The following is a 127,070-nucleotide window of genomic DNA, read 5'->3' as shown; positions in this document are numbered from 1 at the left end:
ATGAAAACGCTTCCATTCTCAAAGACATGTTTGTCCACAACAAGGAGGCAGAGCATGACGTGAAGCCCTAAAGATTCTCCCCAATCAAAATTCAAAACTACCGTTTCTGGATAACGTTTTTTTCTATATTGCTCGATGCACCATCTCCTCTGGCGGCACAATACGTCAGTGACTTCAATATTATAATTTATCTTAGTAAAAACATTTTTAATTTTCATTAATTTTTAGGTGTAACTAAGGTATCCCGGCCGGTTCCACACAACGAAAAGTCGTGGAACTAATATATTGCTTCACTGTCCGCGCTCCACTGTAAATGTTAATTAATAAGTTTTTTCATTCGTAAAAGTTAACAATGAAACGTGAGATGGAGGGTAGAACTACTACCCTAACACTTTTGTTTATAACTTCTGCATATATATGCCTTTTGTTTATATTTTCTTCATGTATATGAAGCCATTTCATTTGGCTACTGCATTCGTCACATTTTATGGGATTTTGTTCTTCGTTTCTCTGCAAAAGTTCAGGAAAACTGTGTGGGATGCACGTGCTCGAATGGAATTTCACGTGCCATGTGCAGCTTTAGCTTTGTGTGAACAAATAGTAAAATGGTGTTGAATATTGGAATTATGGGAGCAACAAGGCCAGCTTAATCAGGGTGTGGCTGCTCATAACTCATGTGCTTATAGCAGAAAAGTTTGACAATAATGCATCTATCTATCTCTGCAAATTCAAATTTGAATTGCAGAGCACAGAGACAACATACCATATATATATATGCACAAACTGCCAGGGGCGGACCCATGTGTAAGTCAGGGGGTTCAGATGAACCCCCTGAAAAAACAAAAAATTCTACTTACCCCCTTGCATTGTTATTATTTTGAACCCCCTGAAAATTTCAATTTGCACCCAGACCCCCATTTTCTCCTCTCTCTCTCTCACACACTCACAGTCAGACTCACGCTCTCACCCTCTCAGGAACGCTCACCACACCCTCACCCTCTCACTCTCACTCTCACTAGGTCTGGCCATCATCAAGATTAAAGCACACACGCACGGCACGACGCACCGCCACCGGCCATCACCACGCAACGCCACTACCGTCCACCAATCCAGCCGCCCCTCTGCAGCTCTAACCCTAGGTATGGCTGATTTGAGATTTCCCTAAATTGATTTCGTTTCTCTTCTCCTTTCTCAAGCTTGATTTTCCCAAGCAACCATGAATCGAACGAGCCTGGTTAATCTCTCAGGTTTCAATGAACTCTCTCTTTCTCTTTCACCTTTTCTTCCCCACCACAGCTGATGATGATAGAAATCATATTTTTATATATTCTTTGAATTTCAGCTTTTGTCTTGTTGGAACCCAATTGCTCTAACCCCCAATTTTCAGCTAACCCAATTGACAAGCATAATTATATGAGGCTTTAGGGTTTTCAATTTTCAGAATTGGCATAGATATTGTTCTTTTTTCAGAAATTTGATTGATTTTCATATCCCTTCATTTATACACGGCAAGTTTTTTATAAGGCAATGAACAGTGTGATGTATATTGGTTGTTTAGACATTACCAGTTATTATCTGAAGGTTCTTTTTTGGATTTTATGTGTTTGACTACTTTGTATAGGAAGTTTTAACTAGTCATGGTTATTAATCATAGTGTAGTGTTGTATTATGATTTATAGCTGTACTGTTTAGGTTGCATCTTCTATGACCTTGAAGTTTGAATCCTTTTTAAAAACAATTGCAACTTATATTTGATATCATTTGTGCTGGGCAACACTTGTATAGCAGGACACTGTTTTTTTTGAAAAATTAAAACAACGCAACTGCTACTTCCTTGTTGATTTGAAGAATTTTATATAAATGGCATGGCAAAAGATACAGTTTTGAGATCTTTGCAACCAACAAGGTTTTGGGATGTAAATAAGATATAATTACCTATCTAGTATCTACAATCAAAGAATGGTCCGAAGTGTGTCCAAGAGATTTTGGATAGTCCGCTGTTCCTGGGTTGCTTGCAACTCTTGCAATGGCATATCTTCATAATACATTTTATGGTAAGCTAAAGCCTGTGCCAAGTTCATTAGAGTAGAACTTAATGTCAATCTTTGGTAAATGCTTGGAGGAAGTTGTATCTCATTTGGCACCTGTGCTGGTACCATTGTAGCACTGTTTTGGATTGAAGAATCCATATGAGAAGGCCTAGTTTAGGTGATTGTTGTGGGTCTGAAGAGTATAGCTGGCCTTTATGTTTTGTGAGTGCACCTGGGGTACTGAATACCCTGTTTATGTACTCTGTTTCTGATTCCTCTTCTCTTCTTTTTTCATTTTCCTTTGTTCCATCATATATCTCTCTGGGTTGAGGTACCCCTAGTACCTCTATAATACAATTTTGTTTACCAAAAAAAACTCTATGCTCCACACTCTTGAATTTATTGTTTGTCATAAGTTGGATCAAAGAAATTGGTTCACTGATTATGTATTCAATTATTTAACAAGAACTGGTTCCAATTCAAAATAGTTTTATTTTACATTTGAGTCAAGCTCATTGAATACAGCTTATGAAAAGTAAAACTCAACAAACCATTTATATGTTGTTGTTAGTGCTGAATGAATATTTAAAGCCTTAAGCCTTATTATCTTATCTTGAGACTTTGTGAGTGGGTCTCGTGGATGTGTATGCTTGATGGCTGAAGTTTCTGCCTATTGAAACAGAGTCTGCAACCTCATCTTTACTTTTGTTCTATCATTGGTCTTTGCTGAGTTGTGGGAAATAGTTCTTGTACAGGTTTCTGTGTTTCTGTTTTGGTCTATTGTAGTGAGATTGATTAATTTAATTTCACTTTTGCTGACAAAAAAAAGTGTGCATGTAGTCTTCTTTTGAAGGAGACTAGGAGTGCTGTTTTCTTTTGTTAAAACAGAGTAGTGCTGCCTTGTTTTTAATGATTATGGTTTGTGTTTAATTTTAGGAAGGTCATGGAAAAATTTGAACCCCCTGACCCCGGGGTCCTGGATCCGCCACTGCAAACTGCTCTTTAGTTTAATTTTGGTTTCGAACGTTAATTTGTCTTGATTCTTTTATGAAGAGACATTATGTTTTTCTTACTAGCTGGTTTTCTTTATCAAATTAAACAAACAGAAAAAACTAAACCATGGGCTGCCATTCCAAATTAATTAAACAAGATCTGTTTGAAGAAGATAATAATGTGATCCAAGCTCAAGTATATTAGTGGAGTTAATTAAAAATATATATTGGGTAGGACTAGCCAAATTTTTACATGAAGTTGATACCGGAGTCAATAATTAATCAATTAATGAAACATCAAACGTTGAATGGTCAATCCACCTCCTCCTCTTTCTTAATATCTTGAAAGAAAAACTTTCATACATCATGTGCATTTTTTTAATTTGACGCAATTGAGACAAAAAATGAGATGTCATTTAAGGATAAAGAATCTTAATTTACATATAACAGTATCGGCTTAACTTTGTGGGATGAGGTTTAAAGTACGTACAAATAAATACTTTGTTAACTATATGTAAAAGAGCATTGACGCATGTTCTAAGGAGCACAACACATGTTCTAATGATAGTTGGGTGTGTCGTTGATGTATAAAAGACCAACCCGGAAAACCTATCAGTTTATTTTAGAGAAGACACGAAACGCCTGTCATCGTGAAAATCAAATACTCATAGCTTTGCGGGTAGAATTACTCTTACCTAATCAATAATATTGGCATCTTTACCTACTTATTGTATGCAAACTAAAATACGCTCTTTCCGAAAGGAGTTTGTCTTAAATTGGAGAAGTTGCACTTAGCTTTATTTGGGGGGACGGAGAATGGTAGTAGAAAGGTGAGCACGATGGGTTGGGATGTAACTTGTTCTCCTAAGTCACAAGGGTGGATTGGATTTCATGAAGATAGGGGATTTAAGCAAGGCTTTGTTGATGAAACTAGGATGAGTTTGGTGACCAATCCTGAGACGCTTTGGGCTTGATTAGTGCTTTAGGGTAAAAATGGTTATGGCAATGATGCGCCTGTTTTTGATAGTAAGAAGAGTCTCCTCCGAATTTGTGAGGTGAAAAGGAGTGAGTGTACGTAGGAATTTCCTTTTGTCTACATGAGATATGTTTCGTACTAGAGAAGCTTACGTAAGAGAATGAAAGAAAGCAGACCCTAGCAGAGCACTTAAAATAGTAAAGAAGTTATAAATGGTAAATTCTCATTAAATGTGCAAAAAATGTGTCTCGTTCAAGTTGATGACCTCGCTCAGAATCATCCAAGGCGTCATATGAAACGGAGATTTTTCGGCGAGGATTTTTTGTCCAATAAAAGGGGAAGAGAGGATTATTGTCGGAATCTCGAAACAAGTTCTTTATTTCAGGCGACTCCATAACTTTGAAGTATTTTTTTCTGCCACACTTTGTAATGGCTCTTAAGGGCGGTAAATCGGCTCATTTTCTTGCGGGCTAAAAGGGGAACCCACTTTACGGATGTAGGTTTCGTGGTGACTGACTTATAGAAAAGGAAAACAAGGGGTAGGTGGGAGTGAAGCTCAAATGTTCGCAAAGAATTTCAAAGCAACGGATAAAACCCCAGGCGTTAGGCTGGAGTTGACAAGGCGCCACGTTCAGAAAGGATAGAACGTGACATATAAAAGGCGAGAAAGGAAGTTTAATATTCAAGTCAGTGAAAAAATAACCATAAACGAAAAAGAAATCGGGCGATTCATCGGATGGCTCTTTGCGTAGAAGAACACAATCATCCTCGCCACATGGAAGAACATTCAACTGAAGATCTTCGTTATTGGAGGTGGCGGGATTTACTTTCGTAAACCCTTGGGCAGATATTCGAAGCGAGTTGATGCTCCCAATGCTACCCCAGATGGAACGCCAAAGACATTTATCTTCAACCAAATGCACGTTTGTACGCCATTCAGGTGAAGATAAATCTCCATTAGAAGAAAGAATAGAATCTACAGAGCCGGCGGGCCCGAAATCCTCGTGGGTGGAAGGCGAGGATTGAATTTCAATAACAGTGGGGGCAGAAACTTCCCCCTCCGTAGAGGGTGAAGAAAGTTCCAGGGAAGAAATACTAATATTTTTCAACGACATGCTGAGTAATTTCATAAAAAGAAAAAAGAAGAAGATGAACAGATTCAAAAAGAAAAAAAAGAAGAAGATGAACAGATTCAAGAAGATAAAAGAGGAAGATGAACAGTTTTAAGAAAGAGAAAGAACTCACCGGAGGAAGCGGTGGAGGATTGGGTAAGGATAACGTCGGCTATGGGAGAGCACCGCGCAATGACGACGGCCGGAGTGAACGGAGGTTCGCCGGAGTTCAAAGAGGAAAAAGTAAGAATTCCAGAGAAGTTTTAGAGAAAGTGTTTCGGAAAAGTGAAAAGTGAAAGGTAAAAATGGGTTTTTATAGAGGAAAAAGGAGGAGAGAGAATGAGTGGGAAAGATAGTGAAGAGTCGTGGGATTTGAAATTCGAAAAGGTATGAAGTGAAAAGATGTAACTCCTCGAGACGCACAACCGGAAACTACATTCATGGCAAATGATGACGAAATCCCGGAAAACAAGGATTACGTGTGTCAGTTGAAAAGACGTGATTGACGGTTATGACAATGGCGATGTATCAACAAAAATAACAATGGCGATGTATTAAGGAACATAAAAGTGGCGCCATATCGACGAAAAATGGCGGTGAATGAACAAACAAGAATGTGGCGACATGTCCGCGACCACGAGGAATGATGATATCATGACAAATCACAAGGTAAACAATAAAAGCAGGCGACGAAGTAGCATATTAAAGACATTTCGACTCAATTTGCCTGAGCCTCATGTCTTGGGGGCATGTGGACTGGGCGGGACATAAATGATGCTTATGTCCGCCCAAAATGAGCAATCATCTGAACAAAGACAGCCATGGCGGGAATCAACGACACAACGAATATCCTTGCCCTTCCTTCAGGTGGACCCACGAGCCAGCTGGAAGATTATTTTGGATTTGTCTTATATGCATAGGGATTAGGGCCCTGATTGTCAGGCCCAAATATAGGAAAAGTCCATATCATGACCACACCCTCTATAAAAGGGGAGGTCATCAACTTGTACGAGACACCTTTTTTGCACATTTAATGAGAATTTACCATTTATAACTTCTTTACTATTTTAAGTGCTCTGCTAGGGTCTGCTTTCTTTCATTCTCTTACGTAAGCTTCTTTAGTACGGAACAAGGTATCTCAACTCATATAGATCAATTTGAGATTATAGTATAATAATAGACATTTCACATGTTCATTATACAACTCATAGTAAGTTGGTGTTGGAACAAATGTCAAGTCTAGACGGACCATTGCTGCGGAGCCTCTATACTATTTTGTCTCATGTGGCGTTGAAGGAAATTCCTTAACTATTTTGTACTATTTTCAAGGCCTATTTTGTCGTAGGTTCATTAGGCTTGAGGAAAAATGACATTTAGAGGCGGTTAAAAACCGTTAGTAATTATAAAAATGACTGCCACTAAATATAATTTTTTTTAGAGGGACTGAAATCAAATTCACTTATAAATTTAGAGACTAATTTAACCGTTAACCTAAAAAAAATATTACTAGTTGTTCAATAAGTGCCTATGAAATCTCATATTATTAAGCATTACTGAAATAGAATATTACCGGTTAAACAATCTTTAACATCCAAACAAATTAAAACAAGTGACATTAATTAATTATAAATGTAATCAATTAATATACCTCTTCAAAGTCGATTTAGATATTAAATAAAGTTGCTTATTATGTTTGGTTTTCAGCACCGCATTATAATTTGAAAACTGATCATGTTAGGATACATCAAATGTGAACCTAAAATCTTTGTTGACTTTCAATTATGTTCAATTGAAAATCAAACACACTTAAATCAATGAATAGGTTAGCATAAGCAAATTAAAATAAACATTTGAAGTTTGAACTTACTCTAGCTTCAGGGCCGGCCCTGGGCCTGTGCAAGCAGGCCCACAGCCCAGGGCCTCCAAAAAGAAGGGGTCTCAAAAAAAAATTCGAATACTTTTTACAGCGTTTTTCCTTAAAAAAGCGCTGTAATTAGTCCATCTTTTACAGCGTTTCGTACCGCTGTATATTATTTTACAGCGGCTAGAGGTCCAAAGCGCTGTAAAAGGCATTTTTTTGGTTTAGTGTACCTATTAAACTTTCTCCAAAAAATAATTTAGGGGTCCATTTTTATTATTAACCCAGGGCCTCCAAAATGTCGGGACCGGCCCTGCTAGCTTGATAATAACTTTCTTTTTCTGAACCAATTTGTTCTCCTAGAGACTGCAAATGAACGTGTACTCGTACTCCTTCATAATGTGTGCACATTCGATCCAATTCGTACAAAAATAGACCCTAATCCTTTGAAAAATGCTTGCACTATATCGAATAATTAATAACTGTGGCACGGAAAGTAAAAGCTCTTTCTCGATCGCACCTAGCTTAGCTACCTACTCCACTTAATTTGCTTCCCCTGCCCTCTTTATTCCTTGTGTTTACGTGAAGGAAACATATTCTCAGTCACCACTGCTGCTAATCACAGATCGATCGATCGAGCTTGTAGCTAGTAGAGGTGGTATTGAAAAAGAGAACCTTGAATTCAAAGTCAAGCATCCATTTTACTATGAGCTAAACATTCATTCTACTGGTCATTTCAATCCAAGATATTAATGCGGTTGCACATGGTTCCAAAGTTTTCTTTGGTTATATGGATAACTTTAATTAAAAGCTTATTTTTTGTTAATATTATAACGTTTAGTCCAATACTATCAAAGAATACTTGTTACTAGTAGTTTTGAAATAGAAAAGTAAAATCAATACCGGTTAAGTGAAAGGCCCTAACGTCATGAACAGTGGAACTAGGTCATTATTCCAGCTGAATTTATGTGAAATTTAATTATGATCTCATAATTTGAAACATGGGGACATTGATGTTCTGATTTGGTTGGTTTATGTGAGAGCCCATCAACAATACCTGTCGATGCATCATATGTTATATATGTCAACATCAAGACCATTCCCTCTTCTCAAAGCCTTGTTTTGTTTTTGTTTTCATCTAATTTTTATTTACTCTGTTTTATTGGCCCATGCCAGCTTGTGTCATCAGTTTGATCATTAAGTTTGCACATGATTGTTTTATTCTATAACTGGCCTCTTTTTCTCCCCTTAAAATTTTGTTTGGTAGATGAAAAATATGAGAAGATAGAATATATATAAGTAAACAAAAAGTGGTGAGAAAAAAAAAGTAGATCATATAAGTTGTTATACTAGAAATAGAGGAGAGAAAGAATAAGGTAGAATCTTTATTATTTCATTTGGTTGAGTAAGGAATGAAAAGAGAAAAAAATATTTCTAGTTCTTTGCTATAAAATGATGTGTTAACCCCAAAGTGAGGATATCTTTGCCTTTGCTAGACACCTCTATGGGCCTTGTGCACAAGCCCATTATTCCTGTGGGTAGTCTTGTTAATTACCCACAGGCTTTGATCCTTAATCCTGTGAGTGAAGCTTTGATGATTGATCATGTGCTGTTGATGGGCCAATTTCCTAAATGGATTTGGGTATTATTTTCAAATTGTGGGTATTATAATTATTTTGGGTATGCTGGAACTTCTCAATTGGACTTTTAGCCTACTTACCCATCTTTGAGGACAAAGACGCTCCTCCAGTCGATGGTATTGGTATAGAAACTAGCTAGGCCACATTCTACAGGAGCCGAATGGAGCTAAGATGCAAGTATAGTTGGGCTAGCCTTTTACCTTTTAATCTAAATTCTTTAACAAAAAAGTTATAAATAACAACATGAAACTTATCATCTTCATTAATCAATTATTATTAGCGAAATTTTAACACACTCTAATAAAATAGGTGATGTAATTATACACAAGTTAATTAGCTACAAAATAATATCTTTAGCTTGAAATCAGAAGGCAAAAGTGGCAACCAACGATAAATTAGCCTCTAATTGTTTTCCTTTTTTCAGCTTTTTATTTATTGGGCAAAGTACAATGTTATATTGATAAGGGCCAGGCCCAAAGAAAAGATACATCAGGCCAAGCCCTGAAAAACAAAAGGCCTAATGTGCAAGACAAAGGCCCAAACAAACCCGTTCTTTTTGGTGATTAAATGAAACTGAAAACAAGAAAGCAACAAACTAAACACAAACAACAATTTGACCAAAAAAAAAAACACAAACAACAATTGAATAACGCCGGTCGGACGCAAGAAGAGGATTGAACTCAGCTGGAGGCATGGATCAATTCTGGAGACCAAATTGAAAGTGCAAACTTAAGGAAGCAAGTTTGTCTGCACACATATTAGCCCAAACCAGTTCTGGAACAATATGTGGATGAAAAAAATAGAAAATAATATATCATGTGCACAAGATGGTTATGGACTTGAGCCCAATCTTATATCTAATCTCGTTAAAAACATGAGTTACCCTTACAACAAAAAACTATCCTAATGAAGCAGAAAGAAATAGCTAGGAGAATAGAGATAGAGAATAATAATGAGTGAATCACCATTTTGGTCCCTAAGAAAGTAGGCACCGGTCATATTAGTCCCTAGAGATCATTAATGGTTAAAAAAATCCCTGTAAGTGTTGACGCCGGTCATAGTAGTCCCTATCTAAGTTTGACCGTTAGTCCCTGGAACGGAAAGTGCCCATGTGTCACGTTATGTGCCACGTAGGTTTCAATTTAGTCCCCGACGTTATCAATTTAGTCCCTAGGTAATTAAATTTAATTAAAATAATGAGTTAAAAAAATAAAAATACAAGAATAGAAAATCTTAATTAAAAAAATAAAAAAATAAGCCAAATAATTAAAATCTGATCGTCGTTTCAGATCTGCCTTCACCACAAGCACACATCTCTTCCTCTGCCTACACTCCACCACCCTCCCTTCACCACGACCACCACAAGATCTGTTTCCTCCATCCCAGTCACCATCAACGGAGCCGCACCCCCATAGCCACAACCTTCCTCGCTCTCACCTTCTACGCTGCCTCTGTTCGACGCCGACGACCTTCCTCGAACCGGCAAGGAGCGTGGAAGCGTGGTGGTGGCGCAGTTACAGATGAGCGGCGTGAGAGGAACAAAGAGAGTATGCGACTGGGGAAGGAGGAGTGGAGCGTGGTGGCGATGCAGCAGATCTGACGAGGTGTGTGGCGGTGGCAAGCAGAGGAGCGTGGTGGTGGCGATTTTGAAGGGAGGAAGGGAGGTGATGGTGGGTGGGTTTGGGGTTGGTTCTGGATTTGCTGGGTTTTGAAGAAAAGAGGAGTGGGAGGTAGAAGGAGTGATGGGTTTGCTGGGTGAAAACAGTTCAAACAACATTCAAACGTTTCTTGCTAGTGTTTGTGGAATTAACACAGTCATTCTGGGTCATTCTGAATGTAAAGTTGAGATATATGTTCATTTTGCTTCATTTCAATAAAGCTATGCTTGCTTTCTTTCTCCTAGTCAATTGACTTGCTTATTTTCATGGTTTTGAACGGAAAAACCATTTGTCTGGATTGTGAAAATCTTATTTAAAGCTTTCATTTGATACCGTGCAACAATTGATGAACACAGTTTAATAGGGACCCTTTAATGGTTGCTTTGTTTGCATCTAATTTCTGAGGTAACGTTGCCATGACAAAATCCAGTAAATGAATTGAATGAAGAGTGTGGTAGAAAAACAAGCTTGAGGGTTGGGGTTTGATGTTTTTCTTAAACAGGATTTGGGTGGGATGAATTTGGGTTGAAGGTGATGGGAAGGATGAAGATGGGATTAATTTGGGTTGTATTTTTATTTTTTTAACTCATTATTTTAATTAAATTTAATTACCTAGGGACTAAATTGATAACGTCGGGGACTAAATTGAAACCTACGTGGCACATAACGTGACACATGGGCACTTTCCGTTCCAGGGACTAACGGTCAAACTTAGATAGGGACTATTATGACCGACGTCAACACTTACAGGGATTTTTTTAACCATTAATGATCTCTAGGGACTAATATGACCGGTGACTACTTTCTTAGGGACCAAAATGGTGATTCACTCGAATAATAATACATTTCCTTAATCTCCTCTCTGAAATTGCAACAAATCCTAGTATTCTGTTATTAAACATCTTTAATAAGATCACTCAATCTAACATGTCTTGAGACTCCAATCCATATATATCAACAAATTGCGCTTTGAATAGATGGTTCCTTTGAACCAACGTAGTTTGAATTTAAATTTTCAAATTATCAAGTGAAAAGGAACTTAGACATTCCTGGTCAGGACTTGATAATTCCAATTGCATCAGCTTGAAGTGAAACAGAATGTTTAACATCACCAATATGAAGACTGTGTTCCCCCATCGGTATTCTCCTTATCCCTGACCTGTCCACTACACTGAGGAGCTTGCAAACATGAATGTTGATTTGGACTCGCTGCTGTGACTTTGCAGGGACATGAACCTTCTCAAACGCCACAAGCTGCTTCTGCACTGCCCAATGAGCACCACCATCGGGTGGAGCAGAGAACACTAGCAATGTGTGAGTGCCGTCTCTAGATCCCACATTCTTAACGTTGACGTGGAGTGCGATGGAGAGCTTGCCACACCGCGCGTGTGTCACTCTAATTGCCTTGTTTGAAATGTTGGTGCTGTTGGCATGGCGGTGACCGTCCACCGGAACTGACACCACCGTGAGCGCGCTAGCTAAGGTGTGGACAATGTGAGTGTAAGTCAGTCCATGTCCAAATGGAAACACCACTGGGCCATTGTAGAATCTATATGTTCTTCCTGGGTACCCTGCTGTTCTGCTTGGTCTCATTGCCATATTTGTCATTGGCAGGTTTTTTAGGTACTCTTGTGGGTACCATGTCACAGGTAGCTTACCTCCTGCATAGTGAATGAAAATTGCTTAGTATAAGAATCACATATAGCATGTTTGGTTAGGATAAGTGTAAGATGTGATAACTCTCACCACAAATTGTGTGTGAGGTAGACAATGTATGACTGTATGTCACTTACCATGTTTAGTTTCATGATTTGCATAGAATTTAAGTCAAGTTTTTTCATTAAGACTTCACCAGAAGTGATTCTAAAGTATTTTATCGTGAAACCAAACATATTAAGTGCGTATTTGGAAATCTTTATACGATTGATTCATAATGTAGAATCAATTCTAAGGAGAAGCTTCTCCGAATACCATTGGATTTCATAATTGATTTTGATGAAACTGAAGCTGCATTAATAGAGGTAGATTTGATGACAAAGACACAAACCTGGGTTAGCGGTTCCAAACAGGATATCTGCAATGGCAGCACCACCGGCTTGGCCGGGATAGCCAGCCCACAAGATGCCTGCAATTCTAGGGTCATTCTTTGCAAAAGTAATGTCTAAAGGTCCACCAGACATCAAGACCAAAATAGTTGGTCCCCTTGAGGCAGCTGCTACCTTTGAAACAAGGTCTTGTTGATGCCCTGGCAAAAGCAACCCAACCCTATCCCTTGTTTCAGCTTCAATAGACTGGTCCAACCCCATCACAAGAACAGTTGCATCTGCATGACGAGCTGCATCTAGAGCTGGCCCAAATTGCTTGTCATCAGCACAAGTTGCATGATCACAGCCCTTTTGATGAATAGTCTTGGCATATCTTCCTATTCCTTGTAAAGGGCTGGTATATCCACAAGCAATACCTGTAAGGCATGTAAAGAGACCATTAGTCCTGAATCTTTTTTTTTTGGATTAGCTTCTATTTTCTCAAAATCAATTCTAACTATCAGAAGCTATTCACACAGATCAATCCTAGAAGAATTTCCAAGAATGCGCTTAATGTGATGGTATTAGAATATGTTACAAAAATAAATGTATAATCTTGAAGAAGAAGAACAGGAGTTTAACCTGCATAGTTTCCAATCATCATGAATGTGGCATCGGAATTGGGGCCTATGACAGCCACGGTGCGGTGACGCTGCGGGGAGAGAGGCAAAGAGGGACCATTGTTCTTAAGGAGCACAATCCCTTGTCTTGCAGCTTCAAGGGCAAGTTCTTGATGAGCCGGTTTACACACGTCTCTTGGACCTAAGTGGCCATAATTCTGAGCTGATGGCTCTCCATCAAACATACCTAACCTCATCTGCACTGTGAGTGTGTTCATCAAAGCACCACTCACATCTGCTTCGCTTAACAAACCTTTTTTCACCGCGTCCTGCGTGTGCAATCCTAGGAAAGGACCACAATCTAAATCTAAACCTGTAACATGATAAAAACAAAAATCTCATTCTGTGTGTCAACTGTGCAGCCTTTACACCCCAAACAACAAAAAATTGGACTTCAATTTCTCTTTTAATGGTGAAGAAATGAATCCATTAAATTGGTTCTGATTTCAGTAACTAGCCTGCTTTAATGGCATCAGCAGCAGCTTCTTCTGGTGTTGATGTGTAATGTTGGTTACTATAAAACACTCCCACTGAGTCACAGTCTGAAACAATGTACCTAAACCACAGAATAGCAAAAGATTAGGATTTTTTTCAGAGTGGATCATTTCTTCAAACAGAAGGTGAGCATCCAATGAGTATTAATTTGGTATTCTATTATTTGAAAGGTTACCCTACCCATCAAGATGCCATTGTCCACGAACTGTTCTCTTTAGGAGGTTGGGGTCTGCACAGGTTGGGACCCCATTGACTTGATTGTAAGAACACATCACACTTGCTACTTTGCCTTCTTTCACACACATCCTGAATGGAACATCAAATGTTTCCTCTTTGTCCTGCTTACTCACCTGCAATTAATCTTAAAGTAAGGTTCAATTTACTCAAGAATAATGTATATAGTGTAACATTACTCCGACAACATGATGGTAAAGTGCAACAACAGCTCAAAGTAACTAAGCAAGTTCACTTTAATTGAAGAGCTATCTATAACTGACTTGTCAAACTGAGAAGCTTGTGTTATTAACCATCCATATTTCTCCCATTATGTTATGTTACGCATGATAAAGCACTTACCTTATAAGTAGATAATTATTAGACATATGACGCCTTAAGATATTTAAGTATATATTATTCTATTTTAACTATGTTTATAAGTTGATTAAGCTCTAAGCAAAGCAAGAAAACGACTAAACAAACATTATCTCACGTCCAATCATCCGAGTCATAGTTGTCTCTTATCCATAATAGTATCCGAAGACACACACATAGAGGGCCCACAGTGTAGGAATTATTTGGTACTATAAGAAATATAATCATATTTCAAAGTAATTTAGAGCTCGGTATTTATCACTTTCAATTCTTCTAATTAAAAGTTGAATTCTAGAATATGATTTATGAGCCTGTACAATATTCACGCTTCAAGCCTGAACTCTTCTGTGACAAAGCATGCTAGAAATATTAGCATTTATGTATCATTATCTAATCGCTACGGCTTTTAGGATAATTGTTTGTTTGAAAAAATGTAACAAAAGAGTGCAGGACTTCAGAAGTTTCAATTTGGGATTGAATTGCACAATTAACATTATTAATAGTAGTATTAAATTTCAATTTCAATGTTCAATAATAAATCACCGATCACAAACCTAATCACAGTCACGTGCATTAACTTAATGTACAAAGGCGCCGCACACTGTTCTTTCAATATTATTAATTTCCGTCATGCTTGGCACCATATACATATACATAATTAAGATGTTACTATAGAATTAATAAAGTAAAAAATATGCATTCAAATTTCAAAATAGACTTGTTTTAATAAGACGCACCTGTGCATTAAAGTGGAAGCGATCCACACCGTTCCAATTATCAAGATCATAAGCTGTAAAGTGTTTGCAGCAAGCAGCCACCTTCAACCGGTCACCATCAGTTCCCTGTAGCCCCCTCACGTAACTAGCAGCGTATCTACCAGCTAGCACAGGGTCCTCACCAGGAGTTTCCTGTCCACGGCCCCATCTAGGGTCTCTGAAAATGTTCACGTTTGGGCTCCAATACGTTAGCCCTGCTGCTCCTCCATTGTACATTGCCCTTGCTTCGTCCGAGACAACCTGCACATAGTATAAGGCCCATATGTATACGTTAAATCTCTCTTATGCAATCTCTTATTTCACGAACTTATACATTTTTGTAGTTTACAGGTATCGAATGTCTGCCACAAAAATTAACTATGTACACGAATAAGAACTCTTTAGACATGATGTGCAAGTTGAACAATGTAAGGTGATCCATAAGTGCTAGCACAAGTGTGTGCACATTCGTGTCACGCCTAAACTATTATTGCTATATGGTAAATATTTATTACATCCATACTTTAAATTGGGCACTGTGGAAACTTTTGTGTGGCAGGTCTATATTATTGGTCACAATGCAGAATTAAAGTACTGCGATGGTAACCCAACTTGACAGAATCTCAGCAAAAACAAAAAGGAAACAATAGAAATTGACAAAAAGACCACCACCCCAAAGCAAAAGTCATGCACTTTACTACTGTGGACATATATTTAAATCACTCCATGTAGGTGTTGGCTTCGGTGTGACAGTTAAAAACTGAATCACCGTAGTTCAGCTCAATAAACACCTTTGATATATTAATTAAAAAATTAACGGTTCAGATTCAACTAACTTTAATAGCTTATTTCCAATTTTACCCTCTTTTCTTCTCCAGAATGTTCTTCTCTATCTTTCATTTTCCTTGCCCAGCACCACCGTCGTTCAAGCTCAATGGCGAAGCCACCAACAACCATTGTTCCCTCTCGTTAAATCCCCAACCCGCAGCTCCTTCCCACCATACTGAATCACCACCGTGCAACTCTCACCCTCCGCCGAACCACTGTCCTTAACCACTGTTTGGTCCATGGTGCTGCCACCGCAGCCCTCCTTCCTCCTCCTTTTCTCCTTTTCTTTTTTCTCTATAACTGTGCAAGCAATCCCCCTCTTTCTTTGCATAAAGTTTCAATTTTTCTCCATGCTTCTCTCTCTGCGTGCCTCAATTCTGGCTATTTTCAGCAAACTCTGAAAATTCACTATTTTCTTTTACATTTTGATGATAAAGGCTTCATTTTTATGCACATTGTGTAGTTTTTCTCTCTCTACTCAATTGAAAGAGAATTAGAATTAAACAAAAAGGAATTAAGCTCTTGTTTTTTTTTTTTTCTGGAAAGCAAGCTCGTGTCTTGTTTCTGGGAATTATGATTTTGTTTGTTGTATAATTGATGTGATTCATTGTTTTGGGTTGACCATGTTTGGAAAATTGATTCAGAACAGGAACAATGTCTAGTTATCCTTCTTAAGATATTAAGCATTTGGTTGTTGAGTGCTTTTTTTTATCAGAGTTTTAGAATCATGCCCGTGTGGTTTTCAACTTTCTTTTTGCGGATGCCAGCTTTTCTCAAAAGACATTTCGTGGAAGCTTCAACTTTGGAGGGTTCTTCAACTATGTGCAAAATCTACATGCTACAAATGGTGAAATGGCTAGGTGGGGGAGAGGATCCATAGAAGGAATGAAGGATGATAGATAGGAGGAGACTGTGGAAGGCTGGAGCAGGGGTTGGAGGCGGCGGCGGCGCGTGTCGCTGGATACTAGCTAGGAGAGGCTGAGAGTAAAGGAGAAAGAAGGGAAGTGAAAAGACAAAATGGATATTTTCGTAACTTAAGTGGGGAATAGTAACTGTATCACCGTGATTCATTTTTGAACCAACCCACCGAAGACATTGTCCTCCATGTAAAGCATTTTATATGTTCATCTTATCTATATAAATGTACATAAAAGTTAACGCATTTTATTTGTTTAGTTTGTCTAATAAATGATTCGTGTACACCAATTTTGTGATTGACACTCAACATTTGTAATTTGTGACGGTTTCCTCAACTGCAAATGTCGGATGTCTGTCACAAAAATGATGTATACGGATCAAACTCTAATTATAGACTGCTTGATTTAGATGTAGGGAAAAGAAAATCTGACCCGTCCAATGGCCTCCCACAAAGAATCATTGAAGGAAGCAGCGGTGGTGATGACTTGTGGGAAGCTAGTAGCACCAGGGAACTGACCACCAAACTTGGTTCCGGGGCCCACATTTGAGACTCCATGAAGCGCCTCCGACCACCACTCATAGCCTTTGATCCCGAGCCGGGGAACCGCACCGGCGGTGTTCACGAGTAGGTTAACCTTTTCTTGCAGCGTCAACCTTCCAATGAGGTCCTTCACCCTCTCCTGTATCGGCAGTGACACATTGCAAAATGGCAAGCTCTTTGTGGTGCCATCTTTCGGGTCACAAGCGAACGGGTCACGGGCTTCTCCGGTGTGCCGGAAAACTCCTAATAGTAGGAGGAGGAAGAAGAAGATAGTAATGATAGTAATGAAGGGTGGTGAGGAAGTGGAGGCCATTTGAGGGGGAAAAGAGAAAAATAAATGAAGGGGCTTGCAGAAAAGTATGGGGGGAACGTAATATATATAGAATAATAATCTGTGAGGTGATGTATAAATGATACTGTGCAGGGTACAATGATGATGAGGATGTATAGAGTGAGTTATCTACTTACTACTACTGTCATGATTGGATTTTCCATTTAACTGCTTTATCATGGCAATGAAGCAACTTGGCCTAGCTGGTGAGATTTTCATAAAGTTGGTGGGTAGGGGAAAAAAAAAGGAGAACGCAACTTGCTCATAATAATTTAACAATTTAAATGTATATTTGGTTACCAATTGGCGTTGCGTTTTTGCTAACGGGCGTTACCACTCATTTCAAAAGAAAGAGAGAACAAAACTCTTCTTGTGAACTGAAATTATTATGTTAATTCAACTGATATATAAATACACACAAAACTGATTACGGATATTGAACTGTAATTATAATTGTTGTTAAGGAAAATGATAGTTTAGTTGCACCTTCTAATATTCATTGATATGCTTGATTTTGTAGTAGGGGATAAGTTTCCTGAAATCCGTACTATTTCATTAGTTTTGTGACGTTTAAGAATCATCCTGCACACAACAAATCTGTTGGATTTAAGCTTAGTTGACAAATTTGTTGAATTATTGTCATAAATCAAGTATCTCCTCTACTTTTTATACTTATGTGTAGATAGACACTTCTAATAAATGTCTCAAGTCTCAACCAATGTTTTTAATTGAAATGCGACCCATGTTGTTGCGATGATCGTAGAGACCTCCAAAGTTTATGATGACGTGTCTTAAATTATCACAATCACATACTTTTATTTAAAACTATAGCCTCAACAGTAAGGATAAATTTAGAGTTGAAAGCATATTTTCAGGAGTACACAGTATTTGTAATTACTTCACTGAAAAGTCACAGGAACATATAGTACATGTATTCACATGAGTTAATTTAAAAATTAGAGACAAAAAATAGTGTTATTGGTCAAGTGTGTGGTGGAAATTAGAGATGAAGGAAGCATTGGATGAATTAGAAGAAGTTAATTAGAGATGAAGAAAGCACTTGTTGAAATAAGTTAGTTAGAAATGAAGAAATGACTGGTTAAAATTGAATTGCAAGAAGTTAAAGGCTCCTTCCAATTTTGTAGATATCTCAAGAAGTGCTAGTTGGTTCAGTCAGGGTAGCTTCACTTAGAAGTGAGGTTAAAGGACAGCCAGATATACAAACCCAGAGCTATCCTTGGTGGATATCTGGCATCAGCAAAATGCAGGAAAAGGAAAGCATTACTTCATGAAAACAACAAGAACATAGGTAGTAGCACTAGTGAAACTTTTCTTTCTTCCTTTTTGAAACAGAGGACATTGGTGATTGGACTAGAATCTCCCTTCTATAGGTAAAGGCCAATTTCAATGAAAATACAAGGCCAATAACTTTATTAGCTATTAGCCTCCTCGGTGGAATTGATTCCTATAATTTTTGTCATGAAGTTTCACATAAATATTGCTTATTAATGACTGTTTAGGATATCCAACCAAAGGTTCCTTTTTTCACTACATTTTGTTCAATCTTATCAGTAGACAGAACCTTATTGTTGATTCCTATTTTACTTCAATCAAGACCAGGCATCATTTTCATTGTTTTCTAATTTAACTTCTAATTGGTATCAAAGTTAAAGATGAATGTTGCATTATCAATTTATCATGGTCCGCATGTGTTGTGAATTTATGATGGGTGGACATAGATAGGGAAAAAAATTAAGAAAATACCCACTTGTGTGTGTGTGGTCAGTCTCTGACAAATCAAACATTAAAGAAAAGGCTTTGATATGTCTTCTTGAAAAAGTGCCCATAATGTATTGCACAAGGTTTGTTTGTTTTCTTGTGTCATAGGAGTCTCAATATTCATCTCTGCTCCGAATCTAAAAATTCTTCTTTCATCTAGATGTTTCAATATATAATATTCTCGATTTCTGTTTTAGGTTCTTAAACCTCACAAGTTAACAGAAAGAAATGGCAATGCTGCTAAGTGATGTAGCCATTTCCATATTCTAAAGGCAATAATATTGATTTCCCAATACAGTACACAAGGAATATTTATATTTTGTTCTGGCTCAAGTGGTCCTGAACTACTAACTACTAAATCTAAAACACATTTTTATATTGGTTGCATTTAGACCCCTCTGCCTCGGTTCAGTGCATCTGTTTTAAGGTCACACAGTTCACTATGTCTCAGTTCATACAGGGGATATATAGAGTTCAAAACTGAGATAGAGTCAGAGAGATAATTGAAAGAGAAAAAAAATAACACAACAACAGGATTACCAGAAATAAAGATCGTTAAAGGTCAGGACTAATTAGTAATTAGTGATGCGCGATCCATTAAGCATAAGTTTCAAGGTCCAAATTGAAAAATTATATTCTCACACCATCTTTTTACATGTGTTAACAATAAAATATACCTTGATTAAACCATATGTGAATCTCAAATCAAAGTGATCAATTTTTTAATTTTTACTAGTGAATTTCAATATGAGTGAGAAAAACTATTCTCTTTTCTTTTTTTCTTTGCTCAATTTCGCTTTTCTAATATAGTGTGTGCATGGTAGAAAGCTAATTGGATCACTTTCAATAAACTCATTTAGGCCCATGATCATGCTGGATGAGTCTTATTAATTGATAGAAGTTGTTGACAAAAAAAAAATTGATAGAAGTTTCACTATTATTAGATTTTTGTTCATTGGTAGAAAAGCCCTATTAGAACTTTCAATAAACTATTCTCTTTTTCAATTTTTGTTCTATTATCTTTAATTTCAGTTTTATTATTCTAGTTAATATTTTCAGTCTGTTATTAGCTCATTTTCTAAAAGCTGGCATTTTGCTATATCCAGGGCCGGCCCTGGGCCTGTGCAAGCAGGCCCACAGCCCAGGGCCTCCAAAAAGAAGGGGCCCCAAAAAAAAATCCATTAAACTTTCCCCTGAAATAAAATCTAGTTATAATAATTAATGTTCAAGATGTTAATAATGACTTGAGTTGGTCTAGTGGCTAGTAACTATCTATGTTACTTTTATGTACCGGGTTCGAATCCCACCTTTTGGCTTTTGACATGTTATTTGTTAATTAATTTGAATTGAAAGAATTCAAAAATTAAAGCAAAAGGTCACGTTGCTTGAATTCGAACACGCGATCCCTAGGCGGGTTGCAAGAGGTCAGTTGCCAAACGAACCAACATAATGGTTCTGATGAAACTTCGAACATTAAAATTATTAGGGGTCCATTTTTATTATTTTCCCATGGCCTCCAAAATGTCGGGACCGACCCTGGCTATATCGTACTTTTTGCTGATAAATAGAGACAACTAGAAAACTTGCTTTGCCTCATTTTATTTTTCTATTAGGTTTTCTTTGCTAGTTATTAGCTATGAGTAAATGACCCTACAAACCACAGTTAATACATAAAAAGAAAAGGTGAAAAAGTAAAACTCAAATCACAATTATTATTATTTTTTTGGTTGAAGAAAGCTTGTTCACAATTATTATCAATTGTCAATTTCTACAATTATTCGGGCTTTCTTTTCCCCCAAATCCGCAACCCATTTCCAGCCTTGAGGACAAGGATGGCCCAAAAGAGGATGTCAGGATGGTAATAAACTAATAATACTAGATAATGGGCCACCGACTTCTGGATATTTCTAAGCCCAACAGAAGCACTAAAAAGCCTAAATGGCTTCAAAAAAAAACCTAAAAAAGTAAGCCACCCTAAAGATTTTGCGACTTATTTCCTTAACATTCTATTTTCTTCCTTGCTTGTTAGATTGACCATTAGGTCCAATAGCATCTAAGTCGCCTTAAAGATTTCGCCACCGGAGCTTAAAAGAGTAGCTGCCAGAGATAGAGCTCTCTCCCTACCGCCAGCTAGCTCTTAATCTAAAGTTGCGTTTCTGGGAAACCTTAGCTTCTCAGGCCTAGATCTTATCCCCATCTAGGTTAAAGACAAGGGATACAACCTGTCGTATCTTTAGCTTTCTTTCACTTAGATTTAGTCAAAGACAGGCTGTACTTTCCCATCTATCCTGTACTTCTTCTTCAGTTAACAAGCTCCCAAGGCGAGCAGGCTTTGTGTTTGTAATGGGCTTAGCCTTGCTTTCTCCTGCAGTGTCGTCTTTGCTTGTAACTGGGCCTTTGGCCTTTTTGAATGAAATACTCAACACTCATTGTTCAACAAAAAAAAAGATTTCGCCACCAATGATGGTCGAGCGGATTGTTCAAATAACCAATATATAATAATGTTAGGTAGATGCAACCATTATTTCGAAAATTCTTTTTAAGGCTTTCAGAAGACCTCATTCACTAATGCTACGAACTCCGAGCTTATAGTTAAAAGTTGAGTCCCTTATTTACTTAAATATTATTCAATATGCACACTTTTAGTTTTTCTTAGATTTGAGATTTTTTTTTTTATTGAGAAAGTAACTAGAGCAACATAGTAATTTTTGCAGGTACACCCCCTGTTATTCTATAGTTGTGCTCCTTCATGACATCTCTACCGTAATTCGAGCATTCCTCCTACAATCATTGCACAAAGATTAAAGGAGCCCAAAGTTTAATTTCTGAAATAACATCGTCTATGGAGATCAAGTAACATTTAGCATCGCATGTGAGGATCGAATCCACAACCATTAAAGATAATCGTAGTCTATCATTCTGCATATCAATGCTAGGCTTGTTCATTACCTATCATACTCATAGTGAATCTTTCTTCCTTGTCCATCTCTTCCTTTATCTGCTATAGGAGTCCATGTAATTCCTAATTATTGATAGTCCTGGCCTATCATTCTCCATATCAATGCTTAATTTGTGTCAATGCATAATCAAATTCACAATAAAAAATAATTACACATGAAGTCACAATTAATTTATCTGCAAACTATGCCCATAAAAAAGTACAGCATTTTTTTTTCAATTCAGAAAAAAAAAAAAGAGTATAGGAATATAAAGCAATGTTCTAAATTCTAATCCTCCTGAGACTTTGGTATTGCTAGATTCAATGACATCAAACTGAAGAAGGGGTCTTACCCATGAGTTCTTATAATCAAAAAAGGATCTTAGGCCCAAGACATAAATAGATAAAGCACACCTGAACTCTCTTACAGTTACACATAAGTAAAATTAAATACCCAAATAATGCAACATTTTCACTAATTTAACCAGGTTTAAATCCTTGTACCAATAAAACTTTTGAGGAAAAACCAGCGAGATAGTTTTTTCTTAATCTTCTTCTCCTTAATGGTGTCCAAGCTAGGCTTCCACTCCTTCCCTGACAACTGCCTACTCATGTATTCTGGCCTCTCTTCAATCATCTCTGGCAAAAACTCAGAAAAGTCGTACCTTTCTTCCTTTATCTGCAAGGTTTCAGCCACACCATTTGCAGGGGACTCTGTTTTAAATACTCTGGCAATCCAAGGAAGAAAGCCTGAACACATGAGATAGTTGGAATGCAGAGAAGAGTTAACGATGGATAGAACGCGGTGGCAATCTTCACCGCTCAGCCCCACTGGCTTCCCTCGCTTCATCGGAAGCATTACATATGTTTTCTTCATCTCTAGCTTCTTGTCAGCTGGCAATGGTGTTGGTCTTTTCTGGTGGTTCAATGCTGAATGGAACTCCACCACTACCTGTTGTGGGTGCTCTAGCATGAGCTCTGCCACTGTTAGAGGTTGGTCAAATTCTTGAACTGAGCCATCACAGTAAACGATTTTCCCTGTGGCATCTGAAGCTGGAAATGATGATATGTGGTTTCCCATGGCAGGGAGAAAAAGCAGGGAAGAAAACTATTTCTGAAGTTCTGAAGGCAGAGGATGAGAATTGGGTTATGTAACTATTGAGGATTGATGTTTGTTTAAGTTTAACTGCTCCATCTTGTAAGGGATATAATCTATGGTGGACTTGGTAGTTTGATTGGCTGGGTCGTTGGCTCTGAATAAGTTACAACTACACTACTACACAATATTGACTTATAACCGATTGCAGGATGAAAAAGTGGGTTCAACCCAACCAGCTCTTGTCCTATTTTTTTTATAAATTGTTTTCTAATTTCAAATCGGGTAAAGTATGAATGATAAAACTCTTTCTACCAAGTATTTAACGCAACTGCACTAATAAAGGTTCAAACTCGAGACTTCTGCTGAAATTAGAACTATTCCATGTCAGTCAATGTACGTGCTTGATGGTGCTATCTTCTCTTTATGATTTAAAAAAAAAACTTAATTTTAATAATGATTTAGAGTTTTAGACAAGTTTCATTAGGTCAATTTTAGGGCTAGCACCTCAACAAGCCAAATCATTTTTTTCCTTTTCATTCTGAACTTTTTGATGCGTAAACTCGCATTTAGGATGGAAGTGAGTCGGGGCGAGTTGATACATTTTATCATTCCTACGTGTTTGATCGTGTCACATATATTTCAAAGTTGGATAACCTTTGAAAGCAGTTTTTTGTAGAAGTGATTATGAGAAATTCAATGCAAACCCAACACATAATATGGCTGTCTTCCTCATTTGTTAATTTTGTTTCCATGAAAGAAATAAGATCCTCAAAATTTTGATACATGATTATATTAGATTGCGGGCTGATTGACCTTCAATTAGGGTGGTGGCGACCCCATTAGATTTTTCTTATTGTCAAGACCATTTACCTAACACTAACATGCAAAAGTGAATTCAAGGAACGGTTCAACTAAAACTTCACTAACTAATATGCATGATTATTAGATTACTTTACTTTGGGTGGTATGTGACGGTTAAGTATATATATTGAGAGCTCTTCAATTTATTTCTCTCTATTTTTTATTATTTAATTGGGTATTTCACTCTACCTAGACCCTAGTACCTATTGCTGATGACGGTCCAAGTGAAATAATGTTAATTTTAGTTTGCTTGCAGGTAATCTAGTTTAGCCTCATGATCTTTTCATTCGCGTGGTAGCAGTCAAAATGAAAATAAAAATTAAAAAATTAAAAACTTAAGGGGGACAAGAAGTACATGCATTCACAGCTTGGACACCCCACACTGCATTGTACTCTCTCTGTTCCTATTTATAAGTCACAAAAAACTAATTCTCTTAGATTAAGAAAAGTAGTTAGTAATAATAAATTTGTAAAGGAAATGATTAGCTTTCATGGACAACTCTTATTTACTTTCCTATGATTTTCTCTTTCCAAGTTAATATTCCAAAAGTTCATCATCTCTTTCATATTAAATATGAGGGTGAATTTTGAAAAAAATTATTTAATGCTTTCTAGATATTAGAAAGTGACTTATATTTATGAACAAATTTTTTTCAAAAAATGTGACTTATAATAAGGAACGGAGGGAGTATGTCATGCAGAGGAATTAATTCTCCGCCTTGACTTCATGTACAGGTTTTATTTGGTTGGAGGGAGGGAAATGAGGAAAGAAAGAAAACACGGAATTCGAGGTGTGAAGATTTGCATATATTGCAGATTCATTGATATGCTCTAATAATGCAAAATAGTGTGTGGGTGGGAGTAAGATATATATATGATTTCCATTCGTTAGGTTTGTAGGGAAAATTTATTATGATCACCTAAAAACTTGTGTAAAGTTGCACTTATACCTTTTGACCTGCTACTTCAGGTTTTAAAAAAAAAATCAAAATTCATATTTTCTTAATTAAACATTTATCTTTAATAAATTTTTTCAAAGTGTTTATTTTCCTTAATCCGTTCCTCTTCTCTCTCCCTTCTTCACCAGATCCAAACCCCAAAACGCATCCCCACCATCTCTGCAAAACCCATCCCCTCCATCTCCAGATCTCCTGTCGTCACCGAGGTTCTGGCACGCCACCACCTTGCTCTCTCTCTCTCTCTCTCTCGTTCTAGATCACGCCCTCACCGAGGGGATGAAGATTGACCCATAAACCCTGATTTCATTTTTTCTTATTCCAGATCAAACCCTGAAACATAAAGGATGAAGATCGACCCATAGAGCTCTCCACCTGGACCAACCACTTCAAAAACACCATCATGCACCAGATCGACGCAGGTTCTGCATCCCCTTTGGCCCTGATCTTCTCCTTCTCCTCACTCACTCGAACCATAACAGGGGAATGAAGAACCAGATCTGGGTTGCAGAGAAAAAACCAGATCTGAAAAGGCTTCTTCTTCAGCTACTGTCGCAGGTTATTGAAAAGGTTGAAGCTACGAAGATGCAGAAGAGGACAAAGGAATAAGAATATAAGAAGAAGAAGAAGAAGAAGAAGAAGATGCATCTGCTGCAGAACAAGATCATATCTGAGGATTTTTCCCATTAGGATTTTCTGGGGTTTTTATTTCTAGGTTTTGTGGGTTCTTATTTCACTCCTCTTCTCACACTCCTGCTTCCTTAGTGACCTTTGTGGTTGTGCTAAAAATTTGTGGTTGTACGTGTTTCTTGGTGTTTTGCTTGATCATTGTAGTGCCAATGTTGAAAAGTTGAAAACTTTGACATGTTTGGAGATTCATTTTTGTGTTAAGCTGGTGAGAGAATTCAGCGACAAGTTGAGCAACAGAATGTGGGAGTTGAGCAATTTTTGCAACATTTGGTTGAGAAATAAATTTCGGTGGTTGCATGATTTGTTGTGTTTTTTTGGGATTAAAATCTGTCTGGTTAGAAAATGGTTAAGAGGGGAATGAAGAACCCGATCTGGTGCAGAGATCCAATTAACCTAACTCAAATTAACTATCGAATAATTAACCGAATCCTTATTTAACTAATTTACTAATATATATATGTTTTTTGAATTTTTTTAAAAATAACCCGCTAAACCTGCTACCATAGGTCAAAAGTGCTTTGGTGTAACCTTTTTTTAAGATCAATACTAAAAGAAAACAAAAAGAAGGAGACTACAATGTTAATGTCTTAAGAACATCGGACTTTTGTACATGTATAGAGTACTTATTAGAAAATTTTATCAAACTAGTGCATAAATTTTTTTAATTACGCATCTGGTGTAAATCGCCACTTAAAGTGGCGATATCATTTTTTTTTCTTATTTTTTTTATTGAAATCGCCACTGACTGACATACTCTTTTTCTATTTTTTTTTCCCACTTTCTTTCTTAGTGACGGAAACACATCCGTGACAATATACTAGTATATAATATAAAAAGAATTTGTGACGCAATGTGGAGAGAGAATTCCGTCACAAACTAACATTCCCTGACAAAATTCTGTCTCCATTTATTTTGCAATATTCACTAGGATTTTGTGACGGACACAACTTCGTCGCAAAGTATATTCTGTCGTATAGCGACGGAAAACTTCTTCCAACACATTCTGTCACTAATTCCTTTTAGAGTATATACTGGAATTCTGTGACATATTTGTTTCTGTCACTAATGGAATTTTTTTTTCTCAAAAAAAAGAGCATGTCGCCACTATCAGTGGCAATTTCAATAAAAAAAAATAAAAGAAAAAAAGGGTATCGCCACTTGTAGTGGCGATTTACCCCAGTTATGTAATTAAAAAAATATATACACTAGTTTGGTAATTTTTTAAAAAAATTGCACTATGTATGTACAAAAGTTAGAACAACGTTTTTTGATAGTCTCCAGATAAAGCAAACACTACATTGGGCAGGGTGAGGTGATCACGTATGACCATGGGAAAAAAGATCCACCGCTACACTCTTAGCCAAAAAATCCTAACATACATAGGGGTTGGTTAAATGGCTCATAAGGATTACTTAATCTCACACTAACCGACAAATAGAATTATTTATAAATAAATTAGTAAATAAAATATAAAAATTATGTTCCACTTATCTTAAATTTGATTGGTCCACCTATGATATGTTATTTAACTCAAACTTTTCCATGATCTAGCCCCACGTACATATATGTCAATATTTCATTTAGGTGCCCACTAGGGTGGGCAAGTTTAAAACTGGTCCACCGGTGCACCACTGCTTAAATACAGTTAGATCCAAGATTCTTGGAATATTCTATAAATGGATGGTTATGATTAAATTGATGAACAAAGGGTACAAAAGTAAAATCAACTCCAAACCCTAAAACAATCTAACTGTTCTCTCCCTCTTTCTTCCTCTCTCTCAACCGCATATTGTTCTCTGTCTCCCTCTCTCATCTTCCCCTACTTCACTCCATCCCCATTTTTCTCTTCCTCACTCGACCCCCTTATTCCCCTTCTTCCTTCGATATGCTTTCATCTCAAGTCTTTGACCATCTTTCTCACTCCCTTTTCTTCTTCCTTTGGTTTGTCACTCACAAAACCTTCAAATCAGAGGGAATCGGTGTTGTTCGTGTCGCCAACCCTCATATCATAGCGGATCTGCACTCGGAACAACCAGATCAAAGAGGTGCTGCCGTCATAATGGAACTGTAAAGCACATGCAAGAAGCCAAACGGATCGGAGGCACCACCACATCTTTTGTAAGCAATAAATCGGAGAGAATCCAACCCCGTCGTCTTCTATTGTAATATTAATGATTTCAGTTGTAATGTTTGTGATTTGAATTGTAAATTTTGTGATTTGAGTTGCAAGTTTTTTTTCTCTTATGTGATGACCTTCCCTTGCAAATGTTGTGATTCTTCTTCAATTGAAATTTATTTTTCAATTCAAAAAAATAATACAAGACCCATTATCCAAAACCATGGATCTGTAAATGAGAACGAGATGATATCAATTTTTTTTTTGAAGAACAAGATAAATCTGTTGTTGAAGCATGGGCTCCTAAAGATATCAAATACGATTTTTTTTGAATAACAAGATAAATATTTTGAAGTTAATCAGTCTGCTTAATTGCAATAAAGGCTTGTAACTTGTTAATTGTTATCTCGTTGTTTTGTTATTTGATATTTAGATGACAATGAAAGGCTCTGGTGAAATTAATGATGAGATTTATGAGTTGAAAATGGATCGGATCAATTCCAGCGCAGTTTTTCCAAAAAAAAAGATTAATTTGGAGTTGATACGATAATTGGGATAAATGAAAAGACAATGACGGATGGCGGCGACAACCGCTCAATGGAGGTGGTGTGAGTTTGGTAGTCTGGGTTCAATGAGGTTTAATGGAGGTTGTTCAATGAATATGGGCTCATCTAGCTCAACATCTCTATTTTTTATATATTTTTAATTTCTTATATATTGAGAATTATCAAAATAGCCATGGTGCACCGGTGGACCAGTTTTAAAGTTGTCCACCCTAATGGACACCTTTCATTTATTAGCATCTTAAATCTTACTAACAAATGAAGCAAGAATGATGAGAATAATTATTGCAAAATGACGGTCACAGGGACATTTTACATTCTCAAAAGTCAAAATATGATGGTGTCCAGTTGGGATTATAGAATAATTTTGAATATTTAGATACATAATGAAAGATTAATTTTTACCGTACAATTGTAATAAGATAAACGAAAAATATGGTACATGTAAAGTATCTCTAAATTTCAAGTTTATGTGAAAAAGATAAAATTGTCACCTAAATTCAATTGCCTAACCACGTTTATAACGCTATTATACACTCATTTATGATGGTTTAATCGCCACAAAATGCATTGGTGTAGTAAAAAATCATGACTCATTCAATTGAGAGGTTAGGAGGATTCGAAAATAGGATCCAGAACAGGATTCCATGGTACTTGGTTCCTCAGTTTTGGACGAACATAAGAAACAGCAACCTCATTCTCTCCGTCCATTTCCATTAATCTGAACGGCCGTGAAACCTTGTTCGCCACATTACTTCCTTCTCTTTGTCCACTCTTCTTGTCGGCAAGCGCCATCTCAAACTCTGAAGCCTTGGCATGGACCCTGCTCACCGGCACCAGCAGGTAAACCTTCCCCGCAACTAGCTCCTCATCAGCCGGTAAGGCCTTAATCCGCCGTGTTCTCCGGAGTTCCTCCACCGGAGCCACAGCGTGACCGATTGCTTCGACCATGAGCTCTGCTGATTTCATGGGCAGCTTGATCTCGCGACTGTTCCCGGCAGTGTCCAACAGCATCGCTGTTTCAGCACCCTTTCCTTTCTTTTTCAAAATCTCGGCAACACTAACACTGTTATTAGAGATACAAGAACAAGAACCAGTGTTCCCCATAGAATATTGCTTGTGTATTAATCTGTAATGTTATTAGGAATGAAGATATATATATATGCTTGTGTTTTCGTGTAGGGTGTGTGTGATATATACATGGAGTGTTGCGTGTGAAAAACGAATATATATTGGAGCTTTGAATTAAGGGAGTTGAGAAACCGATTAACGAATGAATGAAGATAAATGTGTAGTCAAACTGTCAAAGCCAAACGCGATTGTTTGGTCACGGTGACAGAGTTTGGCCCCTTTGCAAAAGAATAGATAGATAGTGCCAAAAACGCGGACATTTAATTATGTCCCCGTATATATAAATAGAATTCTCAGACAAGAATTTAGTGAGTTTGTCTGATTGTATTGAGCTGAGTTCATGAGACCTTAATTCATGCACTATTCCACTGTATATGGCCTGCGAGTCAGATTCCAATTTCCAAATGAATACCGAATTGTGGCTACCAACCATAATTTAGATCACGCCAAGATTCACAATGCTTGTGTCACTTTTTGACATGAATCTCTTTACGTATTAATTCTACTTCCACCTCACTAAAATATGATAGGGAATGTAATAGGAAATATAAAAAGAAAAAAAGAGCAAAAATAATTAAGTGAGAAAACGTGGAATGAAGAAAAATGAGCAAAAATAATATGTAAGAAAAAATGGAGTGTTGATGAATCATTACTTAAACATCTATCCACTTTACAGTACCATTGAGCTGAACCTTTCACTTCGAGCCCGTCGGAATAATCTATTAATAAAGGGTGACTCAAAGTGAATTTTTTTAAATAGTGTATCGAGCAATTCTTCAAGATCTTAATATTATTAAAAAATTCTATATACAAAAGATCTTAAATAAATGTTTGAGTTGTGAGCTAGACCGGCTTTATACCGATGTCAATTCGTGTGACCCGCGAGTAGAACGTGTTAGGTCAATGTAACCTCGAAATCTGTATGAACTGGATTTCAACAATCCAATCTATCGATGAGGTGAATTGACTTGCGGGACGTTGTGAGCCAAATTGACAGTTTCACTCACACGTTTTAAGTCACAATGCATTTTTTTCTTGAATAACTTAACTTCCAAAAAATAAGTAGAATGATATGATGGGCTCAATTTCCCACCAAGTGTCAGATCTGGGGTTAGAGAATGTTAGGAGCAATTAGTGAGAACAATAAAGGAAATGAATGTTCATTCAATTTTCAGATAGCTGCTGAGTATAGTCAATAAAGCTTAAATACTGTAGCTGGGTGAAAGACCTAGCTCCTAATTGGGCCTCATGGCATGGGCCAGTGGCCTTTAGGGAAATGAAATAAATAGCAACAATTACTTAATAATAAAAGCTAGCAATTACTCTAATCATGAACATTAAAAATCTCCCAAGATGAAATCATTTGCCCACTTGGGCCTAGCTTTGGCCCTCTTTGGTCGTGGGCTGATTGGCTTCAGAGGCCCGATGCTATCAATACCCCAGTCTTTGAAAACAGCCTTGTCCTCAAGGCTGGAAGTTTGTTGAAGCGCTTTAGTGGGCCGAGGCAGCGAGGTTGGCCCAGGTGAGGAGGACAGGGAGTCGGGTCGAGGCCTGCTAGGAGAGATAGGGTTGGAGAGGTTTGGAGCCGTTGGGGAGAGCCTCGCGGACTCCAAATTTTTCTCCACTAGAGTCGATGCGTCTGCTTCCCAAGTAGCTGCATGTGGTTGGTCAGCTAAGGGTGGGCCCGAGGTAGCAGGTGTGGGTGGAACTATTACCCCACTTGTGTTTGAAGTGCTATCCACTGACTTCCTTGAAGGAAGTACCACCTCTTCCGAGTTGGTTTCTTCACCCAAGCCAGGAGAGGTCAAGGAAGCGCTGGAGGAATCAGGTGTGTCGTGGGAAGGAGCTCCGGTAGGAGGCACGATGGAAGCGGTAATCGGTGCGGGAAGGCTGGTGGCAGGAATTGGTGTCGCGGTCGTCTTGGATGGAGCAACAAGGACGATGGGGTCGCCGGAAGGTGGTTCTTGGGGATCTTCCTCTTCAGCCAGGGGAAGATCGTCGGGTAGAGGCTTGAACAGGAGCAGCGGGTCCCCTTTGAATGGTCGGAGTTGGGAGACGTGGAAGGTGGGGTGGATTTTGCTTGTGGCTGGGAGGCGCAGCTCGTACGCTACTTCGCCGATCCGGCGGATCACTCGGAAGGGACCGTAGTAGCGCTTGGAGAGCTTCTGAGAGCGGCGGAGTGCTACAGATCCTTGGCGGTAAGGTTGGAGCTTCAGGAGAACCCAATCATTGGGCTCGAACACAACGTCCCTGCGCTTCTTATCATGTTGCTCCTTCATCAACTGCTGGGCTCGAGCCATGTTGGCTTTCAAGGAGTGAAGCATTTGGGTGCGTTGGAGGAGGGTTTCCTCAACCCCTTGGACTCTGGTGCTCCCAGTGACATGGTCAAGCAGCGAAGGGGGGGGTCTGCCGTACAAGGCCTGGAACGGGGTCATTTGGATCGTAGAATGCCATGAAGAATTATACCAATACTCCGCCAGATGGAGGAATTTGAACCAGGTTTTAGGGTTGTCACCGGCGAAACAGCGCAGGTATGTCTCCAGACCTCGATTGACCACCTCAGTTTGCCCGTCCGTCTCAGGATGGTATGCGGTGCTGAACTTGAGCTTGGTGCCCTGCACCCTAAAGATTTCTTTCCAGAAATGGCTAACAAAAACCTTGTCCCTATCAGAGACAATGGATTTAGGTACCCCGTGGAGTCGGCATATCTCGACAGCAAATCTGTGGGCCAAGGATTCTGCCGTGAAGTGAGTAGGCAATCCAAGGAAGTGCCCATATTTGGTGAGCCGATCCAGGATAACCCAAATCACAGTATGGCCATGGGAGTTGGGAAGCCCGGTGATAAAGTCCATGGTCAGGTCTTCCCAAACTTGTGAGGGACATGGTAATGGCTGCAGCAGCCCTGCCTTCTTAACTGGTAAATACTTGTTATATTGACAGGAGGAACAATTTCTGATGTAATTCTTGGTTTCTGTGGACATGCCTTTCCAGGCAAATGTCGCGGCAATGCGGGAGAGCGTAGGTCTATACCCGGAATGGCCAGCCAGGGGTGCAGCGTGGTGCTCAGCTAGGATGAGAGATCGCATGCCTGGTAAGTCAGGTATGAAGATGCGTCCCTTGTATATGATGAGCCCTTGCTGGGTGTTCAACTGAGCGTGTTGGGGGTTTTGTTGCAGGAAAGTCGCTCCTGCCGAAGAGGTAGCATATTGCTTTAGCTGAGCGAGTAGGGAGGAAACCGGAGTGGAGATGGACAAAAGGAGGCTGGAACCTCCTTCAGAGCACCTGGATAACGCGTCTGCGACGCGGTTTGTCCTTCCTGGACGATAGAAGATGTCATACTCGAACCCGAGCAACTTGGTAGCCCATTTTTGTTGTTCTGGGGTCTGGTAGGATTGGCTCATAAGGTGCTTCAAGCTCTGTTGATCCGTGAAGATGCGGAAATAGCGTCCAATTAAATATTGGCGCCATTTTTTAACGGCTTCAGTGACGGCCAATAGCTCCCTGACGTAGGCTGACTGCGCTTGCCAACGGAGGGCAAGCTTCTTGCTGAAGTAGGCAACTGGGTGTCCTTCCTGAGATAGCACAGCGCCAATGGCTACGCCTGAAGCGTCGGTCTCCACATCGAAGACCTTAGTGAAGTCAGGTAAGTGTAACACTGGGGCGGTGGTGACGCTGTGTTTGAGTTTTGCAAAAGCGTTTTTAGCCTCCGCATCTAACTCAAATTTCTTACTTGTGCTTTTCAGGAGCTCAGTGAGAGGTGCAGCAATGGTTGCGTATTGCCTGACAAACCGGCGATAAAAACCCGTAAGTCCCAGGAAACCGCGAAGCTGACTCTGCGAACGAGGCTCAGGCCAGTCAATGATGGCTTGAGTCTTAGAGGGATCGGGTTGCAGTCCAGAAGAATCAATGACATGGCCCAGGTATTGCACCGCAGGGACGCAAAACTCACACTTTGAGAGTTTGGCGTAAAACTCGTGTTCTAGCAGCAAGGACAGAACCTGGTGCAAGTGTTCCAAATGAGCCTGCAAGTCTTTGCTGTAAATCAGGATGTCGTCGAAGAACACCAGCACAAAGCGGCGGAGATGGGGCCGAAGGAGGTCGTTCATTGCAGATTGAAAGGTGGACAGGGCGTTAGACAACCCGAATGGCATCACGAGAAATTCGTAATGCCCGTCAACGGTGCGGAAGGCGGTTTTGTGTGTATCCGAGGCTGCTACTCGAATCTGATGGAAACCTGAGCGCAGGTCTATCTTAGTGAAGACAGTTGAACCACCCAATTCGTCGATAAGCTCATCGATGGTGGGTATTGGAAAGCGGTCTTTGATGGTGATCGAGTTGAGACCACGGTAGTCGACGCAAAAGCGCCAAGTCCCGTCTTTCTTGCGGATTAGCAAGACCGGCGAAGAGAAGGGGCTGGTGCTTGGGGCCACAATACCATCCTGGAGCATGTCCGCGAGTATCGTTGCCATGGCTTCCTTCTGGGAATGCGGGTAGCGATATGGTTTGACGTTGACCGGGGCAGCCTGCGGAAGTAGGGGAATATGGTGGTCGTGGGGTCGCGATGGAGGAAGACCCTTAGGTGTAGAGAAAACGTGGGCAAATTTCTGCAGCACGTCCTGAACCTGGGGGTCCAATGTAGGAAAGGAGTCAGCCACAGTTTCCAGCTGAAGAGAAGTGGCAGGTCCCGCTAATGTGCCCGCCGCAGTCACCCAGGTGACCATAAGAGCATCAGCAATAGAGTGCATGTGAAGGCAGCGCTTGAGGGAGTTAAACGTGGCCTGTGTGGGTGGGTGTTGTTGCTCGGCGATGAGTGTGCACGGCACGCCTTGGTGCACGAAGGACATGAAGGGAACAGAGTAATCGGAGACCACTGAACCAAGTGTCTGCAACCAATCGAGACCTAGAACGACATCAGCTCCCTGAATATCCATGATATAGAAAGGCACCGAAAATGTGTGGTTGGCTAGTTGGACTGGAACCGAAGGGCAAAAACCAGAGCAGTAAATTCGAGCTCCATTTCCGACCATGACAGGAAAGCTGGGGACGGGCTGAACAGTAACCCGTAAGAAGTGAGCCATGCGAGGGGGTAGCACATTGTGAGTGCTTCCGGTGTCGATGAGAATGATGACGGAATTTCCGTAGATGGAACCCGGAAATTTGAAGGTTTTGGGGGAAGGCGTGCCCTTAAACGCTTGTGTAGAGAGCTGGAAATGGATGTGTTCTATTGCCGGTTCCTCAGCTACGACGGGTGGGATGGTGGGGAGTTCTGGTGTTTCTGGTGAAGGGGCATCGGAATCCTCAATTAAGAGTAACAAGAATTGCTTGGATTGGCACTTGTGTCCGAAAACGTACTTCTCGTCGCAATTGTAGCATAAACCCTGGGTGCGGCGTTCCTGCATCTGAGCGGAGGTTAATTTGCAAACGGGAAGGCCTTGAGCGTGTGTCGGAGGCGGCGTTGACGGTGACTGAGCAGTCGTGGCAGCGGTGGGTTTAGGGGGCGCCGGTGAAGGGCCTGAGTAAGGTGTTCCGCCGGGTTTGGAGGGTCTGAAAGGTGTAATACGGGTATCCCGGAGTTTGTCCTCGATCATTTTGGCCAGCCAAATAGCTTGAGACACGGTATTGGGTTTCCAGATCTTGAGCTCTTTGTTGATTTCAGGTTTCAAGCCTGAGAGGAAACAATCGAGCATGACCTCAGGAGAGAGACCCACAACTTGATTCGAGAGTTTTTCGAATCGTCCCTGGAACTCTGCAACCGTGGTGAGTTGCTTCAACTTGAAAAGCTCTTGGTTGTGGTTTTCATAAGAGGAAGGACCGAATCTGATAGTGAGGGCCCTTGTGAATGCTTCCCAGGAGGTGAGTTGGTTGTTGTTATACATCCATTTAAACCAACTCAGTGCCTCACCCTTCATGTAAAAAGACACATAATCAAGCTTTTGTTCTGCAGGAGTTTGGTAAAATTGGGAAAATTGCTCTGCTGTGAACAACCAATCGAGAGGTTCAGGACCTTCGAAGCTTTGCAAGGTCAATTTTGGTGGTTTGGGGGTAGTTGGGTAGTGTGGGTGTTGATGGTGGTGAGGGTATTGGTGAGGGGGGTTGCGGGAATGGTGAAACCCAGGAGGAACAGGTTGACCAGGAGGTCGTGAAGAAGAGGATGCAGCATGAAAGGGTGTGGGAGTTGAGCTGGGTTGAAGGGAAATCGAGTTTACCTTCTCAACCAGCCCGGAGAGAGCAGCGGCGAGGGATGTCTGAGAAGAGTCCATGTTCAGCTGCATTTGCTCCTGCTTGCGGGACAGTGACGCTAGCTCCTCCACCAACGAGTGGAGCATGTCGGTGGAAAGGGAAATCTCATCGGAAGGCATGAGAAGGAACAGTGAAAGCACCAATTGATGGGCTCAATTTCCCACCAAGTGTCAGATCTGGGGTTAGAGAATGTTAGGAGCAATTAGTGAGAACAATAAAGGAAATGAATGTTCATTCAATTTTCAGATAGCTGCTGAGTACAGTCAATAAAGCTTAAATACTGTAGCTGGGTGAAAGACCTAGCTCCTAATTGGGCCTCATGGCATGGGCCAGTGGCCTTTAGGGAAATGAAATAAATAGCAACAATTACTTAATAATAAAAGCTAGCAATTACTCTAATCATGAACATTAAAAATCTCCCAAGATGAAATCATTTGCCCACTTGGGCCTAGCTTTGGCCCTCTTTGGTTGTGGGCTGATTGGCTTCAGAGGCCCGATGCTATCATGATATTTTAGTAAATACTCCCTCCGTCCCTAATTATAAGATAAAGTTGTAAAAATCACACTTATTAAGAAAGCCTTAATTGATGCATTGGTTTTCAAAAAAAATGTACAACTTTCTATGTTTACTCCTATTTATGATAACACTTTTTCATCATTGTACTACTAATGGTGGTGCTCCACTACCAATAAATGCAAGGGTGAATATGGAAAGAAATATTAACTTTTGCAAGGTTAGCTTATATTTAGTGACACAAAAAAAGTCTCAATGTTAGCTTATAATTAGGGACGGAGGGAGTACTTTTTTTTTCAAAGAGAAGAAGTTATTTAAACTAAGTAAATGATTATTTTTTTCTCTCCCATAAAAAAAGTAAATAATAATTTTTAAATGTGAAAAAAGTAATCTCCATGTTCTGAACGAGACCTCGCCCAAATGTACCAAAGAAAGGTATCAGGTTCATTGCTTCATGGGCCGAAGTGACATGTGGCAATGGACCCGAAACGGCCCAGAAAGCATCAAAACTAAGTAACTGTGATATTAGCCCATGTATCAGGCTCAAATGCATTTGGTCATAAGGGTAAGTGTATTGACAAAAAAGAAAAGTAGTGAGTATTATTCTGAACAGCTTTCTATGGATCCGGATCCCTTTCTATGTATGCCACCTTAATTATCAGAAAAGCTTCATCTTTCCCATATCTATGATCTCCCATGACCTCACTCCGAATGATATTTATCCATTCATGCTAGTGCATGAACTTTAAAGCTAAGACATCAACACATCAGCACACAACAACTAAGGATACCTTTTTAGTTAGCACTCCTTATCACAATAGTTCAATTTACAAATTTTGGGTTAGAGATTAATTTCTTTGCTACCCCTCCTCTATTTAGTTTAGTGGAGGATATTTTTAAGTTATACCATAAAAAGCTAAACTTAAACCAAACTCAACAATGACAGAATGCATTTGCTTCATCCAACGGAACAAACTTGATTATCAAACCTCCACCAAAATGTCACCAAATGTCACCAGTTTTTAGCAAGGTATTAATTGTATAATTAATACTCCCTCCGTTTCCTATTATAAGTCACATTTTTTTAAAAAAATTTGTTACAAAATATAAGTCACTTTCTAATATCTAGGAAGCATTAAATAATTTTTTCCAAGTTCACCCTCATATTTAATATGAAAGAGATGATAAACTTTAGAAGTATTAACTTGGAGAGAGAAAATTATAGGAAAGTAAATAAGGGTAATCTAGGAAAGTAAATCATTTTTTTTACAAATTTATTACTAGTAACTACTTTTCTTAATCTAAGAGAATTAGTTATTTATGACTTATAATAGGAAACAGAGGGAGTAATTAGCATGGAAGTTAATTTCTGTGACCCCAATTACGCGGACGAGGGTACTGGTAGGAAGTTAATCCTACCAAGAAAGAACAATAAAAACCTTAAGAACAATAAAATGCTTTAATTTTCTGGTTATCTCATTCATAAAAAAGAATTTCAAATTTATACTAACAATCATATACTTAAGAGTCAAAGTAGGTTGAGTCTTATTTCATAAAATACTTTAAAAATGAAAGAAGACATAGTAACAATCTAACCATTAATGCTGAAATTAAACCCCTCTGAATACAATAGTTCTCCTAGAGCTATAGAATTCTAGTCCAATATTCTCCTTCTAATTAAGGTAGCGGTAGTGGAGAAAAGTTCGGGTGATTTTGACTTAAATTACTATACAGATCAAAATATGTCTCCAAAATTATAACTCGCTTACGTATAAATCACAAATCACAGCTTAACACATATCACACATCTTAATTTATTATTGCCAAACTAAGCCAAAACACATGTCGATACTTAGGTAGGGCTAACAAGAGAGTGTGTGTTTCTTTTTCCGTTCAAACCATGTTAGCACACGTTCCAAGATAAAAACACACATTTCTAAGCATCAAACGTGAAAGGAGGGTGGGAGTTCAGTTGGGTGAAAGCTGGTTGAGATTGGGTATTCAAACAGGCACAGAATTGTTAGGTGCCAAATTAATTAGAATTTTAGTTTAGGGATGAATTGGTGAGGCCCACTCTTGGGAATGTAAGGCGCGCTGTCGTCCCCACAGATGCAAGTTAGTGGCGAGCGACCACTTGCTTAGGGAAAGGTTCCATTAACAAAGTGCAAATTCAATCCCCATTACTTGTGAGTTGTGAATCTTTTAAAATGAAAATGACACAGATTGCTCTCATAATTATTTGGATAAATACAGAACACTTGAGGTAGATGATAAGAACAAAGAAGAAGGGATAAGCACGCAAGTCACCTTCCTCAATATACATATATAATTACATATAATACAAAAATAAAATCCGTTGCTCTCTTTTCTCACACGGCAGTCACATTTGAAACCGATCTTAGTGAGGCATTTAGATTATATGTGCAGAATAATACTCCCTCCGTCCCTAATTATAAGCTAAAGTTGTAAAAATCACACTTATTAAGAAAGCCTTAATTGATGCATTGGTTTTCAAAAAAAATATACAACTTTCTATGTTTACCCCTATTTATGATAACACTTTTTCATCATTGTACTACTAATGGTGGTGCTCCACTATCAATAAATGCAAGGGTGAATATGGAAAGAAATATTAACTTTTGCAAGGTTAGCTTATATTTAGTGACACAAAAAAAGTCTCAATGTTAGCTTATAATTAGGGACGGAGGGAGTACAATAATAAGATGTGATTTGTCATGTAGTCCAAATGTCAACAAAAAAAAAAAAAGATGTGATTTGTCATATACTCTTATTCACATAATTCTTTGTCGATCACTTGAATTATTGAGGGATATTTTTATCCATGTTCCTAATTAAGAAAGGTCATGTATTAGGGTGCGCGCGTCCCTGACTAACCTAATGAAAAGCTGGGGCGTCATTTCAAATTTCTGTTTGTTATTTGTTACAGGTCAGTGAAGTATTGTTGGTACCGAGCATAGTTGATGAGAGAAAAGAGAAAATGAATAGAAAAAAGTGAGAAGTAAAGTAAATTTTACTCCATGATAAAAGAAAATGAATAGAAAAAAGTGAGGAGTATATGATAGAGAATAGAAAGAATGCATTAAAAATATAAATAAAAAAATGATTTTTTTGGTTAAACATGTGTTGTGGCGGTCAAGAAGTAAAATCCTACCGGTTTAGCACCCTTATAAGTATACCGAAACAATGCATTTTAATCTTATAGAATAAAAATATTAGTTTGTAAGTTTCATAATCTTAATCTGAAAAAAACTATCTTAATCTCAAAAAAATTGTTTGATAGATATATGCAATAATTTGCTATCGTGCCCCCTTCCCTCCCAACCAAAGATAAATAAGAAAAGGTGCAAACGATGTTTCATCTAATTGTTTTCATCTGTTATTTTCTTTCTTTCCAAGCTTCCATTTTAATTCATATAATCATATCTCCATATAAATCATGTGCATATTATTTACTCTAATTATCACTCCTTTATATGCTTTCCTTACAAAGGACTTGAAAAAGATGCATTTCCTTCCCAATTCTCTCCTTCTCATTTCTGTCGCAGTTTATGACATTTTGTTTTATTATTATATATACATAATTAAGCAAGGAATCTGAGTAAGATTAACAATAATAACTACTTCAAGCATAAAGGGAAGTTTAAACAAAGTTGTTATCTGTTCCTGCATTGCAAGCAAGTCTCATATGCCCAATTTATGAGGTCAAAGCTTAGCTAGCCTACACTGCTACACATGATTAGATTCTTATAAAATTAGTTCACATTAATTTAATATTTATTTTGAAAAATCATACATACAGGGGCAGTTTTGGAATTTTGTAGCACTTTCCCTCTTTGGTATACATAGTCCTGATTCTGAGAAAGACAGAGAAAGAGAGAGCAGAGAAAAACAGAGTACAGGACAGAATTTGAAAACAAAAGTTGCAATTTTAAGAAGAAAAAAGGGATCATTCATTGGGTGTGAGGAAAAACATGGCAGAGGTTGTCTTGTTGGTTGATGATTTGAAGTTTCTTTCTGGGATTTCTTGGTGTCGAATATGCCATGAAGAAGAATTTGAGAGCTCCAAAAGCTTGGAAGCACCCTGTTCTTGTTCTGGAACCGTTAAGGTAAATACAAAACACACAATAATTTCTTATTATTGGTTTGTTTCTCATCTATTTTGCTTTTGGAAAATTTCTTAATTGTTATGAATAAGTGTGTTTTGTTTTTTGTTTTGCAGTTTGCTCATAGAGATTGCATACAGAGATGGTGCAACGAGAAAGGAAACACAACATGTGAAATATGTCTCCAGGTATGAATGAGTTTCAATCAAATTTGAATTATCTTATACTAATCAAATTTTTGTACTTCTTCAAAAAGAAAAATTGAGAAAGGAAGAAAGAGTTATCTGTGTGTACAAGTATTTAATTTGCTGTCCTTATTACTCAAACTTTATGGGCTTCTATAATTGATTTTGATTTTGATTGATAGAAAGTAGAAACGATTATAAATTTCCTTTCTTCCTTTGCCCTTTTTATTTGTGATCGCGGTTTCTTTTGTATCTGTCTTTTGCTCAACTTAGCTCAATATTTAATTCTCTTCTATTTAGTTTCTATTTCTATGTGTTTATTTGCTTCTCGCAAACACAAGCTTAGTTTGGTTCCTTATCTTATCCCTTTTCCCTTTTCTCAACTTACCTTTTCCCTTTTCTTATCTTCATTTCCATTTGGTATTGTTAGGAAAATGGAAAAAAAAAATATTATGCATTCAATGAACCGAACTCTTTCAACATCACATTACATAACTATGTCTTAAAAAACTTATTTAAACTTATTTTATAACATAAACATTTATATTTTGTTCAAGTATAATATTTGATGAGCATTGATTATTTCTATTGTTGCAGCAATACAAACCTGGATATACAGCTCCTCCTCCAAAGAAGTCTTTGATAAATGATGAATCAATTTCCATTAGGTACTTTCCCGCGTGCAATTCAATCAAAGTGAACTTGCAACTAATTCTTTTTTAATCAACCATTTCACAAAGTTAAGTCTTGACTTACCTATAATATTTCAGGGTGTAACTAGTTAATTAGGCAATTATATATATATGTGTGCAATGCGCGTGTATGTGAAAATGACCTGTCTCTTTTATCTTTTATTTCTTTCTAATTAAAAAATTAACATCTCTAGATTTTCCCCTTTTTATAAATGGCACTTTTCTTTTTATTATAGAAAAGGACAAAATCTAATACATATAATAAAAGAAACAAGCTATTTTTTATTTTATTTTACATGTGTGGGGATGAAAAACTGACAATATTAATTAAATTTGGAAGTGGGGAGGAAGAAGCAAGAACAGAGGATATGGTGGAAGGAGTTGCAATAGAAAGTGATTACTCAGAATGCAGCTCTGCCGCTGAAAGAAACGTGTCTTGCTGTCGATCACTAGCATTAGCTGTAAGCACTATCTATATATATTTGCTTTTCTTTTCTTCTCCTTGTTTCTTAATTAATCAAATTCATATTATTTTACATCTGTATGATTATTTGTTGTTCTTGATGCAAACTAGTTTAATTCAATTTACATGTAAACTCTAAACTAATCAAATGTCATTTTCCCTTCTGCAGTTTTCAGCTGTCTTACTTATAAGACATCTTTTTGGAGTGTTTACAAATGGAACAGAAGATTACCCATTTACACTTCCCACAGTAAGTACATGTTTTCCAATTTTTCAATGAAAAAAGAGAGAAAAAAAATCCACAATGAATCTTTGCCTACATACAACTGAACTCATGGTACTTTATGTACTGATTTTGATGTAGGTCATTGTATTGAAGGCTAGCGGAATTATTATACCCATGTACATAGTTATTAGGACGATCGGAGCTATTCAGAACAAAATTCAGCGACGGTGCCAGGATTCTGACTACGACGTAGCTATGTCTTATGAAGATGATGAAAATGAAGGATCACATGATGTAAATTTAATACATTCATAGGAAATTTAATACATTCAGTTAGTTAAAACTAAATGAGAAATTGTGTACATGATGCATATAAGATTTTGAGCTTCAATTCAATAAATTACGAATCATTTTTACCATCTTAACATGGTATCAGATGAAAATAACTTATGTTTTTCTTCTTTTCACTTAATATTTTCCAATCATTTTCTTCAATGGTGCCCCCATGTCTGATACTAGTGGGCTAGTGGCGGAGCCATGTCTATAGTTATTAGGATGATTGGAGCCATTCAGATCATAATTCAGCGACAGTGCCAGGATTCCAACTACGACATAGCTATGCCTTGTGAAGATGATGGAAATGAATTGCATGATGCAAATTTAATACATTCATAGGAAATTTAATTCATCCAGTTAGTTAGTTAAATGAGAAGTTGTGTACATACTTTGATGCATATAAGATTTTGAGCTTCAATTCATTAAACTGAGAATCATTTTTACCATCTTAACATGGTATCAGATGAAAATAACTTCCCCTTTTCTTCTTCTTTTCTCTGATTATTTGACAATCCTTTTCTTCAATGGTGGTGTTGGAAAATGACCCTCCCAACCAAGGTGGTTAACAATGGTGGCCATCGTCCAAATAGAAATAGTATTCCGTTGTCCAGCCACAAAAGTCAAGTATTCGCATCTTCATTTCAAGGAAGGAAACCGGCTGATTTTGTTCCTTAATTCCCGTGTAAATTTATGAGGTGAAGGAGGGTGAATGTGTGCAAGTTGAGTCAGCCGGAGCGTTCCAGCGAGAGAGCACCAGAGGGTGCCTCTGGGCACCAGAGTGTGGTGAGACTGAGAGTTATTGTATCAGAGAGCTCTGAGTGTGGGTGAGGTCAGATAAAGAGTTGAGAGTGATTGTAATATGTGTTAATGAGAATACAGTGTTCCTCCTCCGTCGACGTCTGCATTCAAGCCGAACCACGTTAAATTTGTGTGTCCTTTATGTTCCTCGTCTCGCATCAGTCCCAACAACTGGTATTCAAGTAAAGTTGGTGATCAAAGTGGCTGAAATTGTGACTTTTCGACAATGTCCTATTTTCAAAAGAGCTCGGTCGGAATCAAATTATGAGGTCACATATGGATTCAGGAGGCTGAGACGAGTCCGGAACAAGTCCAAGTAACTTAGACGAAGTCTGCACACAGGCAGTTCTTGTGACGGAGAATCAGACGGGTAAACATCCGTCACAAATTCCCAAGTTAAAACTTTACGTTGAATAATAGAGACGGAGCTAGTGACAGATTACTAGATAGGAAAATACTTCGCCGCTAACTTACAAAACGACAGCGTCACTACAAAAGTGGCGATTCGTCGCTAAATCCATCACTATTAGTGACAGATGTGTTCCCTCTCTAAAGCTCGTGGCTAAATCCTACTTTTCTTGCCATCTCAATAAGTTCATATCATTTAATGTGCCAATATGGGTGGGAGGGGTAGTTCACTAAGCTAAGGGTAGAAATAGGTGTTGGAGATGGAGGTCCAGGGTTCGAACCCTGAGGAGAAGCATTTGTAATTACTAACAACTAACCACTAACATTTTCCTATCAAAAAAAATTAATGTGTCAATATAACATGTTTTGAACGTGTCAATATACTTTCTTCCACAATATAATCATTAATGTGCAATTACCCAATAGTTTAATTTAAATTTTTAGAATAATTGGTTTATTAAAAGGTATTTGAATCTCTATATATATGGCTAAGCGCATCAAAGTTTGATCTTTGTGGCTCTTAATTCTTAAAAAAATTGATTTTAACACACCCTACGTGAGATTGTGCAGTATTCACGCTTTAAGCTTAAGTGGACTATCTCTTTGAGGATGACTGTGAGGGACTTGATACTCTTTGCTAGCTAGTGACATTGAATGGAATTTACCCTTCGAAATTTGGTTATAGATTCGTGAGTGGCCAAGCTTTGCGGGAGGAAGCTTCTTCTTCATCGATTATGTCTATTCCCCCAATCTGGGGAAGAGGTTCTTGGCATCTCCGGCTTTGCCAAGGTGCAAATAAGTCTCATGGAGGTTTGTTCTGCTATACTTACCGATTAAAGACCAACTGTTACGCAAGCACATGGATGTGGATCTGAGCTGCAACAGTTGTGCGAATGAGGTGAGTTTCTCGAGCATTTGTTCCTTCGTTGCCCAACCACCATGGTTGTGTGGTATGCTTCAACTCTATCCTTGCGTCTGGATTCTTTCCCTTCCATGCTGCAATTTTGGGTCACGGTTTTAGAGGAGAGAAACTTGGATATCATTGCTATCCCCCCTATTCTATCACCTCTTCTTGTAGAGGCTTCTACCTATCGTTGGGAGGTAGGTTTGGCCAGAGACCTGAGGTCCAGACGCTTTTGCTTAATCTCCATCAATGGTGGAGGCGAAAGACGGAGGATCGTTCCTATTTAGATTCGATTAATAGTGATCGTTCTTGTAGTTATGCTTTTTGATTTTGTTTGTCTTTCGTTTTGTTAGACGTTCTAGCAATTTTGTAGTAGATTTCCTAGCAAAGAACGTTTCAACCTACGCTGGCACATTTTGGGTGAATGAAGTCTCTTTGGTTGCGATTTTTTTTATTGTATCTTTCAACAACAAAAAAAGCTTAAGTGAACTATTGCGTAAGAGCGTGTGCTAGAAATACAATCATTTGGATGTCTTTAAACTAAAGTCACATAGCAAAAATATATTGTACTCCCTCCGTAATTCGACAACCTGGTGGTTGTTCGGTCTCCGCTTTTGGAGGCGGGAGTGCGTCGAAAACCCCTTTTGTGTTAGATAATAAATGATCTTATAGTAAATGAGCTTGAAGCTCCGGCGAAGACATGCTCCAAACGATTTACAAAGAAGATGAGTTTTTTCAATTATTTTTCCGACAAATGATCTAGTTCAGACGGCAACACAAAGACATTGACTAATTTAAGGATTAACCCTATTAAATATAGATGAATGATGATAGTTGAGAACATCCCTCACTCATGTAGGAGAGACATAAAGACACCCCCAAGGTTTTGTCCAAAACCCTCTCCACTTCCGCTCCCAAACAGGTCCCTCTCTCACCCTCCCTAGCTCAAACTCATATTGGCATCGATCCCTTGAATTTTCTGTTCCCATCGCTCCTTGTTGATCTAGGATTTTGAGCTGCGCGAAGGATGAGTGGATCTCCGTCAGAGAGCTTCTCCTACGGCGGCGGCACCACCGTTCCTGAATCCGATCACTGTTGCGACTGGATTAGCACCTTACCAGACGCAATCCTCTGTTTCATACTTTCCTTTCTCCCAACCAAGCAAGTCATTGCTACAAGCGTCCTCTCCAAGCGGTGGCAGCCACTGTGGCGCTCAGTCTCCACTCTGGACTTCGAAGTTGGGACTTACTATAACAGAAGCAAAGAGGATTATGCTCGTCTTCTTCACTCTGTTTCTGCACTCATCCAGCATCTTCACCATCCCATCCACAAATTCCGCATCAGGTGTATCAGCGTATCTCTTTTTTTTCCATTGCTTTTACATGTAAATTGGTCAGCTTAGTATTAGTCTCACTGCTATCCGCTGTAGATAACTGGTTAACCCCGATGAATTAGTCTCACTGTTATCGGATAACTGGTTAACACTGATGAATTAGTCTCACGGCTATCGGCTTTAGATAACTGGTTAATACCAATGAATTAGTCTCACTGCTATCGGGCAGATAACTAGCTAACACTGAAAAAGAGATAAATGCAAATATGCTGATTCTTTTTGTATTGTTGTTTAACTTTTCTCACAATTTTTTTTAGATGTTGCCAACTCCAAGATTCTTTCCGCCCTTTCCAGTATATCTCTCCTTTTACTGATCCTGCCCATGTCACCAAATGGGTTAATGCTGCTGTGCAACGCGGAGGACTTCAACACCTCCATCTCTGCCTCTCCTCCAAACTCGTGTATCGTGAACCACCCATCAACTTGTCTACCATCGTCATGTTCAGTTGTAAAACTCTGGTGGTTCTCAAGTTAGAGCATATCTGGTTGGAGCCAATTTCCTCTGTTGATCTACCATTACTGAAAGTCATGCATCTATATTATTTGACTTTCGCAGAACCTCGATGTCTCGCCAAGCTTCTTTCTGGATGTCCAATTCTTGAGGATTTTAAAGAATTTAAAATAAGATTTGAAGATGGTGAAGATGACACTGAGACTGAGTTTAAAACCATGCCCAAGTTGCTCAGAGCAGATATTTATAATTTTGATTCAAATATTATGCTGAAAGTGGTTAACAATGTCAAGTTTTTGCACATAGATAGGGTAATGTGATTTATGAATCATTACTTTTCTTTCCTAAGTGATATGGGATATTTGATTTCTTCTTCTTGTAACTCATGCAGATTGAAGAGAGTCTTGTACATGACACAGAACCCTACGATTTCCCCATGTTTCACAATTTGACCCATATGCAACTTGACTATATTGATTGCAATATTGATTGGTCTGATGTAGTGGAGTTGATCAAGAATTGCCCCAAGCTTCAAGTTCTTGTCATTTACCAGGTTTGATTAGAGGCTTAGAATGATTTCTATTTTTTGTCACTTCTTCAGTTCATTTATTTACTGTGTGTTTGTTGTTAACAGCCAGAAGAAACAGCGAATTGGCAGTACCCACCATCTATATTACACCTTCAAAGATGCACCAAAGATGATGAGTTTAAATTTGCAAGGTATATAGCGGAAGATTCGAACGAAGATGACAATATGCAGTGGGATTTTTATAAATTAACTAGTAGCCAACTAGAATTGGTAGATGAAAGTAGTTTCTACTATTCTTCATTTTTTTATACTTCCTTTTAACTGTTAGCTAGCTACAACTATCTACAAGACCTCATCTTAATTTTCAAATTAATTGAACTTATTCGTTTATGATCATTAATTGTAAATTTGAGATATAGTGCTGAAGTGTGAGGCAATTGTAGGTTAACTTCTAATATTATGCAAACCTCCATGGTAGTGGTAGGTAGGTGTGAATCAACTGCATCCTATTTACAAGCACAAATTCTTCTCAGGATAAGGCAAATTTCTAGTCTTAGTCAGTTTCTCCACATTCATTGAGAAATTTTTCTCAGGAAATCCACAATGAGGCTGTTCTCCCTAAAAGAGTCTTACGTAAACCACTATATATGCATGATTAGTTTAAGCAAATATGGCACTGTAAGATTCTATAGAAAATTCCACAGCTCCAGAGTACTCAAACCTTCATATATTTCTTCGATAATATGTATGATGCTTTGGTTTTATTGTTTTTGGATATGGAGTGTGTTTGATAACAACCGTTCCATATTGATGGTATCTAATCAAACATGTCATCTCCTGATGAATAGGTCATAGGCCTCTTTGTACTCTGCATTAATTAACCATTGCTAAATATCGGTACATTAATTTGTGTTTGAACTAAAGATTAAGTTACCACCAAACATTATCAATTGACACAGGGGTCTCGAATTCAAGTTCCTATAAATGTAGTTGTGTTAAATACTTAGTAGAGAGAGCTTCAATACCCTCAGTATCTTACTTTGCTTGAATAAAATTATTTGAGTGAAGAATACATGTGATTTCTTTTTTTTTTGGTCAAAGAATACATGTGATTTAAACAAAAGAATTTAGAGAAAGAGAGCAAGAGCACATGACCTACATACAAAATGGCATGTAGCATGTCTTGCTCATCTACACAGTCAAACGCACCTGCTCTTTATTTCAACATCTAACTTCTAACATTCAATTAATATAACATTTAATATTATTAATTAGTTATGTACAGTTGTTGAATTTTAACATATATGTTTCTTTACAATATTTAATAAGCTTGATTGCATTTTCAATCTATCATCCATCGCGATTGTGAGTACATGTTTTCCAGTTTTAAATGAAAAGAAACAGTCAATATGAATCTAAACCCTACATCCGACCGAACTCATGGAACTTGTAATCATTATACTAAAGACTAGACGGATTATTATACTCATGTACATACTTATTAGGACTATTGGAGCCATTCAGAACATAATTCAGTGACAGTGATATGATTCTGACTACAACATAACTGTCTTATGAAGATGATGGCGAAAATAAGCCGTCACATGACGCAAATTTAATGCATTCATAAGATATTCGCTTCAATGTGTATCAGAGCATTATGAAGCTGCTCGATAAATTCTCGCATAAGTATGAGAATGTTTCCCTTTCTAAGTCCAATATTCACTAACTCTTATCATAATCAAGTTCAATATTCACCAACTCTTAAACAAAAGTTTTAACTACTAAGCAGTAGAAAGAGAAGAACAACCAAGTTCTCCTATTTGTCATAATCAACTAAACATGTACAAATGTACAATGGGTCATAGTCATTTTGTCAGTTGAAAACTCGTATCACCACTTTACATTACAAGAAGCACACCCCAAAAAAACAGATTACAGATGTGCTAGACAGCCAATATACAAAGCAAAACTCGGCCAAATTCTATATGGATAGATATCATGGCCTTAGAAGTTGGAAGTATTTTTGCTCTTCAAAAGAATGAATTGCCATTTTCATGACTAACATCCCTCCTTTTCGATAAGAATTTGTCTTTAAATAGTTTAACATCTCTGCAATAGTTCCCTTGCTTCACCCTGAAGCTCACTTAGGGAACTATCGCAAATGCTATCTTGGCAATTCAAATTTGTAGCAGCCTTGTTCAAATTTTGTATAATAGCTATTATCTCGTCAACCCAATTTTGATTGGAAGAGTATGCTTCAGAAGATGCCTTTCTGCATTTACCATAAGTGGCCTCAAATTCTTTGGACTTGGCAGCAGCCTTCTGAAGCAGAGAAGTTGGAAGTCCTGAAATAAAAAATTAATTTTCTTTGTCATAATATACTATGAATTGGGTGATAATAATGATATAATACATCAGTAAGAGGATTCATACATTCGAAGCAAACAGTACAATCAGCATCAGATAGAAACAGTGGAGTGATTTGCAAACAACATAGGGTATGTTTGACAATTCAAAAAAAAAACATACCAGCTAAACGAGCAACATTAACACCATAGCTCTTGGGGCAAGCACCAGTGGTCAGCTTGTAAAGAAAGGTGACTTCGTCCAAACCAGTAATTCCACCACCAACTTGGCATGCCATGTGGCAGAGACGGACCTTCACAAGTGCAGGAAAAGCTAACTTAGAGATTTACGTTTCTAAAGTACTAACTTAAATGGAAGGTGGAACAAATTACTGCAGAATGAAACTTTGTAGCACATAATAGCAAGATAGGATGTCATCGTTTTATAGGCAATCAAGTACACTAACAAATTTGAGCATTGAAATAATCTTCCAAAGTTGTAGGATGGATTCAATAAGCCGTTCATCATAATAAACATAAAAGTGAGTATACCTGAGGATCTTGGAGATAATCTATAGCTAATCGGTGATAGTGAGTAGAAAACAATCCACGGCACCGAACCTTCCGCACAAGATAGTCTAATACTGATTCCCTGCCCAATATTTGAAATACACAAAGCAGAATCTGAGATGAATTCACCAGAAGTTGGAAAATCAATATGAAAAAGGAAACCACTGAGGGGCACACAATCACACAACAGACACTTACGCAATGGCTTGTCCATCAGAAGTCGAGGTGCCACGCCCAAGCTCATCCAAAGCCACCAATGAATTAGAAGTGGCAGATGACTATATCCATTGTCAGAAGTAAAGAAAGAATGCTTTTAGTTAGATCAGATATATACATCAAATAAACAGGTTTATAAAGCTTCATGTAGAAAGACATGAAACATAGCAAACTAATTATCCCAATACAGACGGAATGTAAATAATAAAAACAAAAAAAGTTTCCTTCCTCCATGTTGCCTCTTTCTTGTTATGTTACAGAAAAAGATCTACTTTATAAATTTATGTTCACTGGAAGAAACAGAACTTGAAATACTTTACACAGTACAGTCTAGTAACTAGTTGAGCAGCATATAATAAATGTACACATTAATAATGATAAGATTCTAAGTCCGTCTATTGTTAAATGCCCACTTAACCCAAATCATGTGATGCTTAAAGGGGCATCTTACCAGCATTGTTGCAGTTTCTGAAAGCTCAGTTAAAAATGTACTTTGACCAGCCATAATATTATCTTTGGCACCCATTCGAACAAAAATGCGGTCGACAGGTGACAAATCAAAACTTTCTGCTGGGACATCAGCCCCTACCTGCATGAGAAATTAAAATGACATCCAAAGGTGAAAAACAAAGCTTACTTAAGCCTTGAAGAACTGTAAACAAGGTGGCCTAGCCTTCCTCCACACAACACCCCCCCTCCCCCTCCCCAACCCCCAGCCAACTCCCAAAAGAATAAATAAATAATGAGAAAAGTAGGTAACATGACTTGGAAGCTTCACCTGGGCCATAACCACAGCCAAGCAAACTTGGCGAAGAAGAGTTGACTTCCCACCCATGTTTGGACCTGTTAGAAGAATAAAGCTAGCATCATTTGGACCACCAATGGTTATGTCATTGGGTACAAAGGAACCCTTTCCTAAGGAATCACTCCTAAGGACTGGGTGTCCCAAGCTTTTGGCATAGAGGTATGGAGCTTCTTTTGTACACAACGTGCCTGCGAAACTTGGTCTACATGTTGGACCTTCATTGTAGTCACTTGCAATAGCTAAACTGATCAAAACATCCAGTTCTGCAACATGATAAAGTGGCTTCCAGTTTAAGGCATGTAAAAGGAAAAAGGGAAAAACATATATTTTCTATTTAAATGCATGAAAAAATCATCTTGTAAACTAAAAATTCCCAAGGCACATATTGAATCAAGGTAAAAAGGCCATGAAAAGAGAACTTGATTTCAGCTGAAGAAATATAGGTTGTAACAACAGGAAATATACAAAGGGTAATAAGGAAGCATGCGCTACAGAAATGCATCTTCTAGTCACATTCTACTTCACTATTGAGTTCAGTAGAAGATACTTGGTTGAAGTCTACATATAGTCATATACTAGATTCCCTCTAAGGGGAGCATGGAGATGATACTTCATTATTTTAAAAATATGATTTTACTATGTTTTGAGTTTATACTTTTGATTGCAGTGCAATGCAATCAACAGTTTAAAAAATGAATTGTGAGTTTTAGCAGGAGTACTAGTGACTGGGTAATAGCACAGGCATGACAAAATCTTTCAGGGCTACATATGTACCTGCAGTTGCAGACACCAACTGCTTCCACCGAGTATGATGTTCACAAAAACGCCCAATCAATCTCTGTAATGTACTCTTCAATAAGGACTCCTTTTCAGATTCAGCTTGGGAGAGCTCTCTCAAAAATGTTTTAATATCTGGAGTCCAGTACCTAAAGAAGCCCTGCATATGCCATATGGGAAAAATGAGAGTTCAAAAATAGTCTTAGTTGCTGACAATAATGCATCAAAGACTAGCCAACAATTTGACAGTGTTAAAATTTTAAGTCGCTACTGAATGACGATTGGTATACACTTGTTCACACTTTAAATAGTGGCTCAGGATAAAGAATATGCAGAACCACTTACAAATAGAAGCCAACAAAGTATATAATATTACAACAGAACCATTTATAGAAATATATGAATCAAATAAAAAAAGTACTACACAGTTCTACATTTGATTCATGTAATACTTTCAGAGCACAGTCCTCATACTTTTTTGGATGAACGCAGCTCATAATACTGAGGAATATTCCCACACAAATTTTCTGGCACTTCCAATAGGTATGTCTCCTTTCCAACATTGACATAAGTGATCTGTCATACACAAATTAACATTCAAAAATCCATTTTATGCACTATTAAAAGATTTAATCTCCAATTGTTTCCACTACTGGTTTTAGTCTTACTGATGTGTCTCCAAGTAATTTCCTTTGTTCCTTGAGATGCTTTAATAAACTGGACTCAATCTCTTTAACTGCCTTACAAGCTGAGTCAAACTCTACGTCAACTCCTTCATGAGGTACTACACGCCCAGACTTATTTGCTTCCACCCAATCAAAGGCATCCTTGAAATGATTAAGATCCAGAGTAACATCAGGAAGACCTTTACCTACAGATGAAAGCAGTCAGTATATCAAACAAGAAATCATATGATTTGTATTAATTGAGATAATCATACCAGGTGTTAATACATGACTAAGATGTCTAGATTTAACATCATTCAAAATAACCCTGAGTGAAGAGCATGCTTGGGCCATTAGTTCACAACCACGTAGAGCTGAAATAAATTCTTGTAGTTGCTTCTTTGCTGCATCCTCATACAGAACCACTTTATTAGCATTCCTTCCAATAGCATCACTGCATTCATGAAAATCAATGAGCATAAATACTTTCGAAGAAGATGATCTGTAATCACTTGTAGTTGCTGCATAAATATCTTTTACCTAGCAGAGAAGATCCTTGCAAGCAACCGCTCCATGTCAGGTAGCTTTGATAATGCTTTTCGAAATTCTAACGCAGAAGGTAGATTAACTCCCTGAAAGCATATATCAAGAAAATGAATATAATTTACTGATTTGTATATCTGATCATTATGATCAGTTCAATCTAGCCAAATATATGTTAGTAGACGTCAAAAACGTATACAACAAGAAACTCTTCAATCATTCTATATTGGTTCAAAAGCAATGCAAATAGAAAAGCAGATTGTCAATTGCTAATATAGAAAATCAAGTAAACTGTTAAGCCTGGGACATACATACAGTGAGTGGGGTAGGACTCCCAAAGAAAAAAGGGTTAGTTATCAATTATGCCATAAACATCAATAAATATGCCAAGATGATTAGTATTTTACGTATTAATTTCAGTTAAGCACGGTTTCTGATGACGGGTGCGAGTTATGAGTCCAAAAAGAGATACAAATGTTCAAAAAATAGAGCATCCAAAAGAGGGACAAGATGAAAGACTGTACAGGAAAAAAAATCAGGAGAAAAAATAAGTATAGTTATAATATGAAATTAAACATCAAGTATCTAACAGCGTTAGAGCCCTGCCTGATTCACTTAGGGTATAGTAGCAAAAGGGCCTCTAAAAAAATTGATCGAATCTTAAAGGACCATCAGAATCAAAAGCAAAATGCAAGGTCAATAAACCTACCTTCAAACCTGCAACAGCTTCCTGGCGTTCCTTAATTGACTCCACATGGCATAATGGCCTTGCAAGCCACGTCTTTAGCAATCTCTTTCCAAATGCAGTAATACATTGATTTAACTGGGCATAGAGCGTGCTACAAGAGAATCATCATTTCAGTTAAATATAAACATAAATTAACCATCTGACTAAAAGTAGAAAGAGTACAATCAATTGACAAACATACCCTGAGGAATCTCTATTTCTGCTATTCTCAAAAATCTCAAGATTCTCCAGGGCTGCGGCATCAAGAACCATGTATGGTTTTGAAGCAAGGCCGCAAAAACCAGAGTATGGAAGCAACTCAAACTGTGCAAATCTAAGCAACCTCTCATCTAGGAAAGCCTGTTTCAGATAATAGAGAGCACCACCAAGTGCTGAAAGTGCACTTCTACTGTCATCACCAGTTTTCACCAGCTCTAGTAAGACACCTGGCAGGCAATCTACTCCACTATCTTCAACACTAGCATCATTAGTGTGCCTGTAAATTCTCTTCAGTTGATCCAAAGTTTTATCAGCATCCCAGAACTCCACAATTGGAATTAATTCATTCACCAGAGGATTTCTGGTATGCTTCACCAATACTCTCTCCGTTTCAGCACTGAGCAGTTTAGCAGGTTTCACAATTTCAACCGGCCTGATCTCAGACAAGATACAGCACAAAGCACTGCACTCCGAGTCATCCTTAAACTGCCATACAGAGAAGAAATCTTTTTAATGTAAGTGATAACATAAGCAATTTACACTTGCAAGATTAATGAGGCCCATGTTTGTTAGTAGGCCTGTTATGCTCACTTTCCAAATAAACTCATCAAAAACTAAAATTCAGAAACTAAATGTTACAATGCCCTAAAATAAATAGAGGAAGAAACAAGGAAACCAAACAAATATTGAAATTCTGAGCAAAAGAATCAGAATGTATAGAGTCACACCTGTCCTAGAATGACTCTGCTTGTGGTAACATCAACTATACAGACACCATAGGTACGCTCTGAATTTTCATTTGGATGGTTTTCAGGGTGCTCTGTCAGTGCCATTAAATAGGCAGCTTCAGGGTTAGCGGACAGCAACTCCCCATCCATTAATGTGCCTTTTGTAACCACTGCACATATTTCACGCCTCACAACCTAGAAGAGAGAGATGTCAAGATTAGGGATCACTGTTCCTCTTTAAAAGTAGGAATAAAAGAAAGGAATTTCTGTTTACTATGAGAGGTAACAGACCTTATCTTTAGAGCCCTTCTGCTTTCGACGAAGCTCCAGCTGTTCAGGTGTTTCAGTCTGCTCTACAACAAGAACACGATAACCCTGTTCGGCAAGCCAATTCAGTAAGTTCCTCCAGTTGCACGTTAATTAACTCAATCACAATGATGAAAGAACAAAATAAGTCATTTATAAGGCAAACCTTCCGCGCAAGTTTCTCCACATTCATTGAGAAATTCTTCTCAGGAAATCCACAATGAGGCTGTTCTCCCTAAAAGAGTCACACAAACCAATAGATATGCACGATTAGCTTAAGTAAATATGGCAATGTAAGATTCTAAAGAAAATCCATAACTCCAGAGTACACATAATAACCTTCATATACTGCAAGTCAAGTTCTTTTGCTCCTACATGTGCATCCATCTCAAAAAGCTCATAGAATTTTCCCATCTGCTCCAGCGAAAGGAGGTAAATAAATATTCCATTTGATTGTACGTAATGATCTAATGACATCTAAAAAACACAGCCTAGTCAAACCTTGAAAAACAAAACTTTGTCCATATGCTTTGACTTGAACTCCCACCATTGTTTCTGCATTCATCAATTAACCACATTAACATCATGCACCATTCAAAATTTGAGAATTCCACTCAATTACTCTAACATTAAACACCTGGCCATCTGATAAACTCCTCAAGAAGTCAGGAGGCAAGTACAGGGTTCTTGAATCATAATTTTCATCTTCTGGACGCCTTCGCTTGGCATCCTTGCGATCTCTGTACCAAGGTCATACAGATAAAAAGCACTATAAAATTACATCATAAAAAAATTAAATGGCAATAAATGAATACACACAAAAAGGTAAGCCATCTAAATCATTTCAAAGCATAGTAGTCAAATCACGATTAAAATCGCTTAATCGCACGATTATGTGATTCATGGTGCCCTGCACAAATGAAATTGCATCTATAATCACTTCCTATCTTTCATGGCATAATCGCAAGATTAGTCACACCATAATCGTACCATAGTCACATAATTGCACCAGAAAGTTTTTTTATGCTATTTTATATGCATATATATGAATTTATGTGCATATATATAGGAAATTTGTTAAATCTTACTATTAATTTTAAGATTATGTGATTTACAATTAACACCCCCTTCCCGGTTAAAGTCATAATCCCGCTTTTGACTACTACACTTTATAAACTAAGAAATGAGTTTTGGCATAAAAATGCTTAAATAGAAACACTGCATCACAATAGCCAGCACTCACTCTCTCAAAAAGCGGAATTTCTGAGCTTCACGGAGTGCAAATCTTTCAGAGGCATCACCCGTTGCAACATTGTCAGCATCATTAGATGTCTTTATAACTGCAAAGTGCAAATTCATGGCTTAATTACAAACAACATAATACATTACCTATGCATTTCAGTTTGCTAGTTACATCATCAAATAGAATGAAAATGAACATGGTGATGCTAGTGAAGTAAAGAGAACAAATTGCACAAATAGAAGAGTTGTAGCATGTAAATCCTGCATATCATTGGAGGAATAACTGCCAGAGCCATTCTAGTATCTAATTTGTCCAATCTAACTATCTTTTCCTTTTTTCCATTTTTTGTTAGGAAATCTTTCTAACTACACCACAAGCTGTTGTTTTCTCATTTCCTTCTTCATTTATTGAAAATGCCCATTTGTTGAAAACACTCATAGCCTCCATTAATCTCATAAAAGGGTTTCATAATGTCACATTGTCACTTACTATCCAAATTATGCGTAGGCTCCAACACTGACAACTTGAAAGCTCCCTTACCAACTTCAGTTCCACTCTTGCTCTTTTTAACTGGCTCCACTTTCTCTGGAGCACTCTGTTTTCGCTTTCTAGGCTCAGCCTTCCCACTAGGCTTTACTTTAGCCCTCTCTGCAACATCGTCTCCTTCATCCTCCAACTCCACATCCTCTTCTTCCTCACCATCCACTGCTTCCTCAAGCACAGCATTCTTCCCCCAATCCTCATCATTGGAATCATCATCACCACCATCGTCATTGCCATCTTCTTCTTTGAGGCTTTCTTCTACTTTACCATCATCAATCACCATCTTCCTGACATCGAGGAAGCCGCCGCGGCGCAGCCGTTTCAGCTTCTTCGAAGAGGAGCCGCCGCCTTCCTCAGGCCACTCAACCTTCTCCTTGGAAAGATCAACCGATTCCTCTTCACCGTCGTCGTAGTGAACCAGGTGCTTGGAGGTGAGACTGTCAAAAGATTTGACAACACCTTCGTACCAGGCATCGTCTAACGGCCAATAAACCTTGACCCTTTTGCCAACAACCTCTTGACGGAAGAGGGAAGGGGAAGGGGAGGGTGAAGGAGACGCGCCGATGAGGAGAAGGGGCTTGTGCGGTTTGGGAATGGAAGGTGAAGGAGTGGTGGTGCTAGGGCTGGTAGGGTTAGGGTTTGAAATGGGATTAGGGTTTAGTTTTGAGTTAGATTTGGAGAGAGAAGGGGAAGGGGATTTGGTGAAGAAGGAAGTGATTTGACGCTGTTGGTTGACGAGCGGTGATCGGCCATTGCTATTGCGACGGGAAGAAGCCATTGTTGCAGAAGAGAACTCAAGAGTGAGAATGTGAAGTGACAGGAAGAGGAAGAGGTTATGTTATTCTGAGAAGGTTTGGCGGGAATTTACGGGAAATGTTTCTGGCGGGAATTTACTACCATCTAATCTAATCTCTATCTCTCTGTTGATAACTTGCTATAAACTATTGCTTCTTTGGTTGGTTTTTTCATCCCTTTCAGAAAAGAGACCAATAATGCATTTCAATTTCCAAACAGTTAGATTCAGTGAAAAGACTTAAATCTTAATTGAAATTGCACAAAAACACTAAAAAAAACTTATGCTTTTGGAGTTTTAGTGTTTTTTTAATTTTTTCTTCTAATAAAAATATATATCAATGAATAAAATATCTCTTAAGTATAGGAGCAAGTACAACATAAGAAATATGTATCATGTTTGGATTTTTTGTGGCGCAAATTCCAGAGCACAATAGCTTTAGACGTTAGATTTTTGCCAACATTATAATAGCTTAATTTAAGCTTATAATGTAAAATAAGTGTTTATGTTAGTATTTGGATAAACTTGTGACTCAGTTTAAGCATAAACAATCGGTTATTTACCCATGAACTATATAAATTTGTTTTAACAAACTTCTCAAATTAGTTTATAAATAAACTCTTATGTGATAAACACTCAGTAACTTAAGCGCTTAATTAAAAATTATCCAAAAGCACATATGCTACTTCTCTCTGTACATTATGAGACTTCTCACCACAAAATCAAACACATTATTAGTTGAAGTTGTATTTATTTAGCATTTCTAATGTTATCTTAATTATTTTGCATTTTTGCTTTCCCTGACTAGTGTTTATCATTTGTTTTCCTCCAATTATTTGTTAGTAAATAGATTCCATATTAATATTGATGTTATTTTATTCCTTCAATTTTTTGATTGTGATTTTATTCCTTCAATTTACTCGTACTCAAAAGATCAAACTAACAAATTACTCGATAAAACAAATTATAAGTAAATTTTATATATTTTTTACTATGGTTTTAGGAATTTAACTTATGGAACCTTTGTAATTTGGTACTTCAACTTAAGTTAGAATGATGTAGATATGTAATCATGTATATGTATAGTATTCTGAAATAAACCTCAACATTTGCAGCATTACGTTATCATTTTGCAGATGACGTTCCAAAAGGCAGACGGCTGGCTTGGTAAAGCTTCTACATATTTATGGAAGCATACATTAAGATCAACATTTAAGCCTCTAGACATTTCAAACCTAGGAGGCTTCATGCAATGTTGCTTTGTTCCCGTTCTAGATTTTATGATTAAGAAGCAACCTGATTCTTGGACCCAAAAAAATGTACTTCTAACAGGATATGAAATTTAATTAAGCGGTTACACCAAACAAGAATGCCTTTCTAACTTAAACTATACTAAGAACCTACATCACCAAAGTAAAATCAAACCACATTACAAGGTACTATCATTTTCTAAGTTCCACTGAACACTAATCCCGGTATAAAACCAGATTGCTGCAGGCAAACCATGCTTTGATGGGGGGGGAAAGGAAGCATCAAGCATCAATAAATCGTATGTCGAAGGTGTGAGGATGTATCTGCCATACATTTAATGCTGCATACTCTTCCAAACATTCTTTCAACTGAGCCTCGCTGTATCCCTGTTCGAAATAAATAACAAATGGGGTCAAAAGATATTACCTAGGAGGGGAAACTAAACAAGTATCTCATTGACAAAAGGGCCTATCCCTATTTCACAAGACCAAAACAAAATGAGTATCACTACACTATTAGTCTCTCTAGTGTATAGTGTAAATTTTAACTCACTTTTCCTATTCTTACAACAAATAATGGAATAAAAGATATCATGACGACCATAAACTCAGTTATTCAACAAAAGCCAGCCTTAAAAGATATCATGATGACCATAAACTCGGTTATTCATTTGTTCGCCAATAGAATTCAATGGTTAAAGTACTTTTTTTGCAACACAATAAAATTCAGCTTTGGGTGGGGATCTCACCTTCCTAGATATCCAATTCAATGCACGGGCATAGCTGATATCCATTTGCTTGCTTCTGGCAGCTTCATCTCGCAGTACGGAATATATATCAGATATGGCATCCAGACCAGATTTTTGACGCTCATCTGAGTACAAAGAGAATTTTGACATCTGCATTAACCTCAGTGCCTCGTCCACATCACTCTGAGCAACAGTGTCAGAAAAACGGAGTCTTGCTAGTGCCTGTTTAGAAATTATAAAGGAATAATTTTGCTCAGAAATATAAGTAATTTTCAGTGTCTTTCTATCTGACTAATTAGGTACAGTTCTTAAGGCCAGAAATTGTTAATTTGGTTATTAAATTTTTATTTTAAACACTGCACTCTTCATGATTTATTGATATATTTTCAGCTGATAAAGTATGCACATAAATCATCACCATCAGAGAAAAATCAATATAACCCTAAATGCCTGATTACTTCTATCATTTGCCTCTTTTAAACATAATTTTATGCGCTGCTAAAGAAACTAACAGTATCACCTGGTAAAAAAATGAGGAGACGAAGAAAGACTTACAGTTGATATGCGGAGAATACTGAGCAATGTTCTGACAGTTGTATAAGAGTGGGGAGCATTAGACCTTGCTTCTTCTTGACGAATGCTTGAATATGCACTAGCAATATACTCTTCCAGTTCCCTTGGGACACTAGGAGACAACCTTCTTGCAGCTGATATGTATGCACTACATAAAAGCAACACATAATTTAGTTTGTAACATTCTCTCTAGCAAAAAGAACATTGACACAGACACATGAAGAACAAGAGTGTTCAGAGCCATAAATCAAATGGGCAAGATATGTGCAATAAAACTCAATCTTGCTTTTATTAAAAAAGAATTAGCAGTCTGTCTTCTGTACTTACCGGAGAACAGATGGCTCAAGAGGAGTGAATCCCAGAGCGGGAGACTCTTTATTTTGGTGGACATAGACAACATGCCTGGCCATTTCAAGATCAGTATCCATATCTGCCCGATCAAGGATTAACCACAGCAGATCAAATCTTGATAGGAGGGCAGGAGGAAGATTAATATTTTCAGCTGGAGTTCGTCTTAGATCATATCTTCCCCTTCACAATAAAATATGAACAAAATTAGATTTTGGAAGCACATAATGCACCTTGATAAAATGTTATCTGCCACTTAAAGATGAAAAAAATAAGGAAAAAATAATACCATGCTGGATTAGCTGCAGCAAGCACAGCAGTCCTTGCATTCAGCGATGTAGTGATTCCAGCCTTGGCAATGCTAACAGTCTGTTGTTCCATAACTTCATGGATAGCAGTACGATCCGATTCATCCATCTTGTCAAATTCATCAATAGCGCAGATGCCCATATCTGCTAGCACCTGAAATCAGAATATTCTGTCATAGAATGTATAGATATAGCCTATAGGAGCTAAAGAAGTGGTTCCACACATGACTCATTTCCCATCTTCATTCAACCAGTACTGTCTGACAGCATTTCAAGTGTCTCACCTTGTTTTTCTAGTTTTTACTTTTTACAACCTAAAGTATAACATAGTCACAATATGGATAGAAAGAAATACTAGACTTGAAAAACAAGTTTCCATTACCAATGCCCCGCCTTCCAAGACAAACTCATTTGTCACAGGATCTTTCTGAACAGCAGCAGTCAGACCAACCCCACTACTTCCTCTGCCAGTAGTGTACACACCCCTGGGTGCTACATTGATTATATGTTTAAGAAGCTGACTCTTGGCAACACCAGGATCACCCATCAAACATATATGTAAATCTCCTCTGATCTGCAATTAAATGAAAACTATGATATTTAGTGGTTTAATCATGTATATGATATTTCATACAAAATGATAAATCAAACACAATGCAAAATAAGCTTAACAGAAAGTATAACCAGTAGCACAATAAGGAGAGAAGAAAGCACAAATTCCATACAAGACACTGATGCCATTGTAAGTTCAATAAACTACTTCATGTCTGAATCCCTACTAATCCAACTTGAATTTTATAAATAAAAAGTTTAAGCCCACCAATTTATAGAAACATAATTCATCACCTTCATCCCATCTTTCAAGTTCCGATGGGGAGCACCAACAAGAAGAAGAAGCAGTGCTTTTTTAATATCTTCATGTCCAAAAATTTCAGGGGCTAGTGACCGTGCCAACTTATTGTAGATGTCACCATCTTCTGATAAACTTGCTATCTGCTTTTCCTCATCTCCTTGAAGTTCATATCTATGACAGAATTAACCAATTAGGCACCTTCTATGTTATCCCAAATTATTTTAAATAAGATTATCCAGTAGCTACTGTATGGATTTTATTATGAGCAAGCGGGTTATAACAATATGTCAATATCACAGTGGACACAAAGCCAAGCAGCACATAAATAAGTCCAAGACAAACTACTATACAGAAACTGGGATGGAAAAGAAAAGGTGCCATCTATTATCAATTAAGATCTGAAAAGTAACTTACTCTTCATATTTTTTCTTGAAATGAGTTACAGACATGGCCTCTAAGTACGTGTCAGCAACTAGGCCAGCCCGCATTGCTCTAAAACCAGTGTAAGGCATAGGAAGAAAAATCCCAGATAATTCAACCACATCACCTGGAGCTACCTGACAATGCATAACAAGCCTTAGTTAATAAACAGTCACTGAAAATTAGCCACTTAAAGTTCAGTAACAGAAAATCAGTTAGTTATCAGCAAGCCAATAACTTAAAATGGTTGCAATGATAAGTCAATATACTAAAGACAATTCAACTATGTACTTAACACAATTTCAGGTACTTGATAATATTTGATATAGAAACTATTAGTCCAATGCAATTGGCAAAAAATAGCCAACCTTTCTTGTGAGTTCTCCCCTAAAGTGAACAGTCATCGTTCTTGGAATATGGCCTTTCGGAACATGTTCAGCTAACTCTTGAACTTTTGCCTGCAGTTTAACCATATAGCAAATTTCTCATGCTTGAGTTAATAAGCAATTGAACAGGAACGCACAAAGAGTAATTAAGCATGCATCAGGGCATATAGTCCTGCAAAAGACAGAGTACAAACCTCTTGAAACCTCAAAAACTTTGATGCTCTCAGTTGAAGGATGACATTCCCCTTATTTGCATTTGTCTTACAGCGCCCTGATGGACACTCAAACAAAGGCATGAAGACTCGAGCTGTGACTTCCTGTTTAGGAAGGGGAGAAAACAACCAAGTCAAAGACCTATTGGCACATAAATTCCATAACAACCTAGGCATACCCCACAAAAGAAGAAAAAATCCATGACAAAAAACTAACAAGGTTAAATAGATTGTAATAGTACTTTAAATATCAAAGCTTAACATCCTAGCAACCAAATCATAATGGCGGGGATTAAAATCAAGAAATTTTAAGGAATTTTGTGAGTCATGGCAAGCCAAACTCCTACTGTAGTTCTTTCATTTCCCTTCTTCATCATAAAACCTTTTAGTACACGAGGACATCAAAACTAAAGTTCAAGCAGTTCTTTCATGAATTACCTGGTAAATTTCGAAACCACATTCCTCACACGTGTACACAGCCACTTGCATCAGTGGTTTAACATCTGAGCAACGAGTCACAATGCCAGATATCCTTACAAGCTGACCAATGTTGGAAGCCTTCACCTCCCTAATTGTAAATGGCTGTCCTTTTGAAGCTGCACTGATGTAAACTTCACTGCAATACACCACCAGGTAATAATATTAGGGCTGTCATATAAAAGCTTAGGCATAAACAACCCTCACATAATACCCGTCCATGCCCATTGAAAACTCCATCACAAGCTAAACCTAATTAATTGGTCTTGTGAAACAAAACTGAGCAATCATGGGTGTAAAATTTGAACACAAAGCTAAGAATGAAATCTCACTAGTATCGCCTGATCTCAGGAGGCATCCTCTGACGCGGGTCGGAACCATCAGCTCCTTCGGTCCCTTCATCAGATCTCTGAGTCATCAATATGTCATGATCATCATCAGTAAAGGTCTCAGTGGGAGCCGGCATGAGCTCGTCGATAGCATCGGCGAAAATCCCAATATACCTTCTGGTATTCTCAATAACACGGTTCAGAAACTCTTCATCCAGATCCTTATACTGAAACACACACAAAACCAAATGAAAAACAAACAAACAGAAAAAGCAAAAGCAGTTATTTTGATTAGAAATTTACAAACCCATGTTGAACAAAAAGGAAGATAGGAAGTTTACGTTAATTAAGTCCTCGAGCTCGATGTTTATTGCTCGGAATTTGTGATTTGCGACGTCTTGCTGAAAAGGGGGAAAATTGAAAAATGAGAAAAAGGGGATTAGGGTTAAGCAGCGTGGTTAACTGGAGTTGAGTTTACTGTTGAGAGATAGGACTTACAAGGATCTTCATGTATTTGGCATCGCCATGGTCATCTGCGAAGTTGGAGAGAAACTCTCTGGCCATGGCTGTGGAGAAAAAACGAATGGGTTTAATCGGAAGACGACGAAGAAAATGGAATTGAAGGGGAAGGGGGAAGGTTTACCTGTGTCTGCATCGAAATTGAGGCCTTTGGTGGTCATGGTTTGATAGGGTAGAGACCGTTGCAGGGAGAATCGGAGAAGCGGAGAGAAAGAGAGAGCGGCGGAGGAAAATGGTGGAGATAGTGAGTCTGAGAAATGGGCGCGAAACCTATAAACGATGAAGCAAGGTTTGGCGGGAAATGGGGTGGGATATGCTGCTATCGGCTCCACTGTAACCTATCAATAATGTGAGGCTGGGATATGCTGCTACCATCTTCTTTTTCTTTTTCTTTTTCTTTTTCTTTTTTTAATTACAACTTCACTTTATCTTTTATTTCATTTATATCAAACAACTTAAATAATCAACAATTATCCTTACGGATTTTTCTATTCGATTTCTCTTTTCTCACTTTCTCTCTTAAGCCAAACATAGCATCAAGCTTGTCAAAATGAGTCAACCAATGGGTTAGACTATCTCCAATGGTTTCAACATTCAACACCCTCAACACTCCACTTTTTCTCTTCCCAACACTCCACTTTTTCTCTTCCCAACACTCCACATCACCTTCTCTCTCCGGTTCAACACTTCATTCAACTTTTACCCACTCCAATGGTTTTTCATTCAACACCCTACCCCCTACCCCACCACTTTTTTTATTTCATATTTTGATTTAATTTTATATTTTTATTTTTATGATTTCATAAAATTAAAATTTTCAATAAAAATTAAATTAAATAAACTATTATCGATTTAATTTAATTTAATGTTTTTTTTTAATTAAATTAAATTAACGTAATATTTTTTTAACGTAAATTAAATTAAAACACTTAACAATTTAATATTTTTTTAAAAAAATATACACAATAATTTATTTTATTTTATTAACTTCAAATGGAAGAAAAGAAACTAAGCACACAATAATACATTTTATTTGCTTAACTTAAAATGCAAGACAATTGTTGAGAATTTGGTTAGAAGAATTCTGGGTGTTGAAATGGTACTTGTTGGGATCCATTTCAAAGCAAAGGGGATAGTAGAAAGATAATAAGATGAATAAGATGATGGAAAACTTGGTTTTTTTTTTCTGTGTCCAAATCAAACGAACCAAGTCTCTATTTATAGAGAAAAAAAATCATGAATTTTGGTAAAATTTTTAAATTTTTTTAATTTTTTTTTAAATGAAATAATTGAGTTGGAAAGATTAGGATAAAAGAAAATCGTCCGGACCAATCAACGCCTGACACGCGTCCCAACTGCAACCATCTCTCTCTCCTCTGACGCGTGGCACGCACGCGCCTGTCGGTGCCCAACCGACGCGTGCCACGCGTCCCACCACCGGACGCCCTGGGACCCACAACCTGCCAATTCTGCTGCTAACGCACCTTGTCTGCGCGTGTGTGGCACGCGCCTGGCATTCACCAACCAGGCCGTGCCACGTGTCACCGAGGGCAGGTTTAACAAGTGTTGAATTTTTTCAACACCTATCTCCCCCTTTCAACTTTCAACATACCCATTAAACACCATTACATACTCATTTCAACATTCAACATACCCATTTAAACACCATTGCTGATAGTCTTAACCTAATGTGAGTCGGGGCTGCTACATTTTTTTTCATTTTTACAGTTTTCATTAAATATAGCCATTTTTTTACAAGAGGAAAAAATTATAACCATATTGAAATAAATAGTTAGAATAGAATAAAACTAGACATATGTTAATGTTGTATCATCTTTTTTTTTGTTATTAAGTGCATTTTTTTCCTGAGCTGAGAAATCATTTTATTAAGAAATAAAAAATAACTGACCAAATAGTAGTAAATATTTTATTCCTTTTTAAAAAATTTAAAAAATAGTTTGCCTCAATGGCCCAACCTGTTCGACATTGCTAGGATGGGCCAGCCCGAATTTAAGTTAGCTCGATATTTGTGACGGATTTATATTCCGTCGCAAACACGCTGACAAGGATGGACTTACTTTCAGTTGGAAACTTGTTGACAAGATTTTGTTCCGTCGCAAAATATCGTAACGGCTTTACCTTCCATCGTAAACCCGCTAGCAATGACTTTGTGACAGATACAATTTTCGTCGCAAATACGGTGACGGATATATTTTCCTTACCGCTGGGTAAGGAAGGAAATTGTGGCGGAATAATTTTCCGTCGTAAACTTTGGGACGGATATATTTTCCGTCACGAGTATTGTGACGAATTTATTTTCCGTCACGAGTATTGTTACGAGTTTATTTTTGTCACAAATTTTGCCACGGATCCTTTATTTTCCGTCACAAGATCTGTGACGGATTTACTTGCGTCGCAAATCTCACTGGCAAGGACTTTGTGACGGATTTGTTTTCCGTCGCAAATAAGCTGACAAAAGTTTACAGCAGAACTGCTGTAGTTTCTTTTCTTATTTCAAATGTTTGCTTCTACACTCTCTAATTTATTCATAATGAACAGAGATGAAAATGAAGCCGCAAGTTTTTATCTTAAATGTGTTTAACACATATTTAAATTTAGAGCTTTAATATAGTCTACACAATTAATTTATTTACACCATTTAAAGTGTAATGGTGCACTTTAGATAATGAAATACAAAAGTAATCGGGTTTAGAAAATCAATAGTTGAGTTTGTGACAAAATATATGTAAATCTATGGTAAATTATGAAGTTACTCAAATGACAATTTTTAAAGTGCTCTTCTTGTATTTATTACTTCAAATTAGTTAAATCATTATTTAGTATTATTTTTTTATTAAGATCCAACTTGTTGTATCCTATTTAAAAATCCAACTTAACTTGAAAAAATATTTACAAATCTAATTTTGAATAAGACTAGCTCTCAAATAAAGCAGATAAGTTTTTTTGTGACGCTCCAAAATCCAAGTCGTTATGGATGCGCATAATATAGGTAAGTTTTTACATACACTTAAAAAAAGCTTGAACTTTACTTATTGAGCAAAATTTTCTAACCTATAGGTTTTTTTCAATGAAGAATGCGGGCTAGAAACGCCATAGGGAAAAATTATTGAAAATTGTAAAGAAAACATGGTCTCTGATGCTGAAAGGTCAGCATAATCATAGTCATAGCTCCCACATCCAAAGCATGTTTTATGAAGAGATTGTATCTTGTTCCTTGGTTTTTGCCAGCTTTGCTCCTATAAGTCTTTCTAATATGGGCGGCTCCAATGAAATTGGATCAAGGCATCGCTCTGTAGCAGCAACAATCACCTGTGCCACAAAAAAAAAAGATACAGAACAGATAAATAGGAACACCAAACAATAGAGGAAAAAATTCCATAGAAAAATAATTTATAACAATGAACAACAATTTGAAAATGTTAAAACACATGGTCAGATTATTTTTCCAACCTCATCAAGCAAGAAATCCATTGCAGCTTCATCTTCAACTATTTCTTTTATAGGGGTCCTTAAGAACTGAATATCTAACTGAATTTGCTGAAATCCACTCCTATTAAAAGTCTGGAATCGAACAAATTCTTGTAAACTTTTAAGGCACAATTTAACAATGGTCATAATGACTGATTCCTGCAGTTTGCAAGCAAAACATTAGTAAGAAAAATTTCGTGCAACCAATTATTTAAATGTTGCATCTCTATTTTGATGATTATTCAATACCTGTGTATACTCCACTTTTGTGAAAATTTCAACTTTTTGCTTGAACAGTTTGGCTAGGTGTGTTTCCAAAAGCTGCTGGCTCCTTCCCTTGAGAGTATTTGATCGAGTCAACTTCTCTTCGCGAAAGGAGTTGCTTCTTGTTGAAGAAGCATTACTTCCGGTACTATCAACCCTGTGGTGCTTCCGTATACCTTGAGGTAAAATCTCCTTCACTTCATTACCTATAACTTCAAGCTGGAATGTGTAATAAGAGAAATAAGAAAATTAACCCGACACAAGAAAGGCTCATCAAGCAAGCCTTAGAAGTAGAAACAGAAGGAGTGGAAGAAGAGTAGAGACAACAGCTTGCATCAACCAAGTAACTACATTTCTTTCCTTTTAATCTCTGTTTGGCGCTAGTTCTGTTATTTGTGTGCTTCTTGTAATTTGTTGAACACAATATACAATGTCTTCTGTTTTTTACGCCGTCCCGCCGCGACCCCGATTGCGACAAATGACAATTGATTTAAAATGACAGATACTAACCTCTTGAAGAAACAAATCAACAAACATGTGAACTTCTCTTGGCTCCTTATGCTGCGCAAAGCATAGAAGAAACTTATATTCAACTCTTTCAAAGATAAAGCTTGTAATTTTATTTTTGAAATAAAGGTATATAGCATACTGACCTTTACCCAACAAGGTGTGGTAAACCTCTTCTTCAGGAGAAGTGATATTCGCTGAGTTTTCATATTTATGTACTAAAAAGAATCAAATAAAGAGTGTGTAAATGCTGCTTATAAACTTGTAGATACTTTTGATAGAAGAAACATTATTAAACAAAAGGAAGAGTGAGCATGGGTAAAAATAAATAGGCAGCTCAACTTGATACTCCATCAAAGAGAGTGGAAATTAGTTACATTTCCTTTGAAGTAGGAAAATTATTTAGGGCAAACATTGTTGAATCCAAGCTTCAAAATAGCGAGCAGGCTTGTATATGACTAGAGAAATACAAATGAGGGAGGGAGTGAAATAGGCATAGTAACACACACAGTGGCTCGTACAAATTGCATTTCCATTGAAAATAAATTATGAACTTGAAATTACCATATGCAAGAATTTTTCACCGGCAGACCTAAATTTTTGGGAGATCTCTTCAGGAACAAAGCCAGGTTCATATTCATAACCTTGAAAATTCCCACCAGAAAAGGAAGCTGCTAATTCCTAAACATCACAAGGAAATTTTAAGGCACACCCTACAGATATGAAAGGAATATTAACCAGAAAATTTATTCATTCTAGAGAACTAATTATCATACTAGTCAATTAAGTGGATCCTTGCCTTGGTGATTTTTGGGATGGCAGTTTGTTCAATAATAACAGACAGTCGTGCCAACACTAGGACAAGGCTTGGAAAAGCTTTGTCACCATGGACGCCCTCTGCCAATTCACGATTTTGGGTAGCTAAAGAAGTTTTTCTCCCTGAAAACAATAGGAACTGAACTTCAAGTTGTCTAAAAAAGTCTTGAAATCCTTCTTGAACCCAATCAAAGATTAACTCTCTTAGTTCATTTAGGATCTCTAAATTGTCATCTAGAATTCTGCGGACATCCTGAAATTATCGAGAGAGAGAGAGAGAGACAAAGAGATTAATCTAAATGAAACAACAGAAAAAAAATGATAGGAAACTTTTAACAGTGAAATTGGTCAACACAAATACATAATTATAATCTTGTTTCTATTAGTCTAGGTATACAAATGTGCTTACCAGCAAAAAGTCTCTGCCTCCTTCGAGAACTGCTTTTATGCTAGCATCTAGAACAACTTCTAGGGAATGCTCCTCTGCTCCATCCCGTTTCAGTACTTTTAAGAGGGTATCTACCAAACAGAAGCTAACTCAGAGCACAGTTAGTAAGACAACTGTCTGTGATCTATTTTTGTAGCTAACGTAAATCAGGTGAATATACATATTAAACATCAATCTAACATACAACCTAATGTTCTCCATTTTCTGCTTTTGGTCAATGTCACAAGCATGGTGTCATATTGGCTAAAACCAACAGTCTTTGAATTTTATGTCTTTTTTTGTCCCATAGTATGGTAAATATTTCAAACTTGAATGATGAAATTAAAAATCAGGAGTTTTCTACGAAGTTATACAACTAACCTGAGATATCTTGCATCAAATGAGAAAATACACTTCCAATATACGTCTTGACAGCAACCTTGGAAGCCTGGAAATATTAAATTCTAATTGATGAAAATCCAGTTTTAACCATGAACTTTAAGTAGGATCGGGTGGTGAGGAGAAAAGGAGAATGGTGACTTCAAAGCTACATCTATTGGTAAAATTCAATCGGAGCCAATAACTTTGACCTCAAGAGAATGATTGTAGAGAGATGCTTCTTGTAAGACTTCATCCATTAGGAGCACATCATTCCAGATAACTCCTGAGCCCAGTTCAAGCGTAATTTTATACATGAGAAACCAAAATCAGTTCCAAAAGCACTTGTATATAATTTAATCATGAAAATATTTCTTATGAACACATGAATATAGTACTTAAGTAGTGGATTAAAAGCATGATACTATAGAAGTCGCTTGTTCAAATTTATTTGATATACCAGAAGGTCCAAAAAGTATTAAAAGCTTATGTATCTGTTACAAATAGAGATGATGGTGAGCTTTACCTCATAGTTTAATGCATTATCCAATATATAAGAATAGAGACATGCACTGCATTGCAGTAAAAGACTTCCAGAAAGGCTAAACAAAACCAAATAGATCCATAGAATCATCACTTATGAGAGAAGCATCGCATACATCCATGAAAAGCAGTGAAGCAAATAATGCTACATAAATCGTGACTATAAAAATTATGAGAGGTTTGTTTGATGTCTATAAGAAAAACTAACATATAATATAAAACAAACAAGATAAAATTGTTTAGTTGATTTAAGAAATTAAACTATCTTTCAAAAAAAAAAATTAACTAACATAAAACTAAAATAGTGAAAAACCAGAAGAGGCTGCCATACTACTTACGAAGAACACCAAGTAAATCTTCTCCACAGATTCGTGTCTTTACATACTCCTCAATAATTAGGAAGCGCCTAGAAAACAATTAAGAAGTTAATTTGCAAATTTATATACTTTGTATTAAATTAATGATAAAGTACGGATACTGACTTGGTAATTAACTCTTGAGCAAGGTTAACTAATTGCTTTTCTGAATCAGGAAATATTACTTGGAATGCACGAATTGCCTCCACAAACTCACAAATAGCTACCTATGTTAAGAAATAGGAGTAGAAACATATGTTAAATTGATTAGTATCCTAACCATAACTATCAAAGTATATATGTTATATAGGCAAAACTAAAAGTAAATTAGAATAAAACAAAACCAGAGAGAGATATTGAACTGGAATAGCACAATGACCAAGCCTTATCTCATAAATCGAGGGATGACTGTATGAAAGTTAGACATGCAATTTAGAACTTGACCAGAATTCAAAGTAAACAAAGATAGGATAATCAACAAAAGCACATCTATACACATGTGTTTGGGAAAAAAGAAAATTAAGCAAAAGGGTAATACTCTAACACTATTCACCTCATGAGAAGAGGGTGAAACAGTCTCTTCTACTTCAGGGATCAGCTGAGTGTCTGAAAGGAAATGCTCCAAATTCTCTCGTAGCTTTGCCTTCAAATTGTCCACCTGCCAACGAATATAAAACCTACCATCATATATGATATACCCTTAACTGATTCTCGATGGAAAGGGACAGGGGAAGAGAGATTGAGACAAGGTTGATCTCTATAGCTCTCACAAAATGCAAGAAAAGAAAAACGCGTGCACTCTACAACATATAATTTTCACCACATACCGCAATTAGTTTGAAAATAATTAATACTTCATAAAAGCCCATCATGTCTCAACTCTCAATTTGAACAAAATGTTATCTAAGAAAGAAAAACAGTACGAACCGGAAAATTCAACTGCTTAAGGAGCACAGCAGCCTCAGCTCTCACTTGCGTTGATTCAGAATCTGAAAATACCTTTTCCTGTTTGGAGAAAGAATGTCAAATTATGAAGCAAACTTCACAGAAAGAAAATAACCACCAATTACTTGTTCAGCATAGTATTAGATAATAGACTTCAACTTCAGTGCATTTTAAAAATGATAAACATTTTTTTAGAAAAGTTGATTAAAAGGATGGACAGGCCAAGCTAATCAATCTTATCCAGTTTTATCATAAGTTTGATGCCCAATTGAGATTAGATATAGCTATCTAACAGGGATCAGATATCAAGCTATAAGATTATATAGAACGCATAAAAATGTGAAAGAACTATACCTGCAAATTTTTTACTATGATAGCTATTGCTTCTTCAGATGCTTGCTTACAATCTTTGAATGATGAGTCTCCATATGCCTGATAGAGAAGACAGAAACAAAAAGATACCTCATCTAAGGCTTAAATGCTTCGTGTTAACATGAAAATGTTTCTGAGTTGTGCGGTAAAGTAATCATCTAAAAGGGAATGAATTAGTGATAACATCAACCAAAAAACAACCTTAAAAATTGGCATTGCACCGGTATAGAACCTGACTGCATTTGCATAGGCCTCAACTTTGATGCACTTGGCCAGTCTATCAGGAAGGTCATATATGAACTGCAAGTTCACAAGGGTAAAACTCGTAAAATCATCACTCGTAGCAATAACATAAAAGATTTAGACAAGCAGTTATTTCATTGTTATCACCAAATTCAGCACTGGACACACAATTTGTATCATGGAATGGCATCCAAAAACATAATCATTCCGGACAACAGTGACGACAATAAGCAACTTAAAACAATAATACCTGAATTTTACGAAGAAGATTGCAAGTCAGGTGCAATTTCTCTATATGCTCCCTATTTTCTGATAAAGAAGTGTTAACACCATCACTCCTTGACTGAACAGACATTATCTGCATCAATGAAAAATGTGAATTGCTCATAAACTCTTATTCAATTTTCTTTTTCCTTAATAAATGCTTACCTTCTCAAGAAGGTGTTCCATACTGGCCTCCATCCCCAAAATATTGCTTTTCATCCTGTTTCACAAACATGCATTGTCCTTACAATTTACATCACTCTCAACAAAACAGATCATACAACATTAAGAGCATATAAAACAACCGAATGCATGAGAAGAAAAACTATGAATGTAATGTACCTCTTGATTGAATCGGTAGCGCAGATGAACTTGTTGTAATTCTCATAAACGAGCGTTTGCAAATCGGTGTCGAGATTCTTGATTTCGGTTACCATTTCAACGTGCCTCTGGAGTAGCCCTTCCAGATTCGATTTTTGTGCCTTCAAAACAATAAAAACAGAGTCACATTCTTCAATGATTGAGAATGGTGTTGTGTGATGTTGATGAATGAAGAATGAGAATGAACATAATGAATGAATTACGAGAATGTTGATGTAGTGATTGGGTTGGAAGGAAGAAGAATTGATGTCATCTGGTGAGGGGTGTTTGGAAAAGGGGTTGGAGTTGGGGGAGGTTGAAGAAGATCGGGTTGGAGAGTAGAAACTGGAGAGAAGATCTCTCATTCTCTTTGCTTTCTCGTCCAACGCTTCGTCGTTGTTGGAGCTCATTGTCTTCGTTTTGATTTGATTAGTAGTAGTGTTTCCTTTCCTCCAATGTGTGTGTATCTGTGAAGTTGATAACAGGAATGCAGTGGCGAATGAAATTAGTAATGACTCCCGCGACCTTTTCCCTTCATAACCACCAGCAAATCTCGCTACTTATAATGCAGTAGTAGTATTGACTGAGCAATGATTTATATACACCTCACTTTCTCTTCCATCTCATTTCCACTTATTTCTCTTTCTATCTCTCTCTACATTTCCTGTCACATCACATATCATATCACTCATTTCTTTCATTTTTCTTCTTAATCATGCTAGGTGGAGGTGGAAATCATATGTAAACATAACATTATTCGTATTGACTATTCATCATTAGACATAATGTCTCTGCCTAGTTGAACCACTAGCAACAAAACATGTACTAAATGATATGTCTTTTTCATTTATCCTGAATTGATTTTTAAATGATATTGTTTTAGAAAAAAAAAATGTTTATATAATTGCTAACTGGTCCCTAACTAAATCAATTACCACCGCAAAAGTAATTTTTTAACCTCCCTCTCATTCAAGTGATATTACAATTGTTCTTCTCATGGGGAGGAGGAGAGACAAGTTGCTCCCCCACCAGCAATCCTAAATCCTCTTTCTCAAATCCACCCACTTCCTCTTTCAACCCTAGATCCTCTATCCCCTCACCATGTCATTGAACAACCCCGCTCAGGTGCGTCCTCACCGCCGCACCAAAACACTCCAAAAATGCAAACTTTGAGTCCGAATCTCTGAAACCCATAATCACTTTTCAGATGTCTTCGCTCCAGACGCCAGCCATGGCTATGAAATGCGCAAAACTGATGCCATGGGGCTGTTGCTAAGGGAGAGGATCATGTTCTATGTTTTCCCCCCATTTTTTTTCCTTTCTCCCTTTTTTCTCTGTTTCGTTTCTCTGGCCTTGAGCCTGTACTATTTGTTACTCTTGGCACATCTTGTGCTTTATATATATACTAATATACAAGTTTGGTTTAGCTAAAGAAAGATTCAAGCTTTTCATTAATTACCCCGGTGGCTCTCTCATGTGAGAAAAAATAGATTTTTTATCTTCAAGCTGAAAAAAGATTCAAGCTTTTTGTCTATTGCTCTTCCTTGCTAATACACCCTCCGGTCACATATATAAGCAAAAAACACTTTTTAGGTTCATTCATTTAATGAATGTATCTAGTCGACTAGATACATTCATTAAATGAATGAACCTAAAAAGTGTATTTTGCTGATATATGTGACCGGAGGGTGTATTCATTATTCATTGTTTTTGGGTTTGATTGTTTAGTTTTCTTCACAAATATCAATTGATCTCTTCTCTTTTTTTCATCGCCTTATTGCTTCATGATTTTCATAAAGTTCTAAATTTTGAATGAATTTTCGGAACCGTGTTCAGAAATTACTAGGTTCATGTTCATAAAGTTTTGATTTTTAATGTATTTTTATCTATTTTCGTTCATCTTCATGTCCTGTGTTGTGCGATTTATGAATATCCTCTTGAACAGTGAAGGAGAACGAAAATGGAAGACGAAAAGGGTGATATTTGGGTTCCTCCTCTTTGAAAGATGAAGAATCGAAGATGAAGAAGTGTGAGATGAGTTTACTAGTGTATTGAAGATGAACCAAGAAAGAATAATAGAATATGAACCAACAATGTCTTCAATCTTCAAACTAAATCTCACTCATGGTAAAAACTCATATTAACCAGAGACAACTTTTTAACAATTGCTAAAAAACCTTCTCAAAATTAATATCACAAATTATTTTGAATTTATAGAAAAAACATAAATTGAAGGAAAATAAAAAATCTGGTATAATAATTGCCGCATGTCTCTTTTCTATTTGACTGGCCACATGAAGGCACCATACCCACATTTTTTCCCACAGGCACCACAAAATTCACCTTAGACATAACAATCATGATTTATTCATATACATATATTATACTCTTAAAAAATAGGGTCGGGGAAGCCTGAGCACAGTAGTAGGTAAAGAGAGAGGGTTGCTCGGCACTCGACAGGAAAGACAGGAGAATATACGGCCTTGTACACACCACTTGGCGCCCGTCACACTATGGGAGCTGGTCATGCCCGAAGTTGTTACATTAACCGCAAGAGACAATTTCTCATGGTACACACTACACACTCAAACCTTTAAAAGATTGATGGAAATGAGATGGAAAGAAAATTGGGTAGCTTATTTCATATTATGTAGTTTTGATAAAATTATATATATATATATATATATATATATATATATATATATTCTACATTGTTTTGTATGATATAAAGAAAACGATAAAATGATGCGTGCCTTTATCTCTTTTTGTTTTGGTTGGATAGAAAATAGATAGAAGTTGCATGAAATGATGTTTTACCTCAACAATTATTTATTTATAAATAATCTTGATAATAAGGAAGAGGTAATGTGGAAAAATTGATGATAAATAAATATATTTGATGAGTGTTAAAAAGTAATGAATTCTCTCGGTTTTTTATAAAAGCTTTCTCGTGCCTTACTGAAATTAAAAAGGACAGTCTATTTATCATAAAAGAAATAGTATGTGAAAGGAGCTAAAACTTTTCTCTTCTTCTACAACCGACTAGAGATGTGAGGATTTCTATCTCATTCAAGAATTATTGAGCACTTGGTGCTTGTGATAAAAATAGTATTACGGGGAAGAAAATGAAAACGTTGGGGTTGGGCAACCTCTTGGCTCCGCCCCTAATCTCTTTCATTCCGCTTCATTCCATATTCTCCCCATCCAAACGAAGATATTATCGATCGTGTGGGGACATGGTAATATCTTTAGCATTCCAGATAACAATATTTTTAATCTGTCTGATGCGACATCTATCATACACGACATTGAGCACTTTCGCTCATTTTGTAGACCTGAGGATACGATAATATTTTCCTATTGTGGTCACGTTGGGAATAAGTTGTTGATATACGCCAACCGGAACCATACATACTAGGTAAGTCAATATTTTTATATCAACTCAAGTTTTTCTACTCTCGTCTGCTTTCTATTCAACTTGGAGAGCCTACCAAAATTAGCGGGTTCCACATGTTATGCCGACTACATCTATACACTGATGTAAATACAAAAATACTCGTAGTCTTAAATTCATTTCACAATAATATTCATGTCCCTTCAACTCTCAATTTACTCGTAAAGTGACTTTGCTGTGACCAAATTCATGTTGGCAGACCTTTTTATCGGCGGAGGGCGGTCGCTAGCAGCGACCTCATTCTCATTGAAACTATGATCTTCATCGGAGCTTCAATGGCGCAACCGACAAAGAGAAGTTGGAGAGGTTTTGATGCGAGCCAAGGTTATCAGAGTAATTTCTCTTCTTTAATTTCGATCGTTCAATTTTAAATAATAATACTATTCAACGACCAACTAACTCACATTAGATGAAAACCGTTATTCCCGTATAATTCTTTCCCCCCAAAATCACCTCAAACTCAAACAAACAAAATTGGATAAAGCAGGTGAGTATTTGTGGCTGAGCAAAGTTGTCGTCACTGTATACGGCAGCAACAGTAACGCGGTCCTTTGAAGCCCTCAAAATTAGCATCCATTCATGAATCGAATCCCCCACTTCTCATATTTTCTCTATAAAATCCAAACTTCCCTTTCTCATTCACCTTCCTTTCTTCACTCACAAATTCTTCTCTCTCAACCAGATCTAGGGTTTCTGATCACAACCCAATTCGTATTAGGCTTTCGCAAAACCACACCAATGTTTTCTCCATTTTTATGACACTCACCTCCATGCGTCGATTTCGTATGCTTCATTCATTCTCAGTTATCTTCCTCTACTGGTTCTACGTTTTCTCATGAATTCCCTTCTCCAAATCGCTTAATCTTTTTCTTCTCCTTCGTTTCATTCTTCGTTTATCATTGTCATTCTGATTACTACATTCACAACAAGTTACATTTCGCCTTAGTTTTTTGTTTTTGTTTGCTATCAATGGCTTCGATTATGAGTTCGGGATCGGCATCGGAAGGCGGAGGAGGAGCAGATCTGCATGTTGACAACGAGAGGAAGAGGAAGAGGATTCTGTCCAACCGCGAATCCGCTCGGCGATCACGGATGCGGAAACAGAAGCAGCTGCAGGATCTGACTACCGAGATCACCAAACTGCAGGTGGGGAATCGGAAGCTGGTGGAGGACATAGCGGCCAAGGAGAAAGCGTTTGCTGAGGTCGATGCTGCGAATGCCGTACTCAGGACACAGACTATGGAACTGGCTGATCGGTTGCGATTCCTCAACTCCATTCTCGAGATTGCTCAAGTTAGCGGATACTCTGTTGAAATTCCCCAGATTCCTGATCCTCTTCTCACACCATGGCAGGTTCCCCGTCCTACTCAACCCATCATGGCCTCTGCAAACGTGTTCCTGCATTGATCTCTGTTTGATTTTCAATTTTAGCAGAGTCCAATTAGGGTTTTATTCGAATTATTAGTCTTTTTTTTGGGTTTAGAATTTGTGTCCAGATAGTGGTGACTGCGATGCTTTTGTGTAAGAGATTTCTGGAACTGTCCCTATTTTGTGTTATGTAAGGATTCTTAATTATCAGTGATTGGGACTTGTTTTGCAATGATGATATGAGTTATTAATCATTATCCTTAGCTTTATTTTAATGGAGTAGGGTTGTGCATGTCTGAGAATGCATGGACCCTGTAATTGAAAAATCAGAAAAGGGACTTGTTGATGACATAGAAAGGAGATATGTTTATTAACTTGAAGTGTTTGAAATAACGCGCGAATGATGGGTGGAGACGCCCACACACACTAGCTATGCGCGGGTGTTTCTCAATCTATAATTTGATGCATCTGAAATAACGCGCAAATGATGGGTGGAGGCCCACATAAACGAGCTGCGCGCGCCTATTTCTCACAAGTCACAACTATAACTTGAATTGTCCGAAAAAATGCACGAACGATAGGTGTAGGCCCACACAAGCGAGTTGTGCGCGCGTGTTTCTCACAACTATAATTTGAAGCATTTGAATAACGCACGAATGATGGGTGGTGGTCCACACAAACGAGCTGTGCGCGCGTATTTCTCACAACTATAATTTGAAGCATTCAAATAACGCATGAACGATAAGTGGTAGCCCACACAAACAAGTTGTGCGCGCATGTTTCCCACGACTATAATTTATTTTTTTTTTAGTCGAAACACAACTATTATTTGAAGTGTCTGAAATAACGCGCGAACAATGCGTGGAGAGGCACACACAAATGGGCTCCAAAGTTGATATTGATGAGGTGCTTGCTGTGGTACCTTAAGCCAGATTAAGGCGTGATACCCAGAATGATATAAATTAATAGAAAAATAATACAATTTGAACTTAAAAGAAAATAATAGATGAAGATTTGCAAGGTTTAACATAGGTGAGGCATGGAGAAAGAAGATCTGACAAGACAGGATCTTAGATGATATCTCAAAATCGAAAGTTAAACTTAAAATCCTAGTTTTTCAAATCGTGCATTGAACAATATAAACAAACTTAAATACAATATGTAATTAGTTGATTGAGTAATCGAACTTAAATTCTTAAAAAAATTGCAACAATAAATCATCATTTTTTTTAAGAAAATAACAAAATTATAACTTAAAGTACTATACGAGGTACCATACCCGAAAAAATATATGGGTACCACAGAATTCACCTATTGATGATTAGTTCCTAAATTTTGTGAAGGTCAATGGAATGCAACTTGCATCTAGTTTAGACTAATGTGTGCCGCAATCATGCAAATAATATATTTTTTTTATTAACTATGAATACGTTGTGATTGAGTTGAGTAACAAACTACACATGTGATCAATCGTCAAGTGACACGCGAAGCATTACTCGCAAGGTTACGTATCCATTTGAAATGATCCGGGTCCAATCCATTGTCCAAATCCCTTCCCATTTGAGCCTGCCACTAGCGTCACAGTCCATGATAATACAAGAGATGGTTCTAAAATATAGAGGAAGACCTCATTTGTAGGACGTGTCTTTGAAGTATTCTCTCCTGTCGAAGGGATATGCACACGACCTACCACTTCTAGTGTGTGGCCTTCTGACAGAAATATTTGTAATGTCAATGGCTAAATGATCTAATAAAATTATTTCTAAGCGGGTTGGCGGATTAGATAAGTATCAAGCGCAATGCATATCACAAAACAAATAATTTTAATTGGTAAAAATTAAGAGATCATACCAATTGTATGCAGCCCATGCACTTGTGTAATTTAAACATATAGTAATGATAGGATCAAATATGTGTTTGTACTTTGTACATATCAATTTCTTTCTTTTTTCTTTTCACAATTGTGTTCATGAGGTTTGAATTCAAGCTATATCATGCAAGGTCGTCAAGCCACTCACCACTATTTTAGTCTTATTGGCTTAATTTATTTTGAGTTCGGAATAATTTATACTTCAAGTCGTACAAATGGAATGAAAAATACTTTAAAAAACTAATTAAGTAAATCTAAATATTGGATAAGTGTTATTTTCTATGTGTAGAATTCTTTACTAAATTATTGAATTAAGTACTATTTTTTATTCATAATAAGCAATAAGGTCAAATGAAGTTGTCTAGATCACCGGGTGACTTAACATCATCTCCCTAATGAGCCAATAAAATTATTCATACAAAAATAAAGAAAAAAATTATGAAATTCCTTACCCACTACATATTAACAATGACAGTGAATCCAACATTAAAATTATGTCAGATATATTGATTCAAGAGTCTCATTATCTTCTCCTTAATCTGGTCAATTTACATATCATGACATGTTAGATAACATGAAGAATAACAAATTCTTCAAACAAATAGCAATTTAATTTGGCTCCATGTTAGAAAGTGCTGAGAAATTCAATAATGTTATATTTTCAATTGTACCCGACGATGAGAAAGAGTACTTAAATTTTGATTTTACGTGAATATCAGATGAAGATACTGAGGTCAAAAGAGAGTGGTTTCCAATTGAATTCTTAAACTGACATGAAGTGTTTAGGACTCCCAAATCAGAAACTAATATTGGAGATTGGGGTACCTAGCTATATCAAGCTTCTTAGAAACCAACCTGCATGTTTATGTGATGGAACTAGATTGATTGTGACTGAATTAGCTAAAAATGTCATTGGAACAACAATTGTTATGGAATGTTACAACATTGGATAAAGTGGCATCTAAACAGAATTTGTTGTTTAGGGGTAGCTTTGGAAGATTTCGGGGTGTGCTCACTACGTGTTGCAGCTACTGAATCTATTAGTCACTTGCTCCTTCACTGTGTGAAATTATTATAAGAGAGGGCTTCATCTGGGGGCTTGTCCGATAGGGCTGATAGATATTCTGAAAGTTCGGCCTGATCTAAGAAATGATCTTATTTTCAACCAAAAAATTAACATTTGAGGATGCAGAAAATATGGGACTACACATAATGAGAATTAGATCGGTGGGTGAAACCAACAAGGCAGGGCTGCCCTTATATCGTTGAGGAGTTTATTAACGTACAATATCATAAGCAGGTGATTAAATGGCCCGGTCACGTTGAAGTGCCAAGAGCTAGAGTGTGGATTCTAATGGTCTTAGCATATTGAAAACAATGTGGGTGGAGCTTCCAAAGGTGATCATGGATTGAGTGGTATTGGAGGAGTAATTTGAAACTATGAAGCACATGTTCTCAGCTGCTTCTCTAAAAAAAATTGAACTTCTTTGAGCTTAAGCCGAGATATTGGCCATCTATCATGCATACCGGTTTCTGCCATCAATTCGGACTTCATAATGTTATTATCCGAAGTGATTTAATGCTTGCAATAGGCTGGGTAAATAGCATTCAAATAAGCCTTAGAAACTATTGAACATATAACATGATTGATTATATTAGAGATGAGGTAAATTGTATTTTTGATGTTATCCATATTATTATGGAGTGCAATCAGTTTGCTTACTTTTTAGCCAAAGCAGGTACTAAGGAGAGATATTCATGGGCTTTTTGTGGTGATTTGTAAGATGTCTTTGAATGCACTCTTTACTTTAGAAGTATATTCTCCTCAAGTTTGCCATGGGATATTACTTCTATTTGTTCAAAAAAAAAAATTGTATACGGACTAATGTGGGTGAATAAATATTCATTCGACCATAAATGTGGCTACCCAGGCAACCAACCAGCAACCATTAAAGCTAAATGGAGGTTGAGATATTGCATCGGAGAGCTGCACCCTTGTTACTTGGAGTGGAGATATATTTCAGGCGAGTATGTGAGTTAAGGGAAATGATAGAAATGCATGCACATTTTTCTCCCATTTTCATGTCCCTAGCCCATTTTAATGTCATGACAAACCTCTTAATTTTTAGCTAAAGCACAACGCTGCCCATGCCAAATCCTTTAGTTTCTAATCCAAAATCATAGAATACAAACAAATCAAACATAAGTTTATGCAGATCACTGTGCTGCTGAATAGATCTCATCAGCACACATGAATCTAATTCTTCAATATAATCTAACATCATGCATCATATATTTTTCTTTATGGCATCATACATATTCACAAGTTCACAACACCAAGAAACAACCATTTGATTAAAATAGAAATCACTATGAATCCATGAAAAACAACTTAAGCTCAAACAAATTAACATTAACAAACATGTATGTGCTCATAATCATATCATATCATACCATGCATGCAACAGTTTATACTTGACTTGTTGATAGCATAGATTCAGTGATCTTATTAGTCATCAAAAGTTTTGCACTCCTTAGTCTCCGGGTTGTCCTTGCAGTAATCCTCCAGCGGGTCAGTTTCCTTCTTCCTGTCCCTTGCATGGCTCGCCGCCGCGCTCAGCTCCTCCACCTCATCCCACGCCGCCACGCACTCGCCGCTAACCGGGTCATCCGCGCAGGTTTCCTTAGCGTTCTTTATGCTTTCCTCCACCTTCTCCGATATCCTCTCCGGCGCAGCGCGAACGGGGCGCACAATCGCCATTCGACCCGACCCGGTCATCATGCCTGGGCGCGATCCTTGGATGAATAGTGGGTGGAGCTTGATGGGTTGCGCCGGCGAGGCTGAAGTCTTGAAGAAAACCGTGGGGCTTGAAAGGCTGAGACCAGCTATCATTGCCATTCAATCTTGTGTTGTTTTCTCTGCTGCTCAATTTCTTTCTTTTGTGTTTTGTGACAAAAGATTGGGTTGGATCAGAATGTAAGTGTTGTGTATAGTGAGGCTGGGGGGAATTATGTACACATATTTCTTATCCGGTTGCAACCTATTATATTCTTCCACGTATCATCCATCATTAGATTTTCTTGCGGAAGCCAAATTATCTTTCTTTTGGAAAATATTATCTTCCCACACTAAATCAAATTAAATGCAGTAAAAGATTAAGAGAGAAGTAAGTGTTCGCCAACCCCTACCTATTTAGTGCGGTGACCGTGGAACGAGAGATTAATCTCACGGTTGTCAGCTGTGGGATACCTTGGTCAAAACCAAAAAGATAAGTAAGTGAAATAAGAGATATGATAAGCGGTAAGAGTTGGGGAGTATGAGTTGAGAGGAAATTGTGTAATCACGGTGTAATTTATTTTTCTGATGTACCAAAATAGAATAAAAGAGAGATTGAAATAGAAAATATGTGTAAATGGAAACTAATTGAAGATCATGATTCATTTTTGTCACACAAATGAGATTGTGTCATATTAATTAATAATCACTCATGTAAGATTATTATAGATATCATCTTCATAATTTTTTTAATCGATTTGTACCTAGTTTTATTGGTTGAGATACAAATGAGACACCATTTAAAGGGTTTTCCGATCCTCTCGAGTGTAAACCATCATTTCCCACGTGAAATTTTGTGAATATCACTCTTACTCTTCTTTTTCTGTTACGAGATGAAAAGTACCTTACTCTCTTTATACCTAATAAATAAGTGATTTTTTTTGAAAATTTATGAAGAAATATATAAACATAATGTTTTATTTGACATTATCAAAGGAGGATTTTCATATGCCTATTTCATATATCCACATCGCGGTAAGTTGTACTCATGCCGTAAGATCTAAGAACGTCGTTGCGAAGATGGGGAGCAACCGAAAAAGTTAAAGTCCAACTCAATTATAATTAGCATGTAGGCATGCCACATCACTCCGGTAAGACCATATGGTAAAGTCACCGGACCACCACTTATGGCAGAAATCGAAAACATTAGGCTAAATCCAAACTTTACTCTAATCATAAACCATTTTCAAATTCCACCTATTATACAATGACAAAAAAACTTACTTAACCCATGTTTTATTTATTTTAGAGTAACCCTCTTAAGAAGGTCTCTTTTACTTGATTGGCCTTGGCAATGCGACTTGTTTAGAAAAAGAAAAATATCAAGCACAAAGGAATAGAATAGAATTTTTATTTTATCATCATTATTCATCTCAATGATGCGACTTCACAAACTCTACCATCGCCTCACTCTTCTCCCTTTCTCCCCGTTATCATCGCTCCCTTCGAATCCTTCTCTTCTCCCTCCCCCACGCCTCACCTTCCGCCGCAGAATCGCCTCCAACTTCGGCCCCATGACCACCACCTCGCGGCTGCGCCACTTAGCACCCATCGCTGCTCTGACTGCTGAAGACGGCGCTGCCGGAGCTTCCACCGCCACCGCCGCTACTTCCACTGATTACGAAGGTCAGCTCCATATGCACTCTTATCGCGAAATCGATATGCCGATTGCCTTTTCCTCATATAGCATATAGTATACCATTTCCTCATTGTTATATTGCTGTTGAATGTTGATCGATCACATAGTCACATAGATACAGTTGAATTTCAGCTCCACTGATTAAGATTCTTATGCTCGTTATCTATGTAGTTGAAAACCGATAGTTTGTATACTCACTATTAACTGTAATAATGAATGGCTTCTGATTGGACTAAAACAAACGTTACCACTTAAGATTTTGGGTACAAAGCGCGCTGAAAAGACTCGTGTTGTTAGCGTGAGGGCAGTCGTCAAGTCAGGATGTTAGAACATAAACCGTTAAATTCATATTCATATTAATTTATTGTTTTGATTATATTATTGTGTCTAGTTGATGATGACTGTTTTGATTGGTTGATGTTAGATGAATGGACTTTAGGATCAGGCTATCGTGCTCCTCCACCTGATATCAAGGACATTGTTGATGCTCCACCTCTTCCTGCATTGTCATTTTCGCCGCTTCGGGACAAGATTATTTTTCTCAAGCGAAGAGCGTTACCTCCACTAGCGGATTTGGCGAGGCCGGAGGAGAAATTGGCTGGTATACGTATTGATGGAAGATCCAATTCGAGGAGTCGTATGTCATTTTACACTGGTATAGGGATTCATACAATTCTCCCTGATGGAACATTAGGGCCAGAGACAGGGGTGCACGGTTTCCCTGATGGTGCAAAGATCAATTTTGTTACTTGGTCACCTGATGGTCAGCATATAGCCTTTAGCATTCGTGGGGATGAGGTTGACGAGGACAGTGATAGCAGTAAAATCAGAGTGTGGATTGCAGATTTGGAAACAGGGAAAGCTAGGCCTTTGTTTCAGTCACCTAATGTACATCTGAATGCTATTTTTGACAATTATGTTTGGGTAGGTAACTCTTCATTGTTAGTTTGCACGATCCCACTATCTCGTGGAGCTCCACCAAAGAAACCTTTGGTTCCTGCTGGCCCAAAAATTCAATCTAACGAGCAGAAAACCATTATTCAAGTAAGAACGTTCCAGGATTTGCTGAAGGATGAATACGATGAGGATTTGTTTGACTACTATGCAACCTCACAGCTTGTTTTAGTTTCTTTGGATGGTACAACAAAGGATATTGGCCCACCAGCTGTATATACCTCTATGGACCCTTCCCCAGATCATAAGTACACTTTGATCAGTTCAATACACAGGCCATACTCTTTTATTGTCCCTTGTGGAAGATTTCCAAAGAAAATACAGTTATGGAGTGCTGATGGAAAATTTGTCAGGGAGCTTTGTGACTTGCCCCTTGCTGAGGACATTCCAATTGCATTCAGCAGTGTGCGTAAAGGGATGCGTTCCCTTAATTGGAGATCTGACAAGCCATCAACACTTTACTGGTATAGATTTGAACTTTAAATTTATATTTTGTGCTGGGGCATGTGCATTGGGGACATTAAAAGTTAATATTATGCAGTTAAGTTGAAGAAGTTTGAATTTTTTTTTAAATACACAAATTTTACTGATTTTTCTTAATTTTTAAGTGCTTGAAAGCCTAAGGGCCTGTTAGGTCGAAAAAAATGTTCTTGGTTTTCACTTTTAGTTTCAAAAATATCACTTTCACTTTGTTTCCTTTTTTGAAAGATTTATACAGGAAACAACGCAAACAATAATAGTGCAATCAATGTTGTTTACTTGTTTTCATCGTTTCCTATACAGATATTTGAAGATAAAAATGAAAACAAGGTGCCATTTTTGTCATTAAAACTGGAAACTGGAAATGAGAATAAAAAACATTTCTCAAACCAAACAAGTCGTACACTTCCCAATAGTGTTTTCTGTGATGCAATTCATCGACATGTGAAAAGTACTCAGCATGCAGTTTATAAGAGCAATCATTCTGATCTACAGCCAAGCATGCTTGTATGCATGTATCCACAGTCCTCACTCCTCACACACACACACACACACACACACACACATTATCCCCTTATATGGCACAGCCCAAACACAGATTTGAGGCATGAATTATGTATGTGGAAATAAATTGTTTACTGTTATTGATTGAGAGTTATAATTATAATTGAAACTATATCCATAACCTAGCATCCACATCCAGATGAACGATGTTGATCTTGCATCATATATATCTGAAGGTCTATTTTGTGGAATTTTATGTTCAAGCCTTTAAATATAGGTTTAAGTTTTGTTTTTCTTCTACTTAAGAACTCATATTGTGAGTCCATGTTGGATTATATGTGGTTGTTTTCTTTAACTGACTTACCATTTTTTCTTTCCCCTTTTATGGAGAATTTTTGGTTTTCTCATGATATGCACTTCTTTTAATTAGATGTTTCACTTTCATCCTTCATTCACGTCAAACTTAATATTCTCTTATTGAATATAAGATACTTAATGGTTTTCCTTGCATTCATATTGTTGATTTTATAGTCACAAATGTTATATGTGGGTTCGTTTGTGTTTTCCTTATCTGTTGAAATTGTTCACTTGAGGCCTCTAGGGTAGAAACTCAAGATGGAGGTGATGCAAAGGTGGAAGTTTCTCCCCGTGATATAATTTATACACAGCCTGCTGAATCTTCAGAAGATGAACAGCCAGTGGTATTACACAAGCTTGATCTTCGATATGGGTATGGATGTAAATTTCAAGGCCAAGTCTTGACCATTTTCAATTTATGTATATGAATGAGGAGTGCTACCAACACTCTTCATTCTATTGGTTAAAATTCATGTGGGTCCTACTAAATTGGAAGTGAAACCCATTTTTTTAGTAAGCCCCACATAAATTTCGACCAATAGAAGGCAGAGTGTTTAAAAGAGAGTGTAAGAGACAATGTTGCTAGTATTTTTCTATCTGAATATTGAACTTGCTATTCATATCTATTTAGTATTTATACGCATGATCATCATAACTGACATTTAGTTTGCATGCCTTCTCTCGTAATTAGCCTTGCAATAGTCTGAGTTGATATTTGTATTTATGTCCATCTTATATTTGTATCTATGTAGCAGTTGCTAAAGAAAATTCGTTATTATGTTTATGGTAAATTCCTTCTTTTAGTCCCCTTCTTATGTTTTGACAGAGAGGATTGTGAGGTAAGTTGAATGCAGTCATCTTGTCCAGCTAACATTTTCTAAGCATTCATTAAGAAAACCTAAAATTTTTGTTGATGCTCCAAATTTCATATCTACAGAGGGATTTCTTGGTCTGATGATTCATTGGCTTTGGTATATGAATCTTGGTATAAAACACGGCGAGTAAGGACATGGGTTGTCTCTCCTGGATCCAAAGATGTGGCTCCACGCATCCTATTTGATCGATCTTCAGAAGATGTGTACTCCGATCCTGGCTCTCCCATGATGCGGAGGACTCAAGCTGGGACGTACGTTATTGCCAAGATAAAGAAGGAAAGTGATGAAGGAAGATATATTATACTGAATGGAACTGGTGCTACACCAGAAGGGAACATCCCATTCCTTGATCTGTTTGACATGTAAGTGTCATAAATCACTTTTTTCCTGCATGCTCATACAGATTCTTATTTGTGCTATGGTGGTTTAAACCAAAATGTTACAGAAATACAGGTAATAAGGAACGGATCTGGGAGAGCAAAAAGGAAAAGTATTATGAGACTGTTGTTGCTCTAATGTCTGATCAAGAGGAAGGGGATTTGCATTTAGATAAGCTGAAAATACTGACTTCAAAAGAGTCAAAAACTGAAAACACCCAGTATTACTTTGTTAGCTGGCCAGATAAAAAAATAGTTAAAATTACAAATTTCCCTCATCCATACCCTCAGCTTGCATCATTGCAGAAAGAGATGATCAGGTATCAAAGAAAAGATGGGGTTCAACTTACTGCTACATTATACCTGCCACCTGGTTACAATCCATCAACAGATGGCCCTTTGCCATGTCTGGTTTGGTCATACCCAGGAGAGTTTAAGAGCAAAGATGCTGCTGGACAAGTTCGTGGTTCTCCAAATGAATTTTCTGGTATAGGTCCCACATCGGCCCTTCTTTGGTTGGCTAGAAGGTATGAATGTCTTTACCAATTATCTGTGTTGTTTGCCCTTTTCTGATTAAGCATTATTTTACTCAGTTGCTTGTTCCCCATCCAATATTTTTTGTGTTAGATAATCTGGACTGTTCTTTGATGACTTCAAATACTGCAGGTTTGCAATTCTATCTGGGCCTACCATTCCAATTATTGGTGAGGGTGATGAAGAGGCAAATGATAGGTAAATTGATAATGATAGTATAATAGTGTTATAGTTCTGGGATCTTTACTACATACTTAAAAAAATTGTTCTTAAGCATCTTGAACAATCTCCTCATCTTCGTCCTCATTTTTCGTCAAATTAGAGTTCAAAATATTTGGACTTGTGATACTTTGGTTTCTTCTTCAGTGATCAGTCTATTCAATTTTTTGTGAAGTAGTCAAGTCAAGCCTCATAATTAATAAAGCATTAGAATTTATCTGATTATAATCCAAATATTTCCGAACTAGGTATGTAGAGCAATTAGTTGCAAGTGCAGAGGCTGCAGTGGAGGAAGTCATTCGGCGTGGGGTAAGCTTTTATTTTGACCTTATGGAGTATAAAAGGTCGTCAAACCAATAGTCCTATTATTTGAGTATAACCTATTTCGTTGGTCACATCTAGGTAGCTCATCCAAACAAAATTGCTGTTGGTGGCCATTCCTATGGTGCGTTCATGACTGCCAACCTCTTGGCACACGCACCTCATCTTTTCTGTTGTGGTATTGCTCGTTCTGGTGCTTACAACAGAACACTTACTCCTTTTGGTTTTCAGGTACTGCCTATAACTGCCTTGTTTTTTTTTCCAGACCAGACCTAGTCTTTTCTTTAGTGATCTTATGTTTTATGCTCCACTTTCTTCTGTAGAATGAAGACAGGACTCTTTGGGAGGCTACTAGTACTTATGTAGAAATGAGTCCTTTCATGTCAGCTAATAAAATTAAGAAGCCTATATTGCTGATACATGGGGAAGAGGATAATAACTCAGGAACATTAACCATGCAGGTAAGAGAGGAATTCCCACCTCACCCATTCTCATTAACTGTCGTTGATTAATCGAGTATTGCAGCATTTTTGAAGAAAATAAATCTCCCTGGATCCTTACTTCAGCCAATTGTGTGCTGCTTCCCTCCTCTTTTTCCTTCTTTGCAGTCAGACAGGTTTTTCAACGCTTTGAAGGGTCATGGTGCTCTTTCTCGACTGGTGATACTGCCTTTTGAGAGCCATGGTTACACTGCCAGAGAAAGCATCATGCATGTCCTTTGGGAAACAGATAGATGGCTGCATAAATATTGCGTGTCAAATAGTTCTGATAATACTGACGCAGTCAAAGAAAACCCCAGTAAAGGAACTACGGATGCTGAAAGCAAAGTAGTTGCAGCTAGTGGAGGTGGCAGCACAGAAGAGTCTGACCCAGAGTATGAAGAATTTCGTTCTCTGCCAAGGTCATCCTTGTGGTAACCTCTTCAACCTTAAATTTTAAATCCATATAAAGCACCTTTTTACTGAGTTATAATTTCTTGACAATGGAAACATACGAATGACTCTTACTGCTTGAGTGCTTGTAGAAGAAATCTCTGGTCTTTCGACCGCGAAGGACTAGGATTGAAGCATCCAAATGATGCATGTGGAGGACAGATCAGCTAGGCGGCCTTCATTGTGAGACTGGAACTCGTGCAAATTGTCAGGGAGATCAAACGCATTCCATACTGGGATGTAGTCCTTTAAAAGCTTCTATACCAATAAACTATAGTAGCATTACTGGCCCATTGACAAGTTTGCCAAATTATATATATCTTCATGGCTTCACCCGGATATTTCATCATCCGTTGCCCGTATATTCAGAAGGGTCCTTAGTGGCGTTGCCGAATAATTTGACAAAGATATTTAAATATACTTGAGGAATAACCAAGCTAGTAATGTATTCTTTCTATATAGTCTTGGGCATGTGGCCATGTGGGCTTGCTATCGATCTTGCCTTCCTAGTTTTGTACTTGTGATTCATTTGATTGCATCTGCGATTTATTTTGGCCCCAGGTCAAACGAGGTTGCCAGGTTGATGTGATATTTTAACAGTTTTGGAGGGATCAAAAGTGATGCAAGAAGGATACCCTTTAACTGATTAGGCCTCCACATGGGCTGGTTATTAGGTAAAACATGAGTCATATAAGTAAATGATATTACTTATTTATCCTTATTTCAAATAATTCTTTCTGACCAAAAACATTGCAAATATACGGACCAATTTAGATTCACTCATATCTTATAGGGTAAAATAATAGTAGTAATCAGGAATAAGGATGATGATAATACGTTGGGTAAATTGGACTTACCTCCATTAAGGTTTTTTTTATTATTGCACAAGTTTCCCCTCTATTATTTAACCACACACTAATGACTCGTACTTTATTGGGATATTGCAATGGCCCCTTGATGTTTATTACTATTGCACTGTCCTCCTTAAGATTTATCATTATAATACTAAGCATTCATCAGTTATTCTAAATAGTGTATGAAGGAGGGATGCAAGTGCATACAAAATAGAGAAGAGATCAATGCAATAATAATAAAGCTTAGTAGAGGTCAATCCAATTTTCCCTAATATATTTTAAGAAAAAAAAACCCTAATACATTTTCAGAAAAAAAAAAAGCCCGAACGACTTTAACCCCTTGTGCTTAATACAACCACATTCACACTTGAACTTGAGACATTTGTTTAAGTAAAAAAAACAACCGTTGATCTACGTGTTTCATGCTCCATATAAATTTATTTATAAATGGTTTTTTTTCTTTCTAAAATACAAATTAAAAAATAAGTGAATATTTTAGATATCTGAATAAACTACACCCATTTTATAATTAACCCTTCTTTTAAAACATTACCAATTCAATCATTTAAATTTTGAATTATTCAATTAATAAACATTACCATTATAGTATGGTTGTTGACCAAATAAAAAAGTTATTAAAAATTGTCTCTAATTATTTGTCATTTAAATTTTAAGATACACTATTTATTATTGAATTAATTATATCCCTATCTTTGTAATTAATTAATTAATGAATTATCATGGAAATAGTAAATTGGTGAGACCCCAAATATATTGAAGAACTAAAACATAATTACAATAAAAAAAATTAATATCATTCTTAATTTATGAATCACTATTTAAGAAATAAACATAATAATTATAAGACTTATTAAAGACCATTACAATACTCATATACAGCAAATCAGAAAAAAAATTAAATTCAGACTCATTGGGAAAACCTTATTTGACCTTGCAACGTAAGCAAAGGAGACAACAGCTGGACGTTGTGATTAATTATTTTTGAAGAAATGAAAAAATAAAAAATCAATTATTTTTAGTGGAAGACCTGAACTTGAAAGTTCTCACTGCATGGCCAACGAATAATGACAATCACTGCATATTATTTTATTATTTGTGATTTATAAGTCTGCTCTCACTATCCCCAAGGACTTCATTGCGGTCACTTTATTCTCATTCTCATCTTAAACTAATTAAAAAATTGTGGGGCTATAGGATGAATTTGGATATGAATTGTACTTGATCAAATTCATCAACCATCCATTAAACTTAAAATGTAATCCATAATGTAATCCATTCGGTAACAAACCCAAACTAATTCTCTCGAAGATCTGAGATCACGTCTCCTAACAAATTATTTCTCATGTAACTCACCTAGGAATCGAAATGCTTAAAAAACCTAGTTATTTACTAGTATTTATAGTAGAAAAATCTTTAAGATTACTACATATCTGGGTGGAAATAAAAATTCTCAGATTTTTAGAAATTTAGTAAAGAGAATGAACCAAGGAAAATTTCCTTCTTCTACCTCTCTGAATCATAGGGACCAGGAAATGTGATTGAGGCGATAACTATTACAGACAGTTGTAATATTTTTCTTCAACTGCTCCCAATAAACAATTGATTACTCATTAATATTTCTATCAAGAAGTTCCATTATCAATTCGTGAATGGACCATGATGCTTGTTAACTACAACCTTTGACTTAACTTAACTTGTTGTGTTACTACTCATTCATTCATCAATGGAGAGGCAGAGAAGTTTCTCCTTCAAACCCACCAGGCTTATGCTCTTCTCATTCACCATCTTCTCTTCTTTCCTCTTCCTTTCCACCTTCACAATCTGGCTTTCCAAGTCCACTTCTTCACTTCACCACCACCACCACACTCCCCTTCACTTCAACTCTTCTTCTTCTTCTGATGGTGACACAGTTGGTGATAATTTTCAGTCCTTGACTGGCTTCACCCAAAACTTCACTGTAACTGCTGTCAGAATCCCAACTCTGATTGATAACCGTCTTGCTAGGACCCAGAAGAGCCTCTCCGGATTCAAATCTGAAGCTTCAGGCCACCATGCTGATGCTGCTACTGCTGCTGCTAATGCAACTCTGAATTTCACCTCAATGCAAGATTCTGGAACTTCACCTGGAGAGAGATTCAGCGAAGAACAGAAGAAAGTAGAAGCAGCTAGTTTGTTTGAGAAAACCCAGGTTCCAGTTTTGAATAAGGCTGAGAAGGAGACAGTGAAAGGGTGTGATTTAGCAAATGGGTATTGGGTCTTTGATGAAAGCTATCCTCTTTATGCTAGAGATTCATGCCCTTTCATAGATGAGGGGTTTGACTGTGAGGGAAATGGAAGATTGGATAGAAACTACTCTAAGTGGAGATGGCAGCCCAGAGAATGTGACCTTCCAAGGTACTGTTCAATTCAATCTTTTGGTATTTTTTTTTTCTTTTGCATTTTGCAAATTTAGTTGTACTGCATTTAAGTTTAGGAACTATACTTCATTTTTCCAATGATGCAATATTTAGGGACAAAAGGAAAGTTAATTTATTTGGGGTACTGTGTTTTTTTCTTGACAAAGGTTCAATGCAACAAAAATGTTGGAAATGATAAGAGGGAAAAGGCTAGTTTTTGTGGGTGATTCGATTAATAGGAACCAATGGGAGTCAATGCTGTGCATGTTATTTGGTGCTGTTAAAGATCCAAAGAGAGTGTATGAGGCGCGTGGACGAAAAATTACTAAGGAGAAGGGGAATTATAGTTTCAGGTTTCTGGTAATTTTGCAGAACATCACTTCTTTTTTGTAATGTATATGGCTGGTCTTGAAGTGTTGGATAATATTTGCTCTTCCAATATCACAGGATTATCAATGCACAGTTGAATACTATGTCAGTCATTTCTTAGTTCATGAAAGCAAGGCAAGAGTAGGGCAGAAACGAAGACCGACGTTGCGAATTGATGCCATTGATCACGGTTCATCAAGATGGAGAGGAGCTGATATTTTGGTTTTCAATACTGCACATTGGTGGTCACATCACAAAACCCAAGCTGGGTTAGCACCTCTCCTTTTCTTTTGAATTGTTAGGTCTTGAAACTTTGTTCATGTGTGCATCCTTCAATGCTAGCTTGCATTTTGTACTTTCATCTCATAAACAGGCAATTTCAGTGTGTGTAACTATGTTCAAGAATGGAATAAGCCTGACATGATTCCTTATTGTTGAAATAGAATGTCTTGAACTCTAATAGAGCCTAAAATGTCTTGCTGAATAAGAATGGTATGTTGGAGTCATCATAAGCTGCAAAAGTTGGCATGTGCTGCAACATGATAATCTTGAAAAATGAGCAAGCATGGCTCTTCCATCATCTATAATCCTGATATTTCTTTTAGTAGTATTTTTAACAACCCTGTATCGTATGTTTCCTCATTTCAGTAGCGATATAGTTTCTCTTATGCCCAAATTCTCCTATAACAGGGTTTATTACTATCAAGAAGGAAATCTTGTTCATCCCCGGCTAAACGTTTCAACAGCTATGCGGAAAGCTTTGACGACTTGGGCTTCATGGGTGGACAAACGCATAAATCCTAGAAAAACCCAAGTTTTCTTTCGAAGTTCTGCACCATCTCATTTCAGGTTTGCTTCTTTATCCATCTGCAATAATTGTGCTAGTTTCCAAAATCCAAAATTCTTAGAATAGCTGATCACTTGATGAATCTGCAACAGGGGAGGTAATTGGAATTCAGGAGGACATTGTACTGAGGCCACTCATCCTCTTAATGAAACCTTAAGCAGCACTTACCCTGAGAAGAATATAATCATTGAGGAGATAGTAAAGCAGATGAAAACTCCTGTGACATTGTTGAATATAACTAATTTGTCAGAATATAGGATAGATGGTCACCCATCCATTTATGGGAGAAAAACTCAATCCTCAAAGATTCAAGATTGTAGTCATTGGTGTCTTCCAGGGGTGCCAGATACATGGAATGAGCTGTTATATTCTCATTTACAAAGTAGATGAGATTGAACTGCTCAAATTGATGTGCACTACATTTGTCTGCAACATGTATACACATGGGTTTTGAAATCTTCCTCTCCTTACTGTATTTAACTTAATTTGTTGTACTTCAATTCTTTTTACCATAATGCAATTGCAGTTATTCCAAGGTTAGGGAAGAGAAACTTTTAATTTTGGAGTACTATAGAATGGCTTGAAGTTAAACCAAGATCTGAGTGGCATATGAATTAGAACCAAGAAGCTGCACTCGTATTACGCACGGAATACAATAAGAAATTAAAAAGAAAAGGTAATGAGGAGCCTAATTTCATGAGATGTTCATCTGTCTTTACTATGGACTAGTTAAGATCTGGAATAGTTTCTGGATAAGGAAGATTTATATAAACAAAGTTATAGGTAATATTGTGCATTTTCTTTTAACAAAAATCTGTTTGATTTTTTTATATTGTCCAATCTCTCTATGCCAGCATAAAATACTGATTCTCTATCTCAGTCTTGAAGATCAAAGATTTTTCATTTATCAAGTAGACATAACCATAACGAGAATAATCATTAATGGAAGTAATAAAATGCATATTCCCACACAACATAGTCAAAGGTAACCAAGAACAGATTAGAAGAAAGAGGAAGAAGAAAAAGAAGTTAGGAACTTGGTGATAGAACAAAATTGAAGACGAATGAACACTGTTTCTCTCTTAAACTCATCAGTTACATAGTTTTTATTTGTAACTAGAATAAAAAACTGGAAGTAAAACAACTACTCTAACAAACTTAACCAACTGAAAGTAAAACACTCTGTCTGCGCTTAGTAATCAAACCCTCATATTGCTTATTATTCTTCTTCAGTTCATGCTTCATTGAGATCAAGGCCTTGGCATTGCTGCTACTCATGTTCTTCCTGGCATCCTTATTTGCCAAAGCCTGAGCTAGGAAATCCTCCAGGATCACAAGGGTGTTGATGTAAAGCTTGGGGACCTTCTCTTCAGTCAACTCGCCGGTTACACGCATAACCTTCTTAAGCTTTTTGTTAATCTTGTAAAAACTCCCTTGCAGGCTCACCCAGTCATTCATCTTCATGGCTTTCTTCATTTGGATCACAGTAGATGCCATCTCCTCTGAATACTTGCCGCCTTTACTATCATCAGATTCTTCATCATCAACCACAGCAGCTTCAAATTCAACCTCTTGGTGATGATAATAATCTGCATTCTGCACGAAATAATGTGTTGGAACATTTTGACTAGCAGATTCACCACCTACCGCAGCTTCAACCTCCCTCTCCTCTTCCTCCTCTGAATCACTACTACCACCCTGGTCCCAGAATCTCGAAGCCATTGTTTGTGAAAAGTTCTAAACTAGGATTCAGTCGCTGTATGCTCTCTAAGATGGAAGATTATAGATAATCGATGAACTATTATGGGAAAAACTCAACGAAGTTTGTTTTTATAGGCAAATTGAGTTTGAGATATATTTGTAGTATATATCTTTTTGAAATAGATTTGGGATTTGATTTGATTTGATTTTTCTTTGAAATGAGGATTTGATTTGTTAGGATTGAGTTTTATAATAATATGATATATTAAGATAAGATTTTATTGTATTAAAAGTTAGTAGTTGACTAGAAAACCTAATTTATAAATATTGTACATCTGAATCAACATTAATCAATCAACAAACCAATTAAATTAATTTTAAAAATCAAAATATTATCCCATAACTTAAATTCAGATTTTAATATTATCTCTTAATTTAAATTCAGATTTTACACCTCAGGGTACTGAACCGTTTGATTACTTTTTTTTAGATGATCGTTTGATTACTTGATGTCGAAGCAATGCCGATTAATTATTTCCAGGGTTAGATTAAAAATGTTTAGAATCCAAAAGATAATTTCTTTTAAAATTTTGAAAAGTGAAAAACACCGTTGGTTGAATTTCCAAATTTAAGTCATGTACGTTTATACTACAGAAGTAAAAGTAATCAAAACAAGATTTGTTTCTTAGTTAAAAACTCATGAACTTTAGATAAAGATCATAAAAGTCAAATATTGAAAAATAATTTTACTGAATTTGAGCTACAAAATGACAATTTCTGTACTATCTACGCAAAAAGATTAATGCTCTAGATTACACCAGAAAAGTAATAAGTTGATTGGTGTAATGGATCAAACACTTCATCCTTACATTGGTTGATAATTCAATATTTAAATTCTTGTGAACATTAAAAATTCAATAGAATTTCGAAATTTAGTTTTAGAATTACAAACAAAAAAATAGTTTTTATTACGTTAACAAAAAAACAAATTAAATCTTTCCAGCCCTTGGGCTGATGGACCACACGCATGGGCCTGGCATCACTAGGATTTGCCACTTCAGTACCACACAAATTGGATTCTATGCTTTGGTGCTGAATCTTTGTCATATACGGATATTTCAGCCACACAAACATGTTTAATTTTCTGCTCACATAAGTGGTTAACAATGTCCAATTTTTGCACTTAGATAAGATTTATTGTAGACTCTTATATGAGCCTCAATGGATGTACGGGCCGTGTATCACTACAACAGTTTCCCCATGTTGAGCTTGTCTATCAACACTATAATGCTCATTGGTCTCAGGTAGAGGAATTACTCCATCATTGCCCCAAGTTTCAAGTTCTTGTCATAAACCAGCCAGATTTTTATAGCTTTGACTATGAACAAAATGAAAAAAAATTGGAAGATATTGGCAATTCCCACCATATGTTCCTAAATGCATTCTATTATAGCTTATAGGATGTTATCTAAATTATTATAAAGACACCAAATTTGAGTTGTTGCAAGATATATTATGCAAAATTTGAGTTGTTAAAACTCCATATGGAGTATGTTGGCTACCCCATATGGATATTTTGATTTCTTCGACAACATATCCCATAGGATACCTAGAACATAATATCGTGACACATCAAAATTGACAATTTTTAACCACATAAAGTTCATCACATATACAGCAAGAACAAGGAAAAATGAAGTTCATGAATAAATAAGAGTATTAACCATCATCTTCTCTATCTTGCATGTGAAGACCATGAATAAATAAGAGTATTATTGTTAAAAAAATAATTAACTCACCACAAATTTCAAATTGGTTCTTATATAAAAGACCAAAGTGCACATCCAATTTAGTTCTAATAATAAAAAACGAATGAGGTAATAACAAAATATCATCAAGTGCCCTCAATGTTGAAATGATTATCCTCTTCCTATTTATGTTTTGGGCATTTATTTCTGATAGGATGAAAGAAATTGGTTTCAATAGTGTACATCACGGACCCTAGACCTTGGCTATGTGACTCATCAATAAGAAGGGTTTTTCTTTGGCCTACCCCGAGAACCCTTTGATCCACATCTATTGGAGCCATTGGGTTTAAGAGCCCATGCCGGTGAAAGACTTTGATCATAGCAATAATCATAAAAAATCTCCTCACCAGCTTCAATGCGTCTCTGCGCAAATATGCCTATTCGATGATCCCCAGCAACAAATAATATCTGTGCAATCGAAACAAAAGGGCAATCATTATGACGATTCCACAATCGACTCTAAGTTGTCGAGACCCAGAAATTTTCCAATCCTCTCGTAAGATTGAACATATGGTCCCTTTCTCACAATAATAACTAGTTCAAATGTTGAGATTTCTTTTCATTATAAAATTTAAAAGGAAAAAGATAACCATACATTTGAAATCAGAGGATAGAAAAATGGAGTATATAATTACTGAGAGGATGGTGGGAGTATACACAATAGGAGTCTTGATTAAATAAGGATGGAAAAAATCTTCGCTGAGTCCAGAGGTTAACTTTCATATTTCATTAGTTAGAGTTCATGGACTAACCTTAGCATAACAGTTGGGGTTTGAAGAGTGGTTTGCAAATTTCAACTTGTCTCCTTTGCGAAAAGAATCAACAACATACTGAGATAAAAAAAAAAATCGAAAGTGAGTTTAAGATAGTACATCAACATTTTGAAATCCTAATATATCATACATTGCCAATAAAAAGAAGTGATCAGCCGGAGGTAGATTAATGAAAACTAACACAAAAAATAGTAAAACAATTAGCACAAGATGAGCTTATAGGTAACAGTTTCAAGATCCTAATTACATCACCTACAAATCTAGCATAAATCACAAGAAAGTTTATGAATGGGTTTGGGTAAACACCTTAGTTAAATGCTTTATAATAAAAAGCACTTATAACAAAGTGTTTATTCATAAGTTAATTTGAGAAGCTAATTGAATAAAAGCTCCAAATAACTTATAAATTAGTATAAGCACTTACTTATAAGTTAATATAAGAAAATAAACTTAAACTAGTTTATAGCTAAATAGGTCATAAGTTATTTCATAACTACTCAAACATTTGCATAAGTACGTTTATACTATAAGATAAATTAAAATAAATCCTTCCGAACGCAAACAAAACCTATAGGAAAAAAGTTAGAACAAGCCTAGCTAAGTTAAGAGAATATGGAGTTGATAGGAGACACTTGCCTGATCATTCAAGGTAAAAAGGTAAGTGGGGTTTATGAGCCCATTTGCTTCTTCACAAGAGATCAATTCACCGGTGTACTCTCCTAGGAAACCATTTTTGTCAACTGGGTTCTGAAATGCATCATGAATTAGTGAGGAGAACAAGCCCAAATTATTTGAAAACAAACAAAGCACAGATGTCTAACCTTTATGAAAGCCCCCCATCCTGCAATATCAGACTTTGCCCATAGAATCTGACAAATAGACAAATAAGGAAAACAATGTAAGACATTTGTGAATTCATGAATGAAATACTGATAATTAAGAGACCAAAACAAAATTACGAACCCTCTCTTTTTTCCCTAAAAGTAGCTTCATATTTTCACATTGACCATCTCCACGTTGAGGTGGCTCCCCTAATGAACCATCGCCACAACTGTATAATTTGAAGGCATTATATAAAGATAAAACTGAGCAGTTCCATTTAGTTATAATTGAAATGGTAATAAAAAAAAAGAAGGGAAACAACAAAAGATACAATTAATTGTTGAAGTGGTAAGAGCTAGGAGACATATGAGTTGACTGGGGGGAGGTCTAAAAATCAATTCCTGAAAGGTGCAATTTATATTACTGATGCAAAAAAAATGCAATAATAACACAAAGAAAGAAGTTCTCTATTAAATCGTGGGGGCCAAAATATTACGACTTAGGGTTGATCAATTTGAATATAAACTTAGGATTACATGAGACATGTAAAAATAGGGAAAATCAACATAAAATCATGTTTATATCAATATTTATATAAAAAAACATTACCTAATCCAGCAATTCTTACAAACATCTGGGTCACATTCCCTATTTGTTGCAAAGCATGCACAGTGTCGAGTTTTACATTGACTCTTAGTACAATTACATCCTCCGAACCGATTTCTGCAGAGCTTTGAACACCTGAAGGTAAATAAAAGCTAATTATCACATTGAAATATGATTGCTGAACAATTAAATTTTTTTTAGTTGTTTGAGTTCAAAGGCATTTGACTATATATATATTAGACAATCTATCCATATCATGCACCCTCGTTAAACTTGAGTCTTCCCTATTGCTGAACAATTACATTATTTTAGTTGCTGAACAATTAATTTTTTTTAGTTGTTTACAAGAAAAATACCATCAAAAAATGAGAATTCTGAAACAATAAAAATATATTCACACCCCAAATGCACTTACACCCAAGAAAGAGATAAGAATTAATGAAAAAAATAAGTGAGAGACGTGATGTGATAACAAAATAAGGTATAAATAGAAAAAAAACATAAAAATAAGATAAAAAAGAAAGTGAGTGTGAATAAATTAAAACTCAATATGAAATATCTAGAAACTATTACTTGTTTTTTACTAGAAAAGGTACATATATTGAAGTTTGACATACCCACAATATTTTTCACAAGAATTTCCAATTTGATGACAAGGGCATTCTTTTCCACATACTCCCTGACATCCACAAGGCATATATTGCTTGTTTTCATGACTTGTCCTATAAGTAGTTTTTATCCTCTTAGGTTTTCCTCTTTTCCGTCGTGATCTTGATGGAATCTTTTGGTCCTTGCAAAATAACTCATTCAAAAGTAATTTGATGAAATCTAAATAACGGACAGAGCATTACATAAAGGTTAATCAAGTTGTGAGAAGAAAATTTTGCAACAATAAATCTAGAAAGGCCCTACAATGAAAGAAAATAAGAATTCAAATTTGATGAACTTGTGGTGTTGATATTAATTCTCCGATAACTGGACAAATTAATTTTCCATCTTCATCACTTCCCAATAAAATAGAAAAATGAATGCTTGTAATTCTTACCGTGGACTCTACATTTTTGCCCATGTTGTAGGCCATTGACCCTTCACCAGCATAAATGTAACTACCTACTTCCATACAAGTCTTCAAGCCAGAAAGTAAGTTCCGGGATATAAGGCAACTGCAGAACGTGAGTTGTACATGAGCAAAAACTTGAAAAATTATCCTATATGATATTCATAGCAATTAGCAAGAGAGTTAAATCTTGTACTATCCCATTTGGGATACTTATCCGGACATTTTAGAAGTTGCTTTAGATAATAACCTTCTAAAAGTGGTTTCTAATACGAACAATTTTTTTAACATATTCGATGGAGCTTAATTCTTTCACAACAAGAGTGTTTTGGGATCAATTATTTACTCTGGTGATTTGCAAGGGGGGAGGTGGACCATTGTGTTACTACTGTTCTGTTTTCCTGGGAATTCCCGAGGTTGTTTTTAGACTTTAAAAATACTGTACTCTTTTTTCTTCACTGAATTTTATCTTAAAATGATTTTTCTTAGCAAGGTTTTAATAAGAAAGTTTTTTTATAGTCTTTCCTCCATGGAGGTGGGGTTTATCAGATGCTGGGTACATTAGCAGGGGAGGTCTGAAATGATGTAATTTTATGTTCTATTTAGCTTTATTTTCTTGTTATCTACACTTGTATTGAGTTGAAGTACCCCTTATACTTCACTTCAATAAATATATTTATATTTATTGCTTATAAAAAAAGAACATATGGATAACATAAACATGACAAAAAGGAAATGATGGTTTATTGCTTTCAAGTTTCAAGAAAAGAAAAATATTTGGAATTTAAAAGACCTAACTCAACCCAAAAGCTAATTCAAGAGTTGATGATTGTTCTACTCTTATAAAGACTGTCTATGTCATATTTCTAGCCAATGTGAGATTTTTAGCACACTTCCTCACGTCCAGAGCTGAACATTTGGAGTGTGAGATTTGCACGATTGGACATCTGCAGGGTGCCCCAAATTGGGTGGTCTCCACCAACAAACGAATCTAGAATATACTTTGATACCATATTAGAATTTGGGAGATTTAACTTAACCAAAAAACTAGTTCAAGAGTTTAGGCTTGCTCTACCCTTATAAAAACTATGTATGTCATATCTCTAATTAAATGTGAGACTCAGATATGCAGAACACAGAATGTTTACATTAAAGTGAAATTGAAGATGAAAAAGTAGAAATATCATACCTTTTTCTCGCAAAAATTTCTACCCCCTTCAAATATAACTCTTTCTCCAGAGGTTTCCAATCTGAGATACTTAACATTTGCACATCTACTAAGTTGGGCAGTCGCTCAAATTCTATCTCTTTTGCGATATCCTTTTGCTGATGCGGAAAACCCTTCTCATGCTCACCATGACCAGTGCTTCCAGAAACTATTGATTTACTTGAAGTATGTTCAACAAAACTTTTTGAAGATGCAAAAGAACTCTGAGAGCCATCTGAATTGAGATCTTCATGGAAAACAACTTTTTCTGTAAAAGGTTTTGTCGCAAAATTGAGTCTTTCTTTCTGCAAGATGGCTTTAATACTTTGATCACCAGACTTCTTTATAGTGGAGGGTTCCGATATCCCACCTTCCCCATCCATACCCTGTAAAAACACATCTCTTGAGTTTCATAACAAAATATTGATATCCTTTAGATGCAAGAAAATAAAACAGACACCAATTGATAGTCACACACTTCCCCCCATCAAACATATTATAAACATAGATGAGTTCTAGCTCTTTTGAGTAGATACATAAACAAAATCTTTCATCTTAAATGAGAAAGATGTTGTTATATGAGAATATAAGAATAAATCATGACCTTTAGATCTAATCATGGACAGTCAAGATTAAAATGTGAAGTCATGTGACATTTTAAAAAATGCATATGACATTTTTAAGTGGTCATGTGATCATTAATTAGTTTTAATCTTGATCATCCATAATTAGAACTAATAATCGTGATTTATTATCATTTTCTCACATAAGATCACATTTTTCATAAGATACATCTCTCATATATATATATATATATATCATTAAGGAGATACTACCAACATTACTCAAGAAATCAATTAAAAATGTTTCAAACAGAATACCAGTTGAGCAAGAAAATATTTCACTAGGCTAGTTATGAATACTTTGAAATTGAAAATGAAGTAAAATTACTATATATTCTTCCTTATCCATAATATCAAAATATAAAAACTAGTTAAGACCTCAAGCAAAGGAGAAGAATAGTACCTGAAGGTAACACTGATCACTGCATGGTTTCTTGTCAACTTCAGGCTCAAACAAATCTAGTTGCCTTTCACTCTGTGAAGTAAACCATCAAATTAATTTATTAACTTAAAGGCAGATTAAATTGAAAAAAAATAAAGTAATATTTCTTACAGGATATATTAAAGGTTGAGAACAACCATGCAGAGGACAGCCAAAGACCTGTTGGAGAAAATAACGAAAACATAGATAAAAATATTTAATATCGCATTAGACACTGTGGTGTTGACAAGAATATTAAAAGGATGATGTTTTAGTATGTACGAAGCACTGGCGACAGAAGAGGTTATCAAAAGTATCTAAAGCAGCACTCAAGCTCTTATCCAAACATATGCCAAAAAGAGATTCGCATTCTCCAAAATCTTCAGAATGCTGGTTAAGCCCCCTCATGTTCTTTTCCTTGAGATGTTTATACCGATCCTGCATATTTTTATTGAAAAAAAATTGTCCAAGACATAAAAGTGGTTGCTCAGAGAACATCTACGTGGTGTAACTTATTTTTTCAAAATTAATTGAGATTAAAAACCATCAAGCATATAATCGAGTCCATGAATAACTCTAGATTACCTGAATTTCTGAAACGGTCGTATCCTCGATCAAATAACTAGCAAGAGTCAATACCTCCTCAGTTAACCCATGTTCCTCAAGTGCCATCCTAATGTATTCAGTAATCAAGATAGTAGTTTTAGTAGAAGAAAAATTTCAAAACTTGAATAAAAGAGAAAAATGATGAACAATGAATTTACATTCGGTGTTAAATTTAAAAATCTTGTCTTGTTTGGTTATGGTAAACGACTTGATTTCTTGAATAGCTAGAAAGAAAACCATTGGAGCTCCAGCAAAGGCATCTATATATGTCACTCAGCAATTAAATTTGCAAACTAAGGATTCATTATCATATCACTAACAACAAATATTGCAATCAGGATCTCTAGCTACTCTTGTTCACACTTCATTTTTTTCGAAAATTAAAAGAACTTTAATATGCAAGCATATATCATTTTTATGTGTTAATTTACCATAGAACTTGGTCGTCTCCCTGCGAAAATTCATGTTTAGCATTCTCAGGCACTTCTAACTCCTCGTCACTGTCACTAATCATCAATCCCTGACTTGCACTTTTATCATAGTATACTTGCACTCCTCCATTAATAACTGATAGTTCTTCGGTCATTCTCTGATTTCTGATCCGCATGGAAGATTTTAGAAACGAAAGATTACATAACACAATATGCATATGGATTAATCAATAATATTTCACATAGAATTCTGTTTATAATAATTAATAAGGGAACACAAATCAAGAAGCATACATTTTCACCTAGCGAAAATTTGCACATCTGAAAAATGGTCCAAAACTTGTATGTAAAAAACTCACCTCGCCAAATGAACCCAACATGTAAATGGTGGTAATCTTTCAATGTACGGAATCTTGATACTTATCACAGGTGATACGTCTTGATTGTTTCGATTGTTGTTCTCGGCATTTTTTCCCAAACCTTGAGGGAAACTAATGAGCTTACAAAAAGGTCGGTCAATTCTTGAAGAAAGCATTTGAATGGTATTTTCTCCAGTCCGTAATGAGCCTCTTCTTGATATATCTGAGATGATTGCTGAAACCTGACACTGTACAATCTCCTCATTCTTCTTAAGTTTTTCCTGAGGAAACATAACCAAGATTAACCACAAGTTGACCATCAAGGTGAGCAAAAATAATACTTTCCAATCATGCATGCTGTAATCGAGGATAGCAAACACACTCTAAGAATTAAAATAACCTTGTTATCAAAATGCCAATAAACTGAAAGAGGGAGTTGTGTTGGGCTAAAGAAAGGCTAAAGGAGATGGTTTAAACTCGGGGATAAAACTCAACATTGAGCTAACTAGACATCACATCTTTCACCCAAAACCTTAAAGCAATGGGTGTGTGGGTCCTCACACTTATAAATCACTAGAACTTTTTTTCTTATCATCCAATGTGAGACTTACTCACACTTGATATAGAACAATCTCTCACTCAAGTGTGAGTCTATCTCAAACGAAAGTTGGGCTTGACAGGACGTCATTCCGGGCTTGTGCTCCTGAGTCTCAGAGGTCCATGGCCCATTGTCTGATACCGGAGCTCTGATACCATTGTTGGGCCAAAGAAATGGCAAACAAAGGAGATGGTTTAAGCTTGGGGGATAAAACTCAAAATTTGGTTAAAGGGCAAACCATAAGTGAATTAAACACTACATCTTTCACCCAAAATCTTAAGGCAATGGGTGTGTGGGTCATCACACTTATAAACCACTCAAACTTTTTTCTTATCTTCCAATGTGGGACTTACTTAAAAAAATTTTGAGAGAACACAACTCTGCCCTTTTTATTTTAATTGTCCAAAATATATACAGAAGATGAGTCAATTGTTACTCCTAATAAACTCCTATCAAATCCCTATGATATTGCAAATTACAGCCTAAGACATTCCTAAATTACATGTACAATAATACAAGGAGATCTAACCAGCTTTGACAGCAATTATACAGCTATAACAATCCCATAATTATTTTATTGCATAAATGACTGCAGCTGGACAGTGATATGATGAGATATAATTCTAAATTATCTAATTACTGTAATTATCTCATTATTACTCACACTTGATACACAACAAGTTGCTACTAATATGTTTTATTTAATATAAATGTTTTCAACAATGGCATTAGCCTATTCCCTGCAGAAAAATAAAAAGTGTCCCAAAAATTCTACAAAATCAAGTTAACTTTGCACATAGTATGAAACACTACTAGGAAATCGACTTCAACATGATTTACTTCCATCTAAAGTGAAAAAGTAAAAAAGAAAATTGTCCAGCATACACAAGAACACAAAGCCTTACCATTTGAAAGTACATATAGCTATATATCCAATTGAAACTTACTTTAATCGATTCAATTCGCTTATTCCGGATTTGTTTTTTCAGCAGATTTAACTTTGTCCATAAGACTCCAAGATAATCTGTTGTGGCCTCTCCATGTTGTTCCTGTAAACATTATACCATAAATCAAATATTACAATTTACAAATATAGCTTCAGAATATAAGTTGACACAATTGACTTAAAGTTTCGGGCTTAACTCTCACCTCCCCATAAGTCGAGAATTCGAATCCCCCTGGAATTGGTAAAATCTTAGTTAATGCCCAATCCTCCTCGGAGATATCACCCGACACTGCTTCCAGAAGTGGACCTCTGCTAGTCTCTCCGACATGCCACTGACGCTCTGTCCAGTAGTTTGAAGGTGCTTTATCTCCGTTCTACCAATTTAAAAGCCAAAAATAATAAATATCAAAACACAAAACTACAAAAAATCATATTTAAAAATAAATAAATTCATCAGCATCTTCTTCTATACAATTTTTGGCCGCGCAAAAAAAAGAGGTGTGGATAAGTAACAGATGTGAACTTCCATTATAATGTGATGAAGCAAAGGAACGACGCGTCGTTTGTAAAAGGAACTATTGGCGACAAAATAATGGATTGATTTTATAATTTTTTCTTTTAGTCAAGAAAAAATTGTACATTAATCCTAGGAACACTAACAATACAAAGAAATATATCAGTGTATACCTCTTCCATAAAATTCAATAAAAATTCGGAGCAATATTCAAAAGGAAAATGCTATTGTACACGATTATATTTTTGACGGCAAGGCATAACATAATTCCCACTGTGTGATCTTAATCACATAGGGGTTTTTCTCATCCACCCACAATCCTTGTTTTCCGTCAAAACGTGCAAACTACGGTCATCTCCCGTCGTGCCTTGAATTTGTCGTGTGATATAACAATCCTCAATTCAAAATTGAATGATTGGGAATAGAGGATAAAAAAGTTTTTAGGTTACAAAAATTTACTATCCGATTATATGAACAAAATTATGTTGCCATGGATTCTGAGATACAATTGTGATGCCAATTCAGCGAACGAAATAAAGCAGGTAAAAAGAAAGAAATCGAGAAAAGAGAGAGAGTTACAAACTTGAGGTTCGGACTCGGAGGAACATGCAATGTCTTCGGAGAACATAGATGCGCTGCGCAAAGAACGCTCACGTCACTATCAACAAAACGTCATTTCTGCTGCGTTTCATGCGCTATATACTCAGCCATTTCGTCTTTCTACATACTGTGGGGCCCATTACTCTAAATGTCAACGCTTTCTTAAAAATGACAATTTTTTGTGAATTTGTTAATATGTATTTAAATAAAAATTAATATATTAAAATATGAATTTTTTTTATTTAAAAAAAAAATGTACCATCTACATGACAAAATCCATTTCTCATATCTTAATTTTTTTTTAATTTATATAAATATTTTCAAATGTACTAATGATTGTAGATAGTTTCAAAAAAAAATTGATTGTAGATACATGTGGGTTTTTTTAACTTCATTTTTATATATTTATTTATAATCGGCTTTGTTAATTTATTAAAAGGACTTTAATGTTTTACTACAGTAGTGATTACCTAAAGAAAAATGCTAAATGGCACGATGCCTCGGTCGTCGAATACGCACGAGTCACGTGCTTGCCGTGTGCTTGTCCCTGTGAATTCAAATTCACTGTCCTTCACGATGTGGGACTTAGATTCAGTATGTAGAAACTTACACCACTCCACTGCCTAACATCCTTATCTTCCATGATTTTTTAATTATCATTTACTCTTGCAGCTTATGAATATCATTGTTTATCAATTTATATTTTTCATGGTTAATTTCATCTCAATTGAAACTTGCAAGCCCAGATCTTCTCCGAACCTCCATCCTATGGTTGCTAGCTTGCAGAATTGTGAGATGGTGACATCAATAACATTTTGGGAGAAAAATGCAGACACGGCAGTGGTGTAAAAAGAAGGAAAAATGCAGAAACGAAGAAGAAGAGAAAGGGGAAAAGAGATAAGGATTGCAGTGGGTTTTTGGTCCTCACCAATTCTAGATTCAGATTACTTCAATTCCGATCCCGATTTTAAATTATCATCTCAAAATTTGAAACAACAGATTCAGGAGAGGGATTGTTCAGGACAGGAGAAGAGGAGGGAGGGGGGTTCGAATGGGTTGAAGATGATGAATATCAGGAAGAAGAGGAAACAGAAAATTAAAAAAAGAAAAGACAAAAGCATTAAAAAATTTCACGTCACTCGTGCCTCGTCGTGCATCTATTTCTCGTACTATATAGCGGTGCTCTTACCTAAAAATATATATTTAATAAATTTAATATTTTTTTTTGGTTACAGGAGGAAAGTAACAAAACGACAAAACTAATATTTTCAAATGTACTAATGATTTTAGATTTAATTTTTTGTAAATTTTTTATGCATAAAATATAAATATTTAAACTATAAAGTTATTTAATATTAATTTAATTGACAAAAATATTTTCATGATAATATTATTTTAATTAAAATGAAAAATTGATGTTTCAAAATTAAATTTTAAAAAAATTAACATATGGATTTCGACCAGAGAAGGACTGTGGCTGTGTTTGATATGTCTCATTTTTCTGGGCAGCAAATGTACTGTTTTTTGTTTAGTTGCAGAATGACTCACCCAAAATAGTGGTACTCTTTTTCCTTGGTAGGTTTTTATCCCATTGTGTTTTTCCTAACAAGGTTTTAATGAGGTCTTTTCTTAGGTGATGCTCATTGTCATTCTGTGGGTTGGTAGTGGGTTTCTTTACTTCTCTGGTTGTTTTTTGGCCCAATTTGTTTTTAGACAAATCTTTCACTTGTATTGCTCTACCTTGAGTCATTTCTGGCTCAGGTCTTTCTATTAATAATATCCATTTTGCTTTCAAAAAAAAATTAACATATAATAATTATATTTTTAATATAATTTATGAATAGTCTATAAACACATGGCACGATTTTATTGTTTAGATTGTATGTGATAAAGTATTTCAATAAATCATATGTATTTAAACAAAAAAAAAAGCTATTCACTTTGATAATTTGATTCTTTCAAGGCATGCATATTATAATTAATTATTTTAATTATCCTTATGTAATTTGTTTTCACTTCTTCTGGATAAACATTTGAAGAGTAGTTTATGTCAGTTAAATTTATTTTATTGAATGTATAAATTGATTACTACCCGAAATAAAAATATTAGAATCGTTATTTAAAGATAAAAGTAATCATCTTTTTTGAAAATAGTGTATGGATATTAGTAAATTTAGTATATTAACCATGATTTTCCGAAGCACAAAAAGAAAAGTATATTAACCATAAATGTGCTTGTCGATGGTTGTCAGACTTGAGAGTCCACACAAACTAATTTTGGGGAAATAAACTCATTTCATCGATCGAGTTAACTCGTAAACTCGTAAAAGTGTACCAAAATAAAAACTTTAATAAAACCTATCATAGTGTATAAAAAATAAAAATTGCATACTACAATCACTAATGAGACATTAACTAAATAAATTTAACATCCAACTTCATAATAAAACAAAATTCAATAAAATACATAAATAGTCAAAGTACCAAAAGCGATAATTCATAATAAATTCTTAGAGATAGCTCAAAATTTGAAGCGGCGACAACGATTTGCAGCGTTGATGTCTCCTCTTCTCCTAGAGTTCGTAGGTGGATGAGAATGTTGGATTGAAATGAGAAATCATATCTTTCTCTTAGTCTTTATTGATAGTTTTTTTGTGAAAACCCAAAATTACCAAATTTAATTTGGAGATTGAGGGAAAATTTCATTTTCTCCGTGACTCGTAGGCTCAATGTAGAATCGCGAGTCTTTGCGAGTTTACTGAGTCAAGAAGAGTATGCTTGATTCTGAGAATTTTAGAATTTACTTGCGAGTTAACTCATTTGAGGATCTATAAACGTAGAATTATAAGATTCTAAGATTCAACTCAAATAATATTATAAGAGAATTGATATTATATAGAAATAATATTTAGAATTGTTCAGTATTATTTGAAAATATTTAAATTGTTAATTTGATTTTTTACAATATGATTTTTTTAGTACATCGGAAATATAAATTGCACCGTTAGGGATTGATCTTTGGACCAATCCCACCCAACCTGCATTTCACGTTTGCACAATATTTGATTGATCTATCCTCATTTATTTAATTTTAAATTAAAAAAATATTTAAATAATAGAAATTTATTTTAGAAAACATTAATGGCAATTTTGACTACTCATAGGTACTTTAAATTATTCAATTTAAAAATAATTCTATGAGAACAAAATATTATATTTTAATTCATGATAATATTAATTATTAATAATAAATTAGATCAAATACTAAAAATAGTACAGACGCTATAAATTTAAGTAATAGAATACAAATATTAAAAACATTTTTGATACTAGAGGACTCCCTTAAAGTGTCCCAAAAAAAGAGGACTCCCTTAACCTTCAACAATCAAAATGCTAACTGCAAGTAGAGAACAGGGGAACTCTGCAGTGATCAACAAAGGCATGCTATGAAATTCATGTTGAGGAAAGGGCAGGACTTGATTTAGACAGTACGATAGAGCGAGAAAGTACGAATAAACCACACAGAATCTTTGTTCACGCAGTTCGGCAAATTGTGCCTACCTCTGCGGCTATAGAGTAGCTATAGCTCCCTTTATTGATTCTCAATAATCAATTGTGTTTACAATAGCAATTTCTCTCAACTGCCTAATTGTCTCACACATTTGCAATAGCAGCTCTCAACTGCCCAATTGCTGTGTACCCTCGCACACCGCTGAATTGCGGCGCACTTGCCCACTGCTGAATTGCGGCGCACTTGCACACCGCCCAACTGCGGCGCACTCCGCACACACCTGGTGCACACTAGCACATGGCACACTTTTATTGTTAGAGGTATTATCTATTTATAGGACACTACTAACTCTAGTATTACAAGATAAGATAATTCAAACATCTTATCTAAACCCATAAGATAAGATAGAATCTTATCTAAACCCATTAAATAAGATAGAGTATTATTTAAACCTATAAGATAAGATAGAGTCTTATCTAAACCTATAAGATAAGATAGAATCCATCTAACCCCATATTACAATCCCCTTACATCAAATTCAAATAACTAATAAGATAATGAGTCAATCCTAACAATCTCCACCTTGGCGAATTCTCGAACCCTCGTGAAGATCAACTGCTCAGCTCCTGAATCCTGATTTCTAGGACTATATTCCCCATTAAATCAAATCATACTAAACGGAATATTTGGCCTCAAAATAAAATCTGTGGCCCTAGATTTTCCTAATGAGCCAATACCCAACAATCCACATAATATATGAATCAAACAAAGCCATGGAAGAGAATTAATAGAAGAAGGGAACTTAGAATTGTACATCACAAGTGATTGATTGAGGATAAGTGCTTATAACAGATAAGCATAAACTTTTATTCATAAACTAATCTAAACAATTTTTGAAAATAAGCACAAAACAACTTATATGTATGTCATAAGCTATTTACATAAGCTATCTCAAACACTTGCATAAACGTTAATGCTATAAATAATCTCAAATAAGCTCTTCCAAACGGGGCATAATTTTGTCAAAGAAACCTCCAAGCTGAGATTGAATGCATTGGGGTCCCCTTCCATCCCACTATCATAGACCTGCCATTCTTGTCCACAGTGCAGAATTTCCCAATAGCAAACTCTCTAGCAACCAAATCAGCTTGGTACATAGATGACTCACTAAATCCAATCTCCACCATTCTATACCTTGCAAAGAACCTTCTCCAAACATCTATCTTCACATTTCTAACCGTCCTTTCCCTTCCTTCCATAGCAACAATGTTTCTTATCCCTGCAGATAATATTGCTTCAGTGATCACTCTGCACTCATCATCTTCTATGCAAGTATATAAGCAATCAAGAAAAGCCGAGTAGAAGAACATTGCCTCAATGAAACGATTCACAAAGGAGGGTGAATTATGGTTTGCTTCCACTTCAAGCACTATCATTATAGATGGTTTGATATTGCTTATAATCCGCATCAAGTTTTCCAAACAATCAGGCCTTGATATCATGGTCCTTAGAAAATAAGGAGAGTAAATAACCACAGCTTCATCCTCTTCAACTTCCAAATGATCTTCTTTGAATTCTGCCATGTCTGTGACTAGAACAGGCTTATATGAAAAGGTCAAGTTCAAGGACTCAGCAAAATTCGCTAACCGTTTTCCAGTGTCCTCTATCTTGGTTTTGCATGCTTTAAGTCCAATGGCACTTATTTTAAAGAATTTTACTTTTACCATGCTATTCTGGCACTCAGCGAGTGCTTGCATCAAAGCTATGCACTGCACCCCACATTTTATATCAAGATCTATTAGATGGATTTTAGTCTCACCTGCAACATGTTCCACCATAGCTTGTACCCCAGTGAATTGCATTACTTGATTGAAAGGAATTTTTTGATGGCATAGAAGGGATTTGTTGGTACCACCCATCTTCTGAAGTAATTCCATTTCTTCATTTTTCTCTGACCCCTTTGTAATCCTTCCTGTTTCTCTGTCTATTCGCTCTTTAAGTGCTTCAGCGAAGTGAAAGACAACTCTTTGAACAGTGTTTCCACTTGCATATGATGATGAATTCCATTGATAATGGAGGAGTAACCTGCTTGCACGTTCAAATTGTTGGCAGCTTACCCTCTCAGCTGCAGCAAGGAGAAACTGAACAAGTTCCACATCTCCATTTTCTTCCTCAGACAAATTCCCAAGGTACTTCAATCCATAAGGGTGCATAGGGATGCAAAAATTATCATTCCAATGGGAAGAGTATTGGACATACCTTGCTCCAGCTTCTCTTACTATTTCAACAGTTGACATCTTCTGATGAGCTAAACAAGTTTTACCTTTGCTTAAGTTGCTTGTATTTTGCATCTTGAACCTGCTACCATAGCTTCTCAGGAGCTCTAAGGATGCTAAAGATGGTGGCATATGCATAGAACTTGTTAGTGCTCCCTGATTCTTTGGTCCTGTAGTTTCCTGAAACGGTTGTGTTGGTTGCAGATAAGGGCCAAAGTTGATCTCTTCTAACATCATGTTTTCCATGTTGAATTCTTGTTGCAGCTTCTGATTTAGATCTTGGAACAAGTTGGCTCCTTTTCCACTTTCCGAAGGGAGAGGATGAATCTCTTCCAACAATTCCATTCCAGATAAATTGTGGTTCCCTTGTCTAGAAAAACCTTGTATCATTATTCAAGATGGTAAACTAATATTAGTATCATTATTCTTGCTCCATTAAAAACTTAACATCTTATGAATGTGACAAGGAACATGTAACATTGATGTTGATTTTCTTGATGTTTTCGTCTCAGTCGCTGGCCAGCAATTATAAAAGACCCAACATTTTGATTAAACAAAGGCTACGTCTGGGTAAGTTCTGCCATTACCATTCAAGGTTAGTATTTAATTATCTATATGGATTTGTCTTTATGGAATCATTGTTATAGATCCGAACAAACCATGAAGTTTCCAACTGAAGTATTATATACATATATCTGAGAGGTTTCCATAGGAAGTTCCGAAGGTGTTGCATCTGCAGGCCCACATTCGCCCTCTGTTTCTAATTTCTAGTGTACATTTGTACCTAGTGAAAGCACTCTCATTTTGACCAAATCAAAAAACCATTAGCTTCTTCTGTTGGAGGGTAATGCCTTGTGACTTCTAAAGCAAGAACTTCTATTGGATTATATGTACCAAAGAAATAATCATCATCATGTGTAATATATACGTGTAATGTCAATAAAATATTGAATCAAGACTATTTCAATTTTACAAAGGTAATGTATGACAAAAATTAAGGAATGGGGGAAGAAATGAATACAATCAATGTGTTGGTCAAATAAGTAAATAATGGTCGATTCAAGTGGTACATGTTTGATTTCTTTTACGAAATGTGTCGAGTTCGAGTCTTTTTACGGAGAAAACCCTTGTTGATAGAGCTAGCCCCATAATGTTTCCGTTTGAACAAAATTGTCTCATGTCTCACTAAATGTAGTACCAAAAAAATAGAGCATTGGTCAAATTAGTTTATACTTTATAATCATTGTCACTAGGTTCCACCATGGAAATCCTTGTTGCTCTTCTTCTAGAGGTACAAATTCTGCACATCCACAAAAAGCTCTTCACAACCCTCGCCATCCCAATAGTGAAAGTCAGATAATACAACCACCACCCAAAGAAATCACCCATTCCCAAATCCATTAACCTCTGTTTCTTCACCTCAGCAATAACCACCAAAATCTCCACATCGCCCCTCAACCTCCACCACCACAATGTGCCTAAGCTAGCAGCCACAGCGAGCCTCTCAACCCATCTTTCTTCTCTGGCAACCCCAAACACCGTGTCATCCACCACAGGCCTCACCACAACCTTAGACCAAAACCGCGTCGTCTCGTGCAACCCCAACAAGAAACCCAACACCCCTCTTCTCAATAGGCTCTTCTTCTCCACGCCGAAGCTCGAGATGGAGTCGTCACTATAAACCCCCGCCACAATGCTTCCCTCAGTGCCCAGACCAACACAGACTTGGAAAGTGCAGAGGATAATCCACGCCGTACAGAGACGAGATGTTGATGATGATGTTGATGATGGTGATACGTTGAAAACGGTGAGTTTTCCTGTTAAGCAGTGGATTAAGGAAGCTAAGGTGAGGAGGAACACGAGAATGTAGAGAATGTTGCAGGGGGCAAGTGATAAAAAACAGGGGAAGAGGTTTGATCTTTGAAGGTAGAATTGAGCTGCAGAGAGGTTAGAGAGGAGAAGGAATGAGAGGGGTAGGAGAAGGGTGAGGAGGGTGAGGGTAAAGAGGTAAAACACCTCTCTTGGAGATGAAGCTGAAGAACTGAAGAAAAGCTCTTTGGTTTTGTGAAGCCAATGATCCATTTGTGTTGAACTATGTTGTTGTCTTGTCTGCAACAAACGTAGCAGCAACCTTTTTATGTACAAGCCACGGGAAATTCAACTCTGTGTGTGTGTAAGAACTACTAGTTGCTGGAACAGCAATTTGAAGGTGGTTGCCACCACGTTCATTGTTTTGTTGAATTATATATGAAGTTCATTGTTGATTTTATGTTTTGCGCGTTGGTTTGGCTGCAAATCTGTCGGATCATGGCAGCCATTTACAATTTGGAGGACTGGATCCTGTTTTTTGCAGTCTAGGGGCTCCCTCTTTTCCATTATTTTATAAGATTGATCCAAAATCTATGTCATGGTTCATTTTTTTTTATGTGTTTTGACCATAAATATATGGAGATTGCTAAATATTATGAAAGGATAAGCAAGAATTATGGTTGTCTAAATGACCCTTGCAAAAAATTGGGTTAAATAATCCATGATGAAGTGTTTCAATAATATTGTAACACATGTCTTTATAATTTCCAACTCATTTTATTATTATTTTTTACTTTTTAATCTTATAGTATTCACTGATTAAATATGTTTTTAATCCCTGAATTATACTCCCTCCGTTCCCAATCTTTTGTTGTTTTAGTTTTTTCTTCATATTCCAAAACTTTTGTTGTTTTACATAACCAATGCATCTTTTTTCCTTTTTTTCCATTTCTAACCTTACTTGTAAATTTAACTTTAATTAACCTACTACCTAGTTTACCTTGTTAGCCGCTAATTCCTACCCACTATCACTCTATTCAATAAAACAAAATTTATTATCTCCCTTACGTTTCCTAAGTGTTAGAGAGGGAACATCACAAACAATTTCAACTGAAATCCCTCCCTATATAAATTGAGTTCCTAAAGTTAAATCATGCAAGTTACTCCTCTGAAGAAAATGGCCAATGTGAATTCTTTTGAAGAAAGAGTTGAGGACCCATTTACAGAAATTGTTAAAGACAAAGTTGAAGAAAAAATTGAAGCCAAAAATTTAACGAAACATTGTAAACAACCATCATATTTGTTGTTTTGCATTTGATTGAATTTATTTTTTAAGAACATCAACAGACTAATCAAACTTAAAGTGAAGGTGGTGTGGATGGAGTAGTAATAAATGCTTCGGTATAAGATATGTGGAGAAGTGTACTGTAGTGATGGGGGATTTCATGGAAAATTGTGGAGTACAAAAGAATATGGACGGAAATAATTAGGGGTATTTTTGTCAAAAAATTTATTCAATGATTAGGTCTTAAACAATGTGCAAAACTTTAAACAACAAAAGATTGGGAACGGAGGGAGTATTGAATTATTAGGATTGGTCATTGAATTAAAATTAGAGGAACCAACAAATAAATCATCCTAATCTATCATATTCATCCCAACCATGGCATTTTCATCTTCAACCGAAACCCAGAAACTTAAAAACAGGCTCAAATTAAACATAAATCTTCCATCAATGACTTGTTTCTTCCTTCTTCTTTTTTTCCCTTGGCTGAATGAATACATCAAACTCTGCATCAAAAAGACACCATAACATTTCCACATGGGGAGTAATTATTCAGATCTGAATCGATCTTAGTGCAATTTTATGATCACATAAATCTCTTTCTCAATTTTTTAATCCCAGATTTTATTTTGTTTTCTTCTCTGTAATGTTAAATGAATTGACTAACATTAAGAATTAGCCCACGGACATGTTAGTGAATTAGTTTCTGGAATTCTGGGATATTGAAGAATTAGCCTATCATCGTCTTCTTTGATTTTGAATTTGGTTCATGAATTGATTAGTTAGGAATACTTTGCGATCACGTGAACCAGTCTTTATGATGAAGAGTTTGATGTATATTCATTCAGCCAAGGGAAAAAAAGATGAAGAAACGGGTCATTGATTTTGTGTTTAATTTGAGCCTGATTTTGAGTTTCTAGGTTTTGGTTGAAGATGAAGATATATAACATGATTGAGGATGAAGATGATAGGTTAGGATGATTTATCTTTTGGTTCCTCTAATTTAATTCAATGACCAATCCTAATAATTCAATATAATTCAGGGACTAAAACATATTTAATCCTTAATAAAGTGAATATCATAAAAATAAAAAGTAAAAAAAAAAATAGTTGGAAATTATAAAGACATGTGTTACAATATTATTGGAACACTTCGTCATGGGTTATGTAACCCAATTTTTATCATGGGTCATTTAGACAAACCCGCAAGAATTAATCACGTTTTCCGTCAAAAACCAAACCATGACAGTCAACTATTCTTTTGATTGGTCAATATTAATCCTTTGGAGTAATAAATAGCACTACAAGTCTACAATATCAATTGAGTTGACACTGACACATCTATTCAGAGGTCTTTTTTTTTTTACAATGTGGGGCAAGCCCCAAAACTAAACTAAGACAAGCCTAGGGAAGGAAGCTCCCGAGCAACAAGAGAAGGGAACATCCTGGCGGGGGAGCAGGGAGGAAATGAATTCCAGGGTCAAAGGTGTGTCCATAATTGGCAATGAAGTTTGTAATGCTATTGCCTTCTCTTTTAGTATGAGAGAATTCTAGGGCCCAGTGTCTCGCTTTCCAGGTTGTGGCGTTAAGGACGAAATTTTGAGTTTAATTCTCACAATCTCATATGTTGAGAATTTGAAATTTTGTGTCCAGTAGAATCTCAGTTAGTAGACAACTTTTCTCAACGAAATTCCATAATGCCCATACCTAGAAGTGAGTCTTTGCCGCTCTCCTAAGCATGTCACTAGCACCCTGTCAGGTAATTTAGAGTTGCTTTCTTTCAATTATACAATTTTTGTAACAAAAAAGAAACGACACTATTATCGTTAGGTTAAGATAGCATGTTGTCGACGAAGTCATTTGTGACCTTACTGGACGTTGGTCGTTTGGATTCATTGGTTGTTTTGGTGCATGCGGCTCTTTTCATACGGAGCCGCTTGCCATAAAACAAGGTCTCCATCTTGCTTGGGTGTTGGGATATAGGAAAGGAATGTAGTTTGTGCTTCGGATTGCAAGAATGTTGTGGATATCCCGAGTGTTAAAAATAATAATATAAAATCACTCATGTGACCTTTGTCCAATAATTTAAGCTTTTAAAATAATTGGTTATTTGATATTGTATCAGATCATCTTTGACCAAGCAGCCTAGAGTTTGATTCTTACCACCCACAATTCAAGCCCAAACAGGCAGGTCTAAACAGTTGTGATATGTTAACATCTCATTTTCACTTATTTTCTCTTTCCATCTCTCTCTTCTTTTGTTATCACATATATCTCTAAAATCTCACTTTTTTCTTTCTTTCTCTCTTCACCATCTTCACCAGGTAGAGGCGAAGAGTTGTCAAAGTCACATTATTACAAGTCCAAATGAGGTTCCTGCGCGAGGATGCATGTTAGAAATAATAATATAAAATTATCCACGTGACACTTACTCAATAACTTAAACTTTTGTGATAATTGGTTACATGATAGTACTAAATTGATACTAATAATCATTGGTTGAGAAATGTTATATTCATGATAAAAGAGATAATGAAGACAGTGTTAATTCACGAATATTCTGCGAGAGCATATAGTGTGGGAATGCTTTAGCTTGTCCGGCCTCACGGGATGGGTCTCATATGCGCGTTTGAATTTCTGAAGGAAAGTTCAACTGGTAACAGCTATGGACATAAGAATTGATTGGGATGAAGGATTCAAGGGTGGAAGGTCCAGGGTTCGAACCCTGAGGATGACTAATTTACTAACATTAATAACAACTGACATTTATCTATAAAAAAAATATGCGCGTTTGAAGTTTACACCTTTTTTTGGTCAAATATGTATGAAACAAAATCCAAAAGGTTGCCAAACGGCACATAAGTTTGGTGGGGAGGTCCTGTGATCAATTATTAGAGGATGCAATTTATATTTCCAATGTTTAAAAAAAAAATTGTTTGTAATATAGCCTGGTTCATTTGGGCTATTGTTAGGGCCTTGTTGTATTGCTGCTCCAGCCCAGTTTGGGGCCTTAATAGATGTCCAGTTTATCCTTGACAAAACACGAACCCTCATGAAGCATTAAAAAAAATCAAGCATTTCTATAAATGGAATTATATGACTAGTGTAATTTACTAATTTTATTTTATTTTTATTTTTTTGAAAATGATTCATTCAATTAAGAAGAAACAGAGGGCTCAGAGGCCATTACATTAGATTGGACTAAGCCATAAAAGTCTTGAGGGATCTCCTCAATCCAAACCCAAACACCCAAAGTAAAAGAACGCTTAGCTAAAGCATCAGCGACACTATTGCCAGTACGGCGAATAAAGCTGAAATCAAAAGCATCAAAACCAGAAGACAAACAACGACAATCTAAAATCAAAGAGTCTAAAATAGAGCAACCACCCCGGCGCTTCCACGCCTCATAAAGAAGGAGACAGTCGGTCTCGAACACTACGCGCCGGAAACCAAGATCCATAGCCAAACCGAGCGCCCAACGGAAAGAGAGCCCCTCCGCTAACAAAGAAGATGCTGTTGGACCATGCGAGGAGCACGCTGCTGCCAACACTTCACCACGAGAATTCCTAGCAACAAGACCGAAACCTGCGTCACCGGTAGGAGCCATCGCCGCATCAAAATTGATCTTGAACGTGCCCGGATGTGGACGGGACCAAGTGTTGGGACGGTGAACTTGCGGAACCATAGGACCCTCCAAAGGTGGTAGCGGTGTGAGTGAAGCTGCATGGGTCGAAATCTGCTCCAACGTTGAAGCCTTCTCCTTGAAACATAGCTCATTTCTGGCCATCCAAATCGCATACAGCAAGGTGAGAAAAGCTCCAAGGCTGGACATGTCTGCAACCTGCATAAAATCAGAAACAAACTCGTGCACTCGACACTCATGAGCTAGGCGGAAACCAAGAGAGCTGGCAAACCAAATTGGCTGCACCATCGGGCAAAAAAGCAACGCATGTTGGACCGTCTCCGGAGCTACCAAACAACGCGGGCACGTCGGGTCCGTGACCAAACTGCGCGCATGAAGGTAGGCTCTCACCGGAAGGACCTCAAGGCACGCTCGCCACCCCGTCTCACGGCAGCGAGGGAGCGCATCAGCTTTCCAAAGCTTCCTCCAATCCGCACGCGGAAGAGAGGGAACCTGGGAAGAAGACGCAACAACAGCTTCAGCGCCGTGGCGAAGGAATTGGTAACCTGACTTGGTCGAGTAATGACCATCTGGAGAGAAAGGCCAATACAGAATATCATCATGAGGAACAAGAGGCAAAGGAATTGCCATAATCGCTCGCGCCGTCGGCGGACAACAAATAAAATTGATAAGCTCCCTATTCCATGCCAGCAAGCCCGGCAGCATAAGGTCAGACACAAGAGAGACTCCAAAATGTTGAGCAAGCTCCACACTATACACCAATGTATCCGTCCCTGGAACCCACTTGTCTGACCAAGCCTTAACACTTTTACCATTACCAATATTCCACATACCCCCAGTTGCAAAGATCTCACCAGATCGCAGAATACTAGACCAAGCATAACTCGGGCGAAAGCCCCGTTTAGCCCCACGGATCGTGCCTCGCGGGAAATAAACCGCTCTATAAACCTTCCCCATAAGTGATTCAGGATTGGATTTGATACGCCACCAATTTTTGGCTACTAAAGCAGAATTAAACATTTTAAAATCTCTGAACCCAAGTCCGCCATTATCCTTGGCCTTGCACAAAACCTTCCAACTAAGACAATGCATACCATGTCTCGTTACATCCCCGCCCCAATAGAACCGGCTAATCATTCCTTCAATCTGATTACATCTCTCCCTGCTCTAGAGAGTGACCTCTCTTTCCAGCCCTTAAGCTTCTTCCAAACACGCTCCTTGACAAAATTAAAAATCTGAGTCTTCGACTTACCAATGATGGTAGGAATCCCTAGGTATTTGTCATAGCTCTCCACCGCCTTTACAGTCAACAGCTGTCTAAGCTCATGGAAACAATCATCTGGCACATTTCGGCTACAAGAGAGCATCGATTTATCAAGGTTAATGACTTGACCCGAAGCTTGTTCGTAACTGGCAAGAATTGCCTTAATGGACAGAGCCTCCGGTACCGTGGCTCGGGCAAAAATGACACTGTCATCTGCAAACAACAAATGGGAAATTACAGGGGCAGTTCTAGCAATTTTTATACCATGAAGGGAAGACGCTAAAACAGCCTTATTGATCAGTGCAGAAAACACCTCACCACAAAGAATAAAAAGATAAGGAGATAGGGGATCCCCTTGTCGAAGACCTCGATGAGGTTGAAAAGGTTCCTGAGGTGCACCATTTAACATAATAGAAAAGTCCACAGTGGACACACAAGTCATGATGAGGCTCACCCATGAAGCAGGGAACCCCATCTGCTGTAATACACTCGCCAAAAAAGGTCATTCCACTCTATCGTACGCTTTTGACATATCTAATTTTAAAGTCATTACGCCATTACGGCACTTATCTTTTTCTTCATATAGTGAAAACACTCAAACGCCACCAAGGCATTATCCGTGATCAGACGACCAAGAACAAAGGCAGTTTGGGACTCACAAATAAGATCAGGCAAAATTATTTTTAGTCTATTCGCCAAGGTCTTAGTAATAATTTTAAAAATCACATTACATAGACTTATGGGCCTAAATTGATTTGCATGCATAGGTTTCTTTTACAATGAGTATTATCTAGTATTTAACTACCTGATAAAATTTTAAAAAAAAAACTACCTGATAAAATGGCCAATAGTATACTATGCACCTGATGATTCGAATATGAGCAATTTCTGTCGATTTTTGTCGGCCATTCAATTAAACTAAGGCCAATGGAATGAAATTTCTTTTTTCGTAAGTAAAGCCAATGGAACATTTTTGCAATGTTTTGTGGATAGGGGTAATATATATGAGATCCATGTATCAGTACAGTAATGTGAAGAAGCAGAAAGGGAAAATTCCTGTGGTGATCGTTTGTGTCCTCTTCTATCCTGTATTAAAAAATTTCATCATTTTTTTCTCATGTGGAGAAAATAAAAGCATCTTCTTTTTTTAATGGAGTAGTTTACAGACAAACACTTGGCAACACTTTCTGTTAATCCTCACATAACATCCGTCCATCACCTCACCTACTCACCAAGTCAAGTTGCAAAGAGTCCCAAGCGGCGAAGCAATCCTTGAGTTGAGTTGAGTTGAGTATATGAAAACAAGACATCTATCTATTTTTAGTTTGTTGATGAGATTGAATATCAAGAAATTAAATCGCTGATAATTATTTTTTCATTAAAAAAACATATTTTCTATTTTAATTAAAATTTGATGATGAACTTAAACAATTTTACATCATTTTCCTCTTTAAAAGAATACAATTTTACATCAATATCAAAATTATATCATACATCTTATAAAATAAAAAAATAATAACAAAAAAGTTGAATAACAACAAGACTCTCAAGCTCATCAAGTGAAACATATTTAATTTCCTTTAATTAAGGACATGTTTAAAATAAAAAATATGTAACCAGGATTCGAATACAAGAACTGCAATTTAAATTAAAGATACCTTACCACAAGATCTGTGTTCGAATCCTGGTTAATTTTTTTTAATTTAACCATTTGCTCATGTGCTTACTTGGCAACGTTGACGATGTGACCTAATGATGTGGCTACCACGTCATCCTCAGTTAGAAAACTAACAATTCTTGTAACGGTGGGGGCTTATCCCTCCATATTATTTTCCAAATAGGGGTGTATTCCCAAAAAAATATTTTGTAGGGGCCTAAACCAAAGTACCCCTGTTTTAGAAGGACCTTCAACATATTTAAGCCTATGATATATAATCCACGTGGCATTCAGGATTTTTTTTTTGAAAGGAACATGATTCTATTAAATTAAAGTGGCATAGAAGCCAAAAAATCATCCAACAATAGCGGGGCTAAATAGGGGCGGATCCAGACCTTATATATAAATTGAACTTTTTTTCCTAAAAGAGAAATATTATAGATAAAACCATGAGAGAAAGTTTCTCATGGAAATAGAAGAGTTTACAGTCCAAGAAAGACTAGGCTTATAACGAAATATAACAAAAAAAAACAAAGTGAAAACAAGAGTACAATAAAGAGACATGAACAATAAAATAGGGAAAATACAATAGGAAGACAACAATCTTTACTACACAAATAGTGGAGACCGAAAAATAGAAGGTGCATGAGAAATCCACAGCAGCACATAACAGGTTACAGCAAAATTTCTTCTAATGAATTTTTTGAGTAGCTTGCAAAGTGTTGAGTGAAGGTTTTGCCGTTTATTATAATTTATATGTTTGAGTATATTCTTCTTTATATATGTATTGTATTTGATGGCATGATGAACACAATAATTTGAGTGAACATTAATTTCATGATGGATATAAACAACAAACACAGTATCAAATACATTCAGGAAGAGAATAGAATGAAAACAACACACAATTGTGAGAGCATATAAATTTAGCCTTAACATGAGTCCGCCCATGGGGCTAAACCTGGCGAACCTTCCTCCACCCAAACCTCATTGGTAAAGGTGTATTCCGCGCTATATAGTCAGCCGCATTATTGCCATCACGATGAACAAAAGTAAAATCAACAAAGTCAAACAAATTACAAAAACTAAAACAATCCTGAATAAGAGTAAATAAATAAGAGCCCCTGAAGCCTTTTTCCAAACTTGGAACAAAGGAAGACAATCGTCTCAAAAAGAACACGCTTGAAACCCAACAGAGTAGCTAACTCCATAGCCCACCTCAACGAAAGAGCCTCTCCAATAGTAGGCGATAGCACCATGGTTCCACCTCGTCGTGCTAGCAACCGGCTACGTCCGGTGCTCTCAATGCTGCCGCACGCGACATCACCTCCCTCCAATCAACGCGCTTCTCATGAAGCTCAAAGACCTCTTATTGCAGTGTAGTAATTAATATCCCAAATAAAAGATGACAGTGAATAAAGTGCTTTGTCTGTTTTTTTATCAAATGACTAAGCCTCATGCATCTAAGTTCAATAAACTGGTTCTGTTTTTCTATTTTACCATTTCCTCTTGTTGTTCTAGCTTTATTTCCTTGATGGTGCTGTTCTTTTAATCACCACTTTGAATAAGCATATATGACCGATGGAATTAGTTTGAGCATGAATTTAATCAAAAACAGTTTGGTCACTGCCTGGTCAATCTCAATACATGCACTGATAAGGATAAAGAAGTTGGTAAGACAGAGCAGAAGGGTTTATGCTCTATTTTAAGAATTTGCCCCAAAACTAATACAAGAAGAAGCACAAAACATTGAATTCGACGTGGCAAATTCTGCTTCGTCAATCCACATAAAATTCAACGTAGGAAATTCTATCTTCTCCGTTTATAGCATCGTGAAATCAATTTGCATTAGCACCATCCTCAAACCAAACATCCAATATATAGTTTAAAAAGAGTGAGGGGAGTGGTTAAAAATGGGATCCATGTAGATATGAATCCATGAACTAAGTTGTTTTCATGTTTGGATTTAAGAATAATTTTTTCCTTAAGTGCATATCTAACATGAACATTTAATAAAAACCTTACTCAAACTCTACAGATCACCATTGCCAAAAAGCACATAACACATGTTACTCTTAGTAATGAAGGTGGATATTATTTTGGCAATTGAAAGACTTCAATCATCAATTATAAGAACATTTTTTCCCCTTTTTGTCATCTACTAAATTAAACTGTACAATGATCGACCAATCAATTATATTTCTACATAGTGCTTAAGAAAGCAAACAGTATTACTATATATTCAAATATGTTTGTGACCAAATATCATGGACAATGGCTCTGTCCCTCTAAATGAATATGAAGTAACCAGAAATCTAGAAGGGTCAAGGACCCCAACTCTATGAGGAGCCCTGCAACTTAGAAACACAAATATCTGTCTGCACACTCAACTTTGTTGAAAATATGACATTTGAATGTAAAAAGACAATTACAGAACTAGCCGCACTATGTTCCAATCAATGCTCACTCCATGAAAGAAAGGTGGAGAAATTGTGGTCAAGAAAGAGATTTTCAATCTACAAAGTCACCTTGACTTGGAGTTGGAGGATCTCATCTAAAAAAAAGTCACATCCCTCTGCAATAAACTGATCCATGGCAGCTGGAAAATGTTTCGGTATCCTGTACCGACTACTGGAGTGATCAGGGCTCTATTCCTTGCTAGCACAGCAAATTCCATGTCTGGCCTACGCTTGACAGAATATTCAAATTCAACTGAAATATTTAATGCAGTCTGCGGAGGGGACTGAGAATAAAGGCCAAAACAAGTGCTTCCCCCCTCATCTCTATGGTAATATGCTTGAATAACGAAAATTTTTCCCCCCAAATTAAATGGTTCGAAAGTCATTTTACCAAACGGATAGAGTTTGGCACAATCATCACGCTTGATATCCAAGTGTACTTCCACAGTCTTTCCAACCAAATCAAAATTCCGAGACTTAATGGGCTGGAGTTTGTATGCCCTCCTAGCAGGTAAATGCTCTTGGCCAAGTTTGCAAAGCAAAGCCTCTTCTGCGATTTTTGAAGCACCCTTGAGATGAAGACATGAAGCCAGCTCCTCTAATTGCATAAAAGACATATATGGGAACCAGATATGTTGCTGCAACTGATCCATGATAAGCTGTCTTTCTTCCTTAGAATCACCATGGTGTTCCATCCACAAAAGAGCTAAGTGGAAGACCGGGTCCTCATTGTCTACCTCTAGTAATCACTGCTCAAAATTTCTTCTAATGCACTAGGGGTAAAATGTTGAAGCAGTTCTAGCCTACAACATTAGAATAATTTAGCATCAAGGAAAAGGAAAGGAAAAGGAAAAGAGGAAAAACAAGTTGCTTACTATATCATGAGATCTTTCAAGTTTTTCATAACACAGTTATGTGCATGCTTCTTTAAAGGAGTTATGTCCACATGAAGGAATGGAGGGAGGTGAGTTGTAACACCCCACTTTTCGTTATTAAGTTATTTATTATTTTATTTTAATTATTATTATGCCATATGGTAATTTGATAATTTATGTGATTTAATTACATGATAAGGTCATTAAGTGATTTAATTAGATAATTAAGTGATTATGTGATATAGATAAATAAGGGTTTTAGATTTTATAGTGAGTAGTTGGGAGTGGGGCCCATTGTAAGACTATTTAAGGGTTATGAGTGAATTAGAAAGAGAGAAATCAGAATTAGAGAATTGGAGAAGTTAGCAGAGAACACGTGAAAAGCAAGGAGAGGGCCGAAGATACCCTAACAGTCTGTGCTATAGAGAGCATAACTCTCTCTACAGAATTCCGAATTTAATGAAACCAATTTTGTATGAAGGCTAACTCATAGGGTTATGTTGGGTAATATTTTCATAATTTTTGGATTGCTGGTTCAGTACCAGAATTATCTGCAAGTTCACTCTGTTTCTGCCCGTAGACACCCTAGCAGCCTGTGTTGTAGAGAGCATAACCCTCTCTAAAGAATTCTGAATTGAGTGAGACTAATTTTATATGAAATCTAACTCATAGGGTTATATTGGGTAATATTTTCATAATTTTTGGATTGCTGGTTAAATACCAAAATTATCTGCAAGTTCACTCTGTTTCTGCTCGTTGACACCCTAACAGCCTGTGCTGTAGAGAGCATAACTCTCTCTACAGAATTCCAAATTAGATGAAACCAATTTTGTATGAAAGCTAACGTATAAGGCTATGTTTGGTAAAATTTTCATAATTTTTGGAGTGCTCGTTTAGTACCAGATTTATCTGCAAGTTTGCTATGTTCCTGCTTATTTCTGTGATTGATTCTGGAACTGCTGGTAATTTTTTTTTTTTGAACTGCTGGTAATTTATATGAGACATTTGATGATTTTGTGTTGCTAGTTTGTCGGTGGAATAGTGAATGATTTGATAATTATAATGAAGTGTTATTTTGTGCAATTTTGGTGTGATTTCCGTTATGGAATTTGGTGAGAAAATATGTTATATATTTGGGGCTGGAGTGGTCTCAAATTGCATGTTTTAATTTATGAGTTTTTGCACGAAATACACTTCATTTAGTCAAGAGGCAACATGTCAGTTTTCATCGGAAAACTGAGGTTTGTCCCAGAACTGGAGTGGTTCTGGAAGTCTGGAGTGGACTTCATTGGTGGTTAACTGTCTGGAGTGGACGC

The 127,070-nt window shown here is 36.7% G+C and overlaps 16 protein-coding genes across 16 annotated transcripts; 5 read left to right on the top strand and 11 right to left on the bottom strand.

Moving 5' to 3' along the window:
- Positions 1–11,091: 11,091 nt before the first annotated feature.
- On the bottom strand, positions 11,092–17,570 carry LOC130731060 (probable beta-D-xylosidase 2). Its single transcript, XM_057583248.1, has 7 exons — positions 16,989–17,570; positions 14,794–15,072; positions 13,646–13,815; positions 13,429–13,526; positions 12,933–13,283; positions 12,314–12,727; positions 11,092–11,927 (listed from the first exon to the last, which is right to left on the bottom strand). The coding sequence occupies exons 1-7, from the start codon at positions 17,409–17,411 to the stop codon at positions 11,320–11,322; spliced, it is 2,343 nt and encodes a 780-aa protein (XP_057439231.1). The 5' UTR covers positions 17,412–17,570; the 3' UTR covers positions 11,092–11,319.
- A 4,912-nt stretch (positions 17,571–22,482) lies between these two features.
- Positions 22,483–23,422, bottom strand: LOC130732724 (uncharacterized). Its single transcript, XM_057584716.1, has one exon. It carries the CDS (start codon positions 23,225–23,227, stop codon positions 22,637–22,639), a length of 591 nt encoding a protein of 196 aa, XP_057440699.1. The 5' UTR covers positions 23,228–23,422; the 3' UTR covers positions 22,483–22,636.
- Positions 23,423–28,818: 5,396 nt separating this feature from the next.
- Positions 28,819–29,647, bottom strand: LOC130732722 (uncharacterized). The gene has a single exon (XM_057584715.1). The coding sequence runs from the start codon at positions 29,536–29,538 to the stop codon at positions 29,041–29,043; it is 498 nt and encodes a 165-aa protein (XP_057440698.1). The 5' UTR covers positions 29,539–29,647; the 3' UTR covers positions 28,819–29,040.
- Positions 29,648–40,051: 10,404 nt separating this feature from the next.
- Positions 40,052–42,425, top strand: LOC130731059 (uncharacterized). Its single transcript, XM_057583247.1, has 6 exons — positions 40,052–40,443; positions 40,557–40,628; positions 41,223–41,293; positions 41,658–41,778; positions 41,950–42,030; positions 42,145–42,425. The coding sequence occupies exons 1-6, from the start codon at positions 40,309–40,311 to the stop codon at positions 42,319–42,321; spliced, it is 657 nt and encodes a 218-aa protein (XP_057439230.1). The 5' UTR covers positions 40,052–40,308; the 3' UTR covers positions 42,322–42,425.
- Positions 42,426–45,290: 2,865 nt separating this feature from the next.
- LOC130731058 (FBD-associated F-box protein At5g56370-like) lies at positions 45,291–47,225 on the top strand. The gene is made up of 4 exons (XM_057583246.1): positions 45,291–45,796; positions 46,103–46,607; positions 46,688–46,849; positions 46,931–47,225. The coding sequence occupies exons 1-4, from the start codon at positions 45,480–45,482 to the stop codon at positions 47,144–47,146; spliced, it is 1,200 nt and encodes a 399-aa protein (XP_057439229.1). The 5' UTR covers positions 45,291–45,479; the 3' UTR covers positions 47,147–47,225.
- A 1,392-nt stretch (positions 47,226–48,617) lies between these two features.
- Positions 48,618–57,451, bottom strand: LOC130731057 (DNA mismatch repair protein MSH6). The gene is made up of 21 exons (XM_057583245.1): positions 56,462–57,451; positions 55,973–56,069; positions 55,367–55,469; positions 55,231–55,284; positions 55,069–55,143; positions 54,896–54,964; positions 54,715–54,798; positions 54,424–54,618; positions 53,679–54,181; positions 53,459–53,588; positions 52,747–52,838; positions 52,482–52,660; positions 52,210–52,412; positions 52,016–52,117; positions 51,539–51,701; positions 50,738–51,027; positions 50,411–50,548; positions 49,942–50,021; positions 49,726–49,825; positions 49,358–49,487; positions 48,618–49,173 (listed from the first exon to the last, which is right to left on the bottom strand). Exons 1-21 carry the CDS (start codon positions 57,291–57,293, stop codon positions 48,929–48,931), a joined length of 3,864 nt encoding a protein of 1,287 aa, XP_057439228.1. The 5' UTR covers positions 57,294–57,451; the 3' UTR covers positions 48,618–48,928.
- A 1,017-nt stretch (positions 57,452–58,468) lies between these two features.
- On the bottom strand, positions 58,469–64,022 carry LOC130731056 (DNA replication licensing factor MCM7). The gene is made up of 15 exons (XM_057583244.1): positions 63,857–64,022; positions 63,712–63,779; positions 63,555–63,614; positions 63,217–63,440; positions 62,846–63,023; positions 62,390–62,512; positions 62,178–62,267; positions 61,804–61,946; positions 61,383–61,560; positions 60,919–61,110; positions 60,518–60,690; positions 60,208–60,411; positions 59,863–60,028; positions 59,308–59,529; positions 58,469–58,945 (listed from the first exon to the last, which is right to left on the bottom strand). The coding sequence occupies exons 1-15, from the start codon at positions 63,891–63,893 to the stop codon at positions 58,841–58,843; spliced, it is 2,163 nt and encodes a 720-aa protein (XP_057439227.1). The 5' UTR covers positions 63,894–64,022; the 3' UTR covers positions 58,469–58,840.
- A 2,656-nt stretch (positions 64,023–66,678) lies between these two features.
- On the bottom strand, positions 66,679–73,176 carry LOC130732721 (vacuolar protein sorting-associated protein 51 homolog). The gene is made up of 20 exons (XM_057584714.1): positions 72,921–73,176; positions 72,679–72,818; positions 72,502–72,556; positions 72,323–72,430; positions 72,031–72,129; positions 71,812–71,889; positions 71,440–71,517; positions 71,066–71,170; positions 70,639–70,739; positions 70,495–70,562; positions 69,826–69,899; positions 69,617–69,683; positions 69,218–69,327; positions 68,792–69,061; positions 68,557–68,673; positions 68,139–68,210; positions 67,996–68,046; positions 67,471–67,704; positions 67,204–67,380; positions 66,679–67,062 (listed from the first exon to the last, which is right to left on the bottom strand). Exons 1-20 carry the CDS (start codon positions 73,104–73,106, stop codon positions 66,943–66,945), a joined length of 2,310 nt encoding a protein of 769 aa, XP_057440697.1. The 5' UTR covers positions 73,107–73,176; the 3' UTR covers positions 66,679–66,942.
- A 3,516-nt stretch (positions 73,177–76,692) lies between these two features.
- LOC130731055 (bZIP transcription factor 53-like) lies at positions 76,693–77,775 on the top strand. Its single transcript, XM_057583243.1, has one exon. It carries the CDS (start codon positions 77,120–77,122, stop codon positions 77,555–77,557), a length of 438 nt encoding a protein of 145 aa, XP_057439226.1. The 5' UTR covers positions 76,693–77,119; the 3' UTR covers positions 77,558–77,775.
- A 3,940-nt stretch (positions 77,776–81,715) lies between these two features.
- On the bottom strand, positions 81,716–82,368 carry LOC130731054 (calvin cycle protein CP12-2, chloroplastic-like). Its single transcript, XM_057583242.1, has one exon. It carries the CDS (start codon positions 82,285–82,287, stop codon positions 81,898–81,900), a length of 390 nt encoding a protein of 129 aa, XP_057439225.1. The 5' UTR covers positions 82,288–82,368; the 3' UTR covers positions 81,716–81,897.
- A 1,196-nt stretch (positions 82,369–83,564) lies between these two features.
- LOC130731053 (probable glutamyl endopeptidase, chloroplastic) lies at positions 83,565–90,137 on the top strand. Its single transcript, XM_057583241.1, has 11 exons — positions 83,565–83,850; positions 84,288–85,281; positions 86,403–86,531; positions 87,096–87,395; positions 87,479–87,937; positions 88,077–88,142; positions 88,412–88,472; positions 88,566–88,715; positions 88,808–88,945; positions 89,093–89,397; positions 89,509–90,137. Coding segments are annotated over exons 1-11 (2,853 nt in total). The 5' UTR covers positions 83,565–83,600; the 3' UTR covers positions 89,510–90,137.
- Positions 90,138–91,887: 1,750 nt separating this feature from the next.
- On the top strand, positions 91,888–94,438 carry LOC130731052 (protein trichome birefringence-like 6). Its single transcript, XM_057583240.1, has 5 exons — positions 91,888–92,685; positions 92,855–93,047; positions 93,135–93,325; positions 93,747–93,905; positions 93,996–94,438. Exons 1-5 carry the CDS (start codon positions 92,015–92,017, stop codon positions 94,291–94,293), a joined length of 1,512 nt encoding a protein of 503 aa, XP_057439223.1. The 5' UTR covers positions 91,888–92,014; the 3' UTR covers positions 94,294–94,438.
- A 3,057-nt stretch (positions 94,439–97,495) lies between these two features.
- LOC130726529 (histone-lysine N-methyltransferase EZA1-like) lies at positions 97,496–107,115 on the bottom strand. The gene is made up of 17 exons (XM_057577809.1): positions 107,104–107,115; positions 106,065–106,235; positions 105,863–105,964; positions 104,318–104,598; positions 103,959–104,123; positions 103,507–103,594; positions 103,204–103,359; positions 102,904–102,975; positions 101,860–102,263; positions 100,659–100,776; positions 100,231–100,403; positions 99,617–99,748; positions 99,149–99,236; positions 99,007–99,054; positions 98,822–98,932; positions 98,165–98,242; positions 97,496–97,820 (listed from the first exon to the last, which is right to left on the bottom strand). The coding sequence occupies exons 1-17, from the start codon at positions 107,113–107,115 to the stop codon at positions 97,629–97,631; spliced, it is 2,391 nt and encodes a 796-aa protein (XP_057433792.1). The 3' UTR covers positions 97,496–97,628.
- Positions 107,116–111,350: 4,235 nt separating this feature from the next.
- LOC130731050 (DELLA protein RGL1-like) lies at positions 111,351–113,252 on the bottom strand. Its single transcript, XM_057583238.1, has one exon. It carries the CDS (start codon positions 113,150–113,152, stop codon positions 111,509–111,511), a length of 1,644 nt encoding a protein of 547 aa, XP_057439221.1. The 5' UTR covers positions 113,153–113,252; the 3' UTR covers positions 111,351–111,508.
- Positions 113,253–113,687: 435 nt separating this feature from the next.
- LOC130731051 (uncharacterized) lies at positions 113,688–115,134 on the bottom strand. Its single transcript, XM_057583239.1, has one exon. It carries the CDS (start codon positions 114,842–114,844, stop codon positions 113,990–113,992), a length of 855 nt encoding a protein of 284 aa, XP_057439222.1. The 5' UTR covers positions 114,845–115,134; the 3' UTR covers positions 113,688–113,989.
- A 9,840-nt stretch (positions 115,135–124,974) lies between these two features.
- On the bottom strand, positions 124,975–125,574 carry LOC130726511 (BTB/POZ domain-containing protein POB1-like). Its single transcript, XM_057577793.1, has one exon. The coding sequence runs from the start codon at positions 125,572–125,574 to the stop codon at positions 124,975–124,977; it is 600 nt and encodes a 199-aa protein (XP_057433776.1).
- Between the last annotated feature and the right edge of the window lie 1,496 nt (positions 125,575–127,070).

This window comes from Lotus japonicus, chromosome 1, assembly GCF_012489685.1.
Source record: "Lotus japonicus ecotype B-129 chromosome 1, LjGifu_v1.2".
In the NCBI taxonomy this organism is placed as follows: Eukaryota; Viridiplantae; Streptophyta; class Magnoliopsida; order Fabales; family Fabaceae; genus Lotus; species Lotus japonicus.
Note: the sequence above shows the minus strand (reverse complement) of the source record. Positions and strands in the feature narration are given on the sequence as shown.

Excerpts from the sequence above, each read along its gene's own strand:
- LOC130731060 (XM_057583248.1), bottom strand. The coding sequence starts at position 17,411 with ATGGCCTCCACTTCCTCACCACCCTTCATTACTATCATTACTATCTTC. Across the intron at positions 15,073-16,988 it reads TGTGGGAGGCCATTGGACGG|GTTGTCTCGGACGAAGCAAG; the intron begins GTCAGATTTTCT and ends TACTATGTGCAG. Across the intron at positions 12,728-12,932 it reads GATGATTGGAAACTATGCAG|GTATTGCTTGTGGATATACC; the intron begins GTTAAACTCCTG and ends CATGCCTTACAG.
- LOC130732724 (XM_057584716.1), bottom strand. The coding sequence starts at position 23,227 with ATGGGAAACCACATATCATCATTTCCAGCTTCAGATGCCACAGGGAAA.
- LOC130732722 (XM_057584715.1), bottom strand. The coding sequence starts at position 29,538 with ATGGGGAACACTGGTTCTTGTTCTTGTATCTCTAATAACAGTGTTAGT.
- LOC130731059 (XM_057583247.1), top strand. The coding sequence starts at position 40,309 with ATGGCAGAGGTTGTCTTGTTGGTTGATGATTTGAAGTTTCTTTCTGGG. Across the intron at positions 40,444-40,556 it reads CTTGTTCTGGAACCGTTAAG|TTTGCTCATAGAGATTGCAT; the intron begins GTAAATACAAAA and ends TTTGTTTTGCAG. Across the intron at positions 40,629-41,222 it reads CATGTGAAATATGTCTCCAG|CAATACAAACCTGGATATAC; the intron begins GTATGAATGAGT and ends CTATTGTTGCAG.
- LOC130731058 (XM_057583246.1), top strand. The coding sequence starts at position 45,480 with ATGAGTGGATCTCCGTCAGAGAGCTTCTCCTACGGCGGCGGCACCACC. Across the intron at positions 46,608-46,687 it reads AGTTTTTGCACATAGATAGG|ATTGAAGAGAGTCTTGTACA; the intron begins GTAATGTGATTT and ends TAACTCATGCAG. Across the intron at positions 46,850-46,930 it reads AAGTTCTTGTCATTTACCAG|CCAGAAGAAACAGCGAATTG; the intron begins GTTTGATTAGAG and ends TGTTGTTAACAG.
- LOC130731057 (XM_057583245.1), bottom strand. The coding sequence starts at position 57,293 with ATGGCTTCTTCCCGTCGCAATAGCAATGGCCGATCACCGCTCGTCAAC. Across the intron at positions 55,144-55,230 it reads ACAAAGTTTTGTTTTTCAAG|ATGGGAAAATTCTATGAGCT; the intron begins GTTTGACTAGGC and ends TCGCTGGAGCAG. Across the intron at positions 52,118-52,209 it reads AATTACTTGGAGACACATCA|ATCACTTATGTCAATGTTGG; the intron begins GTAAGACTAAAA and ends TGTGTATGACAG.
- LOC130731056 (XM_057583244.1), bottom strand. The coding sequence starts at position 63,893 with ATGACCACCAAAGGCCTCAATTTCGATGCAGACACAG. Across the intron at positions 63,024-63,216 it reads CCTGAGATCAGGCGATACTA|TGAAGTTTACATCAGTGCAG; the intron begins GTGAGATTTCAT and ends GGTGTATTGCAG. Across the intron at positions 60,691-60,918 it reads TCTTGGAAGGCGGGGCATTG|GTGCTAGCAGATATGGGCAT; the intron begins GTAATGGAAACT and ends TTCTGATTTCAG.
- LOC130732721 (XM_057584714.1), bottom strand. The coding sequence starts at position 73,106 with ATGAGCTCCAACAACGACGAAGCGTTGGACGAGAAAGCAAAGAGAATG. Across the intron at positions 69,062-69,217 it reads GAGGCAGAGACTTTTTGCTG|GATGTCCGCAGAATTCTAGA; the intron begins GTAAGCACATTT and ends CGATAATTTCAG. Across the intron at positions 67,063-67,203 it reads TGGATTTCTTGCTTGATGAG|GTGATTGTTGCTGCTACAGA; the intron begins GTTGGAAAAATA and ends TTTGTGGCACAG.
- LOC130731055 (XM_057583243.1), top strand. The coding sequence starts at position 77,120 with ATGGCTTCGATTATGAGTTCGGGATCGGCATCGGAAGGCGGAGGAGGA.
- LOC130731054 (XM_057583242.1), bottom strand. The coding sequence starts at position 82,287 with ATGGCAATGATAGCTGGTCTCAGCCTTTCAAGCCCCACGGTTTTCTTC.
- LOC130731053 (XM_057583241.1), top strand. The coding sequence starts at position 83,601 with ATGATGCGACTTCACAAACTCTACCATCGCCTCACTCTTCTCCCTTTC. Across the intron at positions 83,851-84,287 it reads TACTTCCACTGATTACGAAG|ATGAATGGACTTTAGGATCA; the intron begins GTCAGCTCCATA and ends GGTTGATGTTAG. Across the intron at positions 85,282-86,402 it reads AAGCCATCAACACTTTACTG|GGTAGAAACTCAAGATGGAG; the intron begins GTATAGATTTGA and ends TGAGGCCTCTAG.
- LOC130731052 (XM_057583240.1), top strand. The coding sequence starts at position 92,015 with ATGGAGAGGCAGAGAAGTTTCTCCTTCAAACCCACCAGGCTTATGCTC. Across the intron at positions 92,686-92,854 it reads AGAGAATGTGACCTTCCAAG|GTTCAATGCAACAAAAATGT; the intron begins GTACTGTTCAAT and ends TTCTTGACAAAG. Across the intron at positions 93,048-93,134 it reads ATTATAGTTTCAGGTTTCTG|GATTATCAATGCACAGTTGA; the intron begins GTAATTTTGCAG and ends CCAATATCACAG.
- LOC130726529 (XM_057577809.1), bottom strand. Across the intron at positions 104,599-105,862 it reads AGCGAATTGAATCGATTAAA|GAAAAACTTAAGAAGAATGA; the intron begins GTAAGTTTCAAT and ends ATGTTTCCTCAG. Across the intron at positions 102,264-102,903 it reads GTGATCAGTGTTACCTTCAG|GGTATGGATGGGGAAGGTGG; the intron begins GTACTATTCTTC and ends GTGTTTTTACAG.
- LOC130731050 (XM_057583238.1), bottom strand. The coding sequence starts at position 113,152 with ATGATACAAGGTTTTTCTAGACAAGGGAACCACAATTTATCTGGAATG.
- LOC130731051 (XM_057583239.1), bottom strand. The coding sequence starts at position 114,844 with ATGGATCATTGGCTTCACAAAACCAAAGAGCTTTTCTTCAGTTCTTCA.
- LOC130726511 (XM_057577793.1), bottom strand. The coding sequence starts at position 125,574 with ATGGAACACCATGGTGATTCTAAGGAAGAAAGACAGCTTATCATGGAT.